The 121,896-nt window shown below is 33.1% G+C and overlaps 2 protein-coding genes across 2 annotated transcripts; both read right to left on the minus strand.

The window, feature by feature from the left end:
- Nucleotides 1-12,665: 12,665 nt before the first annotated feature.
- Nucleotides 12,666-39,302, minus strand: MS3_00009078 (uncharacterized protein). Its single transcript, XM_051217418.1, has 5 exons — nucleotides 39,259-39,302; nucleotides 23,781-23,865; nucleotides 18,658-19,780; nucleotides 14,752-15,038; nucleotides 12,666-13,031 (listed from the first exon to the last, which is right to left on the minus strand). The coding sequence occupies exons 3-4, from the start codon at nucleotides 19,634-19,636 to the stop codon at nucleotides 14,983-14,985; spliced, it is 1,035 nt and encodes a 344-aa protein (XP_051064813.1). The 5' UTR covers nucleotides 19,637-19,780; nucleotides 23,781-23,865; nucleotides 39,259-39,302; the 3' UTR covers nucleotides 12,666-13,031; nucleotides 14,752-14,982.
- Nucleotides 39,303-66,993: 27,691 nt separating this feature from the next.
- Nucleotides 66,994-113,958, minus strand: MS3_00009079 (uncharacterized protein; the record flags this gene model as incomplete). The annotated part of the gene is given in 20 exon segments (XM_035732995.1): nucleotides 66,994-68,143; nucleotides 70,875-73,131; nucleotides 73,654-74,268; nucleotides 77,013-77,124; nucleotides 77,794-77,911; nucleotides 80,061-80,151; nucleotides 80,170-80,279; nucleotides 81,582-81,877; nucleotides 85,902-86,206; nucleotides 88,146-88,435; nucleotides 91,914-92,122; nucleotides 93,678-93,920; nucleotides 97,382-97,620; nucleotides 99,618-99,780; nucleotides 102,272-102,406; nucleotides 106,886-106,966; nucleotides 109,640-109,735; nucleotides 112,149-112,291; nucleotides 113,711-113,744; nucleotides 113,953-113,958. 20 exon segments carry the CDS (start codon nucleotides 113,956-113,958, stop codon nucleotides 66,994-66,996), a joined length of 6,693 nt encoding a protein of 2,230 aa, XP_035589875.1.
- Between the last annotated feature and the right edge of the window lie 7,938 nt (nucleotides 113,959-121,896).

Raw genomic sequence — 121,896 nt, forward strand, 5'->3', positions numbered from 1 at the left:
CCAAAATAAAGTGATAGAAATGAGACGTTTACCAAGTGATTTCTGGGGATCTAGAATTTTCAACACAATTATAATTTATATACTTTTAAAATGACTTTTTCTATTGTTAGTTGGTTCGTGGTAGTCAGAATTAGATTTCATGCTTGTTAGCATTTTTAACAACATATACCTTTACTTAACAGAGAACTTATGTTCCTTCGTGAGTCTGAAACCCCGTTACTCAGTTTCATATTCCCAGGCATTATTATCGATCTACTAAGGACTTAGTTAATAGAATTTAGTTAGCGTTCAAGAACTGGACAATAATATGATACTAATCGCTACGCAGCTATATTTTAAAGTAACTGACTAAGTTATTTCTTCATTTAAAACAAGCCTAAGTAATAAACAGAATTCTTGAAGAAATTATAAGTAATCAAAATGGGGTATATGTGGATTTTGGTGAATTTTCATGCTTTTGATTGCAAGCTGGCTAAATAGACAATCAGTAAAAACCAGGAAACTCTAGATAGTCGTTTTATTCTAGTATGGGAGTACTAGGTAGTAAGCATCCACAACCTCACCATGAATCAAACTCAGAAATTTTAACAAGAAGCTATATCTAATGGAGTTCAATCATATTGGTTGTCCAATAATTATCGATTACAGGGAATAGAAGATGATTGATTAGGATCGTGAGTTAATTGAAATTAGACACCTACAATATTGGATTCCAGTTCAATCGTCAAATAGTTAGGCGTTCGTAGAGAGACCAGATCTCTTTGATTCACTTCTGTTTTGGATCGTAACCTCTCCCTACTGAGTTGTTTCATACTAGGACGAAATAACCATTCAATACTCCCTGAATAATGGTATAGCTTATATCAATGTATATGATATAATCTATAAAACAAATCAAAACTAAAGATCTAATCAGTCATATATCATTACCAATGCCCAGAATTGATTTTGTCAATAAATATAATACCATTATTCATAGTTTAATTGGTCTGTTTAAATAGTAACTTTTAACTTAGAGGTGGAGTGGAAAAGAAAAGAAAAACATCTATTAATCATCCTTATCCGAATAGTTTTTTCTCCTTTTTTTTTAGGTACAATTAAGTACTGCAGATCGATGCCAGCATGCCATTAATCATATATTATTATTAGTAGTAGTATTACTATTAATAGTAGTAGTATTATCGCTTTCTTCAAATCAAAATTATGTCTCATTTCACCAATAAAAATAATTAAAAAAAAACTGATCGTTAAGCTGATATTGAAAGTCTTTTTCTGGAAAAAGTCTGTTTTTTTTTCGACTTTCTCCCTACAAAAGATTGTACATTAATTTGTAGTTTTACTATGTTTAATTACACATTTGGGTATCAGTAAATCGAGAATGAATTCACATTTTAATGATTATTATTATTAATTACCATTATGAGATCAACCATACAACCGGGATAATTTAATTAGGTTCAGTCTAACTATTTTATTGAATATATATATATATATTCGTTAGGTTAGACGCAGGGTATTAGGGAATGATGGTAAGTCAGTTGATGAAGTTGTGAATCTTCATCGAGTGAGTTGCTTGGGCCACGTGTTACGTATGCCCGAACACCGATTACCACGACGTGCAATGTTAACCGGTGTTGGAGATAGTTTGAAGAAAGTTGGGGGCGGCCAAACCAAAATGTGGCATCAGTCCATAGAGTCACTAACTTCTAGTCTGAGCCATGTTGGGAGATGCAGACTACTTGGTTGGGGTCCGCGTGACTATCATAACCAATGGTTGGAGACTCTTGGTGACATAGCTCAGAATCGATCACAGTGGTGTAGGTGTATACACTCTCTGTCTTCCCTTAAACTAAGAGAATAAAATCGCTTCATATTTTTCTTTCTATGAATTAACTCTTTCTTCCTGTGCTATATCATTATATGCAATCTTTCTTCTATATATTACCGCCACTGAATTAATTACTTTTATGAATCCGGTGTTCATCTTGTTGTGTTAATGAGGTATGGCAACTTGGACCGATGTATATATGTGCCTGTTCCTACGTTGTAGCTGACCGACTGATTCGTGTAATAAAATAAATTTATGTAGCGAAATTTCAATATGAAACAATCCTATTGATTATATGCAAAGATGGTTAGTGGCTAGCAGTGGAATCAAAAATGCACGTTTAGTCTTATTTGAGACTTATCAGTTGGATGTACCTATGTCCCAGAGTTGATGTTTACCCATAGCTGACAAGTCTCAAATAGGGTGAAACTCACCTCCTGAATTCCATTGTCAGTCACGATCCATCTTTGTTTATAATGTTTGTGACTTAAGGCAATATTCAGGCAATCAGTACAGGATACATATATGTTAATAAAAGACTGATCAATTGCGGTCCTAAACATCAATAGGAAGATACAAACAATACAATACAAAATGAAGTGTATTGATTGTTCGGTATTGACACCAGTTCTAACTAAACATCGTGAATTACCGATGCTTTATAATGTCCCGTTGTAATTAATCAGTGTCCATTGAGATTATATGTATCTTAATATAGCTATTCATTGAAAAGTTGAATTGTGATCAGTAGTGGACTGTAAGATATTCATTTTTGTCCAATTTGTAATTCATCAGCTGAATGCACTTTGATATCAAAGTGTTAATACAGATGCGGAGACTTCAACCGAGCATCTTTTGCGTCGAATTTCAGTGTGTAACGCATTGAAGATGTAGGTATGTCAATGGAAATTAATCATTTACAGTTCCCTGAATATCAGTAAAACGTTCATTTACATCTTTACTGATCATGACGTAAAGTATTCATTTAATAAATGAGAAATTTCTCATAATTTGACTGATTATGAAGAGATATTCATAATATTCCCATGAATAAAACAATCTATTTGAATTAAAAATCCATGGGTCGACATAAGCTAGGTAGTTGAAGATAGTCGCGCGATTGATGTTGGTGTTAGATATTAAGTTCGTTGAATGCCAGGTCAGTGGTATAGGGGGTAAGCGTTCACGCCAGAGACCGAAGGTGCTTAGTTCGAATCCCGCACTCAGGATCATGGATGCACATTTCTGAAGAGTCCCATACTAAAATGAAACGGTTGTTCAATTCTTCCAGGTTTTCAAGGGTGGTCTAGCTTAACTAGACTCATGAATTCAACTATTAAATTACTACAATCTTCACAAACCCCCATTCTGGGATGAAAATCTCTTTAATATGAAAATAAACATTTTGCTTAACAAACCTGGACTAAAAAACCAATGACAATTGATAACCATGCTATATGTACACAATTGAACAAAAATTTAGTTATACTGAATATAGTTAAATTAACTGACTGTTAGACTTGTAGTTTTAATGAGAATCGAATAATCATGTGTTACAATATGGTTTGGAGATTCCATCATGTTATTAATGAGAGAATAGGATGTTTACTAAGCCTACTACAAATGATAAATTCTCATTATTAATTGGTACAAATAATATATAACTGTTCATTTTATTATTCAATGTAGATACTGGTGATTCCGTTTATGATGATCAAAAGTCCCAAAGATAAATATTCCCCTTATAATTATCCGGTTACTTAGAGAATGGTGTACATTTCACAGATTACTTCATGAATTGATCTTATTTAGACAACTATTGTAAACAATAAAGTGCTAAATAGTTTTTTTTTTTCATTCTAGTATCCAGTAGTAAGGATCCACAAACCTAACTGTGATCAAACCCATGAGATTCAGGTTTCTTGACGAGAGTTTAAAGTTTAGATCCAATGGTATACATATGCAATTTCAATAGATTCGTTAAATTTCACAATAACTGAGTACCAGCTTAGTTGTCTGAGAGTTAAGCGTTCGCCTAGAGAACTGAATACCTTAGATTTAATTTCCAGTTGAGTCTAGATTGTACGCAACTGAAGAATCATACACTATGGCCAAACAATTGTCCAACTAGTTGTGTAAGTTCGGTCAATTTGTGATCACAATACTGAATAAAAAATAATTAGTTTATTAAGAAAACATACAATAATCATTAATCATTTTCTCCTATAAATAAGCATTAATACTATCAAACAAATGTTTATCTTATGTTTTCTTTCCATTTTCATAAAGACTATAAATGATCCTTTATCCACCCTCAATCATATAGATCATAATATCTAATCTTGACTTGAAAATAAATTTTATTTTCGACAAATCACTGTAACTCGATATGAAGATCATTGAAATTTATTAACTCTTTAATAATGATATTCCTGTGTTAGTCTAATAAATGTCTGTCCCTATTCATAGGTTAGTTGATCCATTGAATCCATCCGTTATAACTTTATATTAATCAATAATATCAGATAAACCACATGATAGATTTAAAAAATAAAAAAAAAACAACGGTACTTTCTGTATACTGTCAACAACAATAAAAATTCATGCATATAAGAACAAAACAAATCACTATAAATGTACATGTACAGTAAATACAGAATAGGAATCATTGGGAAACAAAACAAAACCCAACAAATTCGATCGAACTTTAAAAAACAAACAGTTTTATCATTAAAATAATAAAATTTATGATCAATGATCAATAGTTGATTTGAATAAAACAATAAATCACAATTATTCATTTAAGGGTATCTAATATATTGACTAATTAAATAAAATCAATTCAGTAAATCAGTAATTAGTTACATTCATTGAAATATTATTTTTATTTATTTTTTCTAGAATTATCTAGAAAAGCATCAAAGGATTTAAGCCTTTTATTTCGGGGAATAAATATGACAAATCAAATACTCATAAATCACAATTATAGTAGTAGTAGTAGTAGTAGTAGTAGTAGTAGTAGTAGTAGTAGTAGTAGTAGTAGTCGTATAATGAATGAGAACATAGATGGGGACAACCAAATTATTTTAGTACAAAACTATAGAGTTCTTTAATAAAATGTAAAAACCATACGTTCCATATATCATTTGCAAATGTATCATGTTTTAAACTTTATCATTCCTTCATCGCCATAACAACTAGTATTTGTTCTTGTTGTTTTAGATTCGATCTTCTCAATCAGCTATTGCCAGATATTTCATTTCTGACTAGCGTTATATGCTACTTATATCTGTGATGCATACATCACAGTAGCAGTAATAATAATAATAATGATAATAATAATAATAATAATCATAATAATAATAATTTATTAATTTTAATTGATTTCTATTGATTTTGAGTGTTTATCTCATGTGTTCTTGTAGTTTCCAAGATATTTTCTAAAGAAATTTTTAATCATTTCCAAATTGTGAATGATGTATAGGTGAATCAGAATAAGGAATTTAATCAAGATCGAAATTAGTCTAAAATGGGTATTGATTTTATAGAATATAAGAGCGCCAAAGGCGCTCTTTTCACCTTCATGTCGTACTTCCTACTGCGAATTATTTTAAATGATATTGGTCTGTTGCGTCTTTTGGTATGCGATTTGGTAACTCTTCCCAAGGACGGTTTTGCACTATATATATATACGTTTTGAATTGTGTTTGTTGTTATCGCTCGTTTCTGGATGTTTACAGAATATGCTTCCCATTCCAAGCTTGAACTTCTCGCTCTAGTTAGCGGGGCTGGGACGCATCAATAGCTAGCCTACTGGTCTTTGGTCACCAAGTCTTGTTCCTGTTCGCAGATTAAGTGAACTCGTAATAGTTTCAAACCTAGCACTATAAGACCTTATAAACAGAATTCCGTTTTAATTATTACAGAATCTGCGAAAAATCTAATCTTATCTTCAACGAAATTCAGTTAGTATGAAGTACTCAACAGTCTTATGTGTAGATTGACTCAGTAATTTCTCTTCAAAATGTCAAAAATTAGTTTCCTGAATTTTAAGTTTTAATTAAAAACTTCAATACTCTTTTCATTTTCATTTCATACAGTCTAATAAATACAAGATTTAATTACCTAAATGATGGAATATATCTATGAAACAACTTCATTGAATAGGCTGTCACTAGAAAACAATTATCTTTTCTTCAGAAGTACAACTCTAATTATTATTAGCAGTATTATTATTATTATACCAAATTTTAGTGTACAGTATTTAATACAAACTAATAACTGATCATCTGATGCAATGGATATACACTTAATTTGGTCTATACACATAAAATTGGCATCAAACCTTTACTAAATAATGATAAACTTCTGATTGCATAGTTGATATTTAGTATCAGAAGGGTTTTTGTAGATATTGTAGTAATTTTAATGGTTGAGATCATGAGTCAATTAAGGCTAGACCACCATAGAAAACCTGGAAGCACTGGACGGTCGTTTCGTCCTAGTATAGGGCTCCCCAGCAGTTCGCATCCATGGTCCCGCCTCGCGAGATTCAAACCCAGAGCCTATCAGTCTCGCACTCGATTGCACTGCTGAGGAGTCCTGAGATTGGACGAAACGGCCGTCCAGTGCTTCCAGGGTTTTCATGGTGGTCTAGCTTCAATTGGCTCATTATTTCAACTATTGAAATAATAGTAATGGTAATAATAGTGGTAGTAGTAGTAATAATATTAATAATGGGAATATCCCTTTTGATTTTATTTAAACAAAAAAGATCAACCGTCTGTGATAAAATCCCTTGATATTATAGCTTCTTTTTCATTATAATTAGATTTGGTCAATATAATTAAACAGTCATCTGTTATTCAAGGTTGAATTTGTCCCGTTTTTTTTTCTTTTGCGTACTTCTATCATCCCCAAAGGGATTCACAGACAATTGGACAAATTATATATACATATATTCATCATTTGGGAATTCGTTCATTGTGTTTATATTTCTCATTGTTTTTCGATTCCTTATGTATTCACATAATAGATAAATACAAATTCTATTCATTATAGTAATCAATATGAAATGATATAAACATGGAGAATAGGGAATATCAGACAAGTTCAAGCGTTATCTTCTCTTTTTTTTAAGAAAAGAAAGATATTGAATTTAAGCGTTTTCATTGAACTAGATGAAACATAGAAAAATTCTGTTTAAATTAATTAATTATTATGTATTAAAAGATCCCATACTTGAACGAAACAGCCGTTCAGTGCTTCTAGGTTTTCCATGTTGGTCTAGCTTCAATTGTCTCATGAATTCAACTATAATAAAATACTATGAAATCCACAAAACCCCTTTCTGATATTAGAAAGGTTTCAATGGTTGAGATCATGAGTCAATTAAAACTAGATCACCATGGAAAACCTGGAAGCATTGGATGGCTGTTTCGTCCGATTGGGGGACTCCTCAGTAGTGCGCATCCACGATACCACCTCGTGAGATTATTTGAAAGGATAAGAGCACACTGTAACGAAATGATATGTTATCATCAATAAAATGAAATTATATAAATTAAGTACAACACAGTTGAATTATTCTTTCAGGGTTATTATGAAAATCATTATGGTTGAGATTATCCAATTATGTGTTGTTGTTTATTGAATCAATGCTGCATACATTCTACATGTCCGAATTGATCCATGACGATTAGTATTGAATATACTGTAGTTCAGGTTGGAGTGAAATATCAGATAAAAACTATATCTTACTATTTAGTACTTATTTATTAAATTAACGAAACAATATTTGGGAGTATTGTATACAACACATTTATTGAACATTGAAAGGGATCCGAATAACCTAGGGTTAAATAATATCAGTACAAGGTTACGAAGATTATTGGATTTTTTAAAATCATAAACTGATCTAAGTTAGATCAGCATCGAAAGTATAAAGACGCTGAACTACCGTTTCGTCCTAGTAGGAGATTCATCAACAGTGCATATCTACGATCCCTTCGGTCTCACGCGCGGAAACTTAGCCAGTTGACCAATGAGCCGGCACCTAACAGTGTTAATAACTAACTCTAATCAATCCATGATATTGTGTGACCATGTTCTATTGTTTTCTGTGAATAAATGCTTCATATCCGACACGGTTTAGCTTCATTTGTCTAAAACTCCAGTAAACTATTTTTAATATTACATTGGATATAGTACAAGCAGAGATAAACGTTTTTTGATAGATTGTTATCCATAAGACTTTATCAAGCTTATAAATGACAAAAGCAATTAGACTAGGAATGAAAGTTTGATTTACCTGATTTTGACGTCATTATAAAGAACCCTTACATTCAATATGAATTCACTACATAACTTGCATTATTATGGTGTTTTTCTAACTTAGCAGCATCTACTTATAAAACTTTTCATACTGAATGCTTATACATGGTGTTAATTATTTCAGACAAGACCAACTTACAAGACAATTAGTACTATGATTTAACTCCAACTTTTCAAGTTAAAATATCAGCTCAATAGTGAAAAGAAACGTTAATGTAATAAATCAATGCAATGCAAATAGATTTCAGTTAGACTTTTACTACGTCACCAATAAATCTTAACCCAAGCTTTAAACTACTAAGAGGATAACAGGAAATCAAAGGTTTTAGTCCCACATTTAACAGATGGGGATATATGGGAAAACTGAGTATTTATACATTTGTTGAGGATAATATCCTCAATATCTGACTCCAATAAATAATATCCCATAAACTGAGTATTTAACGTAGGCTTAATCTCTTAGTGGAATTACGGATTTACTCGAGATTATTCAGAAGCCTGAACACCAGTTGTAGAGATAATTTATTCTTAATGATTAATAAAAAAAGCACACGATGAAACAAAGTGAGTGTGTGAGTGTGTGTGTGTGTGTTTAAAATCCATACATATTTTTGAGAGTTAATCGGGTGTAGATAAATTATCGATTATCAGGACATAGCAACCAATAGGAGGATATTTTAAGGGTTAATGTACAATATGCATTCGATCATACACACCGAAATTAACATAGTGAATTAAGAGTCTGAAATGCACACAGAAATTAACATGATGAATTAAGTGTCTGAGTTACAATGAATAGACAAATAATACAGTGGTCAAATGGGCTTGCCACATAAGCCCCCATCCAGAACATTGGTGTTTTTATGTACAAAAAAACTTGATTTTAACATCTATGTTCGACAAAGAGATAAAGAACGGAACTGTTTTTAAAATGAAAGTACAACTCAATATGATGAGTAAGCGTTAAGTTTCAATAACAGCTTGTGTGTTGAAACGTTTCATATCATGTATATACAAGTGTATATTTAACATCAACGAATTGTATAAGGTTAAAATGTAAGCATAATGATGATCCGTGAGGCCAATAATAAAAAAATAGTAATCAAAATAAAGTAGGATTTTTTTGTGTTATAAGAGTAGTCTCAGGATTTGGTCTAGATAAATATGGTGGTTGCTACATTCCTATCTGGCCAGTGTACTCTTCTTCCTGATCTTGTTGTAGTTTCTGCTGCCGAACTTTGATGTGAAGTATTGTTTGTTGCAGGTGGTTTCAATGGTGCTTGCTCTACTGCAGGATTAGACGGTTTTCCAGTTGTCTGTTTTTCAGTGTTCTCTAATAATGCCGGTTTTACTCTGTCGATGCTAACAGTATCATGTTTACCTGCTCTTTCCACTGTAACCGTTTTAGTGTCCTTTTGGATGATTTTAAAAGGACCGTCGTAAGGAGTCTGAAATGCACACAGAAATTAACATGATGAATTAAGTGTCTGAGTTACAATGAGTAGACAAATGATACAGTGGTCAAATGGACTTGCCACACATTCTGTTTTAGTAAATACCCATTAGTATTTTTCATTCGTGATGAGAGGTTTATGGTTTCTGATTTCACGATACACAAGTGGTTTGAAATTTCGAAATAGTTAATGTTAAAATGAAAATTTTATCTATTTGGAGTCTAAATTTTTGAGAAGTAATATATTTCCTAACAGTTAATATCACAGAGATCATAGATAACCATTACGAAGACCGAACATGCTTAACCGCCGTTTTTTTATTTAGTATAGAACTATACAGCAGTGCATATCTATGATACAGTCATTTCCGGGAACTAGGAATTTCTGGCCTCATAATGAACACTACAGTTAAACCAATAAATTGTTATCCGTTAACTAACATGTTATGTGGTTGGAGATATTAAACAGAAGGTTCTCAATTTAGGTTTTTTTTAAATTAGCATCATTCAACAAGGCATGTCTGTAACCTTATTGGAACTGGTGCCATCAATAAGACTAGGACTTACATTACCCAGTTTCGTAATCTGTATTGTTACCATTGAATATTTAAGTTCATCTGCTTTAAGATTGCTTTTACATCCTCGTAATGAATGTTAGCTGGCACAAAACCTACACTCAGTGTTTCTAGCTAACTACTTTCAGTCAATTAATAATAACACAGCTAATTCAATATCAAATCCTTAAAAACTATTCGCTATATTACAACCTATTCAATGAGAGAAAAGTGTAGAAATTCATCATATTATTGTATTAAACTAAGTTTTAATCTGTATTTCATTCAATATAAGTAACCATTATTGACAATAAACATACTTGTATCACATAGAAAATTAATTACAAATTGTTTATTGACTTATTTATAAATTTCTTACAAACGAGCATGAATGATTGTTTGCATTATGTATATATACATATCATAACCCATTTGCTTCGTGTGAAATTTATTTGTCCCCCCCTACATATTTATAAAAAAAAATACCAGAATTATAATCATTCCTTTGAACATCAACTGTTACATTTAATCCCCCACCCCGCAACCCATAGATGTACACATATGATATGTACTAGCAGGTTTATACACGTGTACATATATATATATATATATATATATATATATATATAACCCCCAGTGTGATTAGATAGATGATGTATGGAGGTAAAAAAAATAGACTAAGGGGTTCTTTCCATTTCATGGGAGATTCTATATACAATTTATTATAATTAATAATGTAATACAGAAAAGTTTAATAAATTATTCTTGCTTTTTTCCTATATTTTATTAGAAAACTGCATCATAATAAATGTCCTAAAAATTATTTATGTATACACATAATATATCATTCTTTTTCATTTCTATACGTGATGTGATTTACACATTTTATTGATGTGGATATATATATATATACCATGTTAAATTTATTTTTCAATAGTTGAGATCATGAGTTGATTGAATCTAGAACATGGTGGAAAACCTGGAAATACTGGACAGCTGTTTCGTCCTATTGTGGGACTCCTCAACAGTGCGCATCCATGACCTCGCCTCGCGGAACTATAATATCCACAAAACTTTTTGTGATACAAATGCATTTTTGTAGATTCGTAAAGAAAATTATAATTAAGTGTACAATATACATTCAATATATCTGAAATTATTGAAAGAAATTAATACCTTCTATAATCATTTGTTGAAATTTTCCATGTAATTCCCTGTTGTTGACTGTGGTTGATCAATTTCTGTCGTTATATATGCATCATGAATGGGTTGACTTGAAATAGCGCTATGTTACAAGTTTTAGTAATATTTGGCATACGGTTAGCAGTGACTGACTTTGTTGATTTTCACACTGGGACACGAACACAATACCTATCACTACAAACGTCAACACCTTATCAGTTGAACTGTTTAGTGTAGATAACCACCAACAAGTTCAATTGATTTGAAGCTATTATTAAGTGTTTATAACTTCCCGTTATCGGTATTCAATCAATGCCTTGTTGAGCTTGGTTTAAGTCACAGTATGAACGTTAAAAGTCTATGATTCAGATAAATTCAGCTGGCAAATTCCATGTAGCAAGAAACCGGCGTTCTGGATCCCACTGTTATCCATATACCATCCACACTAAGCATTATGTGAGTCTAAGTAAACTTAAACAGGTGGTTTATTATTATTACTATTATCATTATGAGATTAAAACTATCTTTATATGTTGAGGTATAATTTTCCATAAGGGTTCAATCGTGTGATGTAGTAATATACTAACGAAGTTGTAAATATTTCAACCAGGTAGTTCAAATGTATCATTCTCACAGTCAGATTTAAAACTTTACTATTTAATTCCAAAGAGATTTTGTAGAGCTTGAGGTTTCATCGCAATGTGTTAATACGGTTTTACATGTTGAGTCGGTGCATTTAAGTTCCGGATTCTGACTGTCAAAAGTTATCGGGAACGCCAATAAGACCTGGAAATTCCAATTCCAATCCAAAAAGATGTTGTAAATGAACTCGTTCTTCACATGGAATAAATTTTTAGAAATCACCAGTGTATACGTTAGTTATTTATGCGAATGAGCAAACACATTACCATCATCATATTATCGAACACAAGTAAAACTTGCTTATAGATACTTAGTTGAAGGTATTGGAAAGGTGACCCTGAGCATATAGTTTGTCATATCTGTATCATTCTTCAACAAAGTGTACACGTAATTTTAAGAGAACTAATACTTCTTGGTCGATTCAAGACTATGTCGTCCATCTATGTAGTTTAATACTTCACTACAGAGCTATTCATACCGTAGCTAATCTGCTTCAGAATCACTGAGTAGTGAGTGACCAACATAATACTCATCTAGCCTTTCTTTATGATGATCAATTTCCATCGATCAATTCATTTATTAATAACCAAACATTTTCTAATCAAATAAATAGCTACCTAAGTTATATACTACTTTTAGGCGTTTTTTTCGAAAAAGAAGTAGTATAGTATAATACAAATTTTATTATTGAAATTTTTAGTTATATAATCACAATTTAAAAGTAGAAAATTATCAATATTAAAAAGATTAGCAACTATTTTGTCAATATTAAAATTTTGTACTTTATGTGTGTGTGTGTCGGTGGGTGGACAGGTGAGTGGGGGGTCGAAACAGAACGCAAATGGTTTTTGATTAGTAGAATAGTATACTCTTCATAATCATATGTTTGAACACATAGAGTGAATAATATTGTGTTCTGAACAGGGAATACATAAAATGTAATGAGTACTGTCACCTATTATCAACCAAAATAAAGAAATAAATAAACGATCAATCGGCTAAAAAGACAGAAGGTTTCTTTTATTCGTACAATTTCGTTCTATAGAATGAGGAGAGAAAAAAAGGCAGAAAAGAGTAAATTACTTTTTAAATAAATTAAATTAGAGATTACAAGTAATGTATAAATAGATATGTATTTATGTCAGATAATTGAGTATAGATGATAGGTGACCCCAGTTAATGTAATGCTAATTATTATTTATTAGTGACTGACTTCAAGAGACACTCCTGGAGTTCTATTGGGAAGCCGTGACCAGTGGAGTTCAACCGGGTCTGTTGTGAGATATCAGCTCACTGAAGACAATGGTATACGGTGGCGCAATTCCGTGGATTGGTTGAAGTTAGACATTAACACCGTTGGATGCCGGCCAGCTCAGTGGTCTAATGATTGAGTGCTCGCGCGCGAGACCGATAGGCCCTGGGTTCGAATCTCGCGAGCCGGGATCGTGGGTGTGCACTGTTGAGGATTCCCATGCTAGGACGAAACGACCCTTCAATGCTTTCAGGTTTTCAGTGATGATCTAGCTTCAATTGAATCATGATTTCAGCTACTGAAATTACAAAAAATCTCCACAAAACCCCTCCTGATATTATTTATTAGTAAAGTATGCCTATAACCTCGAGGGGGATCAATAGTATATGGTAGATTTCAAAACATACTATTGTCTACTGCACAGTGAATAATGAATATAAGTATGGATATCATAAAGTTAGAAATATACCTAATTGTTTATGTCATATGATTTATACCTTATTAATATTCATGATAATTACTTGTTAGAAGAGAATATACGATCCATGACTGTAGAGGGAATTATGTAGATTGTTGAGTTTTATGGTTTAAATCACGGTCTGATTTTTAGCCACACAATGGTACTGTCTTAGTACAGAACCTACATCAATGCACATTCATGACCCTAAAAGTTATGAATCCAGGTCAGTTTACAATATAAATTATGAAACCGACTATTTATGTTCGATTTGTTATTTCTTTGTATCCAGATAAAAACATAACCAAGCTAGATGTATTTAGAATGTATTTATAAACTTTACTAACACGATGAAATATATTCCCATTGGTGTTTAGGATCATAATTGATCAGTCTCTTTTGGCGGATTGCTTTGATGTTGCTATTAATTCACAAGCATTTTTAAGCAGAGATGAATCGTAGCTAATAATGGAATCCGGGACGCACGTTTCGTTTTATTTGTGACTCATTAGCTGAATCCACCTGCATCTCAGAGTTGATATTCACTTCAAGATTTGAAACCAGTATCACTCACATCAAACATCATTCGCCCTTGTTTAAAATGTCTATGAATTAATGGCAATATCGAGGTGAGAAACACGAAATTCGATTAACTGTATTATTATTGAATAGGTTTACATATTTCTGACATGTACTAAACAGTTGTTATTTAACATTTCCATGTAGTTTTGATGGTAAGCTAGCTTTTAACGCATTAACTGTGGATATTCTTCTTCTCAGTTCAATTAACTATCAATTTTGTAGTTTACACCACGGAGCTGACTTTGATTAAACAAATAGTAATGGTCAGCAGTTACTCATTGGTGGCATTGGATAATAATAACTGCTCAATATCACGAACTTGTATACATTTATTAAATAAAACGCAAAGGATTGCCGAGGACTGGGTTGGATGAAGAGTGCTGATGGGCGGCCTATGCTCCCCTACGAGGAATAACAGGCGTAAGTAAGTATCAAATAAAACTATTAGTTATTTGATTAGTTACTTACCGAAATTTGTTACCATACTGTAATGAATAATATTTATGTACAAGCATATATATACATATGTTGAGAAAGAAGAGAATAATATGGTGAAAAAGATTTGTAGCTCAGATGGACGATTTTGATGGAATTTTGTTCTCTGAGCTCAGGAAATAATATTTGTATCACAAAATTTAGGAAAAAAAAAATTCAATTTCAGGCAGATTTTGTTGTTGTTGCTGATGAATAAATGAATAATCATGAATTTGTACATAATATACAGGATTTGACAGGCTTGTTGACAGGGAACATATCTATAAATGGGAAAAGAAATTGTTAAAATTATGGATCAGAGAAATTTTAAGAATGTTAAAGTGTGTCTAGAATGATTACATTCAGATCAATAGACTTATAGACATAAAACTAATCTGTAAACTGATTCTAGTTCAGATGAATGAGATATTTCGTGGGTTTTTCTTCACAAGATTGTTTTCTACGGGATGGGGTTGTTAATCCCATCTCCAACCCTTCTAATTTATGCAGGCTTGGGAATGGCAGTAACCCTAGGAGAGCTCAGTTGGATAAATAGCAACTGAAAACAATGGGAAAGGACTGTGTTTGACCGAGTTCGATGAAGAAGTCTGATGGGCTACCTATGCTCTTCCACAAGGAGTAACAGGCGTAAGTAAGTAAGAATGAGATAGTCGATAGGAGTATGAGGACAAATAAAGTCATAGAACTAACTCGTCACAAATATGGCTATCCGAATGAACTGATTTAACGATTATGGATTGACCGAAATGTGAATATTATTGTTTGTTTGTTTTGTGAAGAAAGGCGTTTTTGACATCAGAAAAAACAATGAATACTATTCAACTATACCCTTCACCTAAGAGAACTTAGTGGCATTAAATATAGACGATGTTAATAAAAAATTAACCATAATGTTAATTGGTTTTAACTCAGTAACATATATCAAAATATTTAGTATATCTATCCAAATCATTGTATTTCTTTCAACAATATTCAACATACATGAATAGTTTTATAAACGAGCTACTTGCTATGAATTTAGATTTATAATTGTCATGAAACATAATAGATAAAAAAACATATAAATTGGTGGAAACTCAGGTAGATGATCGCTCAATATATTGGGTTGCTTAAAGTTATCACTGTTGGATACCGGCTCAATGATTTGGAGGTTTAGCGTTCACACGAGGGACTGAAAGTGTTGGGTTCGAGTCCCGCGTGTGATATCGTGGATACACACTGTTGAGGAGTTCCAAACTAGGATGAAATGGCCGTTCAGTTCTTTTAACTTTTCAGTCGGAGTCTACCATTTATCGTTTTAAGATTTCAATGAAAATCAACAGTCTCCACAATCCCATATTGAAAAAGATTATTTGTAATTTGAATTAAACTCAGTCATATATTTCTTATCATACAACTTATAAGTTCTTCTTTGAATCTCGTATATGGTTATATACTTAAATTATTTATGCTTCTTTAAAGTAAAAAGGCATTACTATCCAGTTTATTTCGGTTATTAGATTATTTGAAGGTCCTGTTAACTGGTATTTATCAGTGAGATGATATATCTGTAATCTTGACAAAATCAAAACTACCTGTTGTGTTATCTTTGGTTTAATTAAATATCAAAATCAGAAACGTTACCATTGAGTTGTTTTACATGACGCTCAGATGTTTACAATGTCTTTTTCCATGGCCTAAGAATCGTTCAAATTTATGATCAGATTTTTTTTAATATTTTCAACTATATTAATCAATGTAATTCATTCATTAAATTAGAGATGGTTTTATTTATTCTGCATTATTTATTTATTTATATAAAGTTGAATGAATAATTTCACATAGTTACCAAAATCTTTTATGCGAAGTCATTGAACACATACCTGACACATCGATTTAAAGATCATATATAGTGAACAGTATGTATGAAATTTAGTAACCCATTTAAAATTAATTACCGGTTCACGTTATGTTGACTAACAGTTTTAAGGTTATATGATGTGTGAAACATAGGAGTGAATATATATATATATACTTGGTAACACATGTCACCAGATAAAAACACTGAATTACGCACTAACTTAATAGTTCTGTGGAAATATCTTTTACTGAAAAAATTTCATATGATCAACTTTAGAAGATGTTCAGAGATTTAGATCAACAGAAGTGGTGGTAAAACGTATTGAACGTTAGTAGTAACACATATATACTATGATGATTGAGAAGTCGAAATAACATTGTGATTTATTCTTCACTTCACATACAATCAATCGACTCATCTTCATCTTATCACATTTTTCCATTATGTGTTTTAATATGTGTTCAATCATCACGGATCTCATTTACTTTGATCTTCTCTCCAATTATACAATTTAACATGATCATGGTGATTACAAATATATTATAGTGTTTGTGCATTAAACTTAACAACTAGCATTGGTTACAGTACCCGCATTTAATAATTATCAATTTGATCGTAAATCATTTGTCTTCCATCACTACAGACTGTAATACAAACATGAACTAATTTCATTATGATGACTTTTAATTCACAATAATTGATTACAGAATTCTGTGGTGAGCTTAATCAGTGATGAGAAGAGATTGGTTGTGCATCACAAAAGATATGGTGTGTGTGTGTGTGTGTTGCAAATGTGATTGGATAAGTCAGTTTATTCACACAGATCTGGTGCTCAAGAAAATTTACTATTTTGTATATGACTTGAGATGTGGGTTAGAAGTTAGATACTGAGTAGGACAAGATTCCATGCAACAATCATCATATGAATGAGTTAATCCATACACTTCTGTTGTTCAGCCGATAGATGTTTAAATGAACTGTATGTAAGTTGTGATCAAAGTAATTAGACGAGAGGATCGGACCAATGTTTTATCGTGTCACCATGTAAATCAATATTCACTTTCTGTGGAAATGTCACAGTAATTATCCTAATACTTCAATATCAAAAGAGGACTTGGTATCAAAACATTACAAAATGACATGGATGAATTTCTGTTCGATGAACCATTATCGAAGTGGAAGTTGATTAGAGCTTAGTCTCTTTAAATTAGAATACATTCAAGGTTAACGTTTTCTAGTCGAATGACACTTATACATGAAAATCTATTTGTAATGCTTACTAGTCAATTTCTGTTAAAATATTTCACGACCCTCAATGTCCACCTTCGATTGATTGATTGATTGATTAAGCAGTTATGACACGTGATAGTTGTAACTCCTCATATTCTATTCATCATTGATTTCAGAGAAATATGTCTTGAATTGAATAAAAGAATGCCAACTGTGAAATATCACTATCAGTTAGATAACTATTGGTGGAGTATCTCTAGTATTAAGTGATTGTCATACTAACAACTGGATAACAATTGTTATAGGATTTGACTGGGTCACCATTAGACATAATCACTCGAGTACTTTTGATTATCTGAGCTAGAAAGTGTCTTGTTCGAACATCATTTGTTCATAGTTCAAGTAGCACAAATCATTATTCATTATTATCAGAAGTGAATATGGAAAATTGCATGGATAAATGTTCTGTTTGGAGTGAGAAACCAATTGTATAGTTATCTCCATATTACTTACATTTACGCATCATGTACACCTATTCATTGAATAACTACGAGTGAAATGGGTTTGTCACAGGAAATAAGACCACAAAATTTCTACAATGTTATGAAAACTTGAAAACAAAATTAACTTAGGTCTACACAATATTCCTCATAAGAATAAACATCAGTCGTTCTTCTATCTCAGTATGGATGGAACTAATTATTTATTGTGGAACTTACAAATCTGTAAGGAGACCGATCTGAAACCAAGTTGCATCCGGTCAATAAACAACATTGGAAACGGACATTGGAAACTGTGTGTCAACTTACCAGTCAGTTTCATTTGCTTCAAACTAGATCTGTTCGATGTGGATGGTGGACTGGGAGACACTTGTTTATCAGAATATGGAATGTTTTCCCATTCCACAACACCATTCACACTCTTTGAACATGGAATATTGGAAGACGAATAACTTGATAATTTGTATGGAAGTTGAGAAGAACGACAAGTCGAATCAATACAAACACTGCATTTTGCGTGTCCATCAAGATGTGAGTTGTGTATGTGGTCAATGTGTTTCCCTTCACTTTTACTCCGTATATGTTCAGCAAGCAAATACTTGGAAGCTCTACCAGATGACATTGTGCAGTTTGGTGAATTCCTACTGCGAGTACGGCACACACAAAATGAAGTTGTAACTGGTTGGATGATTGGTACTGGAGATGATATGTGATGATATACTTGTGACCTGTGCAGTGTGAACGAAGTAGATGAATTGTACTTATTCTCGGTGAATTGGTAGTTTGATGATTTTGTAGTGCATTTGTGTGGTGTATTCGGTGGTACTGGATATTCCTGTTGATGCGATCGAAGTAGGTAACTATCTGAATGATATTTGTTGTTTAAATAAAATGTGGGGACATAATTGAGTGTGGTGTCCAACTGTTCCCAATGCCATACTTGTTTATGTCGTGTGTGTTGATGTTGGTGATGACGATGACAATGTCGACTTTTCTGATCACTTTCATTGATAATACAACTGATCGGACTAACAACAGGTTTCATTTGATTCAAATCAAAATCATAATTTTGACAAAACATTTCAAGATCTTTTTGACATACTAAGTTAAATGTTTGTTGACATTGTTCATTGATACCTGATTTTGTTTGATTTATGTTATTGTTTTTGTTATTATTGTTATTATTTAAATTAGATGAATGATTCCATAATTTATTTTCCAATGATTGAAACAAACATCTAGCTGGTTTAACTTTATTACACTCTTGTATCATTCCATTAGATTTCATTGTTATGTTTACTTGAAGACAACTATAATAAAACCCTTTTTCTTTAATTTTACCGTGATGACTTTAAATGATGTTTATTTTTCAATGTTTTTATATTTTTTCTGTCCACGTGTGTTTACATTCAATTGTGATTGGTTCATTTTACTGAAACAATAAATAAAATAATTAACCAATCAAAATTGAACAAAAATTATTTATTTTTTAATAAACAGTTTTAAGATAATTTTTTTCTCTAGGGGTAGAGAATTTCCATTCCCATATTGACCATAATATCCTATAGAATCTAAGATAAATTACCATGTGTACACATGAAAAAGATAATATTCTGATTATTCAATGAATTTATTTTTCCTACCAGCATTTATTACAGTTAAAAATGATGAATGAAAAATAAGTAATGGAAACATATTTTTTTTCCGTAATTTCGAACATTTAATTTCAATAGTTAAGGTGATGAATCGATTGAAGCTAGAACAACATGGAAAACTTGGAAGGACTGGACGGCTGTTCCGTCTTATTGTGGGACTCCTCAGCATAGCATATCCACAATCCCGTCTCGTGAGATTGGATTTCAGGACCTATCAGTCTAACAATCAAGTTAAAATGAGATGTAATGTAGATAACATTTCATAAGTTTAAAAGTTAATTTTTCACAACAAGTTCTGATTATCCTAAAGTCGATTCCTGTTTAGGTCATCGATATGAACCATACAACTGTCTAATTGTTCTTTATTTGTAATAGTTGTTTTACTAAAATTATTATATTGAGGTTGTGGAGATTTAAATCAGTTAGTCCCTTTTATAGAACGATGGGATCAGATAAACTACGGTCTACTCATTGTTCTACTGAAGTTGTTGAGTTTGTTCGATTTCATCGAAATCATGAACATATCAATGTCAAACTATCATTGAAAAGGTGTAAGCTTTGGACAGCCGTTTCTTCCTAGTGTGGGACTCATCAGCAGTGCGTATCCACGATACCGCACACAGGATTCGAGCCCAGGACATTCCGTCCCACCCACGAATGCTTAATCTCTAAATCACTGAGCTGGTATCTAGCAGTGTTAATGATCTTGCACAACTCATCATCCATTGTCTTCGGTGGATAACTGTCTCACACCCTACACGGAAACTGAAGGTTATAGGTTCAAATCCCACATGTGCTGTTGTAGATGTGAACTGCTAAGGAGTCTCATACTAGGACAAAACGGCCATTCACTGCTTTCAGGTTTTCAATAGTAGTCCAGCATACATTGATTCATGAATTCAACTATTAAAATATGGAATATCATCATACTAAATTAAATTAAACCATCAAGAAGAGATCATTTGTATGGTTTTCACTCCAATAACAATACGCTCACCTTACTCTTAATTATTATCAACGTAAATTCTATTAGAAGTGAAATCAATAACAGATCACTTATGTAATCTATTCTCAGAATATAATTACTTTTTATCTATAAGTACTCATTTTGTTTATGTTAATAAACTGTTGCAATGTCCCAGTGCTTCCGGGTTTCCCCCATCATGGTCTAACTTCAAATGACTTATGATTTCAACTATTGAAATTGTTGCATAAATGTTAAACTTTAATGTTAACAGCTGTGGTTGTTGCCTTTGGCTATAAGAAAAAATAAATGGGGACAATGTTATCATCGTCTGAAAATGATCAGATTGGTTGACAAATTCAAATAACTTATATATTACAAACAGAGATCGAACGAGAGAGAGCGAGAGAGTGAGAAAGTGAAAGCAAGAGAACATCATCTAACATACAAATACTGTCCATTTTAATATTGAAAAAGAAAAAGAAACTGTCTCATTAATATGCATCAGTCAGATTAACTGAGTCAAAACACTTCTATCTACATTTGTTTATTCAATATTTTGAAATGGAATAAGATATTTGTGACAATGTTTTGATGAGATTAAATATGTTGATGAAATCTACATAAATTTCCTTTATAACTGAATCATATAATAACCGGTTAATGAGTTCATGTATGTATATTCGGGACTTTATTATATTTGGTGTTATTTTTGTATAGGATTTCCTAATTTATCGATGATATTGATCACTGATTTAAATGAAACAACCATCCAGTGCTTCCAGATATTCCATAGTGATCTAGTTTCAGTTGATTCGTGAATTCAATTTTTAAATTACTACAATCTTTCTCTCTCTCTCTGTGTGTGCGTATGTGTGATTAAAATCATTATATGTTCACTAGTGACTGTCTCCAAGACTTATTTCATGGAGTTCTAGTGAGAAGCCGTGATCAATGCAGTTCAACCGGGTCTGTTGTGAGATAGTAACTCACTTAAGACAATAGTGGACGGTAGCTCAATTTCATGGATTAGTTGAAGTTAGACATTAACACCGTTGGATGCCGGCTCAGTGGTCTAGTAGTCAAGCATTCGTACGTGAGGCTTATAGGTTCAGGGTTCGAGTCACGCGAGGGGGAGTTGTGGATGCGCAATGCTCAGGAGTTCCACAATAGGATGAAACGGTCATCCAGTGCTTCCAAGTTTTTCATGGTGGTCTAGCTTTAATGGACTCACGAATTCAATTATTAAATAATTCGAAGTATTTGTCATCTGTTTTAATCTAGTATAAGAGTTCTCAGGAAAGAACTTTCATCTAGACCCTGATATATTGTAGATAATTCTTTATCATTTAGACTACTCAGTCAGAATCTTTGTGGTCAACAATTCCAACCATAAACAGTTAGTAATATACAGAATAATAATCTAGTATCATCAGTCATAAATTTCTTACTCTTAAGTTTTTATTGAGTTTGGCGAGTCTCGATATAGCATGTGCCTGTGTTTAATTGTGATCCCAAGGGAGATCAGTAATTGATAAATTACAAATTAAACATACTACTGAAGGTATTCGATTATATTAACTAATCAGTGTCTCAACCTACATATTTCTCCCTGGGTAAGAATGATATATGTATCAATGATTTGTTTATCTATTATTTGGCTTTCCTAATTATAGCTTCTCAATCTCCTCATTAACATTTAAAGAAAGTGTATTCATCTGAATCAAACTTCATCGATGGTAGTAGGATGAAACAACTATTCATTATTTTATGGTTTTCATTGATAATCAAGATGATGTCAGTTAGTAACGAAGAACAAAAATGAATTAAAGTAATATCAACACACTCCCTTAAAACTGAACTATTTAACTGTTAAATTTAAATAATGAATTGATGTTTAATTCAAAATAATGACAATGAGTGGTATACCTACCGGTTGCTTAATCATAGTGCAAGATTGATTGGACAGTGAACTTGTCAGGAATCATGAAAGCAATTACATTTCAACATAAAAGAGTTAGTTTCATTAGACAAGATCCTATCACTTGTATATATATATGCTTTTACAATATCTAACACATTTATCTAAATACATAGACGGTATTACAACAGGAATTTGTAAAAATCGCTAAATTTCCTAGTTTCCATTTACAAATCAAATTTAGTTAGGTAAACGTTGATTAACTTCAAGAGGTAATGCTCTAGTCGTAGTGAGATTTCGTGATCAATTGAGTTCAACCATTTTAAATGTGACATTCGAAGATAGCCATACAACTTCATCAAGTGATTACAGCTGGACAGTGTGAATCATTGGTTTGAAACCTAGTGATATATGGGTTAAACGTTCACTAGAAGAACTTTAGATTAAACCTCAGTGGGTCTGTGAATACACGTTACTGAGGAGTCTCATTCTAGAGTGTAAAATTACTTCTAGTGTTCCCTTGTTTTTTGTTCTCTATCTGACTGAAATCAGTCTGTTATGTAAATTATGAAATTATCATGCTAACCGATTTTCAGTTGAAAATTATAAATGCGATTTGGAAATAATGTCGGAACCTTAATGTTCAATGATATTTCAAGAGAATTCTCGATAGAACATCTTTAGCCAACATTACATAAAACATGTGGATAAACTGTCACACAATAATTATTAAGTTACGATTCAAGGATAAGGCTTTATCTGATAAATTACCGTACTCTACCTCTATGTACAAATTCCTCACCTTTAGAGACGACTCATTTGATTTTGTAAATAAACATTCTGGTTGAGATAGATTACCGAAAGTGATCAGGTATTTAACAATAAAACTTACTTGATTTTCATTCACTATTGAACAAGCATGCCGCTTAGTACTCGGATATGTTTGAAAAAAGTCTCTTTTAGGCAGTCAATACAGCCTGTTTGACAGGAGTAAAAAAAATGGAATAGATACGTAGTGAGGTAGCTGAAAGAAACAGTTTTTACTTGTTATCTATAGGATAAGGCAACTGTTAGAGAATACAATTCATGGTTCAGATAAATAAAATCAAATAACTATCACTAAATTACTTACTTACTTACACCTATTACGCCTCGTGGAGGAGCATAGACCACTCGCCAGCATTCCTCATTCAACTCTGTCGTGGACAATCCTTTCTAATTGTTTCCACTTACTATTCATCATTTTCATGTCTGCTTCCGATTCCCGACAAAGTGTGTTTTTAGCTTTCCTCATGTCCGTTTCCCTCCAGAATTCCAAGTTAGTGCTTGTCTCGTGATGCAGTTTGATGGTTTCTGTAATTTATATCCTATCCACTTCCATCGTCTTTTCCTAATTTTCTCTTCAAATTAGAACTGATTGCTAATTTATTTCGTACAAATTTACTAAAGGTCACGTTTTTTTATTACATCAATATTATTTACGACTATAAACATATAATACTTGATATTGACTAGTAGGATGAGGATTTAAAGCGTATTCTCTTTATGTTTTAATTACAATTAATTAATTGAAAGGATCTACATTCATATATTGATGTTATTAACAAGATTCAAGTTCAGTGTCTGTTGTATGAAACATCAACTGAAGTGGACAGTTTTTATACTAAAGTATTGTGGATATTATTCAGTTTGAAATTTCATATCAGCAACTAACAATGATTAAATAATCATTAGAAAGTAGGAAGCACTAGGTAATCATTCAATACTAGAATGGGTTTGCTCATATTTGCGCATCCATGATCCAATTAGGGATCAAACTCAAGACACTGAGGCTAAAATTAAGTGCTTAGTGGAAGCTCTAAAGGTTATAGATCCGATCTTTTACTGATTTGTAGAGCCCTAATGCTGACAAGTTTCATACTAGGATAGAACACTCATCGAACGCTTTCTGGTTTATAATGGTTGTTTAACCAAAGACAATCTGTGATGTAAAACCCTAACGGAAATGGAATAAACTCAGTTTAATAATGATGAATTAGAAATAAACAGATTAATCAATAATTTTCTTGATAATCTTATTGTCATAATCTTAAATCAACTCAATTTGTGGCTACATTTAGAGTGGTAAAGCATCTGTCTAAATTAAACTGTCTTATAAAGATTCGACACTAATACTAACATTGTAAATTTTTATGAATACTAATTAGCTTGAATAGATTCGACAAAGTGGTATAATATGACGATTACATGTGTAAGCTTTCAACTCTTCTCAAAATATCTAATTTAAAAGACTTACATTATCTTAGCCTTTGTATACAATTCAATGTAATTTCCCTTACAGATACTTAGAAACCAATGTTGTCTAATTTCTTGCAACTGGTTTTATCTTCACTCATCATAATTGAGAATTACTTCAATAAAAATGATCTTGATAAATAAATCTATCAGAAGAGTTTTCTGTAGAGATTGTAGTAATTTCAATAGTTGAGATCATGAGTCAATTAAAGCTAGATCACCATGGAAAACTTAGAGACACTGGATGGCTGTTTCGTCCAATTGGGGGACTCCTCAGTAGTGCGCATCCACGATACCACCTCGTGAGATTATTTGAAAGGATAAGAGCACACTGTAACGAAATGATATGTTATCATCAATAAAATGAAATTATATAAATTAAGTACAACACAGTTGAATTATTCTTTCAGGGTTATTATGAAAATCATTATGGTTGAGATTATCCAATTATGTGTTGTTGTTTATTGAATCAATGCTGCATACATTCTACATGTCCGAATTGATCCATGACGATTAGTATTGAATATACTGTAGTTCAGGTTGGAGTGAAATATCAGATAAAAACTATATCTTACTATTTAGTACTTATTTATTAAATTAACGAAACAATATTTGGGAGTATTGTATACAACACATTTATTGAACATTGAAAGGGTTCCGCCCAGTGCTTCCAAGTTTTCCATGGTGGTCTAGCTTCAGTTAACTCATGATCTCAACTAATGAAATAAAACCATAACAAACAATAAAAAAATCAATTCATGACTCCCCTAGGCGAAATAAAATTAATTTTAATGAATCAGTTATTCAATATATCGACTAATGGAAAAGGCATCTGGTCCTTTGAGTTTTTTTTTTCTGCTATAATCCCAGATGTTTGATATGATGTAAATATAGATTGATGAATGGATAATTGATGCTTGCAAATGGCGCTATGAATCAATAGCCTTTTGGGAATATTCTGATTTATTTTAAACTTCATTTTCGTATTACAATATGATGATTAGTAGTAGTATTGTGAAGGAAGAGTAGATAAGCAAAACCAATATATAGTTTAATGAGAAGTCGGTTGCATCTAAAAGATAATCTGGGTAGTTAAAGTATACACTGTGTATATCCGCATACTACTACTACTACTACTACTACTACTACTACTACTACTACTACTGCTACTACTACTACTACTACTACTACTACTACTACTACTACTACTACTACTACTACTACTACTACTACTACCACTACTACTACTACTACTACTACTACTACTACTACTACTACTACTACTACTACTACTACTACTACTACTACTACTACTACTACTACTACTACTACTGTGGTGTATAGTACTCATATTGATAGATCTTAATTGTACATAACACTATTCAGAAGTGGAATGCCTGTCAAAAATGGATTGAGAAATTGAACTGAAGGAGAAGCAGAAGGGAATTGAAACAAACGCAGAATTGAAAGAATCATGAAGGATGTAAACGATAACTGATGGAAGATGTACAAGTGAAATATTTTATGTATGATTGTCATAATTTCCTACGACACTGTAATTTTGCGCCAATATGAATTGGTCTTCCTTAACCGAGTTCTCGTTCACTAAACTGCTACTATCATTACTACTACTACTAATATTATTGCCACTGCTGTATTGATTGGGAACTCAGGTGGAGGAAACCAATTTATTGACTAATGCAAAACCACACAGTGGTTTAGTAAAATATGAAAATCATACAGTTAATACATCATTTGTACATCTTCGTTGCACTGTCCTTTACACGCTTCATTATTCCTTTAATTGTGTTGTTATTTCGATTGCTCTCAGATTTTCTACCTGTTCTCTACATTACAATGTTCTGCTGCCAGACATTCCACTCCCGATTGACGATAAATACAACTTATGTCTGTTGATATAAGTAACATACACCCCAGTAGCAGTAGTAGTATTTTGAACGAGAACTGATGTGGAGACAACCAATTAATTATTTCATGCAAAAGTACATAGTTCTCTGGTAATATGTGAAAACCATACATTAAATACTTCATTCGTAAATCCTTCATCAATTGTCTCAAACTTCATTGTTTTTATAATTACACTCTGTTTACAGTCCCGTTTTCTTCGATTCTATGTTTACAACCTTTTGCTACCAAGCACTCCAATTCTCATTGGTATCACATACTACTTATGTCTGTTGATATAAGTAGCGTACACCACAGTAATATTAATAGTAGTTAGTAATTTCAACTTGTTATTTTGATAAAAACGTCATTAAAAAGAAATTTATGGATGGGAATAAATTTCACATTTCCAATTCATCTAAGTGCATTGTAATCAGCAATTAAGGTCATGTTTTCATCAATTTAATCACTCAATTGTAAATATTTCGGAATAATTTCCAGTATAGAATTAATTAGAATTATGATATTTGGTATCTTGTAATTTTTGTTCCATCACGGTTGATCGTGCTTTACTTGACACATCCGTGGTAAAATGAAGTGGTGTTTTCATGGATATAACTATATATATCTGTTCACTTGTCCTTGATTTGCAATGGCTGTCTTACTAAAATTATCAGTTTAGGGTTGTAAGGATTGTTAAATTTCATTGAAATCATGAACTGATCAATGTTAAACTACCACTCGATGGCCGTTTCGTACTAATACGGAGCTTTTCAGCAATGAGCATCCATAATCCCTGACGCCAGGCTTGAAACCTAGTTTTCAGTAGTGGTCTAAGTTATATTGGTTCATGATTTTAATGAAACGTAATGACAATAATTAGGTTTATGAGAATTTCGGAATAATCGAAGTTGATTTTGTTCAATAACGAACTCATACCAGTCTACTGAAGGCTTACGATTATTAGACACCACTTTGACCTAGTTTAAGGGATCTTCAATAGTACTTAATAAAGATCGCAAGTGCAGTGGAATTTATAAAATTCAAGTCTCTTGACGTCCATAATAGTTTTAAACAAATGATTGGAAGATAAATAATTATCCAAACTATTTACTTCAGTCAAGTTTTGATGTATAGTATAGTAGTACAGTCTTAAAACCTGATATACGAATCTCATACCATATATTATTATCTTATTTCCATTAACTCAAGCTTAGAATTGGTTGATCTCTAAGTAGGGTTCATCATCTTTCTTTTTCTAATCCCTTAATGTTGATTGAATCACATCGAATCCAAAAGGAAAGCTTCAGTTATCTCAATATTTCAACTACACCATAATGATGATTACCAACTTATATATAACCTATGTCAATGTTATCTTACCTGTTATCTTCAACAACGTAATATCACAAACTTAGAACAAGCAAGATTTATATATTAAAAAAAAAACATTGGGATGAGTAACAGATTAAGCTTAACAGTGGAAGATAGCTTTTCAATATACAATATATGTAAGCAGTTATTAATTTTAAACACTAATATAAAAACAAATGAACAAATTGGGGAAAAAAACTAGGTCACTATGGGTGTATGACACATGTAGAATCATTTTCATGAATTCAGATTATTTAGAAGAACGTGCAGAATTCCTTGTTTTTTTGGGGGGTGGGATGGGATGGGGGTGGAAATAATGACCCAACTAATCAAACGGTGAACAGTAATTTACATAATTCTCATAAAAATAGAATAATCTAAGGCACATGTACAATGATAATAACAATAATGATATTTTCTTTTTCATAAACACACTTTAATTACTGACAGGATAAATGAAAAGTAATAGACAGGATATTCATTAAATAAGAATATTTTTTTGTTGGGATTGATTTCGACTGAAATTCAGTTTTCATCTCAGATCGATATCAACTAAGAGATTAGTGCAAGCGAGAAGTAATCAGGCAAATATTTCATCCTTAAAATGGAACAGTAGTGTGTATCCATATCCAATCAATCGATCAATCAATCAATCAATCAGTCAATCAATCAATCAATCAATCAATCAATCGATCGATCTATCTATCTATCTTTCTAACGTTTACAATAAACTGATCACTGAGTGGTGATCAATGTTGTGTATGTGAGGTCCTTCATAGTGCAGATCGAATCCTATCAACTAGTCTAGTTGACTCGACATTACGTACACTATGTTGTCAATAGTTTTCATTTAAGGTTAACTACCTAGCTAAAACTGGTCTTCATATGCAATACTCTTCAATAATCTTGTTTTCTGCAATACTGATTTAAATTACCAGAAGATATATTCACTGTTCTATAAAGTTTAATTATTTCGTTACATAAAATTCAACGAAATAACATGCCTACAACAATAATTCTCACATTTTCTGATTCACATGACAAACTGATTCCAGCTAAACAAACTAGTGGATACCAGTAAACACCGTATAGCTATTTTATCATATTCAAGTACTCTTTCCAATAGTTCAAATACACTACTTTATCAGGGATCGAACTCAAAGTTAACAAGTTCCAAGTAGAAGTACTTTAAATGTATATCACTAAACCAGTCTCCTATTCCTTATATTTCTCACTTCAATCAACTTAATTGATAATATTGTGTTGTTATATAAATTATGAAATGAAACAACTTTTCTAACCACACACACATGTTGATAAACCATAAAACTTTCATATTTTGTCTAAATCAGATATAATTCAGTCATGATGTTATTTTATGACAGAATTTAAAGATCTGTATTGTCATAGCAATAAACATAAGTTAATTGATTAAATCACTTATCCATTCTGAATATAATAATGATAATGATAATAATAATAATAATAATAATAAAAAGAATAGTAATAATAATAGTAATTAGACGTTATATACTACTCATATAATCACATAATCATTTAAGCGTTAATAAAAAATTGTTTAAGTCATTATATAATTTATGATATATGACATAATAGGCATAACTTTTAAAATAGATACACATATCTTACTAAGTGATTATTTTATGTGGAGAAATAAAACGGTCATAAAAACATTGATAATTAAAGATGATGTAATTCAAAGCAAAGGTGAATAGTGGTTAGCAGTGGAATCTAGGATGCGCGTTTCGTCCTATTTGGGACTCGTCAGCTGGATATGCCTTCATCTCAGAGTTGATGTTCACTCTGGGACTCGAACCCAGTAACGTTCGCTTCAAATGCCATCGCATTATCCACTTAGCTACTGAATCCTGTAAATTAAGGCAATATAGAGGCAATACTCACAGTATGCACATATGCTAATAAGAAACTTAACAATCTCAGTCCTAAATATCATTGGAAAGATCCAAGTAAACAATACCAAGTGAATTTAAACTTCACCCCATTGCAAAAGCTTGTGGCTATCAGGACACAGTAATTAAATGGATGACGCGATGGCGTTTGAAGTGAACGTGACTGAGTTCGAGTCTCAAAATGAACATCAACTCTGAGTTACAGATACATTCATCCGACGAGTCTCAAATAGGACGAAACGCATATCAAACTGGATTTCACTGCTAGCCACTATTCATCTTTGTTTATAATCTCCATAATTCACAGACAAAAAAACAAACAATAATACTCGATAAGTGAAATAAACTATCAACTTAAACTAATGTTAATCCCTTACTAAACATTTTCAAATACTAATTCATGTAAACATTGATTTGTATTTTGTTGTTGTTGGTTTTTGTTTATTTATTTATATGTAACAACAATTTATGTACCAAGTCAATAATTATGATAAACATGGGTATTTGTTTTCTTTAAACTAAACTAAACTAAACTAAACATGTTAACATATTGTAACTTCAAATTTATATGAAAATAATAATGTTCACTATGAATAAATCAAATATAATGAAAGATTACTTTAGGTATACAATTACTACTGTTAAATGTATGAGAAGGGTTTCGATCATGAGTGTTCTATAAATGAAACAAACAAAAAAGAAAGGATAGAAGAGAGAAATGTATCAATGAACCATATTTATGATTGTAATTTTCGTAGACCTAGTCAAATAAGTATGAATAGAATAAAAGAAAGAAAGAAAGAAAGAAAGAAAGAAAGAAAGAAAGAAAATGTTATCAGTTTTCTTTTAAATAGAAATAGAATGGAACTAGAAGTATAGAAAGGAACATACACATTAACCTCCTCATCACATGTACGCACACACACACATGCATGCATAGACTGCGTTGACCTTTAATAAACATATTTCGTTAATCTATATGAACTGATATTGTTGTATCATTTGTATCATTTGATATATTTTGTATTTGTATGTTTCGATGTACAATGGATAAAATGTGAGAATAATCTTTTTCTTTTTGGTGTTCAATAAAAGTGAGATATCTAACAATTTCGAGAATCTTTTAATTCTTTTTTGGGTAAATGCTTTATATCAGGGTGCATTTTTCATTGGGCATTTCATTTCAGTGCCCCTAGATGCCTTAGTACGGTTGAGAGTAGGAAGAGTTAGCTCTCCCCATCGAAATGCTTTCACATAGCTACTGCCACGGAAGTCCTACTCACTACCTTCTCGCACCATGGGTGTTGTTTGCGAAATTGAGAGGACGAAAGGCGAATGTCCGGCGCTTTAGCCCGGTTGGTGGAGATGGAGAGTCTACCTAGGGAAGTTGAAAAACCCTCACCACAAACCAGTGCTACACATGGGCTCCAGTATCCTGAGGGAACAAATGACGTATGAACCAATTATTGGTCATCGGCTATCATGGAACTGCATCTCCATACGTTGCTCCACTGCCTTATCGATCAGACCTTTAGGTCGAAGGCTTGATGTGTGACCCTCTTAAGGAAACCACCTTCCTCGGTTTGGACACCCGGACAGTATCACAGCCCTCACACGAATTGAATGATTTATATGGCGCATATGTATTGCGTTTCCTTTTGCACCAGTATTTATGTGTTCAAATAAATAAATAAATAAATTTCAGTGGCCTAAAACTATTTATATATGTCTCCTATGAAGATATTACTGTAGTGCATCTCAAATTGATAAATGTAAAAGGATAATATAGTGAAATTCGGAAATTGAAACGAAATTCTCGGAAGAAATTATATGCAACAATTGCTCAGTAATTGGACAGAAAGATGCTAGATATGGCACACATACTGAACACTGAAGAGTAGATGAGCTACAATTTCACAGATATGTATTCTATACTTGGATAAATTAATAAAATAACTTTATACGTTTATAGTATGTAAGCAACACAGATGTTTACAAGACGGAAAAAAATTATAAATCGAATAAACTTATTATTGCATGAAAAGCAACGGACTCTTGAATTTTTAGATAAAAAAATGATCAGTATGGGGATTTGCAGATGGATGAAGGGTTGTGGAAGATCATGGATTGATTGAAGCTAGACAATTAAACGTCGTTGGATACCGATTCATTGTTTGAGAGGTTGAGCGTCTGTGCGCGAGCCCGAATGACCTAGGTTCGCGCCCTGAATGCGGGATCGTGGATACGCACTACTGAGGAGTCCCAAAGTAGGACGAAACGAACGTCCAGTGATTCCAGGTTTTCTATGGTGGTCTAGCTTCAATTGACTCATGGTCTCAACTATTAAAATAACTATTTGCTTCTGTCAACTTATCTAACTTGGAATTAATTTAAAACAGAGAAAAAAAGAGAACAGCGCTTGAAAGAAACACAGATAATTATGCCTAATCATTACTTATGATTATTAATAATTATTTAATATTAAAATTATTAACTTTAATCCGATTACATGTATAGAGGATTACATAATCTACATGAAATAATAGTAAGAGACAAAAATAGCATTTCTCAAGTGGATTTAATATAAATTGAAATCATGAATTAGAAATAGGGTTCATTACTGTAAAGTGTGAACACGTATAATCACTTTGCTTAAATATCCATTCAAATAGAATGTATATCATATATATATGTTATTCTAGAATTGTTTTAATTGTCTAAACTATGATTAATTTGTTAGTAAAAAAGATTTTTAATCTTATAAGTTACATCAGTGACTGACTATAATTAAGTCATGATTGAATTTTTTAAAGAAATTATTGGTCAGTTTAGATTGTTATCATGAATGCAATAACCTGGAAGTACTGAACAGCTGTTCCGTCCTAGTATAAAACTCCTCGGTAATGTACACTCATGATCCCGCGTATACGGGTCTTGAACTCAGGACTCTCGGTCTCGTCCGTTTGATCGCGGACATGTACTGCTAAGGAGTCCTATACTAGGATGAAATGGCTGTCGAATGCTTCCGAGTTTTTGAATGGTGGTCTAATATTTTCTATTTATGATATCAATCTAAACCCAACAATGTCAACAACCCTATACTGATAAATATTGATTAGTTGTTTCATCTTAGTGTTCTGTTTACTACAGTAGTACTAAACTCTTTAGTAATGTAAATATACGACTTTACTCGGGATTAGGTATAGAATAACCAGATCTCATAGCAAGGATGTAATTTTTAGGGCACTGACCATTTATCTAGAGATTTATATATCTAACTTCAGTTATTTTGTAATATAATACAAACAACTACTGATGTTATTTAGTGGATAAATTTATCATACTTATTATGGTCGAGCCCTATCGGTTACGGGCTTATACTAGAACTCCTAAAATAGGTGTTGCTATGTCTTCTCAAATAGAAGGCTCGTTCTAATATCCTTGTTTATGATTTGTTGTCTACATTTATACTTGTAATCAAGTTAATTATCTTTTTCGGTTAACCTCTTCCGCGTGGTTTGAAAGACTGAATACACTCCAGTGTATTTATCGACTGTCTATAATTATTTGAAGGATTCCTAGAGCTTTCTTGATCCAGAATTCCTGGGTTTTTTTTCTGTTCATCGCTGTCTACTTGTATTAACATAATGATAACATATAATGTAACCTAACGTATAATTCATGTAGATGAAGGGGTCAACTTCTTCCAACATAATACTTCTGACATTTAATGTAATTTACTTTATAGATAATGTTCATTTGTCTTCTTTTGTTGTTATGTCTTCCAACCTGCATAGAATAGAACAAAATGATTGTGTCAACTTGTGAGTTAATTTAATTCCAAAGGGTTTCAAAATTTCTGTAATAGTTTTTGAGATATTTTTCATGTACAGCAGGACAATATGTTTCTTAATTTTCTGGGTTGATTGTTTGATAATATGGTGATTTGCCAGACATATTTTTAGTGAAGTTGCCAAGATAGTCACTCTTATAGAAGATAGACAAGGGATGAGTTTTTTCTCATGATGCTACATTGAGTTTCAATTCATCTGAATAATGTTAGTAGACAACTCTTCTTATGTTTTGATATTTTAAAGTTGGTTTTTTGTCATAGATTGATGTCGGGACTGGAGAAGCATTGTATTAAATGGTTGGCCTTAGTATGATACTTTATAACACTAAGATATTCATATTCTTACTACAAACGGAATACAAGATTTATAAGTTTTGAAGCAAATGCGTTTTCATTTAGACCTTACTTACTTAATTACGCCAGTTACTCCACGTGAACGAGCATAGGCCGCTGATAATCCAACCTCAGTAGTGCTATCGTAACGTCTCTGACCGTCAAACATGATGATATAGGTTTCTAACTATCACTGAAAGAATTAGTTTAATAAAAAATGGCATGTACACTTTATTAACAAGAATCAAGTATTAAACAATCTAGTTCAGGAATTTGTACTGATTCAAGGTAGTTAGTCTAATCAACATGAAACATTGCTCGACCTAGGCTTTATGGTAATTGGGAGTTGTCGATAAAGCATACCTATAACCTAAACGAATCAATGCTTCCTGTGAAATTCTAATCCAGTTTCACATTGACAACACTACCATTGAGCTAGTCAGATGACAACCAATCTCTTAAATATCTTGGCGTACTAAGTCCAGTTAAACATTTTTATTGAAGTTTTCTATAATCTTACTGACTGGAGATAGGATGATTATTACATTTCACGTAGTAATTTATAAAAATGGAATTAGTTTTCTATGAAGTATAGTACTATACAAAATAGTTATTAGTTATAATCAAGGATAATGAAATGGGAATAAAAGGGGGATTAGTAAATCAAAGAATAAAAACTAGGTCAACATTGAAATAACACGTAATACATGAAAGAATAAGAACAAGACTATGAGATGCTTTAATAGAAATAAATAGTTAAATAAGAAATACGTGCTTCTAAAAGACAACCTTGGTAGTTAATTTATAGACTATGTATATCCGTATATCATTGAAGGAGAAGCAGAAAGGAATTGAAACAAACGCAGAATTGAAAGAATCATGAAGGATGTAAACGATAACTGATGGAAGATGTACAAGTGAAATATTTTATGTATGATTGTCATAATTTCCTACGACACTGTAATTTTGCGCCAATATGAATTGGTCTTCCTTAACCGAGTTCTCGTTCACTAAACTGCTACTATCATTACTACTACTAATAATATTATTGCCACTGCTGTATTGATTGGGAACTCAGGTGGAGGAAACCAATTTATTGACTAATGCAAAACCACACAGTGGTTTAGTAAAATATGAAAATCATACAGTTAATACATCATTTGTACATCTTCGTTGCACTGTCCTTTACACGCTTCATTATTCCTTTAATTGTGTTGTTATTTCGATTGCTCTCAGATTTTCTACCTGTTCTCTTCATTGTAATCTCATGCTACCAGATATTATACTTCCGATTGATGATACATACTATTTATATCTGTCGATATATGTAGCATACATTACACTATTATTATTATTATTATTATTACTGCTATAACTATTAGTATTATTAATATTATCATATTTAAGTTGTTTCTAACCTGTACTCATAAATATCCTACAAAATAGTATAAGTATGTGGAAGAAAAATGATCATCCACATTTTCGATAAACATAGTATTTTGTTAAAGTGGTTTTGTGGAAATTGGCTTCAATTGTAAGTTGTATTTGCCATCGATCGATTTCAATTAAGATATCACAGATAGTCAGGAAGCACCAAGCAGGAGTTTCATCATTGTATGTAATGATCAGTCATTCACAGCGATACACGAAAACCGTGAGTTTAATCAATGTTAGGATTGTGGGTATGCAATTCTGAAGAGACCTGCACTACAATGAACAAGTTGGTACCTTAACTGAAATTCATCTATGATGAATACAATTTACAAATCGTTTCATTCATTTAGATCTATCGTATGAAATGACAGAATATACTTTTAACAAAAGAATAGTTGTCAAGGCAAAAATGTCATCAAATAAATGAAATATGCCAAAAAAAAACAACCAAACTGAAATTCAATCAAATATGAAGGCTAATTAATAAATCTAATTATTATTCTACCGAAAATGTTAGAACTCGTTATAAGGTAACAACGACTAAGCAACTGCGGGAAATGAGGGGATATTGACTGACCGTTTAATTAAATTTTTGAAACTCTCATTTGTATTTTGATGAATAGAAAAAGGAAGCTTTAAAAGACAATTTGTGTCCTCCATACTCATTCATGATAACTTTTTTTTCAATTTTACATCAAGGACTGATTATAGGACAGATAATTATTGAAAATCAGGAAGTATTCACAAATCATACTACTGATTACACTCAGAATTCTCATTTCTTTTGGCAAGTCCTTAACCTATAAGCCATTGAGTTAGTACACAATAATTTGTATTTCGGTTGGTAACATTATGCAATCATCTTCCAATAACATTGGGATGTATTTGCCTTACACTCGATATTGTTGAACTCCTCATTAGAATTCTTGAGTAACACACCTTGAAATTAGTCGCTAGTTGACACTGTTGAAAAGTATCGTACAAGGAAATGACAGTTATCTAGTGTTTACTGATTTTCATTGACTGTCTAACTAAAATTAATATTTGATTTCAGCAAATGCTGTACACAAATGCAATTTTACAAAAAGAAGTATTTTTCTAAGTTTAAATCAAGGGCAGTTCTTAGCTAGACTACCACTGAAAACCATGAATTACCGGGCAAATGCTTCGTCTTATTAGGACACTCTTCAGAAGTTCTGATGCATAACTCAACCACAGGGAAACGAACCTAAGGCCAGTGTCTCACATAGATGCCAAAATTCTAGATCACTAAGCTGAAATCCAATGGCGTGCATAAATAGATCGAAACAATTCACGATACTATGTAACCATTTTCATATGGTAAAACGCTATATTGATAAAACAGTTCTTGCTTTCCAGCAATAACATTTGACATGTATTAGGTCAGATATATGATTTTATTATTATTTCAATATATAAATCATAACTATTTTACGCATAATTTATATCATCTCTTTAAAAAATCACGTACTGAAATGGTAAATTACAGCTTGGTTAGTTTTCTGAAAAAATTATATAATACAATTGAACGAGTGATTGGAAGAGGAGAAACGTAAAGCAAAGAGTCAAGTAATCTTTAACAATACAAAGATAAATTAATAATCATTCAACATGATAATTTAGCGTGATGAATTGCTTTTTGTGATGTATAAGTGATTTGCAATGAACCTGGATGGATTAGAATGCTAGTTATTTTGAGGTGGTAAGGAGAATTAATTGGATGAAAGTTCTGTACTAGTCGATACTCATCAGTAAGATATGCCTGTAGTTTTGAAGGGGCTGATTAGAACCCATTCCAGTCAGCTTCACAGTCTGAGATATTAGCACTGAACTATTTGAGTCTTGACTGACTGTCTATAGGTTTAAATGTCACAGAAAGCATCTATACCATCGAATTTCATGCACACGTTCCTGAAGAGTGCTAACTAGCATGAAACGTAGGTTCAGAGTTTTTTCCTGACTACCTTCAATTACCTTACATATCAACAATATGGGATAATTCATCTTCAATATCCTACCTTATTTATAACTTTATAAAAAGTGGACGAATAATGAAGTTAGAAGAGAATAATAAATGTCTAAGAAATGGACTGAAGTCGGTAGTGAATGAATGACCATCATGGTTCGCTGTTTACCTAGTAACTATCAATTGGATTCAATAAGTGTTTCATCGCATTTTGGGAATCATTGGTTGTACATACCGGGATTCCATTGCTGATATTCGTACCAAAGTTTAAACTAATTTACAAACGTGACATCAGTTAATCTATTATTTCTAGTTAGCCTATATTTCATTTAAAATGTATGACAACAATAATAAGAGTTTGTAATATTCCATTGTTGATATGCATAGAATATGCCAATATTTGGGCGTCCACTGAAGATTTACGTGTGGAAAAAGAGACTGATTAATTGGAGTCATAAATATTAACAGCTGACGTGTATTCATATCCCTTTTAAGTAAATAATCAATGTTTTAGAAAAATAATGCAGAGTATTGTAATCCTAACCATATCAAAATACAATTTTACATTTTCTTAACGCTTAATCTCTAGACCACTGAACTAGCATCCAACGGTGTTAATATCTAACTTCAATCAATTCCACGAAAATGTGGATTCTTTCACGCACCTGATCAGCATCATCGATGAACAAGCTGAACCTGATGCAGACGTAAATGCAAGCATTGGGAAAGTAAATAAAGTATTCCTATAGTTGAAGAACATATGCAACTCAAAACAACTATCAACCAATATCAAAATCAGAATCTTCAATACGAACGTCAAAACAGTCCTACGGTACGAAATTGAATCTTGGAGAACTACTATAATCATCATCTAAGAGATCCATGTACTTATGAACAATTGTCTACACAAAATACTCAATATCCTTTGACCAGACACATTACCGGAATCACTAAACTACATCACAAGGCGAGCCCTAACTTGAAATCCTGAAAGAAAACGGAAAAGAGGGAAACCGAAGAACACATTACATAGAGAATTGAAAGCAGATATGAAAAGGATGAATAGTAACTGGAAATGATCGGATGGAGAGTGCTGGTGGGCGGCAGCCTATGTTATCCCACGAGGGATAACAAGTGTATGTAAGTAATTAAGTAAGTTAGTAAACAATATTCAATGTTTATCAGTGGTTTATTTTACTTTTAATAATAAGACATGTGAATGATTGTTACAAATGAATCAAAATATAAATTAACTTACAAAACTAATAGGCAGTAACGACTATCATTTTGGTTACAAACAGGTGTCATTTTTTCTTTTTCGAAACCCCATTTGTTTGTTTGTGTCTGTATCTGTCTGTGTATTATATATATATATATATGTGTATGTATGTATGTATGTATGTATGTATGTATGTATGTATGTATGTATGTATGTATGTATGTATGTATGTATGTATGTATGTATGTATGTATGTATGTATGTATGTATGTATGTATGTATGTATGTGTATCTATATATCAATTAACATAACTTGGTGTCATAATCATTAAACCACATGTGATAATTATTGATTGAAGTGTTAACTGTAACACCTGTTCATGTTATCATGTGATTATAACTAATTATTCCACAAATAATAATAATAATAATAATAATAATAATAATAATAATAATAATAATAATAATTTAACTCCCTTCTTTTAATTAATTATTGATTTTTATAATCGATCAAATCATAAGTCGGTACACATAAGTTTTTGATTTCTGAATTGGATGATTTGATCGTGAAGCGTTCATTGTTATTCTGAACGATATCATCAAGCAGAAACTTCAGGTGAAACTAAAGTTCCCTGGTTGAAATCATGAGTCAATTGAAGTTAGACAACCATGGAAAACGTGGAAGCACTAAACGGCTCTTTCGTCCTAGTATGGGACTCCTTCACAGTTAACAATAAAACCGTTGGATGCCGGTCGGCTCAAAGGTCTTGTTGGTTAAGCGCCCGACGCGAGACTGATAGGTTCTGGGTTCGAATCTCGCGAGGGGCGGGATCGTGGATGCGCATTACTGAGGGGTCTCACAATGGGACGAAACGACCGTCCAGTGATTCCAGGTTTTCCATGGTGGTCTAGCTTCAATTGACTCACGATTTCAACCAGTGAAGTTTCTGAAATCTCCACAAAACCTATTTTGATAAAACTAAAGTGTTGGAATTTTTCCATATATAGGTTAGAGTTTGTCTTGTAGACTTCCTGTAGACTTAAAGTTTGTATTGATAATGTGTTCAGAATAATAATGGAAACTTCACGACTAAATCATCTAGTTTTTGATTGAGATCATCAACCGATTGATGTTAGACCACCGTTGGAAACCTGGAAATACTGGACGGCCGTTTCGTTCCATTGTGAGACCCCTCAGCAATGCGCATCCGCGATCCCGCCTCGCGTGCGGACGCTTAACCACTAAACCACTGAGCCGGCATCCAGGGCTACTCACTAGCCCTCATGCTCACAGTAACACAATTATCTGTGTAGAATAGAAAAGTTTTTGATGAACTTGATACTCCTTTATTCAACTTGAATAGATCATCATATACACAGATCACTTTAGTCAATACTCGTTGACTATTATAATATTAGCCTTGTTTATGTTTAATTCACTTGTTATTGTTTCCTTGTATCTTCTAATTGTTATTTGGGACTCAAATTAATCAGTCTCTTATTGGCAATATGTGCATTCTTTGCGGATTGCCTCAAGTCACAAGCAATCTCAAGTCTTGGAGTGAACTTCAACTCAGAAATGTGACAGATACATCCAGTTGACGAATCCTAAATAGGACGAAACACGTGTCTTCGATTCCACTGTTAGCCACCATTCATTTCTGTTCATAATGTGTTTATTTTTTTAAAACTAAGTGAATTAAAGGAAAATGAACCCATTTATTAGTGTAAAACATAGAAAAACACAATGACATTGATTAGTGTTTGTTTGTTTATTTATTTATTTATTAGTTTGTGTAGATGTGAATGTGTAAGTATTTCTAGGCTGAAAAAAGAAGAATGAACATGAACATTCCATTTACAACAACAACTAATAATAATAATATTACTCTTAGTATTCTAATGAAAACTGACAAATTGTTTAAACTTGATTGGTCAGTATGTTTGACTAATTCCACTGTATGCAAGATCAATTCATGTTTTTATCTGTATTGAAGAATGACAAACAAGAATTTCAAACAAATATAAGTTTAACAGTAGAATTCATGAGTCAGTCTAAGCTAGACCACCATTAAAAACCTGGAAGCACTAGATGGACGTTTCTTTCTATTATGGGATTCCTCAACAGTAAGAACCTATGATTCTGCATGTGGCATTTGAAACCCAGCACCTTCTACCTCACACATGAACGTTTAACCTTTAGACCACTGAGCCGGCATTCGACAATGTTAATGTATAACTTCAATCGACCCATGACTTTTGTTAGAATACAATTGAAAATCAGAAAGCGTTGAACAACTGTTTCATTCTAGTATAGGATTCTTCCACAATGCACTTTAGTGGCCTGTAGTCCTGCAGTCGTTTAGATCGAACGATGTTGTCGAACGGGCTCACCATTTTAGTGGCCCGTGGATCTGACTCCATTTAGAGCGTACGAATGTTTGCTATCGCTTATTCTCGTATATCATCATCGACTTTAATCACGTTAGTCAATAACGGAATTAAATAAGTCAAATAACGAGAGTAGGATTTTGAATACATATATTTTGTATATGAGGTGAATGGAATAGAAGGAAGAGAAGCGACGCAGAGTGTAGATGGCTGGTAAGCCAACTCATTTTTAGTCAGGCGCTAATCAATATTTATAGTCACACAAAAATAAGCTACAGACATGCAATAAGTCATGGGAAATGATGTGTACACACATATACGCTCATATAAAAACAATCAAGACTGACAAGGTCAAAATATGACTGAAGTAGGATGAATAGATTGGTTTGTCCGAAATCCAGAATAAGGTATATGGGCTTAAAATAATGACTGACACTACAGCACATCCACAACCCCACAATAAGGAATCGAACCCAGGAACTTAAAACTCGTGTGTGAACGCTTATTCTTTAGACCAATGACCCAGTATCTAATGCTGTACACATCTAGCTCTAATCAGTTTATGATATTGTGAGTGTTTATCCCAAAGGTCCTGGTTTTGATCCTTTGTGATAGGATAGTGGATGTACACTTTCCAGACGTTCCGTATTAGAACGGAATAACTGTTCAGTAATTCCTGTTTTCCGATAATAGTTTAGCTAAGATCAGTTTATGATTTAAAATATCTTTTTTTCCTGAAAATAAGTACCTCAAAAAATCTATTGAAAAAGTGGATTCATTGTCATTCCTAATTAACATAACTTTGCATATTTAAATATAAAGAAATATCTAAATAGTATCAGGAAGGGTTTTGTGGAGATTGTAGTAATTTCAATAGTCGAGATCATGAGTCAATTGAAGCTAGACCACCATGGAAAACCTGGAAGCACTGGACAGCCGTTTTGTCCTATTATGAGACTCAGCAGTGCGCATCCACGAACCCGCCTAGCGGGATTCGAGCCAAGGACCTATCAGTCTCGCGCGCGAGCGCTTAAGCACTATCTAATTATTTCGTCTTATATATTGAGATACAAATGTCTTTAAAAAATACGACTAGTAGTAGGAAGAAATTTACGTAATACTTGCCTAGAATTTTCAGCAAAATTAACATAATACTTTATAAGCAAAATGAATGGTAGACAGCGGTGGAATCCAGGACGCGCGCTTCGGCCCACTTGGGAACCCGTCGGCTGGATGCACCTGTCACCTTTCAGAGTTCATATTTGTGACTTAAGGCAATATCGAGGCAATACTCACAGTATGAACATATACCTATAAAACACTTATCATAGTCAGGAGTTGAGTTAAACAAACTTTATTGCTGTATGTGCATCTTGAGAAGCCTACCGTGATTTAGACATTTTTCGGGGAAATCTTGGAAAATAATACTTTACATTAAACTCAGTTTAATGATCTAATGACCTAGAGATTAAGCGTTCGCGCGAGAGATGAAAGATCCTAGGTTCGAATCCCGAGTGTGGAATCGTGGATGTGCGCTGCTGAAGAGTCCAATCGTAGGACAAAACGGTCGTCCAGTGATTTCAGGTTTTCAATGGTTATCTAACGCTGACTGGTTCATGTTCTCAATTAAAACTCAATTAAATGTTTAACTGAGGAATAGGACTTCATTCATTTGATAATATCAAGTATACATACAATTTCACTGGAATCTAATCATGAATATATATTTATGATAGTTTTGAATCCTTAATCATAAAGAATTTCAATGAGTTTGAATTATAGTTTCATATGATAATAAACATTCATGGGATATCTGTCATAATTTATCATCCTATCTTGTTCATTTTATCCACTTCAATTATGATCTATTCAAACTATGTACAATATCGCATTCTATTCTCCTATTCTATATCTGTAATGAAAAGAATTATATACAAACAACAACAAAAAATTCATTTCATTTGATACTTGATAAAAGACATGAACCTGACCAGGTCATTATGAGCAGTGATTTTACATTAGGGAAAACTTTGATTAATAACATCATCATCATTATTATTACCATAATCATCATCATGAACATTATCATCAATGTCACAATACAAGTTCATCATTGACAAAGTATACTCATCAATCATTAAAAATTAGGTCATAAGAATAAATGAATATTTGTTAATCACTTCATAATATAATTGACATATTGTCTTTTGTTTAAAGTTATGGATAAAGAGAACAAAGGTAACTGTGATGTAACATAATATCTATCAACAACAACAACAACGACAAAAAATTGAAATTCGATTTTGTAAAATAATATAATAAATATAGTTTATTGTGTTTAATTGATTCTTAAATAGTAACTAAGGTTATTTGTGTCTAATTTCAGATTCTGATAAAATGGATGCATACTGCTGAGGAGTTTCATAATAGGACGAAACTGCCGTCTAGTGCTTCGAGGTTTTCTATGGTGATCTAACTTCGATGGATTCATGATCTCAATTAGTAAAATTACTATAATATACACAAAAACTCCTTGTGATATAGAATCTTGTTTAACAAGTTTTAAATGTGATTCCCAAAAGAGATCAATTATAGAATGAAGAGATTGGTGGAAGTGATTCATACTTCTACAGTTTATGATGTAAATTCAATGGCATCTCGATTTTGACGATAAACACCAACTAGTGTAAAACATAAGTTCAAGGATTCCTGTTGATTTCATTCAGCTAGCCAACTTTGAATATAATTTAAACAAGAGAATTGATATTGCATAGATTTATACTTATTAAAATTGGTGTGGGACCAATAGTAGAATCGAGTATACATATTCGATTGATTCAGACTGATTGGTTGAAAATACAGGAAATTGCAAACTCCTACAAATACTTGAGTACTTCGTGAATAACTTAGTGTCTCTCTGAACTCAGTAGCAAAATAAATAACCTATTTAGGGTTTTTTTGAGCGAAAAGCAATGATTTCCAGTTTCGGTAATTCTTGAACGCAGGCACATTCATTTAATGACTCCCAATTAAGACTGAGTGTCTTGAATTTCATAATTAATCGTAATCCAAATATAAAGCTATATCGAGACAATCCGATCAGAGTGTATACATGTAAAACAGGAATTAATAAATTACCGTTAGGGAATGTAAATAACGGTAAGTTTTAAAACCTTACTAACTAGATTTACTTAGTATTGTTTACTTCAATCTTCCTATTGATATTTAGGACTGCAATTGATCAGTTTCTTATTAGCATATATGCATCCTGTGTGTATTGCTTCGATATTGCCTTAATTCCCAAGCATTATAAGCAAAAATGGGTAGTAGCTAGCAGTGGACTCCACGATGTGTGTTTCGTCTTATTTGGGACTCGTCGATCGGAGTAAACATCAACTTCGGGATACAGATATGTCCATCTGACGAGTCCCAAATGGGACGAGACACGCGTCCTGGATTCCACCACTAGCCACTATCGATCTTACTAACTAGATTTATCATTGTTAATATTAGTGTATATATGAATTGTTAGTTAATAAATAACACTTCTTTATTGCCATTCTGACCTCATTAATATTGGGATATCTGTGATGATGTATGATGTACAAGTATGTTCGACAGAAACATCTCCGATTATACACACACACAAAAGTTATCACTCATTGAGATATCAATTAATATCTTATTCAACAGTTTATTTTGATCGAATTTTACACATTAAATTGACAATATAATATATGTACCCATGATCCCATCTGGGAGTAAATCCTAGAAATTCAGATTGTGAATTGATCATTTAACCATTAGATCGTTGAGTTGGAATCCAATGGTTAACATTTCCAACTTTTGTTAGTTTATAATGCTTAATTTACAACTTTATGAATACATAAAACCGAAAGTAATAAGGTAGTTGAAAGGTCTATATATATGTAGGAGGAACGATTTGTTCCCTCTTGCATGTCACATTATAGTAATAATATTAATAAAATTGATGAAGATAACGATTAAAAGATGAACATATACTTAAAGACAAACAGTAATCTTAAGTAAAGCATAGTGTGCATTGAAAGAAAATTGCCTCAGGGTTCATTTGAATTGATTAAAGCAATTAGATGAGTAACGAATAAGACATAATATGCTCACGTTCTCACTATTGAATTTGTTTGTTTATTTACATCCATGCATCCATATATATCTGTGTGCGTTTGTGTTGATCTATCCTGTCATTTCCATTTTCATCCTTGTCACCAACATTGAACATACTGATGATTAAGTTTCAAAATGATTTAAAAATAAAATCTGTATCGGGTTGAATTATCTGCCTTTTGTTTTCATGCCATAATTGTTTTAATTTGATGCTTGTATTATTTCTGATTATTATCAGTTGCTTTCGTTATTAAAAGTAAGTGTATAATGTGTACTTATTAGATTGTCCATTCATTATTTCTTTTGTTCGCTTGTACGCTACTCTGTATACTTCTTACTCATTTCTGGTTAAACGAGAACCGCTACAAAAACAATGAGTTCATTGAATTTAAACTCTGTTTTCCTTCCTTACATTCTCCTTTTAAAAATGAAGTACCTTAGATACTTTCTTCTCTCTTTTCTAATAACTACTGAATAAAAAAATCTAAATATTATGATAGAGTTACGAATATCTTACTACATTAACGGAAACCTATCTCAAAGTTAAACGTACGTGGACAAGACCAGAAGCCTAGTGTTCAATTCCCTGTAGATAGATCCTAAAATCATACTCCTGAATAGTTCTATACTGGGATGAAACGGCTATTCAGTGCTTTCAAGTTTCTAGAGGTAGTCTGATTAAGATCAGTCCGTAGTTTCAAATCTATGAAAAAATTCTATAATCTTCATCATTCCCTATAATGATAACAATTTTTTTTAATGCAAGAAACTAGATAAGCTCTATAGGTACACACCTTGGTTAATTATCTAGTAGAATGAGATTATAAACACGCCATATAACCAGTGGCAAACATTTACTGATTCAAAACGCTTACATAAAGTTTTTAGACACAAAATACCCTTCACTTAGTCGAAAGAAAAGCAAGAAGTGAGATTTAATTTAATTAAAAGGAATTATTTATATGAAATATCTCAACAACCATCTCCCTGTTTAGTTGTTCATTTCAGTGAATCGTTTAATGATAGTATTTAGCAGTATCAAATGTCTTAGTTGCAGACGGTGCGAATAGTGAATTACACTCTATGAGATTGTTCATTTCCTAACAAATTATTAAACAGGTAAATTTCAAACTACTGACTAACATCAAAAAGACTGCATTATACTACTGATATCATCATCATCATTATTATTATACATTTGTTGGCATTCTTAAATGCTTCTTTAACATTTTTATGTTCAAGTTTCTATCGAAAGTTGCCAGTCGAAAAGACAGAAAGGATGGATAATATTTTTGTTATGGTTAACAGTGATATGAAACTCAAACTACTGTAAATATCACACAAATCAATTGTGATATCGGTCCTGTCCTATGTTTTAAATGTCTCGTCAAGTAGAACCAAAAAGAATCAATCTGATAAATTTTTATCCTGGGTGTCTGTTTGAAACTCAACCTTGGGAATTATACTATAGAATGGGGTTTTGTGGAGATTGCAGTAATTTTAATAGTTGAATTCATGAATCGATCTAAACTAGACCACCATGAAAAACCTGGAACCATTGGACGGCCGCTTCGTCCCGGTGCGCATTCACGACTCCGCATTCGGTATTCAAACCCAGAACATTCGGTCTCTCGCACGAACGCTTAACCTCTAGATCACTGAGCTGTCATACGACAGTGTTACTGTCTAATTTGGATCGATCCATAATCTTGAGCAATCATCCATATAATAATCTTCATGTTAGCTGACTCGTTTTATATGTTAACTATTCGATGTGTCCAAATACTCTTATTAAGGAGTTTATAACCTAGCATGAAGATAATTACCATTGAATTCAAACAGAATCATCATTATATTTCTCCTAATATGTTCTTAGGGGTGATGAATTGCATCAGAATTCGCTTAACAATTTTCGTACATCATAAAACATATCATCTGAGAAAGCTTGGTCGAAAATCTATACGAATATTCATTAATATTAGGACGAATAGTTTGACAAAAATTGGGTGCCGAGTATAGAGAAGACATTATATGTGAAAATTATGTCTGAAATAACCCCAGCGATTGACATTTAAAATAATTTCAACGTTTCGTCCACCAAACTTGTTTGGACTTCTTCATGATTATAATTAAAATCATCAAAGCGTTTAACAATCAAATCAAATCACATCTATACTGTGCTAATCTAATCATATTTGGATGTTGATTTTTAGTAAATAGGATAACATGAGTCAGTAAAATGCGAAACATGTGAAAAGTCCACAATGTAGAAAGAAATGAATGACTGAATGAACTGTGTGTGAGTGTGTGCATGTGTAAGTTTAGGTGATTACTAGTTCATTTTAGGTGTTAATATGTGCAAGGTTGGAAATTTGTTTCCGAATCATTGATGTGCATGTACAATGAGATTCATCAAACACATAAATGTATTCACAATTGATTGATCACTGAGTGGTGATCAATGTTTTGTGTGTAAAGTCCTTATTAGTGCAGATCGAATGCTATCGACCATGTTGCAAAGTGACCACCAGTCTAGGTGACTCGACACTGCGTGCACTATGTTGAGATTAGATGGTGGTTAGAGGTAGTCGACAGGAAACCCTGGACCCGGGTTTCGTGCTACACGGCACTCGTCAGCGAGGTGTACCTGTAATCTTGAGGGAACTGGTGCCCCCTGGCGGATTCGATCTCGTGTCACCCAGCTTCACAGTCAGAGACGTTACCACTGAGCCGCGACCGACCTCCTGTAGGACTGAAATGTAGTCACAATTGATTGATCACTGGGTGATTACTGTCTGAACAGAAAGGATGGTATTCAACTAGTTACCATTTGGAAGTAATCAAACCCTATCTCTATCCAACCTGTTTATCTCAAATGCATCGTTATTCTGACAGAAATTAATCTGGAATATTTTAGCATGGCATTTGTTTATTTGATGGTTGTCATTTTACATACACTTAGATGTTTCGAAAAACATTTTCAATTCGCACTTTTATTTACACTTCATGTAATAACAAATTAACACCTAATATCAACCATTAATCACTTAAACTTACACATACACACACTCACACACAGTTCATTCAGTCATTCATTTCTTTCTACATTGTGGACTTTTCACATGTTTCGCATTTTACTGACTCATGTTATCCTATTTACTAAAAATCAACATCCAAATATGATTAGATTAGCACAGTATAGATGTGATTTGATTTGATTGTTAAACGCTTTGATGATTTTGATTATAATCCTGAAGGAGTCCAAGTAAGTTTGGTGAACGAAACGTTGAAATTATTTTAAATGTCAATTGCTGTGATTAGTTCAAATATAATTTTCACATACGATGACTTGTTCGAAATTCGTTTATGAACAAAGAGAAGTTTAGCAGTAAATCATTGAGAAAATATTCTATATATATAGTTATCATTATGTTCTTTAGAGATTGTTGGGTTTCATTGAGATCATTAACCGAGCTAAATTAGGTAACCATTCCAAACTTGAAAGCACTGCACAGCCTCCTCATCCCAGTATGGGACTTCCCAGCACTGGGCATCCACGGCCTCCCATGATGTAATCAAACCCCGTACGTCCGGCCTTGCGTGCAAATGTTTTAAAGGCTTTAAACCACTGGAGCGGTACCCGATTGCGTTAATGTTCCGTAGTAGGATGATACGGTCATCCAGTTCTTCCAGTTTCTCAATGGTGGTCTAACTTAGATCGGTTCAATATTTTACTTATTATATTTTGATTGTTAACAAGTGAATATTAAACAGAAATTCGTTTCAAATGTTGCACAATTGTACTGAGAATTCCTTTTTTGCAACCAAGCATACCAATGTGGTTTTAAATAAAGCAATCATTATTATTATCACTATTTTCCGAATGAATTTGTCTTAAACATTCCATCACAGTTAACCAATAAAATGTAGACAGTTATTTTTTATAGGGTTAGAGATTATGGGAGAAAAAGCGACCAAGTGACCAATGAATAGAAGGGAATGATATATATGAAGTAGAAATTTGGTTTTTTTTTAAATTAAGGGGGGTTATAGAGATTCTTTTACATCTATTGCTTGAATCCTCACATTGTTGGCTCGAACTGAAATTGATCAACCTCTTTTGCCATATATGTATCCTGTACGGATTGTCTCGATATTGCTAAGAGAGTTTTTAAGCAGAGGTGGATAGCATTTGAAGCGAATGGTCCTGGATTCAAGCCACAGAGTGAACATTAATTCTGGGATGTAGGTATGTTCAACTGACGATTCGAAAATAGTAGAAAAAGCGCGTCCTGGATTCTACTGTAAGCCCCCATCTAAGAATGCTTATGATGGTTATAAAAACTTAAAATTTTATGGCTTACCTGATGATTGAAACTTAGTTAGATAACCATTGACAATGAAGAAGAATTGTGCAGATATTTCATGGTAGTACAGGTTTATTCAGTGGTATGGATCCATAAACATCTCAGGGATTAGGCTTCAGAATTTTCAAGCTTTGGTATTACCCCCTTATCTTACCAAATTTTATTCACTTGGTAGTTTTTCTGTTTCATGCTACCCACTCACTGGGAGGGGGCATTTACATTACGAATAATCGTCACCTAGTTACACAGTTCTCTACAATTCAAACGATAAATTAAATATAACCAAACACTCAATGCTTTCTCCTATTAAGACAGACACTGATTGTACTATCCAAAGTCTTACCTTCGAGTAGACCGAGGGTACAAATTCTTTTTAGAATGAAATCTATCAACTTTATTTCTTAGTAATATTATCTTCTCTCTATGAAATTGAAATTTTTAATTGTCAAAATTATTAACTCACTACTTTATCATAAGATCAACTACACAGTGAGTGTATGGTTCAATGACAGTATCTTTCCTATAGCACAAGATGTATAGTTCTAATTTGTCTCAAACTTACATGAAAATGACCGATCTCGACTTATGGTTTTTAATATATGTGTGGTGTGTGCTATTTATGTCGAAAGATATAAGTAGAATATAGCATCGAACGAAAGTGGCATGCCTGGCAGCAGAAGGTTGAGAAGATCGAATAAGAGAGAATTGAAACCGAAAGTGATTGGTATAAAAATGAAGGAACAACAAAGTCTGAGACGATTGATGGACGTTTTGCAAATAAAGTATTGAACGCATGTTATTCATATTTTATGAATGCACTTGGCTGTCCCCACTTGTTCTCTCATTTGCTACAGATACCTGTCTAAAATCCATCCATGTAGTTGACTACTTATCAGATTATATGTATTCATTGAACAATGGACATATTTTACAATTTGAGGTTAGTTAGAGAATCGTTGTAAATTAGATGATGAACATTTTAATAATAAATAACAGTACAATTCAGGATGATCTTTTCGACCTATAAAATAAAATTTATTCCCCATTACACAAACTATCGACTATCTGGATACAGTAGCTCAGTGGATAATACTTCAAATGTATGAAACAAGAGATACTGGGTTTGAATGCCAGTACTAATATCAACGCCAGAATGTAGGTATATTCAACTGATGAGTTCCAAATAGTAGGAATTAAGCGTCCTACTTTCTTAGATTAAGCACTATCGAACTATACCTAAAAACTTCTGACCTAATGACATAATCATAGCATCTTTGTATATATATATATATATATACCAAAAGAGAATGATCAATTATAGTAATGAATATCAACAATGGGATAAACCAAATACAGTCCGTTAACTATAAAGTCATACACACACTGAACAACCTACATAAATTGTCTCTTCTAAATTCACTTTAGCTAATAAATTTAAAACAAATATACAATACCGTTGGATGTCGGCTCAGTGGTCTAGTGGTTAAGTATTCGCGCACGAGACCAATAAGTCCCGGGTTTGAGTCCCGCGAGGCGGGATCGTGGGTGTGTACTGCTGAGGAGTCCCACAATAAGGTGAAACGGTTGTCCAGTGCTTTCAGGTTTTCCATGATGGTCTAGCTTCAATTAACTCATGACCACAACAATTGAAATTACTAAAACCTCCACAAAAACCTCTTCTGATACTAATATACAGTAAAAAGAAATCAAAAGATAGTTGATAATTAACAATTACACACTAACAAAGTTTATATACGTACATATCCATTTCGATGTACACTGTTTACATGTGTTAATTATCCTCTATAATATATAGCATATATTCTAATGTGTTTAAAAAGAGGTATCCTCTCACAAGAGAAAACTTGTGACAGATGTTTCAATTAGCCAAGTTTAAATTATAATTAGATATGTTTCAATTATGTCCCATTTCCAATTCCTTATCCATTCTCATTATTATTGACAGAGACAGAGAGATAGAGAGCGAGCGAGCGAGAGAGAGAGAGAACGAGGGAAAGAACGAGAGAAAGAGAGGGGAACAATTCATTAACATGAATTAAAATGCTGCCCATTACAAAAACCAACAAAAAGAAAGATAATAAAAAGCTCAGATTCATGAAATATCATATTTCGATAATGGAATTAAATGTGACATTTATTTGTACAAATATAGATTTAGGTGTTAGTTAGATTCAAATGAACAATTTCACTGTGAATGAATTATAATATCAACAGGCTATCTGTCTTATATAACATGCTGTCATAATTAATAATAATAACATGATACACTATTGACTCAAATATGAAGTAATGAGTTAATATATAAGATAATGATGAGATAAATTAAAACAAAATAAAATGAAACATCATTCAAAATAAGAAATGATCTTTAATGTAGTTTCATCAGTATTGATTGAAATGACTGTAATGTATATAGTTAATAGAGTTCATGATTATGTAATTATGTATAATAATCAGTATGAAGTTGTAGAGATGATCAGTTGAGTTTTAAATGATATCATGAACCAATCAATGTTAGACTACTATTGAAGACCTGGAAGTACTGGATAACCGTTTCGTTCTAGTTTAGGACTCTTCAGAAGTGCGCAGTAAGAAACCGGGGGTTTCGGGTCTGAACCCCGCATGAAGAAAGGTGTATAGGCACTCTTGATGAATCTCATACTAGGAAGAAACGGTCGTCCAATGCTTTCAGGTTCTCAATGGTGGTTTAAGATTGGTCGGTTCATGTTCTCAACTAAAAGTTGTAGAAATTGTTTAATTTTATCAAAAAAGTCACGAACTGATCAAAAGTAGATAATCATTAAAAAACATGAAAGCATTTTTTGGCTGCTTCATTTGGACAGTGAACTCTCCAACATTACGTATCTATGACCCTACCGCGTGAACTGGAACCTAAAATCTTCAGTTTCCTGAGTACATGAATTATCTCCAGACTGATGTGTAAGTATCCAGTCGTGTAAACATCTAACTTTGATCAATCCAAAATATTGTAATAAGTTTTAAGTAAAGATGGATGGTGGCTAGCAGTAGATTCTAGGAGGCACGTTTCGTCTTATTTGGGACTCGTCAACTGAATGTACTTGCATCCCAGAGTTGATGTTTCCCCTGGGACTCAAATCCAGTACCGTCCGCTTCAAACGCTATCGCGTTATCCACAGTCCTTATAACCACTAAGTCGTGTAATACATCTTTGCTTATAATGCTTGAGAATTAAGCTAAAATCGAGGCAATCCGTACAGTATGCACATATGCTAATAAGAGACTGATCAGTTTCAGTCCTAAACATCAACAGGAAGATTCGAAAAAACGATACAACATGAACAAACTTAAAAAAGCAGTATTGATGGTGAATAATTAACTACTTACAGTTGAATGTTTCAACAGATAATCACCTGATTTCTTATTACACTATCTAAATTTATTAAAGGGACTAATTGCTTCAAATAACATATCTTATATCTATTGATAACTCCGCCTGGAGCCGCTCTGGGGCTATTGCCGGCTTCAAGCCCGGATAAAAGAGGAAGATTAGGCATGGGGTTAGCGACACTATCCCCTATAAAACTAACTAGCTAAAACAAAGCTAACCGGAAAAAAATAATTCAAACCATTTAAACTCTGCCCTGGGAACCAGAAAATCTTCATTTAGAAGAGCTGTGACGCCTCATGATGAAAGCCGAGTTCCTTCGGAAGTCACGAGGCTGATACCCTTTCTGACAACCAGGGTAACCATGAATTTAGGTACATAGAATGCTTGTACATTGTGGGAGACCGGGAAAATCATCCAAATTATTGCAGAACTATCTTTTGATAGAAAAAAGAACTCTACGTATCCAATATACATATTGTTTAAATGAATTATGAATAAGTATATACTTGTTTATTCGCGCTTTATTTCACTAAAAGGAAAATATATCACCGGCAATAATAATAATAATAACAATAACAATGACATATTGACAATGTAATGTTCAAACATCAATGTTTGTTAAAAGTTACATGTTTTTGTTTTGTTTGTATTATTAACATGAAAGTACATTTAAATTTACATGATAATCTGATTATACAGGTGAATGTCAATGTAACTGGATGGCAATTGTTTCCGCTTCGTTTTTTTTAAATTTTTGTTGTTTTTTTGTTTGATGAAGAAAATTGTTTCTTCCAAACACACACAAAAAAAGAATAAAAGTACTATAGATTATTAGGTTTAACCTTGAAATGAACTTGTCAAACCAGTTCCTCATTTCATCGGAATATTCAAAATTCTGGGTAATGTTCTTCTTTTCTTCTTCTTGATTTTTCAACTTTGAACAAAGCTACCTCTAGAAAGAAAGTGATTAATAACAAACAAACAAACAAAAAAAATCACCATCTATCTTCATCATAAGTAAGTTAGGAAATAAGAAAGTAAGGGAGGAAGAGAAAGAGAGGGAAAGAGGGAGGGTGGATGATGATCTTTTGCCATTGTTACTAAAATTCACTTTATGTACGTTATAACAGATACTATCAATGTACATAAGTATTTACATAACTAGTTGATTTTGTCGACCTTATGAATTACGATACTCTTATGACTGTATCATTATTAGTAAGAGTTTGAATACTATTAAAGCTTACTGGATAACGTATTGGTATTTAAAGCACAAGCTAATCATATGACCAAATAGGATCAATGTTGCGATAAAATCAAAGACGTATATTTAGTTTTGTTTACAACTTATCAGTTGGATGTATCAGTATTCTCTATATGCACGGTATGCACATATGCTAATAAGAGACTTAACAATCTCAGTCCTAAATATCATTGGGAAGATCCAAGTAAACAACACCAAATGTATTTAAACTTCACTCCATTGCAAAAGCAAGTGGCTATCAGGACTCAGTAGCTAAGTGAATAACGTGATGGTACTCGAAGCACACGGTACTAGGTTCGAGCCTCAGATCAACTCTGAGATGCAGATACATCCAGCTGACGAGTCCCAAATAGAACGAAACACACACTCTGCATTGTATTGCTAGCCATTATCTATCTTTGCTTAGAATAACCAAATTATTATTATTTTAATAATAGTTTTTCCTGGAGTTCTAGTGAGAAGCAGTGACCAGTGGAGTTCAATCGGGTCTTTTGTGAGATAGTAACTCATTGAAGACAATGGTGGATGTGTTGCTCAATTTTGTGAATTAGTTGAAGTTAGACATTAACACCATTGGATGCCGGTCAACTCAGTGGTCTAGAGGTTAAACGTTTGCGTGCGAGACTGCTAGGTCCTGGGTTCAAATCTCGCAAGGCGGGATCGTGGGTGCACACTGTTTAGGAGTCCCACAATAGGATGAAACGGCCATCCAGTGCCTCCATGTTTTCTATGGTGGTCTAGCTTCATGATCTCAACCACTGAAATAGTTTTTCTATTGCATCTTTTTATTACCTAGATTTGAAAGATTATACTAATGAGATAGATACTTGTTTTCCTTTTCAAGGATTACAATAAATCCCATTGGTAAACATTGAAATGATATCTTTATTTTTCCAAATTCATAATTCAATCTCTCAATTAATAAAAAGGAAACAAAATGGAAACAAAACACATATAAAGTAAATATACAATATTTACTAAATAATTTATTATACTACTTTTGAACAGATGCTTAATCCATTTTATTCGGTATTACATTTGGATGGAATGAATTGTTTTAATGATGAATCCAATTGTACACTTACACGAATTGCATGCATTTGAGCATTCATTCTATAGTGAATTATTTATTCGTCTCTATCACATGTATATATATATATATATATATATATATATATATATATATATATATCGTATTTAACTAATTAGATGCATTCGAGATGGATAATAGTGTGATGATCTTAGTTTCATATAAAGAATTGTTATACCCTCAGGGGTTATTTTAGTTTTGTTTTAAATGTATAAGTTTTAATCTTTTTTTGTATAGGTGTATATGTATGTGGACAAATAGATTAATTGTTGGCATTAAAACACATTACATTTTATACAGATATAATCTTCAATATTGAATATAGTGAGAATGAAGTGAAAAATGGTGACAGTTGAATTTATGAGTTAAGCTCAGATAGACTATCATTAAAAACCTAGAAGCATTAGACAGCCGTTTTATCCCAGTATGAGACTCCTCGGTAGTGCACGTCCACAACGCCATATGCTAGACTCGAACCTAGAACCTTCGATGTTTGTGTCGAGCGTGAGACAGTTATCCCCTGAAGATAATGGATGAAGAGTTGTGCAACATCATGGATCGATTGAAGTCAGACAATAACACTGCTGGATGACAGTTTAGTGGTCTAGATTTTAAGTGTTCGAGAGTGAGACCAAAGGTTCTGGTTTTTTGAGTTCCACGTGCGGTATCGCGGATGTGTACTTCTTAGGAGTCCTATACAAAGAAGAAATAACCGTTCAAGGCTTTCAGGTCTTCAATGGTAATCTAGTTGAGATCGACTTATGAATTCAACCATTAAAATTGGTACAATCTCCACAAATCCTCATTCTGCAAAAAAAGAAGATTGAATTGATGAGTTTACTGAAATAAATATAATATATTTAATTCGATAGGTTTTCATCACTTTATACGCTTATTTTTAACAGTCAGTTAGAATAACATGGTTCTATGCATGATAATATTGAGGTAGCTAGCTTAAGGTGAGTAATTACTAATAAACTGTGATCAATTTCAGTTGGTAACAGAAGTAACGGGATAATTTAAAACATTTTTTAGTAAAATCTATACATATTACACAAAATAGTAAATATTTGAACTCAGTAGCTGAATGGATAACAGGTTGGATATTTTGAGGAAAAGTTACTGGATTTGAGTGTTAGTGTGATTATTTACTCTTGAATATAGTTACATTCAGGTAATAAGTCACAGACAAGATGTCATGTGTGTTTTGAACACTATAGCTGAAAAATATCCCATTATAATAATGAAATTATTTATTTCAATAGTTGAGATCGAGTCAATTGAAGCTAGATCATCATTGAAAACCTGGAAGCAGTAGATGGTCGTTTCATCGTATTGTGAGTTTCCTCAGCAGTGCTCATCCACGACCCCGCCACACGGGACTCGAGTCCAGGACCTATCAATCTCATGCGCGAACGCTTAACCTCTAGACCACTCAGCTGGCTGTCATCCAATGGTGTTAATATCTAACGTCAATTAATCCATGAAATTGAGTGACACATCCACCATTGTCTTCAGTGAGTTACTATCTCACAACAGACCCGGTTTAACTTTACTGGTCACTGCTTCTCATTAGAACTCATTAGAAACTAATGATTGTTATTAATACACCGACTTTATTTTCATGTTCATGAAAATCCATGAAATATTTGATATCTGTTTTATTTTAGTATGATACTTCCCAATTGTACTCACTGAAAGCAACACTTAGGTTAAAACTAAGAGATCCAAGTTTCTCATCAACCTTTTTTTAACATTCAAACCACTGAGCTAGTATTCAATGTCCAACATTTCTAACTTTAACTAATTCATGATATTCATTAATCAGTATTCATTGTGACTGGTGATACTTGCTTTACTCGTGACGCAGTTGAATTCCAGTGATCAAAGACTCTCATTAGAACTCCTCAAGATTATTTCTGGAATGTGTTTTGTAAACATATGACAATTTTTTTAATCTAAGAGATTGTATAGATTATTGAACAGTGATATGGTAACATAATCATTCTTTATCAACAATGATACTTGTCTCAACTTAGACATTATAATAATCACTAGTCTCTAAATACAACATAGATTCGAAAATCTTCAGTAAGAAGTCTTAATTGATGGAGTTCAACCATGTGGCGAATGAGATTACATGGATTAAAATATAAACAAACTTTATTTAAAGATTTAAGCATTTATCACAGTTTGATCAAGATATCACACGATAGCTCGTATGGATCCGTCTTAACACATAATAATTGGTTAACTTTAAGTTAAAGATACTTCTTTCCAACTTTGTTCCCCTTTAAAAGGGGTTTTAGAGATTACTGAGTTTCATTGAGATTATCAATCAATCTAAATTAGACCACTGTTGAAAATCTAGAAGAACTGGATAGCTGTTTCGTTATTGTATGAGACTACTAAGCAGTGAGCAGTGTGAAGCAGTTACCTACTGAGGAAAGTGATAGATAGTCACTGAATGCTGTGGATTAATTGAAGTTATACATTGACATCGTCGGTTTCTGACTCAGTGGTCTAGAAGTTAAGCATTTGCGCACAAAACCGAAGGTCATGGATTTGACCCTCTGTTATGACGGGATGAAACATTAAAATTAGATTGGTTTACTCATTATTATTTTTATTTAACAATAATTCCGTTTAATTCAATTTGATAATCAAGTAGTATAGTAATTGTTTCGTTTTCCCCTAGGACATTTTATTCTGTATAACATACGATATTCTTGGATGAAGTATTTTCCGTATATGTGATTTATTCTTATTCTTAATCAAGAAATGGGTGTGCAAACCAATATATAAATGAGTGTATTTCCGACTAGACTTGTCGTCATGATTGCTTGTGCTTCTGACTGCTTGCTGAATATATTTCCCCATTTCGAACTTTGACTTCTCTCTCTAGTTAGCGGGGCTGGGACTCATCAGCTTACTGGTCGTTGGTCACAGAGTCTTTATTCCGTCCTCAGACTAGGTGAACTCGTAATCGCTTCAAACATAGCAGCCTCATACATGGATGCACATTACTGAGGAATCCCACACAAAGAAGAAATGACCATTCAATACTTCCAGGCCTCTAATGATAGTCTAACTTAGATTGGCTTATATTATTTCTTTGGTTCACATTTTTATGTATATTCACATTTTAAATAATAATGTTCACATATCTACCACCCCACCCCGCTTCGAAAAGCATGTAAATTCATTTACTGTGTGACAATTAATATCTTAAAAGCGCACAGTTTTTTTTCCGTTTTTTTCCACAACAAGGTCATGACAACGACCTTGTATATGGATTAAACAACAAAACAAGAAGAAAAAACTTGCTTTGAAATGATGAACGATACTGTATGTGTCTTTTTTTTTTACTTGTTTTCATGTATTATTATTAGTATTATTGTACAATATTCTTCTTTTCATTCAACTTTAGTATGATCCATTTATCAATTCAATACAGTTTTCTCTTTTCCTTCTAATATTTATTGAAAGTAGTCTATTATTGAACTAGTCATGTTCAATGTATAACCATAACTGGTTTATAGTTATATACTCATGATTCATTTATCAATATTCTATTTCTTTGTTTAACTAAGTCAATTAATAAAATAAACATAATTAGTTTACATGTATTCCTTTTCTATTTATGAAAGAACAAATATATATGTTGTTAATAGTTGAATTCAAAGGAAGTGATTCGTCCTAATGTTGTACAATTCAACAGTTATGTTCCATTGTATTTCTATTGTTGTTCTTGTTTAAATATGATAGAAATTATTTAATGAACTCCTTTTTAAATTGAAATATTGATTAACTTTTTAATAGTTGAAATCATGAGTCAGTTGAAAATAGACGAGCATGGAAAACCTGGAAGCATTGGACGTTCATTTCGTCCTGTTGTGGGATTCCTCAGCAGTGGTCATCCACAATCCCGCCTCGTGGGATTCGGGCCCAGGACTTATTATCAGTCTCGCCAGCGAACGCTTAACCATTAGACCACTGAGCCGGAATCCAACGGTGCTAATGTCTAACTTCAACTAATCCAATTCAACTATTGAAATTATTAAAATCTCCACAAAACCCTTTCCGATAACTTTTTAATATATGCTTAATATGTTCAGTTTTGTATTGGTTGTTTAAATCTTCCCATTGATGATTAGAACTGAAATTGATCAATCTCTCACTGACGTATGTGTATCCTGGGCGAAATACCTTGATATTGCCTTAAGTCACAAGTATTATAAGTAGAGATGGTGGCTAGCGGTGAAATCCAGGATGAGCGCTTCATCCTATTTGGTAGCTGATAGCGGGATGTACATGAACATATGCTAATAAGAGACTGATCCAATGCAGTCCTAAACGTCTATGGGAAAATTCAAACAACCAATGCAAAAGTGAATTAAAACTTCACCTCGTTGCATAAAGTAGTGGCTATCTGGACCCAGTAGTTAAATGGTTTACGCGAGGTTATTCACTAACAGAATAGTTCGTTAGTAGGAATTCAGAATTTAAAACTGAACTGCTAGTTGATTCAAGATTCCAGATGTAATGGTTGGCATGAAATTTAAACTCAAGATTTCCTGTTAACCACTTTTAACTGCTTAACATTTACATTTACTTTATTTTCATCAATTCTCCAGTTGATATCACTTCATGATAAAAACTCTATTCCTATTAACTAAGTTACTTACACCTGTTACCCTTCGTGGAAGAGCAAAGACCGCCTATCAGCATTCTCTATCGAAATCTATCCTGGACAATTATTTCCAGTTGTTTCCAGTTGCTATTCATCCTTTCGATGTCTGCTTCCAATTCCGTACACCATGTGTTCCCTGTTCATCCTATTTTCCTTTTACCTTCAGGATTCCAAGTTAGCGCTTGCTTGGTGATACAGTTTGACGATCTCCGCAAAATGTATGAATGTCCTATCCATCTCTTAATTTCCTCTTCAGATAGGAACTGATTTGTTCCCTCACATAGTAGACTGTTACTGATGCTATCCGGTCAATAGACATTCAATACCTTGTGTAGACATCTGTTGATAAATACTTGTACTATTTTGATGATAGTTGTAGTGAAGGTGGATAGTGGCTAGCAGTGGAATCCAGTTTGACACTCGTTTCGTCCTATTTGGGACTCGTCAGCTGGATGCACTTCCATCTCAGAGTTGATGTTCACTCTGAGACTCGAACTCAGTACCGTTCGCTTCAAATATCATCGCGTTATTCACTTAGCTACTAAGGCCTGATAGCCACTTGCTTTTACAATGCAGTGAAGTTTAAATTCACTTGGTATTGTTTTACTTGAATCTTCCCATTGATATTTAGGACTGCATCACTTGTAGTCAGTGGGATGATTCAAACAAACAACAATACCAAGTGAATGGTTTTAGTAGTTGTCGAAGTTTCAACTCCAGATTAGTAGAACTGTATTGACATTCGTATTAAAGGTTCTGACTTTGATATTGGTTAACAGTTGCTTTGAGTTCTTATATTTTCTTCAACTATAAGAATACTACCCTTGCCTTATCAATCCTTAATTCCAACTAAACTATTCTTAACAATTCATTCAATTGAATTATTCTATTATTTTAAGTTATAATTTTATTAGATTCTTTGAATATTTCAAGCGTTACATAAACGAAAAAGATGACAGTGCACATATCTATTTCATTATTTATTATATAAAACATATGCCTCTTGGTATAAATAAATAATCAAGAAAGAATTCTGATTTGTTTCACAGCTGTTACTATGATTATTCCAATTCAGCAGGATGTTTATCATAGTTACAATGAAAATTTATTGAATCATCATAAAATACAAATGATCTTGATAAGTCACTTGTGTGTGTTTTATGGATATTACCATACACATATATATATATATATATATATATATATATATATATACATAATCTTTATCGTTTGTCAAATCATTTTCAATATAGAATTTGTACTTTTCATTTCAATTTGAAGTGTACACGAAGTATCCATGACCTTGTAACCTTGAAATGTCATTCGCTGTCACGTGTTTACTATTCTTATTATAATAGTACAATCTAGTTATTCACTTGATGTTGTTTTACTTATATTTTCCTATTGTTATTTAAGATTACAATTAGATTAATCTCTTGTTAGCCTATGTGTATTCTATGTGAATTGTTATGATATAGATTGAAGTTACAATTATGTTATGTTAACTAATGGGATATACTGAATTATTTGCTTTAAATTTATAACTTAACATTTCTACTATAGTGCATTCATTGTGCTGTAAATAGAATACAGGTTAAAAACTACAATTGATCAGTCTGTTATTGGCATATGTGCATAGTGTGCATATGCCTCTATATTGCTTTAATTCACAAACTTTTATAAACAAAGATGGATAGTGGTTAGCAGTGAAATTTAGGAAGAAAGTATTGTCCTATTTGGAGCTGGTTAGCTGGATGTACGTGAATTATAGAGTTGATATTCACTTCAGGATTTAACATAATATCGAAACAATCCTCACAGCATACCTATACGCCAATAACAAATTGACCAATTGCAGTCATAAACATTAATGGTAAGATTTTTTGTAAGCAATGATGAATAGTGGCTAGCAGTGGAATCCAGGATGCGCGTTTCGTCATATTTGGGACTCGTCACCTGGATCTACCTCCATCTCAGAGTTGATGTTCACTCTGGGACTCGAACCCAGTACCATTCTCTTCAAATGCCATCGCGTTATCCACTCAGCTACTGAGTCATGATAGCCACTTGCTTGGGAAGATTCATGCTAACCAAGTGAATTTAAACATAGTTTTTCTTAATAATTTATATGTTTGTTGCTGTTGTCAATATTTATGATTGTGATACGTGCATCCTACACAGATTTCAACTAAGAGTGACCAACTACAATTGTAAATATGAACAAATTCATAACTATCTGATACTTTGTTCAATGCTTAATGTTTGAATCAACACATAGATTCAGTACACATTCATTACTTAATCAAAAATGCAGCTCATGACGTTTAAGTTTTATGGTGAATTCTATGTAGATTACAAAAATGTAATCTACTAATGTACAATTTTTTAATTTTGTCACATTTTATAGATTATCAAAGGGAAAAATACAAACCATCATATAAGTATTACAAATACAGGATAATTAAAAACTTTCCAGTCCAGTAGTCTACAGGTTAAGCGTTCGCGCATGAGAATGATAGGCCCTGTGTTCGAATCTCGCGAGGCAGGATTGCGGATACACACTGCTAAGAGTCCCATACTAGGACGAAACAGGCCATCCAGTGTTTCCAGGTTTTCCATGGTGGTCTAGCTTCTAATGACTCAAGAATTCAACTATTAAATTACTTTCTTAACTGTTTATTATATTTTATTACTGTAAATGAGAAAAAAAGGAATATTTTGTTTTCTAAAGTGTAGAACAGCCCACATATTCATTATTCAACAGAATACAAGATTATATAGAAAAAGTAATTGAACATAAATAGTGAACAACCATTATTATTGACAAAAGTCACGTTTCATTATTATAAGCAGAGAACATAAATGAGAAAAAAACTAGCTATAAATAAAATCTAATCGTTTCGTTATACATGTTTATCTTTGCCTAAAATCTTGATTAAGGAAGACAGAAAACATTCTAAAGTACATATAACCATCATTTTATGTTAAATGATATTTAATAATTGAATTCATGAATTAATTGAAGCGAGACCACCATGGAAAACCTGGAAGCACTGAATGGCCGTCTCATCATAGTATGGGACTCCTCAGCAGCGTACATACACGATCACGTCCTGTGGAATTCGAATCCAGGACGCACTCGAACACTTAACCTCTAGACCACTGAGCTGGCCACCATCCAACGGTGTTAATGTCTAACTTCAATCAATTCATGAAATTGCACCACTGTCCACCATTGTCATCAGTGAGTTACTATCTCACAACAGACCAAGTTGAACTCCACTGGTCACGGCTTCTCACTAGAACCCATAAAACACCTCTCTGATAAATGATATCATTAGGACTTAAAATGAGCTCTTTATTGTAAAGAAAACATGATGAATTGTTGTACGTAGTGAAATATTAAAGTATTTGTACTGTAATGAATTTGTAATTGATTATAGGTGAGCAATTATAAAAACACTGAAGCACTGAACAGTTGTTCTGTCATATTATGGGACTCCTCAGAATTGTATTTTAATGATCTCATTAAAGATGTAAAGTAGGACATTAAGTCTTTACGGTGAACGTTTGTTTTCTATACCATTAGACTAAGATCTAATATTTTACAGTTGTAACTTCAGTTAGTATGTAATGTTCCACAGTTATTTTCCAATGACATTCTCTCAATCCAGACAAAATGGCCACTTAGTGCTTCCACGTTTTTAATGTTGGTCTAACATTGATGGGTTCATGATCTCAAATAAAACTTAACAATTTCCAAAACCCTATACAGAAGATAATTGAATTTTTAATTTCACTTGTTGATATCTTCAAGAACACTGAATAAATATATTTGTCTTGAAGCATCAAGGTATGAATTTCTTTTACTTGTAGTTAATTAATTCACCATACGATATCAGATGCATTATGAATTTGAAGAGTTGATGTAGTGAACGAAGACTCGGTGGGGAAAACTAATTTATTGTGTTATGCAAACCATACAGTGGTTTTGTAAAATATGGAAATCATATATTGAATACATTATTTGCATATCTTCTTTTAATTGTCTTGTACATAGTTCTTCATTCTTCCAAATTGGTTGATATTACAATTACTCTTTCTTTCTTCTGGTAGACATTCTACTTCCTATTCCTGTTACATACCAAAGTAGGAGTAAAACTGGAATTTATATAATTCTGAAGATATTTTCATGACTGATTGACATTAGCTAGAAGATCTCTGAGTTTATTGGGCAAGCGACATATCTTATTATATGATCCCCTAGAAATGGAAATTCACAATATCCCACTCGTTGGGACCTAATGACTTTATGTCGCTCGAAGTATGAAACATTTAGATTACTGAGTTGCCATAAACCAATCCTCATTCTCAACAGTTTCATTAGGCATAACCACTTGTGGTTGAAATTTTTATGAATACCCAATAAATGTAATGGGGTAATAACATTTTACTCTTTCCTAAATGTTCATTTATGACGCGTACTGGTACATGCACAACTCTTAGTTCTAAAATATCATAACAATGAAAGATTTTCAAAGTTTGACAGGGGGATTTTACCTGAAAACAAGGTATATTTAGATAGTTTTAGTGAAGAAGATTTTGGAGATTATTGACTGATTGTTTGTATTTTTGTATCATAGATCGAAGTCAGTTAAGCAGTCACTAAAGGCTGGACAAATCCTTTATCTTAGTTAGATGACTACTTACAAACATTTATCCACGACATCAGTAGAGCTTGAAAATAGGTAGTTCAAGTTTTTGATAACCTGGCTCCATGTATAATGATCATTTTCACATATGATTGTTTTTTTAAGTTATATAAAAGTTAGTGTCTTCCGTGCGTCTCAATCTACTTGACATTTGCTTTATTTGATTTTTGTTTCTTTTTTTAGACTACTAACAAAGTAGTATCTATCATTCCCATTCATTTTTGAACTATGATAATGATTTTATAAGCGAAGATGGATAGTTAGATGGTGGTTGGAGGTAGTCAACAGGAAACCCTGGACCCGGGTTTCGTGCTACTTGGCACTCGTCAGCAAGGTGTACCTGTAATCTTGAGGGAACTGGTGCTCCCTGGCGGATTCGATCTCGTGTCACCCAGCTTCACAGTCAGAGACGTTACCACTGAGCTATCCGAGCCGTGACTAACCTCCTGTAGGACTGAAATGTAATCACAATTGATTGATCACTGGGTAGTGATCAATCTCATGCTTGTCTAGTCCTTAATAGTGCAGATCGAATGCTATCGATCATGTTGCAATGTGGCCACCAGTTCCCTCAAGATTACAGGTACACCTTGCTGACGAGTGCCAAGTAGCACGAAACCCGGGTCCAGGGTTTCCTGTTGACTACCTCCAACCACCATCTAATCTCAATACATAGTGCCCGCAGTGTCGAGTCACCTAGACTGGTGGCCACATTGCAACATGATCGATAGCATTCGATCTGCACTAATAGGGACTAGACAAGCATGAGATTGATCACCACCCAGTGATCAATCAATTGTGAAGATGGATAGTGACTAGCAGTGGAATCCAGGATGAGCATTTCGTCATATTTGGGACTCGTCAGCTGGATGTACCTCCATCTCCGTGTTGACGTTCACTCTGGGACTCGGACCCAGTACCATCCGCTTCAAGCGCCATCGCGTTATCCACTCAGCTACTGAGTCCTGATAGCCACTTGCTTGTGTAATGTGGTAGATCACCCTTGAACGGTGACTTAGTTCTAGTATGGGTCTACTCAGCAATGCGTATTCATGATCCCACATACAGGAGTCGAGCATAGGACCTCTGGTCCCGCGCGCGAACTCTTAAACTTTAGACCACTGAGCCAACGTCCAACGGTGGGTAGACCATCATTGAACACCTGGAAGCAATGAACGGCCTTTACTTTAGTATGGTACTCCTCAACAGGATGCATCTACGACCCCATGCGGAAGCCAAACCTAAAACTTCCAGCCTCGCACGATTACGCTTGACCTATAGACCACTGAGCTGCCATGCAGAGGACATTAAACAATTATTCACCACAGCTAGTGGATGAATACTTCGAAATATTCAAAAATTGAACTTTTAGATTCCAGTCTTGTAGTCTAAACATAAAACACTCACTCTACAACTTGAAAATTCTGGATACACTCATTGGAGAGGTGGGTTTCTCTGATTTCTATGTTTACAACATAAAGACAGTCACTTTTTTTCTCCTCTCTATTATTCAACAGAACTTGAAATGTGATAATTCATGTTAAGCAGAAAGGATCAACAATCATTGAAAATCAAATGATCAAGTCAATATTTTTATGGAATAAAACAAAATATTAAGAGTAAAACCAAAAAAATAGTTCCATTTCAAAAAAAGAAGTTCCTTGAATTATTGATTAACTTTATATACCATATTAATAATATTGTACCCATTCTGATAATATTAAGTCTCCTGATTCCAATATGGATCAATTAATAATGGTTTATTTGAATTCATTACTGATATACATAGTAAATGTTGTTGTTTAGTTAATTGTAATTCTAATATATTATCTAAGCAACATATATGACCAATAAGGCATACAGTTAAATGATTTAAATCCATTTGCCATATTGTTATTTGTGTATGTTTTATATAACCACTAGCTGATATAATTTTATTCCCATTCATTGATATATATAATATAGGTGGATTATCTAATGAATAATTTAATTGTTTACTACCTTGTAAATAAATTGGATCAATTTGTTTACATGGACACCAACATAGAATACCATAATGAAGTCTTGCACCAACAATAATACAATTATAACCACTTATATTTAATTGTATTAAATCAGATTGATTTATTAAACGTTTACGATTCCATGGTATAGTATATTCATAAGGAATTGATTGATATTGATGAAAATGTATTAATGACCATACAGTTAAACATGTACATTGTTCTTCATAACTATATTCTGAATGAACTAACCAATAACCATCATAGGATATCGTTGATAATGATAGATTTGGTCCATCTAATCTTCTTGATTGTTGTTGTTGTATACCTTCTGAAGGATGATCATTCTTCATAGCATACATTTCATTTAAATAACCAACATGTTGTAATTTATTCATAAGAAATACACATACACATTCAATACCATAACTAACTATAATGATACTTTGATTACCACTGATTAAGAATTTCTCAATTGTATTATGATTAGTTAAATGAGTATTGGAACTTCTTTGTAGAATAGTTGATTCATGTTTTGTATTCAATATAAGATTATTATTATTATTATTATTATTATTATTATTATTATTAGTATTAGTATTATATTCTGGATAAATTGAAAAATCCGGTTTTAATCTCCATATAACTTGTCCATTTAATAAACTATAAGCAACAAAATGTGATCTAGTTTCATTTAAACCAAGTAAATATGAAGTACTATCTGGATCATTTGAATGAATAATTTGATATTCAGATAAATCATTTGGTATAATGAAAACATCTGTTAAATGTCTTATATGATTAAGATGAAATTTATTCATGGAATGATATTCTATTTCATAGATTCCCATTCTTTGATAAACTTCCCTTTAACAAAAGAAAAAGAAAAAGAAAAATTGAGTAGTATGTTTCAATAACTCCGACTGTAGCTCTTCTAAATTTACTGTCGGTCCCAAGCCCCAGGTAAAGGAGGAGGGTTGCGCATGGGGTTAGCAACTCCATCCCGTAGAAAACTAACTCGCTGAAAAACGCTAACCAGTTTATTTCAATATAGAATGATGTATGAAGAAACATTGAATTGTAATGAGAGATATTTAAGGAAGAAAAAAACTTGTGCATTCTATTCTATCATTCTACTATCATATCCTCTAAACCCCTCTCTGAAAACTAAACAACATGTGCTCAATACTGACTGAGTTCAAGAGGTATGGCCTAGAGTTTTAATGAGAAGTAGTGACTAGTGAAGTTCAACCGGGTCTGTTGTGAGATAGTAAGTCATTGATGACAATGGCAGACGGTGGTGCAATTTCATGAATTTATTGAAGTTAGATATTAACACCGTTGCATGTTCGCCAGCTCAGTAGTCTAAAGGTTAAGCATCCACGCACAAGATTGATAAGTTCTCGGCTTGAATCTCACGACGCGGGATCTTGGATATACACTGTTGAGAAGTCTCATACTACGATGAAATGGCCATCCAGTGCTTCCAGGTTCTTCATGATGGTCTAGCTTCAAGTGATCATTAAAATGTTCTATTATCCTTATGAATTCTATCAACTAAAATGAAAATTTATTATGTATAGATTATTTGAATCTTCTCGTTCATGTTTATGACTGTAATTGAGTCTCGGAGTGAATATCATCTCTGGGACGTAGGTACATTCAGCTGACGAGTACCAAGTGAGGTGAAACGCGCATACTAGATTCCACTGCTAATCACCATCTATCTTAGCTTATAAAATTAAGATGTTCGACATGAAACATGAAAAGCATAATTTAAAAAACACAATTATGATTCAGGTTAAAAAACGTAACTTTAGAAATTTGGTGGCATTAGTTCTTCCAAGGTTGTAGATATTAGCTTACCAGTAAGTAAGTGATAACTGATATAAGACTCAGGGACTCAATCGCCCTTATGTTGAAATATGGTATATGATACAGAAGTTTTGATCTAAGCTTAGAACTTTCAAACGTCTTGAGTAGCATTTGTCAACTATATAAAATCTTCAATTGGTCAAATGTCATTGTTTTTTGTTTAAACTAGAAATAACTTATTATACTTGTAACACATTCATTCCATTTTTGAATTTAGAAATGAATTCATATACTACTAATAAATGAACCATTTCTTGTCATTCCTCAAATCGAAAGAAATTTAGACGCGATACTAGAAAATTAGCTTAATAGTCAGGCAACACAATGAACCAGTTTTATACAAGGTTGAGTCATCCATATAATGACAACATACAATATTGGTAAACGGATATCATATCCCTCAAATCACTGTGGATGAGAAATTATGAACGAGACACTTCATTATAGGAACCGGGTTGTGATCTTAATCAATATCTCAACCAACTTATCATTGTCTCAGTCAGAATGATAAAGGCATATACATTAAGGATATATATATCTATTAATCCGGTTTGTCAATCCGTGCTTATAAATCACCTCTCAATCTTCTTATTTACGTAGCTAGTCAACCAAACGTATACACAATACTAAGTATCTGAATTGAATGTTATTGGAGTGTAATAATTCTCACATATAACTTAATATCAAGTATCAGGTCTCGATATGATGATGATAAATTTAAATCACCGCATTTTGAACTTGAGTTCAATATTATATGGTATTTTAGTGACCCTAGATCTGACTCCAGTTATATCGTATGAATGATTGTTATTGAAATATAAATCCTGGCTATCCTCATATATAATTATCGATTAAACTCGCGTCAGTGAATAACAGATGTTTGAGTACGTATATTCTGTACATTCATTGATCTGTAAAGACAATTAGAGAGACAAAGCGAAGGATTCGAAGATAAGAAAGCGAAACGAAATGACGCTCAATGGAGAAAGTATGTAAATCAACTCCTTTTTAATCAAACATTAATCAATATTTATAATCACACAAAAATAAGCTACAAACATGCAGTGAATAGGATAAGTAGTGTACACGTACATAGAAACAGTCAAGGTTGATAAGTGAATAATTAACAAGATCAAAATGTGAATCAAGTAGAATGAATAAATCGACCTGTCCAGAAGTTAGAATATGTTATATATGGGCTTAACATAGTAATCGACACTACAAATTAAGTTGCAACCATCTAAATCCCAATAATTTTAAAAAAGGTATCCCCAAATCATTATAAGCAAAGATGAATAGCAGTGGAATCCAGTTTGACACACGCTTCGTGTTATTCAGAACTCGTCAACCGGATGTAACTGCATCCTAGAGTTGATGTTCACTCTGGGACTCAAACCCAGTACCGTCCACTTTAAACGCCATCGCGTTATCTGCTTAGCTACTCATGGGATCAAATCCGTCAGGGATCATCAGTTCCCTGAAGATAACAGGTACACCTTACTGACGAGTGCCAAATAGCACGAGATCTAGGCCCAGAGTTTCCTGTTGACCACCTCCAACCACCATCTTATCTTAACATAATGCACCCAATGTCGAGTCACCTAGACTAGTGACCACATTGCAACTTGGTTAAATAGCATTCGATCTACACTAAGAAGGACTTAACACATATGTCATTGATCACCACCTACTTGTTCAATAAGGTAAAATTCTATTCACTTACTTGCATTCTTCAACAATTACAGAATATTCTAATTTTTCCAATGTAATCAATATATGTCCATTAAATATAAATTGATCTTTATTATTCCATGAATCTTTATTGAAAGGTTTCACATGTAAATATTCAATTAACCAATCACTGGTAGAATCATTTGTTGCTAAGTACATTATCCCTATAAATAGATCATTTTTGAATGAATCATAACTCAAAAAACTCATATAATCATAATCATGATCTTGGATCATATAAATTGAACTTATCATTTTTAATGGATCATTCTTTTTCTTTGTTATCATTGATAATTGTTTATTATAATTGAATGTTGTAAATTCATTCAATAGATTACAATTATATAAACAATAACCAATTTCTTCAATGGTTGGTTTTACTAAACTTATTTCATTAGAATTTCTTATTGATATACTATATGGTGCAATAAATGTATAATGATTATGTGTAAAATATGGTAATAATTGTTTATAATTTATAATATGTGTAATAGATTTATTAATATCCCATATGACTACTTCGATACTACTTATATTCTCATCATTATTAGTAGTATTATAAGTAGTATTATAAGATTGAAGAAAATTTTGATAGTTTTGACGTTTTGAATAATTTTGTACCATTGTAATCAATTGATCATTGATTAATTCATAATACATATATAATTTTGGTAATGATGTATATGTTAATAAATTAAAATGTCTTATATATGGTTCCATAGTGATAAATGTATTCAATGATGTCGATTCAATACGTTTAATCCAATTCCCTGTTTCTTGTTCAAATAAATCAATACAACCAATGATATGATCATTGGATAATAATAATGATAATGATCTATTAGCTATAATAATTGGTTTCGATGATCTACTATAAATACCTAATATACGTGTACCATAGTGATTTGGACATTTTAAAGAGATCTGTTGAATAGATTGATTCAAATCGAATTGTTCATTATTATGTTCATTTAAATGAAGTTGAAATAATGTTGCTTGTGAATCTCCTCTAACACCACATACAATATGTAATTGTTTATTATCATTATGATTTAATAAATAACCAGTGATTAATAATTCTGTATTCGATTTGATTGAATTTGGTAAACTCATTGAACGTAATACTTTTTGTTCTAATTTATTATTAGTATCCATTGAATCATAAATCATGCTTTGTGGTTGATTCATTAAATTAATTGGTCCTATTAAATGTTTCAATGATTGATTCTTCCATAACCATATTGATAATTTATATATACCTTGTTGTAATTTAATAATATAACTTATATTCTTTTGATCATTATCAATAATATGTATAGTACAATTCTCTTTGATTGTATCCAATGCATTAGATTCTTTATCGATTAATAAATAATAATATTGATCTAAATTATGATTAGTTATTGATTTTATATTAAGATCATTTAAATATAATGGCCATATATATATTTTTTGACTTGGTATTTCAATACCTAATATACCATTATCATTGTTACCAATCCATATTAATTCATTCATTGTTTGTATTGTATTATAACTAATAATATAATCAATGAATTTATAATTGTCATTTATATTCCATATTTCTAATAGTGTTATAGAATCAATTAAATCATATGTAATTAATGCTAAATATTGTTTAGTATTAGAATATGCTATTGTATTGATTTGAATCGTTTTACGTGAACATGTTAATCCAATACCCGGTGATGACGACGATGGTGACGACGACGATGATGATGATAATGATGATAATGATGAGGATGACGTAATACTCGTCGTATTACATGTTAATTGATTAATGATTTGTTCATTTGTACATAAATATAATGGTATATTAAAATTAATTAAATAAGGTATTTTAATATTATACTTTATATTATATTGTTCTAGATTATCAAGAAGAAATTTTATCGATTTTTCTATGATACTACTTTTATCTAATTCATTATCCTCTTTCAATAAAGTAGTATATTCATTCTCATTAAAAATTTTTAACTGATGAATTAGTATATTATTTAATAAATATGGATTATGTTTTAATTCATATTTCCATTGTATAAATATACTTATTAAAAGATGAATATCTGGATAATGATTAAAAGATTTCAAAAATTGTTGAATAAATGAATCATTCATCGTTAAAGAAGTCTCATTCAATTTCTTGGAAGAATCTATTGAATATTCAACAAAGGATAAACAATATAAAAATTCATCTAAACAATTTTGTATTAATAATGAATGATTATCTGTAAATAAATTTAATTGTATTTTGAAATTTAACCAAATTGGATTAAAAATACAAAATTTTTTGAATTTTTGTATTTTATTTAATTTACTTAAATGATATGGTACTTCATATAACCATCTCCAATGTATATTTAAATTCATATTCAATGTTTCATTAGAATTTCTTTGAATTAATGAAGAAGACGACGATGATGACGACGACGACGAAGAAGAAGAAGAAGAAGACAACAACGACGACGACGAAGATTTTTGTTGATTATAAAATATATTCCATTGAAGTGTACGATATTCTAATTGAATTTTATTATCTAAATGATAATATTCTATCCAATATTGAAATAATTGTTGATTTATATTATATAATTGATAACAACCATATGGTGGTGATCTAGTCATATAAATGATACCTAATGGATATAAAAATTCATGAAAAAATCGATGCAACCAATTATAGGTAATATAAACTCGATCTATTTTATCATTTATACATAATTCATAATTCATATTTTGTAATGAATAACGTTTCTGTTTGTTTAAATGATGATAATTATCATTCAATGGTAATTTAATCCAATATAAATTTAATAAATCTTCATTAGTTAAACCCCATCTTGATAAAATAATATTACCAATGATAAATTGTACACGTTTTATACCATAAAATTCTTTTGTATATTTTAATAAACTACTGAATAAGTCATAATTAGTAAACTGTTTTAAATCATTTAATATAGTTTTTAATTTATCTTTTTTATATTTATATAATTGAATGATTATTTTTAATTGTAATGGTTGATATAATCTATTTGTCATTTGAATAATTGATATAACTAGTTCATAATATTTCATGAATTCAATTTCTGATAACCATGCTTTAATACATTTATCCATATTATTAAAATCCAATTCATTTAAACAAATTTGATGATAATTATTTTGATTACTTAAATCATTATGAGTAGTAAAAATAAATGGGTTAATTTTATTTTGAAAAATTTTATGAAAATATGCTATTTCTATTGGATTATTTATCATTGATATAATAAATATTACTGGACAATTTAATGTTGGTTTATATTTTATCCAATGGGATGGAATCCATGATATTGGAAAATTCTCTTTACGTTGTTTACATTCTGGTAAATAAAAAATAGAAATAAATGGAAAAAAAACAAGCAACTAATTAGTAGTATCCAATGTTTTATCGATTACATAAGGATTAACATAGAAGAAATTTGTAAACTTTTGTATATTTATTTCTCTTTATAAGATAGATTACTGAAGCAGATTTATATTCTAACCACTTTATTCCATTTTGAACTAACATATCTTGAATTTAGTCAATATGTTCAATAATGAATGTCAGTGATATTATTATTTTTATTTATTTTAGCACATAGATATTGGTACAAGGATGCCAAATAAACCTCATTTGACTTGTGTGAGGGCTGTGATACTGCCTGGGTGCCCAGGCAGAAGCAGGTAATTTTCTTAGGAGGCAACACCTGGCGCTTTCGACCTAAAGGTCTGATCCACAAGGTAGTTGAACATCGTAAGAAGATGCAGTCCCATGGTAGCCGGTGACCAACGATTGGTTTATACGCCGTTTGTTCCTTCAGGGTACTGAAGCCCATGTGCATTAATGTTTTGGAATCAGGGTTTTCCAACTCCCCTAGGTGGACTCTCCGTGTCCACCAACCCGGTTAAAGCACCGTACATTCGCTCTTCATCCTATCAATTTCGTAAGCAATACCTTTTGCGCAATAAGGCAGTGAGTAGGACTTCCCTGGCAGAGGCTATATACACGCGGCCATGTGAGAGGATTTCGAGAGGGAGAGCGGACAACAGTAAAATGATGCATTCGAAATACTCTATGATCAATGTTTCACCATGTTAAGTAAATGATTATTTCAATTTGACATCGTTTTCGAGTTGCTGTTTTCTAGTTTTCATATTTTTATCACCAACTGATCTCAGACAAACAAATTTTAGAAACTAGCAAATAGTAAATAACTGTTTTGCCTTAGTATGAGGTTCTTCAAGTGTGCACATATACAACACGACCAGTGATTGAAGCCAGAATCATCAGGTTGTGAGGTGAATGTTTAGATTTTGAACCCATAAGTCAATATCTTGTGGTTTATTTTAGTCAGTTCATGTATAACTTCAAGATATGCTGCGAAACCATAATCAGTGTACTTTAACTATGTACTTCAACTATATGAGGAAGCTACCCACTAATAGCATTGAAAAATGGTTGTACAATGTCATGAATTGATTAGGATTAAAAATACAAACCACTGAATTTTGACTTTGTGGTCTACAATTTCAGTGCTCACTGAAAGCTCTAATCATCTCGAGTTCAACCCCTTTGAGGATCGTGTATTTACTTTGTTAAATAAACCCGTACCACGGAGAAACGGCTGTCCAGTTCTTCGTGGTTTTCAATGATTATCTATTTCTAATTGATGGAGTTCGACAATCCATAACAGCGTAAAGGAACAGACTGAAACGACTAAAAGAGTACAAAACCCGGATTGTCAAGGCAAATCTAAGTACAGAATAAACAAAATTTATGTGAAAAATACTTCCTCCAACAGGGACAGACAATAACGAGTACAATCTACAAAGCAAAAAAACAATGTTAACCCAAACAGACCAGCTTAATTTGCTCCAAAGGTGAACAATCAAACTACAAAATAGTATTTATGTAAGAAACTATCTAGTTATCAGTCATAATTAACATTCCTAACAATTAGGAAATGAAGTTACTATCCCTTCTTGATAGATTAAATCAATGAAATCAAATAGGAATAATTAGGAATTCGGTCACCTAATATGACAACTGTTGGAATATAGGATCAAGTAGAACAAGACTAACAAGGTCAATCAAAAAAGTAGATCTAATCAAAGAAGATATCAGAACCAAAATCTCTAAGATAAACTAGTAATAATTTCAACTAAATCAAACGATATACATAAAACGTATTTATATAAAGAGTTAGGAGGATACTGTTACACGTAGGGAAAAATACTGAGATACTATGACATGGAAAACATATATGAAGGGAATTCTCCATACGTACACGCATATATATGGTATTTTACAGTTAGTCTCCATATATAGAATGTTTGTTATGATGTGCGTGATTACTGAGTCGCATACAATTCAAATAGGGTACTTTGGTTCATTTCTTCTCATTATATTAGACCAAAAACAGTCTTGTTGGATTAAATTAAAAGGCTATTTTTCTTTAAGGAACATAAACTTTAGGAGAAAATGTTGTCATGTAAACAATGATTGATCAGTTTATCTAAAAGCTCACTTCTACAAGGAGTAAGTGTGCAGAATATCAATGAAATTTGCAGAGGTATAAAAGTTGAGTTTGTGGAGATTATAGTATTGTAACAGTTGCATTCACTAGTCGATCTAATTTACATCACCATTGAAAACGTAGAAGAACTGGAAAGCCATTTCGTCCTAGTGTGGGTTGAGCAAGATCATGAATCGATGAAATTTAAACATTAACACCATTGGATGCCGACTTAGTGGTCCAGAAGTTAAAAGTTCACGCGTAAGATCGAAGGTCCTGGGCTCAAGTACTGCTTGCGAGACCGTGGATGCGCACTACTAAGGAGTGTCATAACTAGTATGAAACGGTCACCTAGGTCTTCACTGGTGGTCAAACTTAGATAGACTCATGAATTCAACTGTTGTAGCTACAAATTAGACGTAAGAATGTTAGAGGATCTAGAATTTTTAATACCGATGTAACAAATAAACCAAAACTCAATAATCAAGTCTATTTATCATACTAAATTCATGAATATAACAAACAATATTACATATTACATAAACTATAATGCTAACTCTCTATACCTTCCAAGTTTTCAATTCCATCCAGAATAATTATTAATGGTTGCTGGGATGATTGTTCATACGTAGCTTCAATAATAGCTGTATGTAAAGCCGTACGTAGTCCATCGTAAGTCTGAAAGTAAAGTGTTTGATATATATAAATGAAACATAGCAGTTATAAATCAGGTTTCTTTTACATTTCTTCATGATGAAATTGCTTTTTTGACTGAGTTAATGATTTATTCAACCAAACTATCCAGATCAGAGAAGCTGTGACTAGTGGAGTTAATCCATGTCAGGTAGAGACAGGTATCTCCCTCAGTACAATGGAAGATGGTTGCGTAATTTCGTGGATTGGTTGGAGTTAGAAATTAACACTGTTAGATGCCAGCTCAGTGGTCTAGAAGTTAACTGTTCGCGTGTGAGACCAAAGGCTCTGTGTTCGAATCTCGTGAGCGGGATCGTGGATGTGCACTGCTGGAGAGTCCCACAATGGGTTTAAACGACTATCCAATCCTTCCAGGTTTTCAGTCGTGGTCTAACATTAATCGGTTCATGATCTTAATAATCTTTACAATTCAATACTGATAATAAAACTCCGACCAAATCATCCACCTAGGCTACAAATCTTCCTTATCATCTTAGAACTGCTATTAAAAAATTAGATTATTTACAAGTATCATCCAAATGTTGGAATGTTAAGGTTATCCAATAATGATAATGACAATAATAGATTCTATACATAAAAAGAGATACTATCAATCTATGCATCTAGAATCATTTCCTATTTAATAAAACATACATCAGATATACTTGAATGATTCATTCGTGTTGAAAGTTCTAAGCATAGATAACTTAATAGATTAAGTAAATTTAATGACATTGTAGAAGATCCAATCATTCTATAGATGACACGCGGACTAAAATACCAGAAAAAAAAGAAAAGAACAGAAAACAACAACAACATATAATTGAACATGTAACTCAATGAAATGTAAATCCTTTCAAATAGTTTCAATGTTTTATTAAAACTTGATTAAAGTGAAGAATACTGCTTGATATTTGATACTTTAATACTGTGTTGTGTATCGATGTTTGTATAAATTTAGAATCATTTCCGGAATCAGTTTGTCAGTCGGCCACAGCGTAGGACCAGGCACATATGTGCATCGGTCCAAGTTGCCACACTACATTAGCACAGCAAGATGAAACACCGGATTCATAAAAGTAGTTAATTCAATGGTAGTGATATATAAAAGAAAGATTGCATATAAGGATATAGTACAGGGAGAAAGAATTAGTTCGTAGAAAGAAAGATATGAAACGATTTTAATCTCATAGTTTAAAGAGTGTATACACCTGCGCCATTGTGATCGATTCAGAGCCATGTCACCAAGAGTCTTCAACCATTGATTACGATAGTCATGCGTACCACAACCAAGTAGTCTGTATCTACCAATAAGGCTCAGACTAGAAGTTAGTGACTTTATGGACTGATGCCACGTTTTGGTTTGTCCGCCCTGTCTGTCAATTACTATCCCCCACGTTCACAGCCACATTTGGCTAAATCTTGTTCAAATGTTATTTTATATTTTATGGTACGATGTAGTCTGTTTGATTTGTATATAAACCCAGTATGTTTGAAATACAGGACTCATATCGCAGAGGCTCAGACTGGTGTTCTGGACTTAACAGGCGGGGGCTTGGCAATAAACTTAAATTTCTTGTTTTCGCGTCAAAAGCGCTCACCTTCACCTTCATGTCGTATTTCCCACTTGGGAAGATCTTAAACGCTATCGGTTTGTTATATCTTTTAGTATGCTATTTTGTAACGCTCTTCAAGGACATTTTTATACTGTATATATACTTTTGATTTGTGGTTGTTGTTGTTTCCGTTTCTGGTTGCTTGTGAGATATATTTCCCTTTTCCGAATTTAGACTTCTCTCTCTAGTGAACAGGACTGGTACATAACGGAATAGCTAGCTTATTGATCTTTGTGTCAAAGAGTCTGTACTGTCGGTTGACATGTTAAGCTCATATATCTTATTATCGCTATCGGACAAGCTAATCTATTCATTCTACTTAAGTCATATTTTGACTTTTTTAATTATTCACTTACTAATCTTGACTGTTTTTATATGAGCTCATATATGTGTGTACATTTCTTATCCTATTCATTACATATCTGCAAGCTATTTTTGTGTGACTATAAATATTGATTAACGCTTGACTAAAGGGGAGTTGGCTTATCCGCCATCTCTATTGGGCGTCATTTCGCTTCGTTCTATTCCATTCAGTTTTCCGGTATTTTGTCTGAATCAAAGATTGTATGAAATATACATATTCAGAAATCATTCTCGTATTTGACTTATTTAGTTCCGTTATTGACTAATGAGATTTAAGCCGATGATTAATATACGTGTTGGGGACGTTAGATCCCCAGAATTCACTTGGGAAAGGACCTAATTTTGTAACTTTATTTAGAAAATTCGAATTTCTTTGTTTTCACGCCAAAGGCGCTCTTGTCACCTTCATGTTGTATTTCCCACTTGGAAGAATCTTAAATGCTATTGGTTCGTTGTGTCTTTTAGTATGCTATTTTGTAACTCTCCCCAAGGACAGTTTTGCACTGTATATATACGTTTTGATTTGTGTTTGTTGCTATCGCTCATTTCTGGTTGTTTGCGGAATATACTTATCCCAAGCTTGGACTTCTTCCTCTAGTTATCGGGCTGGCACGCATCAATAGCTAGCTTACTGGTCTCGGTCAGTGAGTCTTTGTTCTCGTTCGCAGATCAAGTGAACTCGTGTTAGCTTCAAACCTAACAATACGAGCATAGGTGATATATATATATTTCAATAACAATCATTCATACGATCGAATCGGAGTTAAATCTCGGGGCCATTAAATTGGAGAGCTCGTCAATAAACATGATTCGATCTAAATGACAACAAAATAAAGGGGTCCTACTAAAAAGTCTTTTATTTTGGTTCACAGACTCATTGAACTTGTCAATCAATTCAAATATAATACTTAGTTACAAATCATTCTAAAATCAATAACTCACTTTACAAGAGAACTATTGACACTTATTGATTTTGTTAATAACATTTTAATTAAACTAGCTAATAGTACAGATTTTCCACTACCCGATTCACCTGTTATTTGAATAAAACTAAAATAATTTTTATCCGTTTCATTATTCATTTGACAATTTGTAGTATGTTTTATAATTAACTCATATAATTCCATTAAGGTTTCCTCTCTAGCAATACACATTGAAGATCTTTTTAATAAACAAAAAAAGGTAAATGAAATCTCTTTAATGATATATTGTATTAGAAGAGTTAAAACAAAACAAAGCAAACTTTATAGGAGAATCATTAGCGAGACTATCATTTATGGATGAACTAATCAGATGTAAGATAATAGGCCATCCCTTAATTTGGCTCAGTGGTCTAGTGGTTAAACGTTTGCGCGCGAGACCGAAGATCTTGGGTTCGAATCTTTGGTACAACCGAGAGAGGGGAGAGTCAGTCCTCCTTCTCAAAAATGCTCTCATACGGCCACATGTATACAGAAACTGCCAGGAAAGTCCTACTCACTGCCTTATTGCGTGAAAGGTGTTGTTTACGAAATTGATAGGATGAAGAGCGAATGTTCGATTTTTCAACCGGGTTGGTGGACACGGAGAGTCCACCTAGGGGAGTTGGAAAACCCTGATTCCAGAACATTAATGCACATGGGCTTCAGTACCCTGAAGGAACAAACGGCGTATAAACCAATCGTTGGTCACCGGCTACCATGGGACTGCATCTTCTTACGATGTTCAACTACCTTGTGGATCAGACCTTTAGGTCGAAAGCGCCAGGTGTTGCCTCCTAAGAAAATTACCTGCTTCTGCCTGGGCACCCAGGCAGTATTACAGCCCACACACAAATTAACTAACTTATGTGTCGCTTATGTATCTGATGCCCCTTTGTACCAATATTAATGTATTCAAATAAATAAATAACACTAAGGCGTTGCTCAAAGGTCGTCCATAAATAATAGTCTCACCGAATTATTAATTTCGTTAAATCCATATTTAAAAAAAGTTCATATTTACGATTCGTCACTAATTTTCAAAATGTCACTTTATTATGTCATATATTTCATTCAGTTAATCATGAACCAAAACCGTCATACCATGCTATACCGTGTACTACTACAGAATCTTCATTACGAACTTCAATAAGCTTCTACGATACGGAGCTGAAACTTGGAGAACTAATACAATCATTATCAAGAAGATACAAGTATTTGTAAACAATTGTCTACACATGATACTCATTATCAATTAACCGGATACCATCAACAATAGCCTACTGTAGGAGAGAACAAACCAACAATAGCTAACTGGATAATGTGAAGACTTTTAAAGCGAACAGAACTGAGTATGAGTCCTGGAGTAGACATTAACTCTAGGTTGCAAGCGCATCCATCTGACAAGTCCCAAATCGAACGAAATCCACGTCCTGGATTTCACCGCTAGCCATCATTCATCTTTGCTTATATTTTGAAGAATTTTATTTACTAAATCACTTACAATTTCTCTATGGTTTCTAAATGAGCTGACATTTCATATTCTAAACACCAATGATATAAATTATTCCATTTATCCATTTTTCTATTATCTATTTCCATTGAATAACGTCTATTCATTTCTTCAATTAAACTTTGACTAAATTTATTACGTATATTACGACACATATCATTTAAATAGATTGTATGCTCTTGATAATGTATTGGATCTAAATAAGATTGTGAACAATGGATTTGATCATTCAATGTAATCAATGGAGATTTTTCTAATTCATAATAAGATTGATTATCAGCTGGTACCTAATAAAGTTAATATAAAATAAAATAGAATAAATGGTAATAAGTAAAGGAATTGGTGAGACTGCAATTTATGGACGAGCCAATCAAAGGCGTTTTAGAGGTTCCAAGGTTATGGCGCCAACTTCAGTGCTTAATGCTAATGTACGATTGGTTCACAGGGAATTTTGTACAAAACGTGATAATTGAGCGGCTATAACAAATAAAATGACGAGACTATAATTTGTGGACGAATCAATCAGGTATAAGATTACAGATCTCGGATTTGGGCACGAAAGCCTTTCATCCATTTGGGTAAACAGATTTCTGGCATTATGGCTGATGTCAGTTCGTGATGAAAACCCCATATATTATTCCTAACTGAGGCAAATTATGACAACTATCGCGGACTGGATAATAAAAGCACCAGTAACATTGGCTGCAGCCGGGTACTACAATATATACGGATGGTTGGGCCACGTGTTACGTATGCCCGAACACCGATTACCACGACGTGCAATGCTAACCGGTGTTGGACATGGTTGGAAGAAAGTTAGGGGCGGCCAAACCAAAACGTGGCATCAGTGCTTGAAGTCATTAACTTCTAGTCTGAGCCATGTTGGGAGATGCAGACTACTTGGTTGGGGTCCGCATGACTATCGTAACCAGTGGTTGGACACTTTTGGTGACATGGCTCAGAATCGATCACAGTGGCGTCGGTGTATACACTCTCTGTCTTCCCTTAAACTAAGAGAATAAAATCGCTTGATATCTTTCTTTCTGAGAACTAATTCTTTCTCCCTGTACTATATCCTTATATGCAATCTTTCTTTTAAATATTACCACCTCTGAATTAACTACTTTTATGAATCCGGTGTTTCATCTTGTTGTGTTAATGAGGTATGGCAACCTGGACCGATGCATATATGTGCGTGGTCCAACGTTGTAGCTGACTGACTGGCTGACTGTACAGACTCTTACATAGGCTTGGTTATGTACATCGTGTAGTTATCCACAAGTAGCATTTTGTGCACTCAAAAACCGGAGTGTACATAAACAATATTGAAACTATGTGGTCGAGGCTGAAAGAGTTTTTGAGACTTTACCATGGCTCCAGAAGCCGACTATTCTGTAGCCGTATGGATGATTTCCCCTACTGCATCCATTACAATTTTAGAACCTGTGAACCTCTTTCTAACCTTGACAAGTTTTTGAACCACGTATAAAAAGTGTATCCACTTTATTTCCTTGGTTTTGTATAACATATTTTTACTCTATACTGACTGTTTGCTGATTGACTATTATTTCTCAAGGTCACTTAAGATTCGTTCAAAAGTCGTCCATAAATTATAATCTCTCCGAGGAATTTGTTGAAATTCTATTCTATGAACTAGACGATTAAATCGTAAAGTTCGTCATCGTATAACGGAGTACTATTCGTCGTGGTTAAGCAAAGGACAATTAAGAATGATTAAAAGTTTTCGCTCACTTGGTTGACACAAGTCATCAAGTTGAACTGAATAAAGCTTTAAGGTTATCTAACATATTCCATCAAATTTGCTACATGGTTTACGAGTACGTCTTTTATACATTGCTAAAACCATCACAATCCATGTGTCACAAACCTAACCTTTGCATTCAAAAGAAATTTGTACAACCACTTTCGCTACCTTGGCCATCGGTTTAAGAGTGCTTACACTAGAACTATTTTCGTACTTCTTCCATTTGGTTTTTCCTTTTTTGGAACCTTGTATTTTTCTCAACATCCATCTCTTGATTCTTACATAACTATTATCCTACTGACTATCCATTAAAATATTCTGTTCGTTCTCTTTTTCATATATTATGTAACGTAGCAACTTCTTGATCTTCGAATAATTACTTTGATCATTATCAGTCCTCTTTCTTCCAATTATTCAATGTTAATTTAAATGTCATTATTTCATTATTATTACGTAACGTATCCACTCGATGAGTATTATTTCATTATTGTAAATCGTACTTATATATATTAGTGTAGCCATGATGAAAAACTAATCCAAAAGAAATTTCTTCGCTTGATTTGTTCTTTCTTTATTGTCTTTTATTGTCTTACTAGACAACATTATCATGTAGACAGAAGTGAACTATGAAGATAAGAGTTAATAACAACTTATCAATTTCAAAGTTGATAGAATGATCTATGAGTATGATGTGTGCTACTGATGTCGATAGATCTAAGTAGTATGTATCATCAATCACAAGTGAAATATCTGGCGGCAGAAGGTTAAGAAAATCAAAGAAAAGATAATGAGAACAGAGAATGATCGATATGGAAATGAATGAACAATGAAGTGTGAGACAATTGATGGATACTTTGGAAATGAGCTATTCACTGTACAGTTCACAGATTTTACTAAGATTTTCTGGTACTTTTGTGTCTAGATACATTCGATTGTTTCCATTTGTATTCTCGTTCATTACACTAGTTATTTATGGAATGATTTTTTATAGCCTACTTTCTATATGAGGTATTTGTTAATGATTTTGTTTTGAACAGACAATTGAAAGCTTTACAACTAATTCATTCAGATTAGAGAATCCAGTTTCAATAAATTGAAAATAATTAAGTGAAGTTAACATTTACAAATTCTAAAAGAGATTTCCAGTAAGATGACAAAAGTAAATAGCTGACGTAGGTAACTTAGTTCAATTAAATATGTAACCTGAGCATATCTACATTTAAAGATTCAAAACACATTGTCTATATTAAAGATTAAGTTTTATATATTTGATTGATGTATCGAAACGAAACCAGTAAATAAAAATTGACATTACTTGGAAACTATTTGGATAATGCGATGGCGTTTGAAGCGAACGGCATTGGGTTCGAGCCCCACAGTGAACATCAACTCTGAGGTACAGGTACATCTAGCTGACCAGTCCCAAATTGGAGAAAACGCGCGTCCTGGATTACACTGTTTAGCCTATCTGTCAACTTACTAAACGAAGTTTGTGGAAATTGCGAAAATTGTTTAATTTTCATCATAGAATTGACTCATTTAGAAGATTTCTGAAAACAACAAAGCACTGGACAGCCGTTTCGTCTTAAAAGGAAACTCACTAACAGTGTGTAATCACACCCCTACAAGGAATAGAGAGAGGATCTTCAGACATTAAAGTGAGCGATTATACTCCCAACCATAAAGCTGACATCAAATGGTTTACATTTTTAGTTTCAATCAATTATAAATCATGCCCGACCTTTACTCATTGAATAAAATTAAGAGTGTAAACCGTTGAATGCTAAGTTGACGATTTTAGGTCGAGCGCATACTGTGATATCTAAAGACTCTGGGTTCGATTTTCTATAGATTTGTGACTGAATACTCCTGAGAAGTCTCACACTATGAAAAATTGATGACATACAGTAGCAACATCATGTTAGTAATGCTGAGGTTATCTATTATGCTCAATTAAAAAGGATTGTCTAGGACAGAGTTCGATGGAGAATCTTGGTGGGCGACCTAAACTCTTCCGAGAGAAGTAACAGGCTTAAGTAAGTAAGTAAGTAAGTAAGTAAGTAAGTATCTGTTGAGGACGTTAGATCCCCAGAACTCACTTGGGAAAGATCCTAATTTTGTAATTTTATTCTGAAAGTTTGAATTTTATGTTTTCGCGCCAAGAGATGCTTAGTTGACCTACAGTTGACATTTTCCACTCGGGTATCCTTGACTGTCATTGGTTAACAGATTTTTTAGTACGCTATTTTGTGGCTCTTCCAAGGGCGTTTCTATCATTTTAGAAATAAACTTGATTTGTGTGCTTGATGACCTCTTATTTTCTGAGCGCTTATAGAATACATTCTCTACGCCTCATCAAAACTTTTCGATCTAGTTAGCAGGGCCGGGGACAACGGATTAGAATAACCTATCGTGTGACTGTATCTTTGACCTTTGTTCCGTTTACCAAGTAAGGTGAACTCGTAATAGCATTCAAGAATATCAGTAACCCCCTTATCTAGTTCATCATTATACCATGAAAAACTAAACTACAAAGTATAATTTACTTTTAATCTTGCCCAATTCACAAGTAGTTTTGCTCTGGCTAATGATTCATCAAAAGCATTTGAAAGAAATTCATTTCTTATTGAATTGGAAGAACCAGAATTGATTGTATTTAAATTAGTTCTTGCTGTTGACCATGAAGCTAATGATAATGATCGGGATCTCCAATTAGTTATAGAATTATCATTATTATTATTAATAGATTTCTTGAATGGAATTTTATTATCTTGATGATAACGTATATGAACAAAACAGTCGGAATTTAATTCATTATTTTGTAGAACCATTTCTATTTGTCTTTCAACTTCTAAATCGTTTTATAATAAGAAATAGAATAAGCATAATGAATAAATCATTGAGATTAGAAATAAAAAAACGAATTAAAGGTGTTTAAATAGTTGAATTCATCAGTCAATCTAAGCTAGACACAACATTGAAGAACAGATAAGGGTGATCGTTTGCTGTAACTGTGCTTAGACAATCGTTTACTGTTAGTAAACATTAATTTTAAGCATAAGGAGAGACATCGTCTAACATGGTGACCCCCTGCACCAAACCAACGATGGACTCAGATAGACTGAGACATTGTTGAAAACCTGAAGGCAGTGGACGACCGTTTTACCTTAATATGGAACTCCTTAGCAGTGTACATCCATGATCCTGAATGCAAGACTCGAACCAAAAACCTTCGGTTTCGTGTGCAAACACTACTGAGCCGGTATTCAATGATGTTAATGTTTTGCTTAAATCAACCCATGTTCTTGTGTAACCTTTCATCCATTGTCACAAGTAGATAACTATCTCCATGCGATATGGATTAAACTCCAATGGTCACTGCTTCTCACTAGAACTGCAATAAGTCGTCTTGAAGCTAGTCACTAGTAAGCATTTGATTACTATCAGAATGGAGATTTGTGGAGATTGTAGTAATTTTGATAGTTGAATTCATAAGTCGATCTAATATGAGGAGACTCTCACTAGGACGAAATGGTCTTCAAGTGCTTCTGGGTTTTCAATGGTGGAATTCAACGTTAAAATTTTTAATCCATAATCGCTCATTGATCACTGCCAACAGTTGATTGGTTGTTCCTGCTATTGATTCGATATTGTTGTCGTGTACCAAAACCATGTTTGTTACTATACACTCAATCATTAAATTACAAATTAGGAATTTTTTAATGTTAAGCCTTTTCATTTGTTTCTAACTTCTCACTATCTTCATTATAGTAGATGATTATTGTTGAACTTTGTACGGTAATCGTTGGGTCTATCTAATTCTTATAGATCCTGTCTTATAATTGGATAATCTCTCTTTCATTCGTAACTTAGAATTACTGTAAGTTAGCTCAAAACAGAAAAGTGACATAGATTGACACATAGAAACTATCGTGCTCTATTACGCATTAAATCTTATTAATTTGAACTGTTTGATTCCTACACTCAAGAAGAGATTGATGGTCGAATAGCCTTTTTAGACGTTCTCTTAATTAAGAGAGCGGATGGACCGTTAAAAAGGAACTTAAAAAAATTACTTAGCTTCGAACCTCTACAATACAAGCGAAACCTGATCAAAACCTTTAGTTACCGAATACGCACTATATGTTCTGCGGATATAGTTGAAGATGAGCTAAACACCTTGCATAATACTCTTAGGTAGAACGTTTACCCTAGGAAGTTTATAATTAAATATATGATCACGAAGATGAAAGTAGGAGAAATACAAACGGTGAAGAAGAAATCTCTATTCATGCGTCTACAATTCAAAGGGGATGTGGCTAGTGAAATATTAACTCAGAGATTACGGAGGACAATAGAAAAATCTTTTAACTCAGGAGAACTATGATTAGTGTTTTCTACAAATCCACTGGTGACACCGAGGCTAAAATTTGAATTACCTAGAATGACCACTTCGTTTTGTATTAATCAGTTTGACTGATCCTGTGGAGCAAGTTATGTTGGTCGAAGTTTTAGGAATTTACATTTTCGTGCTCACGAACACCTTCCAACTTGGCTAAAAAAGGTTTAGTGTAGAAAGTGAACAGTTTGATATTGGCCCATTTAGTACAAACTGGTCATAGTGTCAGTATAAACCAATCTTTTAGTAAAGTTGATTAAACTTTAAAAAGACCATAAAAATACATTTTAACCGAGTATTGACAATTCAACGAACTTAATCATTTAATTATCCTGTCACTCACTATTCATCAAAAACATTAGAATAATAAAACAAAATGTATGGAATTTACCTGACTGGAAATTATACTTTTCTTTTACATGAGATGATCTATCAGTTATATCAGTTTGTCTATTTGAATTGGGAATAGAATCAGTATTCGATTGAATTGTTTCAGTATTTGGTGTCGATATTTCCATATTAGATAAACGATACGATGTAGCTGATGAATTAGTGATTTGACTTTGATCAGAGAAGTGCATAAGTAAACATCGTATTCGATGAGAATCATTTAACCAAGATTTTAACTCTGCTTGACGTATATTCTGATCATCGAAACATGTGATCCCTGGGAGAATTTGACTTAATTAAGAAAATTCATAACAATAAAAGTTTCAATTGAATCTAGATAAGGAATACTTAATTTAACAAAGATGAAACTAATTATACTAGAAATGAACAAACTGTATACAAATCTAGTAGGATAATAATGTTTTTCTGGAAGAAAGTAAACCCAAGACAGAGTGGGTTAAAGAATGCTGGTCGGCAGCCCATGCTTCACTGGGGGGAACAGGCGTAAGTAAGTAAGTAAGTAAGTAAGTAAGTAAGTAAGTAAGTAAGTAAGTAAGTAAGTAAGTAAGTAAGTAAGTAAGTAAGTGAGTTAGTAAGAAGAAAGTAAGTTTAATGATTTAATTAAAGTTACAAATCGTTTATAAACTAAGTTAAAAACCTTTGGGTATGATGAAAATAGTCAAAAAGTTAATTTCATAGTCTTTATATACATAATTAAGACTAAGGGTTCATGCGTAGGATCTAAGAACTTGAGTTTGATGAAGTTGAGGCTAATCACTGTTGAGGAATGCCATACTAGAATGAAATAACTATTCGATCCTTCCATATTGTCAGTAATTGTCTGGCTAAGATTAACTTGTTATTTAATCTACAAGAATTACACTAATACACCTAATATGCTTTTTTCAATAATCTTTGCGTGTTAGTTTGACAAAATAATTATCACTTGAATTCACTTGATGTTGTTTCACTTGTATCTTCCTATTGTTACTTATGACTGTAATTGATCAGTCTCATATTGGCATATGTGCATCTTATGCGGACTGCCCAGATATTGCCTTAGATCACAAGCTTTATAAGCAAAGATGGATCATTTGTTTTCATATTTTGTCGATGAAAATAACTTAACACCTGTTTGCTTCAATCATTTCAAGGTAATGCATTGTATCTAATGCATGATTATTAGTATATTTCTTTACAATGTAGGGTTGTGAAGATTGTTGAGTTTAGATTGATATAATGAGTGGATCAGTGTCTGTTGTCCAACAATTGCTTACCAAAGCCATTGGTGGACGGTCGAACAATATCGTGGTTTGGTTGAAGTAAGACAATAATACCGTTGGATGTCAGTTCAGTGGTCCAGAGGTTAAGCGTTAGCGTGCAAGACCGAATGTCCCGGGTTCGAGTTCTGTGTGCGGGTTCAAGGATACACACCTCTGAGTAGTCCCATACTAGGACGAAACGGCCGTCTAGCTCCCCCAGGTTTTCAATGACGGTCTACTACAATCAATTTCGAATATGGTTAATTTTTGTCAAACTTTTATTAACTTATTTACCAGACAATGTTATTCGAACAGTGACAATCCGTTTATTTCTTTGTATTGTTTTATGATCACTATCATATCTTTATAAATATGTACGCTTGATCACATGTGACAGCCGGCGCCTAGATCTCTTTGTAGCTTAAATGTTAATCGCTTCAATATTGTTCGATGAATCATTCTCTTTCTCGTGTATGTGCCTGAATCCTATTATTAGCCTTTGCTGTGCCTTACTGCGCCTTATTCGATTTGACCATAAATTCACCTTTGTATTCGATCACTCATCTTCAAACTATGCAAAATCTTCTTGAACTGTTGTCGATATTATCCATGATGTTAATCACTAAAATGTTAGTTATTTGTTCCCATTTCTAACTTCAATAACTTCGCAATATTGAGTAACTGCCTACCAATCCGAATGATGAGTGATTACCACATTCCTGATTTGGTTGAATGCCATCGATCACAGGTTCTTATTTCAAACTCCAGTAATAAGTTGCTGCTGAGTAAATTATTAGTCTTCGGAAAGGAGTTTGTGAAAACTGTTTAGTTTTGTAGTTTACATAACTTACTGATCTTAATTAGACAGTTCACGATATACAATTTTCGAAAATCCTAAACTTTTGGTCATGAAATCTACTTTTAATTTCAATATGTGTTTTTTATAGATAAATTTCATTCATACTATAAAGTGAAAGGTTTTCTCATGTTAGTCATTCCATCTTCTGATATACTAAGTCTTAGAAACTTTACATCAGTAATACTATTTCTGTGGATCATAAATATTGAGAATAAGTGAGAATAGAGGAATGGGAAACTTTGAATAGCTATTCGTTTAATGACGTCGCAACTTCGATTCTCTTAGAAGTTATCTTTTGACATCTATTTTTTGCTCTTCATAAATTACAATCAACTAATAACTGATTTGTTATTCAGTTTTGTTCTGAGAAATTCTTTAGTTATATACTTATTGATATATTAATGGTTAAATTCATAAGTCGATTTCACGGTAGACCACCATTGAAAACCTAGAAACACTAGATAGCCGTTGCTTTCTAGTATGGGACTCTTTAGCAATGCGTACTCACTATCCCGTAAGTGGGGTTCGAACCCAGCACCTTCAGTTTCGTACACGAACGCTTAACCTTTAGAATTAAAAAGAAAGCAGTGATGTTATGAAGTTTGACATTTTATTCATAAAATAATGTGAGTTATTTGTTTAAATAAATAAGGGTTACTTGTGATCACTCGTCTGAACTTCTGATGTTCCAATTTCATCATTGTAAGTATCCTTATTAATCGTATGACAAATATCATAATGAAGTTAATCGACTTGTTGTTAGTGGTGTAAGAAAGAAACATATTACCATGTAAACGAAGATACATGCCAATTAAGTCCAGAAAACTACTGATCCCAAATATTCTTTCGTTATAACAGTAGTGATGACTTTTTCTTGAACGAAATGACTTTCTAAGGATTTATTTTAAATCCTACATGTTATTCTGATAAATAATCATAGTAAACAAAATACATCAAAGGCATGGAAATCATATTCCATCATGACAATGGTATAGACCTTTGATGTGATCTAGAAGCTTCGTAACCCAAGTGGATGCTTTCAACAATACTGTATCCTCTAAGTTAGATAATATAATTGGCAAGCTTTCATTGTCATTCTAAATAAAATCATCGGCGCATATGATAATGAATAATAAATATACAAATTCTAATATGAGACTTTGTTATAACGGTTGAATTTTCTTCATCTTTACGAATGGGGTGTTAATTTATCATAGACGAATATCCACACTAGATTCCCTTCTAGTGTCTATCGTACAGGACTTTAACACAACTCAGATCAAGAACACACGATTAACCTGACTAGAACGTAATTATATTTTCAGACCAAAAATCGACAACAAGCTGATACGGTAGTAATAAGGGTAAGGGAATACATAACTCATCTACTACTGTCAGACTATCTATTAGTCTGACTAAGCAAATAACCAATCATTATCGTCCTCACCCCCACAACACACTTATAAAAATAGTATAAAAAGCCTAAATCTACATGAAATAGGAGCTAGCGATGACATCAAAATACACAACCTAACTGAGAACCGGATTATATATGGTAACTTTGCCACATCTTGACTAGATCTAAGAACCAATTTAAGATTTTTAAAAATTGATTGATAACAATTACGTAAAATTAAAATGAACATACCTAACTGGTTGTAAATATGAAATATCCGGATGTGAATCTGAAGTTGGACAGTACCATTTGTCTAAAATATCTGGATTAAGTGTACGTATAATTTCACTTTTCTGACGTATTGAATCTTCAATTTGTGTCATTTGTATCGGTGTAACATTAGAAAATTTTGAAGTATTCCGTTTGTTAGGTATTGCATCACTTACTGGTGACATATGAGACTAAAATGATTAAAATACAAGAGATCAGTAGATATGTCAGTGTTCAGTAAAGAAAATCGATCACATAGTATATAAACCTAGGACTATTTAAATTGAGATGGTGGTTGGAGGTAGTCAACAGAAAACCTTAGACTTAGGTTTCGTGCTACTTAGCACTCGTCAGCAAGGTGTATCTGTAATCTTGAGGGAACTGATTTTTTCTAATGGATTCGATCCCGTGTAATCCAGCTTCACAGTCAGGGACGTTACCACTGATTTATCTGGGCCGCGACTGACTTCCCGTAGGACTGAGATGTATTTACAATTGATTGATCACTGGGTGGTGATCACTGACATGTATGTCAGGTCATTCTTAGTGCAGATCGGATCCTATCGACACGAGATCGAATCCGTCAGGGAGCATCAGTTCCCTCAAGATTACAGGTATACCATGCTGACGAGTGCCAAGTAGCACGAAACCTAAGTCCAAGGTTTCCTGTTGACTACCTCCAACCACCATCTTATCTCAACATAGTGCACTCAATGCCGAGTCACTTAGACTAGTGGCCACATTGCAACTTGGTCGATAGTATTAGATCTTCACTAAGAAGGATTTGACAAACATGACATTGATCGCCACCCAGTGATCAATCAATTGTAAACTAGTTGAATTGATTCGAGATGGTGATATTATAAAAATTATGTAAATGAATGAAAAAGTTATCTCCAAGATGCATCAAATCTCAATGAACTTGTAAGATAATATGTATTACGATGTTTTATAGAATAGATGGATCGTAGCCAGATGTGAAATTATCACTATCGATTATGTTTTTGCATTCCATCATACTACTTATTAATATTCGAAAGATTATGTTGTCAGTATGAAGGATCTGTAGAGATTATAATATTTTCACGATTGAAATCACGAGTCAGTCTCATCTAGGCCACCGTTAGAACCCTAGAAACATATGAAGGCCGTCGTGTTATAGCATAGGACTCATCAGTAGTGCGCATCCACGATTCTGAACAAATGCTCGAATGCTCACTTCTGAAGAGTTATATACTAGAACGAAAAGGCCTTTCTAATAGTAGCCTAGATTAGATTGACTCGTAATTTCAACTGGGAATAAGATGATGTTATTATCAATCATTTTTGAATGTGTAAACTTTGTTATCTTTCTCTACTACATAGAATTGTTACACCTAAACAGATACGAATACTTGACATTTAATCCATTTCATTATTACTGCTCTATCCGTCTGTCATTTTTAACAGTTTGCCTCTATTACATCTGTTGTTTATTGAAATATTATCTACTTAAAAGAGCCTTCGTATTTGAGTATATCATAGCACTTGGTTCAATGTTTAATATCTCTCTTCACTGATTTAAAAGTAGATCCATACCATAACCAAATTTATCAGATCTTACATCTTCTATTTAGAATCTTCGGAAGGGTTCTACAACTACAGTTATAACCATATATTTCTTGAGAGTTAGAATGTCAACTTGAAAAAGTCTAGAAAGAAAATGTTGAATAATATTTCACTTGAATTATCAATATTGATACTCACTTGTTTCATTGTTACCTCTTCAGATAATGATCCTAAAGATGTTTGTGAACCTAAATATCTAGAAAGACGACGTTGAAGACGTGGGCTATCAAATCCAGGTAATTTTTCTGATAACATAGTTATTTCAGATTTTAAATCTTCCATCTCTTCTAATGCACTATTTTTAATTTGTTTTATTAAGCTGTTAGGAAGATATTGAGGTAATTGAATAACTGGACCAACTGAACGATTGGATAGTAGAATCTATTTCATATAAATAAACATCAGGATAAATGTTCATTGAAAGTTTTAAATAGGAATTAAAGCAATTTGTCAATTATTAGAATGATAAGATTAATAATCAGAATGTCTAAATGAATCATGATTGTCAGAAGATCCGATGATCCATAACTTGATCCAGAATGTAAAAATAACTATGCACTATTGAGATATTCCAAAGTATAATGAAACAATTACCCAGTACTCATGGTTTTCAATGATTCTCCAAGTAATATCTAACAATCGGAATTCCATAATAGGACGAAACAATCATCCAGTACTTTCAAGTTTTCCATGGTGATCTAGCTTCGATTGACTCATGATCTTAACCATTAAAGTTACTATAATATCCACAAAACCCTGTCTGATACTAATCAAGATATGCTCACTAGTGACTGGCTTCAAGATAGATATCCTGGGGTTCTAGTGAGAAACAGTGGCCACTGAAGTTCAACCAGATCTGTTGTGAGATGGTAACTCACTGATGACAATCGTGGATGTGTCACTCAATTTCGTGGATTAGTTGAAGTGAGACATTAACACTGTCAGATACAGGCCAGCCCATTGGTCTAATGGCTAAACGCTCGTACACGAGACTGACAGGTCCTGGGTTCGAATCTCATGGATGCGCACTGCTGAGGAGTCTCACACTGGGACGAAACAGCCATCCAGTGCTTTCAGGTTTTCTATGATGGTCTAGCTTTAATTGACTTGTGATCTCAACCATCAAAATAATATCTAATCATTTTGAAAATCCATTTATGGGTAATGAACTATAATATTTTAATGAATATCTTAATAGTCTCTCGATATGTGCACAAGGTCATGTATTTCATTTCGACTGCTTATATGATTGGATACATTCCAGAGATTGTTTAGTCTATTCTGATACAGAATCTTTAGACACTGTAATATAGTTGTTATATCGCGATGAGAATAATGAATGGTAATTGCTGGAATCTATTTCTGGACTAATACTATATATATATTTCTATTGAATAAACTATGCATATTCATGTTCCTTTTATTATAAGCTTGATTTTGATTCACAGACTATTATTATACGATTTACCGTTCCTCAGTTATACCTAGTCTATTAATTATCGTCTCCAATATTCACAGTCACATTTGGCTTGATCTTGCAAAAATATTGTTTTCTATTTTGTTTGGATTGTATATAAACATAGTATGTTTGAAATACAGGATTCATATCGCAGAGGCTTAGATTTGTGTTCTGGACTCAATAGGCAAGGCTAGTCAGGAAGAAAGACCGATGAGGACTGTAGACTGCTCGTACAGGTTTTATGCGTCATTGGTTCGATCGATAATTCACTGTTCTTTAATTGGCGGTATCATTAAGTTATATATTAATTGGGCACCAAGGCCACAAGTTTCAATCAGTGAAATTTCTAAAATCTCCACAAAACCCCTTCTGACAATTTTAAGTAATAAGTAACGATATCATTATTTACACATCTTTCTTCGGCTATCCTTTAAATGCTTCATGATTATTTTAATTCTGTTGTTATAACGATTTCTCCCTGTTTCCCTTTCTGTTCTTTTCAATTCAGTCCTCTCAATCTCCTGCTGATAGACATCCTAGACCCGATTGTGACTACATACTACTTATATCTGTCAGCATAAGTAGTATGCACCATACATATACATCTGCATATATATATATTAGGTTCACAATCAGTAGATGGTATTAAAAGCTTTTAGTTATTGTGTTACTAAAACAAATAAATTGGAACCACATAAATATTCAAATTCTTAGTAATGAATAGATCTATTCTATGAAGGCGACTGTTATTATCTAATTATGAGTGCGTCCCAAATTGGATGAGTGTTTTAATCCATATTCTATTGTTCAATGTTAAGTGTTTGGACAAATATCATTTATCCATTGAAATGAAATAATTTTATTTACTCCCAGTATAGAATCTATGAAGTTCTAAGTAACTATATGTGTGAACTTATGTAATCTTTTCTGTTCATGTGTATAGGGGATCAATAAATGCTTATATATATAAAGCCTGACATCTAACATTAAAGCCACTATGGCTTTTCTCCTTATTTCGAACAAGGGATTTTGATGATATGACCATAAATATTAAAGAAAATAGTGGTTGATTTAACACTATCGAAATATGTTTTATGGTGTGTGTTACTGATGACGACAGATATAAGTAATATATATCATCAATGTACAATGGAATGCCTGGAGACAGAAAGTTAAGAAGATCAAAGAAAAGAGAACGAGAACAGAGAATGATTGGTGCGAAAACAAAGGGACAATAAAGTCTGATACGATTGATTGACATTTAACAAATGAAATGTTTACTGTATGGTTCTCAGATATTACTAAGATATTCTGTAATGTCGTATTCAAATACATCTGATTGTCTCCACTTGTGTTCTCGTTAACCACAGTATCTAGCTTTACACTTTTTTTCATTCAAATATATTTCTAAAGATGTAATGGACCGAGTAAAAAATTATCTCTTACTGTAACCACTCTCGAACTTGAATCTAAACTAACCATAATGTGATTACAAGAGTTCATTATTACTAATGATATAATTAATGTACAAATTACTGGCATTTATATTCAACTATGAAACAAATAAAAAGGTACAAGTACTTATAAACAATTGTCTACACAAGATTTTCAATGTCCGTTGACCGGATACCATCAGCAACAATCTACTGTTAGAGAGGACAAACCAGCTCCCATCTGAAGAGGAAATTAGGAAAAGGCGTCGGAAGTGGATAGGACATACACTACAGAAATCAACAAACCGCATCACGATTCAAGCCCCAACTTGGAATCCCGAAGAAAAACAGAAAAAAAGAAGGCCGACGAACACACCACGTCAGGAATTGGAAGTAGACATCAAAAAATGAATAACAAGTGGAAACAAATGTAAAGGATTGTCCAGTAGAGAGTTGGATTGAGAATGCTGTTTGGTGATATCTGCTCCTTCATGAGAGGTAAAAGGCCTCAGTACGTAAGTATATAATAAAACAAATATAAACGATTATATCATTTCCAAAATTATCAACGTCTATTAAATGAGTGCTTTAAAGAGTGGAAAGTGAAAACGTGTGAGAAATCGATCATTCATACAGCACTGTGTATAAAAAGGGAAATTTAAACAACAATTATAATTCATTTCTTTATGTACGTTTAGGCCGACTGATACAGAGGCGAGTTGTTACGTTTCAACCGAAAACTCCTCACTAGTTTCTATTAACAGATTAATATCTTAGACCTTCATATATTACGGAGAACACGACAGGATAAAGTTCATGATTTCCTATTCAACCACGGGACTTAAATTAGAAAGAATATGAACTACTGGTGATCAACTTAGTAGTTCAATAGTATCATACTCTCTATTGGAAGTAAATTGTAGCTAAAAACTACTGAAACATTTACTTACCAGACAATTTAGATAATTCTTTTGTTTCATTCGTCTAGACAAATGTTCTTTTAATTCATAATCATCTATTGAATCACCTGATGTTGTATTCATCATTGGCATCATCAACTGATTACGTGGTTCAATATCTGTATCCATACTGTCATCAATTATATTAAGTGTAAATCCACGTTCATTACAAATTCTTTGTAAATATGGCCAAACATACATTCTTAAATTGGTGAGTTCAATCCGCATATCTATAAATGAACAATGATTACAATATACTTTTAGTTAACTAGTTCCAACTAGCATGAAACTTAAGATTTATCATCGACTATCTTCTAACCATCTAACGCTAAAATCTGTCATATTGAAGGTTTATACCTTCTTATAAACTAGTAGTATTGTATAGACTTTTAAAACTTTCCACTTATCCTAATTCTTCTCATATATTTAATTTTAATTATTTCCAACTTTTATTCTAAAGGATTTCATGGAATTGAGCATCCAGGAACCAACATCAAAACTGGACGCATAAAGTACAATACTCTCTGTCTAACATCAATTAATGGTGGGAAGAACTTTAACTATCCACCCTTATAGTACTTCATGGTATAAGTTAACAGTCAATTTGTAAAATATTATGCGATAATTCAACGTACAAGATACATTGAATTAACCTGGAATTTCCATGATTTACAGAGATCATCATATAGTTGATTCAAACGATAAGTTTCATTTTATCCATTATGTGATCTAACCTTCTAATTAATTTATTTTCTTGCCATTGTTCAATTGCTAAACAAGTAGAAATAAGATCTAATCCAAATTTTAATTGATCATAATTGGAGAGCAGTTTTGTGGATATTATAGTAAGTTTAATAGTGAAATTCATGAGTCAATTGAAGCTAGACCACTACTGATAACCTGGGAGCACAGGATGTCCTAGTGTGGGACTCTTCAGCGGTACGCATCCACGATCCCGCTTAGCAAGGTTCGAACCCAGAACCTATCAGTCTCGCGCAAGAACGTTTAAAATCTGGACCACTAATTTGGCCGGTATCTAACAGTGGTAATGTCTAACTTCAACAAATCCACGAAGTTACGCCAACGTCCACCATTGCCATCAGTGAGATTAACTGATTAACCATTATGTTATATGTTTCGATGTTAAATATTCTTATTTATTTAATCAGAAGACATTTATAACTAGTCTTTTTGATTCATAAAGTATATTTCAAAGAACCTCGGCTTCCACCAAGGCAGTATTCTTACAACTCAAAAACATATGGAACTCAAAACAACTGTCAATCAATATTAAAACCAGAATCTTCAATACGAACGTCAAGACAGTCCTACTGTACGAAACTGAATCCTAGAGAACTACTACAACCATCATCAAAATAGTACAGGTATTTATAAATAATTGTCTACGCAAGATATCCAATGTCCATTGACCGGATACCATCAGCAACAGCCTTCTCTGGGAGAGAACAAACAAACTGCCAGCTGATGAGGAAGTTAGAAAAGACTTTGGAAGTGGTAACGACATTCAATACGAAAATCAACAAACCGCATCACGATTCAAGCCCTAACTTGGAATCCTGAAAGGAAACTGAGGAGAAAGAGATCGAAGAACACACTACGTCGGTAATTGGAAGCAGATATGCATACATTTAGAAAATTACTTTATATTTGCATATGTTTACATACACTTGTTTACTTGATAATTGTGCTTGTTGAAGTGATAATATGTAGATTTATAAAAGTTTGATCAAGTTAGTTCTACTTTTATTTTATGAGAATCCAGCTGTTTCTATCTTCATTTCTGGACGAGCCTTGGCGTTTTCAACATGGAAACGATTGAGCAGGACAATATTGGATGGAGGGTACTGGTGAGCGGCCTATGCTCCTCTACGAGGGGTAATAGGCGTAAGTAAGTAAGCAAGTAAGTAATCTTCATTTCTATTGTTTAAGAGATTTCTAGGAATCTTCAAAATCCAGTAGTTTACAGCTGCTTTATTGTTTTAGATTTCACTACCTCTTTGTTATTCCAATGTCATCTCTATGTGATTGTTTTGCTTTTTTTTTCAAGGATGGAAAAAGTGATACAGCGTTAAGTTTAATGATTAAACGGGGTAAAGGGCTCTATATGATGATTGGTTATGAAGCGCATAGCAATCAATTATAACTAGTAGTTATAACATGTATGTCATACATATAACAAAATTGAATTCATTTATGTTATATTTACCTGTTGGATCTGCTATAACATAAATATAAAGTTGTCTATCTGGAAACGGTTGAGGTTTGGGATGATCTTTGATACATGATAATTGTTTTCTTATTGAATGATTATTATGTAAAACCAATTTGGTTTGATCCGGTTTTTTATGGGTTTGTGTTTTGAATAATGACTGAAAAAAATTGTATTACATAAGAGTTTAAATCTATTTCTAAGGAATACTGTTATCAGAGATGTTTCTTTTAGTGAAATATATACCGTATAGTGTTTTAATGGCCAAGGATCTGACTCCAGTTGGATTGTACGAGTGATCGTTATTGAAATATACATTCTGATTTTTCTCATATATAATTATCGGCTTAATCCGCTATAATAGTGGATAAAACACACATTGAGGAAAGTACCCAACTGCATCACAAGATAAGCCTTCACATGGAATCCTCAAGGCCAAGGGAAAAGAGGAAGATCAAAGAACACATTACGCCGGGAAATGGAGATAGACATGAGAAAAATAAACGAGAATTGGATGGAACTAGAAAAGAAGGCCCAGGACAGAGTGGGTTGGAGAATGCTGGTCGGTGGCCTATTCTCCATTGGGAGTAACAGGCGTAAGTAAGTAAGTAATCCGCCATAATGTATGAATTAAATAAGTCAAATACGAGGATGGATTTTTGAGTACATATATTTTGTACACTTACTGATCTGGACAGACGATCAGTGGAACGAAGTGAAGGGAGCGAAGAAAGTAGAGCGAAGCGAGATGGTGTGCAGTGGAGAAAGCGTGTGAGCCAACTCAATTTAATCGAGAGTTAGTCAACATTTATAGTCACACAAAAATAAGTTACAAATATGTGATGAATGAGATAAGCAGTGCACACACATACGCTCATATAAAAACAGTCAAGGTTGATAAGCGAGTAATTAACATGGTCAAAATGTAGCTTGATTAGAATTGATAAACTGGCTTGTCCGGAAGCTAGAATAAGCTTTGTGCGCTTGACATAGGACCAGCCACTACAGTGTAGTTGGATAAAGTCAACGGTAAGCCAATGTACACTTTTCAACAAGATGTATCTGGAATTTAAGAAATCTGATTCTTCCTGGATAATCTTAATCTACATCATCCAGCTTCACGCTTCGAGACGTTACCATGAAGTGATTCCAGGAACTGTTAATTTTCTATAGCTCTGATGGATTGATAATTATAGGACTAGTAAGTATTTGACTCCTCGAGATTTCAGGTGTAACTTGTTGAAAAATGCCAGCTAACATGAAACCTAGATTCAGTATTACTCATAGACCAACTTTATTCTTCTGACACCTTAATATAGTAGACACATTTGATGAGTTATTTCGATTATTGATCTCAATTTAATTTGATCAACAGGATTTGATCAGCACAAAAAAGATTAGATCATTATTCACTATTAGATTGATTGTAAACATTCTGTTCTTTTATCCGAACGATGTATCATTCAATTTTATGATCGTATCAAATATGTAACTTTACACTATTTGTAATATTTAATTCAGAGAAATGATTTGATAGTAATTTATTATTACTTGGTTGATATTTATGTGATTTCATCAGTTGAAATTGTGAGTCAATGTAAACTAGACCACCATTAAAAACCTGGAAGACGGATGTCTCATCCTAGTATGGGAGTCTTCATTGATGCGCATCCACGATACCACATGTGAAACCCGAACACAGGACCTTCGGTTTTACACGCGAACGATTAACATCTAGAATGTTGAGCCGGTATCCAACGGTGTTACTGTTTAACTTCAATTGATTCATGATCTTGTACAACTCTATTTCCCGACGTAGTGTGTTCTTTGGTTTTCCTCTTTACCTTTTCCATTCAGGGTTCCAAGTTAGAGCCTGCACGTTATTCAGTTTGGTGATTTGCGTAATGTATGTTCTATCTACTTCCAACATCCATCCTAATTTCATCTTCAGCTGGCTTGTTCTCTCCCACAGTAGGCTGTTGCTGGTGGTATCCTGCCAATAGATGTTGAGTATCTTGAGTAGACAGCTATTTATAAACACTTGTACCTTCTTGATTATGGTTGTAATAGTTCTCTAAGTTTCAGCTCCGTACAGTAGAACTGTCTTGACGTTCGTATTGAAGATTGTGACTTTGATATTGGTTGATAGTTGTCTTGAGTCTCATATGTTCTTCAACAGTAGGAATGTGGCCCTTGCTTTGCCAATCCTCACCTTTACATCTGCATCTGATCTTCCTTGTTCATCGATGACGCTTCCTAGTTATGTGAAGGGTTCTACATCTTCCAGAGTTTTACCATCAAGTGCGATTGGATTGCTGTTCTCCGTGTTGTATTTGAGGACCTTGATTTTTCCCTTGGGTGTGTTGAGACCTACTGATGCAGAGACTGCTGCTACATTGGCTATCTGTATCTGCATTTGTTCGTGTGTTTTGGATAGGAGGGCTAGGTCATCTGCGAAGTCCAAATCGTCTACTTGGTTCTGAGCTGTCCATTGTATGCCGTGTTTTCACTCAGATGTCGAGGTCTTCATAATCCAGCCGACCACCAGAAGGAAGAGGAAGGGGGATCCTTGTACCTATAAAAATTGTTGACCTGGTTGTTATATATGTATATCTGCATTTCACAAACGATAGAATGTTAATAAAACTCACATTTTTATCATCTTCAACATTCTCTAATTTCTCTGTTTCCTGAGATTTGATTCCACCAAATTCAGTATATCTGTCAAAAATCTTACTTTCTTCTTCTGCTTCAATAGTGAGTTCTTCGAATTCTTTCACAGTTTTCTAATTAACAAAATAATAATAACACAATCTGTAATGATTTCCTTTCTATATAAAGCTTTGATTGAGTGTGAAATATTTATCACTGCTAACAATAGTATACTTCAGTTATCCATTTCCTATGTCATCAGAAATATGTATCATGATTAGTGTTAGAGATTTGTGGAGAATTTTCAAAAATGTAGTTTAACAAACACTAACCTTAGTTAAACAACCTACATAGTACTTGACAACTATTCTATCCTTTCATGGAATTATTCAACATTCTATTACAAAACAGAACCTTAGTATTTCCTCGTTTTCAATTATTACCTAAATAAAATCTATTCTTGATTTAAACTATGTAATTTTCAGTACTATCTACTGAAGCCAGTCAACTAACCATCGAGGACTATTACCAAACATATTTTCCTTCATAATATAAAACTCCTAATCTGTTTTGGCTGTTTCCTCGTTTTTAATAGTTTATAAGCTGATAGAATCTAATCCTGGAAGTGGATTCCAGATTCTTTTGTGTTGGTTGTTTGAATCATCTAATTGATGTTGAGGACTACAGTGATCAGTCTCATTTGGTATATGTACATCCTATTCTTTTAAATTCCCACAGGGTGAATATATTTCAAAAGAGGCTGATCAATTCCATCCCTAAACATGAGTAGGAAGATTGAAGTAACCGATACAAGTGAATTAAAATTTCACAATCCAGTAACCACCTGGACTCATTAGCTTAGTCGACAGTGCGCTGGTGTTTGGATTAAACTGTATTGGGTTCCAGTCCCCGAATAAGCATCAAGTCTGGGATGCAAATGCATCCAAGTGATGAGTCCTGAACAGGACGAAACTAACGTCCTGGATTTCACGCTAGCCACCATTCATCTCTACTTATAATGAAATTTAGATTGTTCAGGATAATTCATAAAACTGATTAGTTAATTATGATTTTTCTTTATCAGGTAGAAAAAATTGGCGGAAACATTCTTATCATGGCATGCAAAGTTCCTTTTTTCAGATCCTAGTTAAAGAATTACTATGATCAATGAATAATATCTAGTGAAAAAAGCTTTAATTGTTTACTAATGTCATTTGAAGTTTTACTATGAAGTTATGCTGTCCGAAGGGGTTTTGTGGATATTATAGTAATTTTGATAGTTGAGATCATGAGTTGATTGAAGCTAGACCATCATGGAAAACCTGGAACACTGGACGACCGTTTCATCCTATTGTAGGACTCCTCAGCAGTGCGCATCCACGATTCCGCCTCGCGAGATTCAAATCCAGGACATATCAGTCTCGCGCGCGAACGCTTAACCTTTAGACCACTGAGTCGGCATCCAGCGGTGTTAATGTCTAAATCCAACTAATCCTCGAAATTGAGTGACACATCCACCATTATCTGATAGGTCCTGGGTTCAAATCTCTCGGGGCGGGACCGTGTATTCGCACTTCTGAGGAGTCCCACAGTAGAACGAAACGGCCGTCCAGTGCTTTCAGGTTTCCTATGGTGGTCTAGCTTCAATTGACTCATGATCTCAACTATTAAAGTTATACTACTTGTCAGTAGTAAACGTTGGTTTCAAAATTTATCCATTGTGAAAGCTGTGATCGTAAAAATGTTAGGTTCTTTAGAACTAATTTATAAATAAAACGTTTTTTATACGGCAATATGGAAATGATTCACTTGGGATACACACATAGAAAAAAAATAATGATCATTTGCAGTTATTAAATATTTACGAATAGAAATGTAGTTTAAACAATGTAAACAAAGGTAATAAGACAAGAAATTTAAAATCCATTACTGTAAAGTGGTTTAATATAATGTGGATTGATTGAAGTTAGATAATAACACCGTTGGATGGCGGTTCAGTGATCTCGTGATTAAGCATTTGTGCGTGAGAACGACAGGTTCTTTGGTTTGAATCCCGCAAGCATGATCGTGCGTGTGCACTACTAATGCGTCTCATGCTAGGATGAAAAATCCATCCAATGCTTCCAGGTATTCCATGATGTTTTAGCTCTAATCGACTTGTGATGTCAACTATTAATGTTTTTCGCTATACTTTCACGTTTCGTAATATTTTACTACAATTTGAACTAATTATATACGACTCTTAGGAATTAAAATATTTAAATAACTAGTAATGACGAATGCTTTAGTGGTCCGATATCTGACTCCAGTTATATCGCATAATGATCGCTATTGAAATATATATGCCGCCAATCTTTGTATATGATTATCGACTTAAATTGCATTAGCAAATGACGGAATTGAATAAGCCAAATACGAGAATGGGGTTTGAATACGTGTATTTTGTACACTCGTTGATCTAAACCGGATCATTGTGGAACAATCAATTGAATGGAATTCATCACTCTACGTCAACTTCATTGATTATGAAAAAGCATTTTATAGCGTGGACAGGACAACACTATGGAAGCTTCTTAGACGCTATGGCATGTCTCAGAAGATAGTCAATATCATACGGAATTCCTATGATGGATTAAACTGAAAAATCGTGCACGGAGGACAGTTGATAGACTTGTTCGAGGTAAAGACCGGTGTCAGGCAAGGTTGCTTACTCTCACCCTTTCTATTTCTCCTGGTGATCAACTGGATCATAAGGACGTCAACATCTGGGGGAAGCATGGGATACAGAGAACAGCTAGGATGCAGCTGGATGATCTAGACTTCGCAGATGATCCGGCTCTTCTATTGCACACGCAACAACAAATGCAGGAGAAGACGACCAGTGTAGCAGCAGCCTCAGCAGCAGTAGGGCTCAGCATACACAAAGGGAAAAGCAAGATTCTTTGATACAACACAGCATATAATTACCGAATCACAATTGACGGAAAAACTTTGGTGGATGTATAACCTTTACATATCTGGACAGCATCATTGATGAACATGGTGGATTTGATGCAGATGTGAAGGCGCAGGTCGGAAAAGCAAGAGCAGTATATTTACAACTGAAGAACATTTGGAATTAAAAACAATTGTCAACCAACACCAAGGTCCGTTGGCCAGACACTTTCGGCAAAAACCTACTATGGGAGAGAACAAACCAGATTCCAACGGAGGAAGAAATCAGGAAGAAGTGCTAGGAGTGGATAGGCCATACATTGTGGAGCGAACCCAAATGTGTCACAAGGCAAGCCTTCACATGGACTCCTCAAGTCGAAAAGAGAAGAGGGAGACTAAAGAACACATTACGCCGGGAAATGCAGATAGACATGAGGAAAATGAACAAGAATTGGATGGAACTAGAAAGGAAGCTGCAGAACAGTGGGTTGGAGAATGCTGGTCGACGGCCTATGCTCCATTAGGAGTAACAGGCGTAAGTAAATAAGTAGGTAGGTAAGTCATTTATGCTCAATTACTTACCTAGACTAAACAATTTAACTTTATCCTAGTTTTATCCACTAGTTGACTATCATTAATTGTGATGTCATCTCCCCTACTTTATATGACTAGTTTTTCAAACTGGATGTTAAATTATTCATAGGCCCAATGACATCAATTCAATGATTTGACGATAAAGCACTCTTCGAGAAACTTGAAAGTTCTGTATTCTATCACTGATTGTATTGTGGATACATACAGAGGTTTTTTTCATGCTAGGTAAAAACAGTTGTTTAGTACATCCTAATTCTTAGGTGGTTTTCTTGATAATGTCAATTCGTAATGTTTAGCTACAAATTGTGGTGTGAGCCACTTATATTGACATAAGTAGTATATTACGATAGTCAGGAACAGAATGTATTTCGGTAGAAGATCGAGAAGGAAAGGACAGAAACGGAAGGCAATTGGCATGAAATTTGAGACGATGGACTGATATTTTCAAAAGGAACAGCCAAGTTTGAGACAATGGATTGATTTACTCTATAGTTCTCAAATTTTAGTGAGATGTTCCGTAATTTCGTGTACAAATACATTCGATTGCCCCATTCGTGTTCTTGTTCACCATAAAAATGACTAATTATTTCCATATTTAATAGTTATATATAAAGATGCCACAAGTATTTGGAGTTTAAGAACACATGCCAACCCATTGAAATCAGGAGTCAGAAAAGAAGAGGTTTGAAGATATATTTGATAGACTATCAATATACCGAGAAGTGACTGATCTAAACTGGTTAGCGGTTGTAGGAGTTGTTGGGCACAGTGTACCGACTTGTGATCTGGTATGGATACGTGATCGAGCGCCTTCAGCTAGCTGAGTCCATTAAAATGAATGTGGTCAGCATCATATGTCAAAGATTTACAGAGCTATTGATTTACCGCTACATTTACGTAGTCTAAGTGAAATATCCTCATGAATATTCATTTAAATCAGTTCTTTATATGAATCCTCAGGGGTTTTTAATTAAGACATAGGCTACATATTTGAGCCGGGAGGCGGAATGTGATAGTCAGAACATTTTATTTTAATAAACAGAAAAAATTAACTACATTCAATAGAAATGTTTACTTTTCCTTACTTCACTTGAATGACTGGTTCTAGTTTTACCAGATTGTAGTGATAGAGATTGTGAATCGTATTTTCCACTAGTTTCAGATGTCTGTTTGTTATTTAATGAAAATGTATATGGAGAACAATTTAAAAAACAATATTATGAATGAATATAGAAATCTATGTATAAGTTAAGATAAATTAGAATTAAATTTATCATTATCAGTAAGGGAAGTTGTGGAGACTATAATATTTTTGATCTAAGCTAGATCATAATTGAAAATCTGAAAGTACTGTTTAGTCATTTCATCCTAGTACGTAACTCCTCAACATTGTACATCCACCATCCTGAATGAATGACTGAATGCACAATGCGGACGACTTCCATACCAGGACTCAACGGCTATCCAGTACTTCAAGGTTTCTAATAGTGGCCTAGATGGGACTGACTCCTGATTTCAATAGTGACTGTTTGTAAGTAGTATGGTGGTCTAACTTAGATCGATCCATGAATTCAACTCTGAAAATGTATAATTATCAGTATATGGTTGTGGGGATTGTCAATGTTTGGTTGAGATCAACTAACTGATCAATGTTAGATCACCAATGTAAACCCGGAAGCACTGGTCAGCCAGTGAAGTTCAACCGAATTGGGTATGAGGTAGTTACCCACTGAAGACAATAGAAGATGATCGCGCAATATCGTGGATTAATTGAAGTTAGACACTAAAACCGTTGAATGCCGGTTCACTGGTCTAAATGTTGAGCATTCACGCGTGGGACTAATGGTCCTGGGTTCTAGTGATTTATGTGGGAACGTGGATGCATATTACTGAAGAGTCCAGTGCTTACATGTTTTCAATGGCGGACTGACATTAACAGGTCTATGAACTCAATTAAATATGTAAAACAAGTATTTGCCTTTAATTGGTTTATCCTAAATGCATATACAATAAGAAGCTAAATATTATGGCATAGTTTCCATACAAGATACCTAAAAGAGTAGAGGTTGATAGTTTTGGACTAAATTAGAGCAATTAACTAGTAATTCTTATGTTTCAATGTTTCCTCTCAGTTATTAACAGTTTTAAACATAAACTATCCACAGATATTTTATAGAATAGATGGGTTATGGTTAGTGCTAGAATGCAGAACTTGTACTTCCACCCAGTTAGCGTTCGTCGAATGAATGTACATAAGTTCTATTGTTTGTTTTCTCATGGAGACTCGAATCCAGTACCTTTCACTCCAAATATCAACGTGTTATCAGTTGAGTTATTGAGTCAGTAACTTATTCAGCACGCATGGTGTTTATATCATTAGTATTAAGAGACGGAATTATTCCTTTACCGAAATTTAGGACTGGATTTTCATATTAGTATCCATACTGGAGTGCTGTTATAACCACTTGAAGAGACCAAAATAGGATAAAAGGTGTGTTCTATATTCCACTGTTATCCATCTATTTTACATCTTCAGATTGTCATTAACTGACAACTCATACTGATTTACATTGAAATGAAATACACACAAAAGTTTGTTAGTACTTTGGTGCATGCTACTTATGTCTGTCGATATAAGTAGTTTGTAACATCAATCGGATGTAGAAAACTTGGCAGCAGAAGACTATGTAGGTCAACTTGAAGAAAACAGAAACGGAAATATGAAGAAAGTTATCACTTGGAAGAATCATATAGAATGTGAAGGACAAATGATGGAATTTTACAAATGAAGAATTCAGTGTATGGTTCTAATAGTTTAACAAGAGATTCTGTAATTTGTCCCCGCCTGAATGTTTATTCACAACAATACAAATTAATATCAATTGAAGATTCAATGAAAAACCAAAGAGTATCTAACAATAGTATTTCAACTTGGTTTCAAATTTACCATTTGTGTGTAGTCGTAAGGTCAGATGATATTGAAAACTGTTGACTAGCATCATTCTATTGTGAAATATCTATCTCATTCTATCTAGTTTTTTTAATGCTATACTTAAGTGGTGTCAATCTATGAATAAAATCATCTAATTAACTATATTTGATACAATGATCCTTAACAATTGACCCTAAACTAAATCGTGACTATAAGTTTATACATATATTATTAGCTATTAGCTAATTATGCGTTTAGAATGAAGGAATTCTGTCTGTCATTAGGATCAAGGCCAGGCATTTCATCCTTCTTATCAACACTTGGATGTAGATGCATTCGACTAACGATTTCCGAATAGGAGTAAACAGATGTTATGCATTTCACTAGTTGCCACAATCTACCTATCATATATAATCTGTCACATCATAGCTATATGTCGTTGAAGTTCACATTAGGACTTTTGGTGAGACTATAATTTATGGATGACTTTTGAGCAACATTAGAATGACCATGAAAATCTCCATCTACTTACTAGCGCTAAATGAGGGTTATAAAGCAGTTTGAAGAATAAGTATTGTGATTTACAAATGATGGTTAGTGTTTTCATCACGAACTGATATCAGAGCTATAATGCCGAAATAGTATTTAGCCAAATCAAAGAATAAATTTCGTGCTAAAATCTAAGACCTGATCTCTTAAATCTGATTGGTTCATCCATAAATTATAGTTTCACCGGTCTTTTACATAGTAACAAAGTTAGATCAAAATTCTGTTCTGAATGTTAGCAACACGATAATTCAGATCCTTTCATAATAATAATGACGTACTTATTTATTGTATAAAACAATGTTTCAATTCATAGAATTTTAAGCCAATGTTTTGTAAACAAATTGTACAGTTTTATTACCTCTGATGAACGTCTTAACGTTGGTTGATGCATTGTTATGGATGGATTTGTTTGCTCTGCTAAATCAGTTATTCGTTTCCAATGATCACCATGATCCTAAAATAGAAAATTTACAAGAAAAAAACACGATCAATTGAGCAATTAATAGATTGGTATAAAGAATCTGTGGAGATTGTAGAATTTTCACAGTTTAATTCATGAAATGATTTAAACTAGATCATTGAAAACCTAGAAGCATGGGATCACTACTTCATCTTGGCATGCCATGTTTATTTAGTAGTCAACGTCACAGATACACCTTGTAAATAAGTATGGTGTAGCACAAAAACTAGTCTCATGTATTCCTATCAATTAACTCCAACTACTGAACATCTCAATATATTGGACACGATGTTGAGTCACTTAGACCAGTGGCCATAACCTGGTCTATTAATAATAAAGACAAATATGATGTTGATCACTAATCAATGGACCATGAATTATAAATATCATACTCCCAAAGGAGCCTAGGCATGGTCTGAATAGCTCACCAATAATGTTTCATACTGTGAACCTTGGTAATTCAGATTCAAATCCCACGGTGATCATCGATTCCTGCGAGATACAAGGTACGCATTGAGGACGAATGCCAAACAGCATAAATCGTAGATGGAGTATTTCTTTTCAACTACTTCCGATCAATGAACAGTGTTGAATGCATTCAATTCAATAAAAATCCAAGATCAATCCAAATGTTATCAGTTACAAATAAACTGTCTATAATACCTCTCATTCAAATTTGTATTCTCATATTTGGTTGACTGAAAAGATAGAAAACCTAGAAGCACTAGATGGCCATTTCGTCCTATTGTGTGGCTTTTCAGCATAACTATGTTAGTTAACAATTAAATGACAAATGAATATCCGTTTTGATTGTGAAAAACTGAACTTGAAGCAATGAAAAACTTAGATTTTCATAATACAAAAAGGAAGATAAAAATTGGCAAGGAATGAAGACCCGACTCACACGTCCGCGTCGTGCCTCTTGGATAATGAGACGAATGACTCATGAACTAACATGAGCGGTAACCCGGGTGGTGGAGATCGGGCTAATCACTCACTCTTACCTATACCCATCAATCGATCACGAATCCCACAGAGAAACATAACATAAAACATTACAATAATCTGTTAAACAAATATGCTTATTTTTACACTAATTTCATCGGGATTTAGTAATTAGTCAACAAATACTATATGTATATGTCTGACAAAGAAGAAGTACGAAATGGATTTTATACTGGACTAATAAAAACAAAGATTATTCTTGAGCATAGATCATATTGAATTAGTACAAAGGAATACTGGATTCAAGGGTAGAACTGTTATGTTTAGTGGTATATCACAACTACATGGGCTGTTCTGACTTCCTAACAGACTAATCAATGTATTCTTCTTGGGTCACATTTTGACCTTGTCAATTACTTGTCTATAATCTCGACTGTCTTTTATTTGAGCGTATATGTGTATACCGCTTATTCTATTCATCATGTGTCATTAGTTTATTTAGTCTGGTTATGAACAGTGTGTCAAGCTTTATCAAGAGGAGTTGGGAAGCTTATCTTCTCGTTTTCCCGCTTCTCACTTTAATATCTGTCTGAATAAACAAATGCATGAATAAATTCTTCCTGTTCAGTTCGTATTTAGCTTCCTACTACCCCCTGCCCCATCGCTTAAATGATGATAACCTAGTTTTAGTATACAAAGCTTAACTAAAGGTTTATATTCATGGAATCAAATATCCAGTCACAAAAGTGATGAATACTAAGTCAGAATCAAATCAACGATCTATTAAAGAATAAATGATTTACTGAATAAATATTACACTAAAACTCTAACATGATCTTGCTTTTTTACCGTATTCTAATAATAACAGTACTGATTATTTGCAAAGATCGATAGTGGATAGCAGTGGAATCTAGCTTGACGAGGGTTTCGTCCTATTTGGGACTCGTCAGCTGGATGTACCTGCACCTCGGTGTTGATGTTCACTCTGAGGCTCGAACTCAGCATCATTCGCTCCAAATGCCATCGCTTTATCAACTTAGCTATTGAGTCATGATGTCTACTTGCTTGTGCAATTGGTATTGTTTTTGATTGAGATCATGAACCGATTGATGTTAGAACACCTTTGAAAACCTGGAATCACTAGACGGCTGTTTCGTCCTGTTGTGGGACTCATCAGCAGTGTGCAACCACGATCCCGCTCGCGGGATTCGAACTCAGGGCCTTCAGTCTAGCGCGCGAACGCTTAACCTACTGGACCACTGAGCCGGCATCCAATGGTGTTGATGTTTAACCTCAACCAATCCACGAAATTGCGTGACGATCTTCCATTGTTTGTTTGAATCTTCCTATTGATGTTTAGGACTGCAATTGATCAGTCTGTTATTGGCATATGTGCATGCACATATATTGATTATTGTTTTTAAAGTAAATAAAATGTATTAATCATGATAATCATACTTACTTGAATGTTAATTGGCAATGCATTGATACGATTGATTGTTTTACCTAATTCACTTGTTTCAAATAAGGATTGACGTGTTTTAATCCGATAAGATTTATCCTGTGAATTGGATAATTTCATGAGTTGTTCATAATTTTCTTTTTCTGATTAAATTTATGATCTGCTAGGTCTTCTTTTCTCTTAGTTTTTCACTAATCACTGTTACCCTCTGTTACCTTTTGAAATTGATTGATTGAAAACTTTACCACCACCACAACAACAACAACAAAAAATCGATTCGTGTCTTCAAAAAAAATGGTAATCTAGTGATAAATTGAATTGATCATCAAAGAGATTGATTCCTTACATAATCTGATCGTTATACTAACAATAATAAAAAGAACTCGATAATTTACTTTTGGATATGTGCTAAGAGAAGAAAAAATAATACGAACAACCAATCATATAATGGTGATCAGTTTTTTTAAAATTTATTTTAACATATGCTGAAGTGATAATTTGTAAACAGATCATGTGGTTCGTAAGAATAGTTACCATGGTGATTAGTTTGTTTATACATATATATAATGTTGGGTAATATTGAGGACAGGTTAATATTGAATGACAATAGTATTCATAATAATAATATTAGTTTTCAATCGTAGTTAGTGTATTGCGAAGTGTTATAAATATAGAGGTATTCACAAATACTAAAAAAAAATCTAAGCTAGCCCTCTTAGTTAAACCATTGTAGATGTATTGATGATGATAACTTTTAGTTTAAATATACTTAAAGAAAGAGATTCGTTTACAATTGGTGTTCCGGAGTAAATGTAAACTTTAAGGTTCAGGTACATCTGGCTGATGAATCTAAAGTGAAACGAAACGCACGTTCTGGATTTCACTACTAGCCATATGCTATCTGTTCTATATAAACTAGTGAAGAAAGTTTGAATTGATACCAATTGAATAATTCTGAATAGATAGTATAAGCTGTGGAGATTGGTAAATTCTAAATATTCCCAACCATCGAAAACCTGGAATTGTTGGACAGTTATTTCGTTATAGTATGAGATGCCTTAGTGGTGAACATCTAAGATATCATTTAGACCAACAAGTTATTCGGTGAATGCTCTATATGTAGAATATTTAATGGACAACCGTCGTTTTTTACTTTACACTAGGATAAGAGAGCTGTCCGATGCCTTCTGGTTTTCAGTGATTATCTAACTTAAATTAGCCCTTAATAGATAAGTTTAAATAGATTTATCGTTACAAATACTATTATAACGATAAACATGTATTTAATAAATGGTAAATATAAGAGATAACTCCCCGAATTGTCATAAGAAGCCATGATCGATGAAGAGCAAAACTCTTGAGTTTAAGAAATATCACCAATAATAAAGATGTTGTTGGCACAATACCTTAAATTTACTGCGACCAAAAATCCATACTATTAGATTCCAGGTTATTTGTTTGTAGGTTAACTGTTCACCGTGAAGCTTGAAGGTTCTTTGAAAGAATCTTGATGGGTCATGGATCTCTACTGCTAAGAAATTCAATCCTAAGATAAAACATACGTTCAGCTTTATCTGTTTTATGATCATTGTTAGTCTAAAATCAATAAATGATGTCAGGCTATCAGATAAGGCTTCTGATTTTTTGGAGAAATTATCACTTATATGCTGAAATTTTCTTCGTAAGAATTAATTATATTAACTGTTCTTTAAACTACTAGGAATAACTCTTAGTACTATGGTGGTTGGCAGTGGAATCCAGGACGCACCTTTCGTCCTATTTGAGACTCGTCATCTGGATGTACCTGCATCCTAGAGATGATGTCCACTCCGGTGCTCGAACCCAGTACTGTTCGCTCCAAACGTATCACATTATCCACTTATCTACTGAGTCCTGATATCCACCAGCTTGTGATTGTAATACTCGTAATTTAAGGCGATATCGAGGCAATCAGAACATGATGCGCATATGTCAATGAGCAACTGATCATTTGCGGTCCTAAATATCAATGAGAAGATTTAAAAAAACAATGCAAACTGTACTTATGTGAGGTTTTGTTTATACATAATCAGTTATAATTATATATTTTCAATTTACCAGAATCTATGTTTAAAAAATATAGTTTATCATTATTTCAATAGTTGAGATCATGAATCGATTGAAGTTAAACCACTATGGAAAGCCTGGAAGCACTGGACGGACGTTTCGTCCGATTATGGGACTCCTCAGCAGTGTGCATCCACGATCTGGCCTCATGAGTGTGGAACCCAGGACTAGACAACTGAGTCGGCATCCAACAGTGTTAATGTCTAACTTCAACTAATCCACGAAATTGAGTGACACATCCATCATTACCATCAGTGAGCTACTATCTCACAACAGATCTGGTTGAACTCCACTGATCACTGTTTCTCACTAGAACTCCAGGATATCAATCTTGAAGCCAGTCACTAGTGAGAATATGTTGATTAGTATCAGAATCTCAAAAGATGAACCGATCAGCTCAATATGATCACAAGCAATATAACACTACTTATTTCATTCTTTCTCAAGTAAATTACAATATCTCCAATAATGATTATTTTTACCATTATCTAAATCAAACTCTGATTATTATTATTCAGTAGGATAACGAAAGCTTTACAATTTAACCGCCAGTCATAAAAATACAACTAAGTATAGATCTCTAATGAGTCAAAGTTTATCAGTAACATTTTGTTTTTACAACTAAGTTGAATTAATCCATCTCTAATAGGACTAAGATATTTAGTGCTTTTACTAATTAAATTAAACAACATTAGTTACTAATCAATGATGAATTTCGTATAAAAGAATGAATATATTCAATGAAATTTCCGTCTTTTGAGGACACGGAAACAGATAACACATTCTCGAATACATTGTATTTGGTAGCGTTCCAATTACTTGAAGCGTTAAAGAGCGCCATCAGAACTTATGAAAAAGTGATGTACTGCCATCATGCGGTGCGAGATTCTCGTTTCCATAAAGATCAGAGGACATATATTAAAATTGTAGGTTGGAGAAATGTCCATATAACACCTAGCGGATCCTCACAGCCAATGAAATGAAGGAGGTAATTTCATTAGTGTTATTACATTGTTCTTGAAGGACTCCAATGAACACTTTATGTCCAGGCTTCATTTTTCGTAAGTTTATTGAAGGTTACTGGACTGTTTTTCGTGGAAATGTGGACCACAATCATGAGTGTTGTTCCCTGAGGTACGACAATAATTATTGGATGAGTAGGTTAACGGACGCTGAATTTGAAACAATGCGACCTCTTCTGATTTCGGGGACAGCAGCATCCAATAATTTGCATTTCGCTTATGGAAAGCGCCTGAATGCTCAAGGTGTTTAAATGACCATACTTATATTTTTTTAAAAAGAGTAGTCAACAGGATAATGACATTTTTGATCATATTAAACAAAGACTAAGTCCAATAGTATTGAATATAACACTTTAAAAGATTGATTTTTGAAATAGAAATTCTATTCAATTTACATTGAGAGGTCAACTACTCGCTAGAGCTATGCTATAAAAGTGTTCAGTCTGGTAATAAACTACAATCATCTAAACTCTGCCTATTTTAGTGGATATGTTAGTATATACAACACCATGAAATATGACGTTTGTAATAGGATTAGGCGAAAGAGAGAAAATAAAAATACGGCATGTTTTGTATTAGATTGTTAATGGCGTTAAGATTTCTTTTTCATCTTTATAAACATTAATCTTGGCAAACTTGTTTATCCGAACTAACAGTAGAACAAGAAGAAAAAGAAAAACAACAACAAAAGAATGTAAACAATAACATGTCAGAATACTAGAGGACTCCAAAGGGAAAAAAGTTATGTATAAACGTATGTAATGAGATCAAGTTCAAATAAATGATGAAAGAGTTGACAATATGACTAGATATTTTAGAATAGGAAAGAGTGGATACGTAGTTATAGTATGTATGATTACTGAGATCCAATTTTTGGCATATTAATTCTTTACATACCTATCTAAAACATCTTCATGACATTCAAGATTATACAGTTTGATACAGCTTTCCTTATCCATTGAAAAAAAATCTATAAATTACAACACTATCGTTGGTAGGAATTGTGCCAGGTTTTCTTTCTGAGCGAAGGGCCAATATATAAATTTTTTATGGTTAGCGTTTTTTTAGTTTTTTACGGGATGGGGTCGCTAACCCCATGCCCAACCCTCTTCCATTATCCGGGCTTGGGACCGGCAGTAGCCCCCGGAGGGGCTCCAGGCGGGCCAATATATATATATATATGTATATATATGCATGATTTTTATCAGTATGGGTATTCGTGAAGATTGTAGTATTTTCACAGTTGAATTCTAAGCTAGGCAACTATTAAAGAGCTGGAAGCATTGGACGGCCGTTGCATTCTAGTATGGAAGTTGTCAGCAGTACACATTCAATCATTCATGCAGAATCGTGGAATCGTTTTTTGCTCGAGTCTGAATCATATCAACCAATATCTCCAACTGTTGGTCATGGTTATTGTGTCCACCACAAACATGTAATGAAAACTCAACGCGACTCAATCCAACAGTAAATGAATCTATTAACTAATGTAATATTGTGGTGTGCGCTACTCATATCGATTCGTCAATTCAGCTGTGAGAATACTACAATCTCCATACCTATATCAATCATGTGTTCACTAATGATTAGCTTGAAGGTGTAACTCGTGGAGTTCTAGTGAAAAGGCATTATCAATGGAGTCCCATTCGTGTTGAGTATAAGACAATAATATACCTCAGACAATGAATAAAGGGTTGCACGTGGTCATATATGGTTTTAGAAAGAGAAATATTCTGGCATGAACCTCTACAATGTATAGCATAATTTCATTTATTGACAAAATTTATTATGTACAAAATTTCCAAAGTCTCCACAAAACCCCTTCTGATAATAATCATCTACTCACTAGTGACTGACTTCAAGAGATACTCCTGGAGTTCTTGTGAGAAGCCGTGACCAGTTGAGTTCAACCAGGTCTCATGTGAGATATCGGCTCATCGAAGACAATGATGTACGGTGACGCAACTTCGTAGATTGGTTGAAGTTAGACATTAACACCGTTGGATGCCGGCCAGCTCAGTGATCTAGTTGGTTAAGCGCCTGGCGCGAGACTGATAGGTGCTGGTTTCGAATCTCGCGGGGTGCGGGATCGTGGATGCGCACTGCAGAGGAGTTCCATACTAGGACGAAAAGGTCATCCAGTGTTTCCAGGTTTTCCATAGTGGTCTAGCTTCAATTGACTCATGATTTCAATCTGTGAAATTTCTACAATCTCCACAAACCCCTTCTGATTATGACAAACATAGTCGAAAAACTTAATGGTTTCGAAAATTTCAATAACATTTCATGAAAGAAGGCAATTCATTGAAGAAGAATTTTTGTTTCAACGATCTCATCTACTTCAACTGTACAGTCATATTCATAATTGATTTTATTTACTAAAATAATATTCCATGGTAAATTAGATTGGTGTTAACTATTTAAATAACTAGAAGTGGTATATTGTCAAGATGTAAAAATCATTATATAATAATCGTCTGGTGTAAAATTGGTAAGGTGAAGATAAATTAGCCATTTGACAACTAATAAAGATAGATGTTAAGCGTCCATGCGCGAGACTGATAGGTCCTGGGTTCGAATCCCTCGAGGCGGGATCGTGGATGTTTACTGCTGAGGAGTCCCGCACTAGAACGAAACGGCCTCTACCTAGGTTCAATCGACTAATGAACTCAATTATTAAATTACTATAATATCCACAAAACCCCTTTCTGACCTAGGTTGTATATAAGTTTTTCATGTGTATTCACATATTGCCGACTCTTCTGATTATATATATGATCTTGAATGAAGCTACTAGTAAAGTAGATTAACCGAACTTGACTAGACGCTCTAAGATTGAATTGACTTATTAGTATATGAAAATCATAGATCAATTACATCATTTGTACATCTTTTTTTCTAAATTGTCTCTTACAAACTTTATCATTTCTTTATTCCTGTTATTATTTTATTATCATTACTCGTAGTTATACTACTTCCAATTAACACCACAATACTACTTATAGTATCAATATAAGTAGTATACACTACTATACTACTAATATTTCTACTTAAATATATCTCAATGTCATAAATTTGAAGATCATGAAATATAATAAATCTATGTAGACTTATATTGTAAACCTTCTTCTCTATAAACATGTTGTTTTTTGAATCATTGTTAAAGTTTTTTTTCCTACGACGAAGAAGAAGAAACCACAAACTGACCATCTGTTTTTATTGAAAGATGTTTAATGAAATGATTTTCACATTTAGATTACGATCAACATCATCATTATCATCATCATCATCTTCTTCTTCTTCTTCATCATCATCATCATCATCGGATAACAGAAAATGAAGTCTAAAGTTGAATTATGACTAATTAGTATGAATATATCATAAAGGATTCAGTCTATAACTTATCCATTCTCTATATTATCACTTAATCTAAGTTGATGCATATATATACGTATTTAAGTAGTAAATAAATGTCACATATAAATAAATTTATGATTTAAATACAGTAATAATGTATATTTAACAAGCATTTTAAAACTAAATCTTTCATCATTAACATAAGTACATAAATTAAGTATAATTCAGTTAATGTTTATATTGATGAGTATTACAAATAGTAGTAGTAGTAGTAGTAGTAGTAGTAGTAGTAGTAGTAGTAGTAGTAGTAGTGGTTTCTTGATCATTATCATTAACAACATAATTCTATTGTAAAATGAAGATGATTTCTCTTCTGTTGGAGAAAATATCTTTTGATATTTATCAATAATTGAGATAGATTCTCTTGTTGGAAGTTTACTTGAAACTTCCCATTGTTGTTTTAGGAGTGTAATTGATCAGTCTCTTATTGGCAAATGTGCATCCTGTACGGATTGCCTCGATATTGAGTTAATTCACAAGTATTATAAGATGAATAGTGGCTAGCGGTAGAATTCAGGATGCCCGTCGTGTTCTATTTGGGACTCGACAGCTTGATGTACCTGCTATTATCCATCTTTGCTTATAATGTTTATGAACTAAGGCAATATCGAGGCAGTACTCACAGCATGCACTATGTTATACATCAATGGGAGGATTCAAGTAAGCAATACCAAGTAAATTTAAAGTTCACTACATTGCACAAGCTAGTGGTTATCAGCACTCAGTAGCTAAGTGGATAACACAATGGTGTTTGAAGTGAAGGGCACTGAGTTTTAGTCTCATAGTGAACATCAACTCTAAGATGCATGTATATCTAGCTGACGAGTCTCAAATAGGACGAAACGCACGTCCTGGATTCCACTGCTAGCCACTAATCATTTTTGCTTATAGCTGAAATAGAGATAGAAAAACTACATAAATTATTGTGGCATTACTTAGAGGTTTAATTTGGTTTACTTATTTTCCAAGTGATAAATGTGAATCCACTTTGAAATTTATGAAAATGGATAAATTTATTAGAAGGAATTTAAAGATAATGTTAATGTTTAACTTTTGAAGTGTAAGTACAGAATAGATTAATGTTGAATTGGGATGTATGATGACAGGTGAGAATTAGATTTCACTAACAGGATTTTTAAACGTCAACAGTTTACATTAACATATGATGATGGGTAATGGACAAATAGGCTAATACAGAAGGATAAAGGCCGTAGATCCGAGACCTGAAGTTACATAATACATATGAAGTGGCATATTTATTTACTAATAATAGTAGACTGGTGTATTGTCACGTTATTTTGTATCAGTTGTCTATCAAAAGTTCGATAGTCATAAGATCTTAGGAAAACTAATGCATGATTGTAAGCTAGTTGGCAATTTTTAGCGAGTTAGTTTTCTACGGGATGGAGTCGCTAACCCCATGCCCAAAACTATTCCTTTATTCGGGCTTGGGGGCGGAACTAACCTCAGAGGGACTCCAGGCTGCAGGTCTCAACATACACAAATGGAAAAGCAAGATTCTCCGATACAAAACAACATGCACCAATCAAATCACACTTGACAGAAAAGATTCGGAGGATATGAAAACCTTTACATACTTGGGTGGCATCACTGGTGAGTAAGATGGATCTAATGTAAATGTGAATGCACGGATCGATAAAGCAAAAGCAGTATATCTACAATTAAAGAATATCTCGAACTCAAAACAACTATCAACTGACAACACAAAAGTCAGAATTTTCAATACAAATATCAAGACAGTTCTACTGTATGGGACGGAAACTTGGAGAACTATGAAAATCAACATCCAGAAGATACAAGTGTTTATTAACAGTTGATAATAATACAACAGTGTTTTATCATTGAGAAATTAAGTGATTAGTGACATTTGAAAGGAAACTCTGCACATGGGTTCATTTCCTAGTTCATAATCATCAATAAAACACACATGTAATTTGGAATTCTTTTGTCATTCAGATTCAGAATTCAAGGTGTAACCATTGAAGTGTTTGTGGTTCAATTAATCTTCTGTAACAATGTGATATTTATAATGAATATATAATGAAAATATTATATTATTATATTTGAACAAGCTATTTTGTCGAGAAAACAATAACAATATTCTGAGTATTTTGAAATAGTTCATTTCATGTTATTTGCCAATATATATATATATATATATATATATATATATATATATATATATATATATATTACAGATACTGTGATGTGTACTACTGATGTCGACAGATATAAGTAGTATGTATCACCAATCGAAAGTGCAGATGTCTGGAGACAGAAGGTGAAGAAGATCAAACAAAAGAGAACAAAAACAGAGAATGATTGGTGAAGAAATGAAGGGAAAATAAAGTCTGACATAATTGATGGATATTTTGTAAATGAACTTTTTACTATATAATTCTCAGATTTTACTATGATGTTCTATAATTTTATGTTCAAAATAGATTTGGTTGTTTTCGTTGATGTTCCGATTCACTACAGTATAACTAATAAACAATTCAAATGAATAATATAGAGAAATAATAGTTGTCAACATTTAAAAAAGTTAAAATAACTTACTTCAATAGTTGAGATTATGTGTCAATTGAAGCTAGATCACCATGGAAAACTTGGAAGATTTGGATGGCCGTTTCGTCCCATTGTGGGACTCTTCAGCAATGCGCATCCACAAGATTCAAACCCAGGACCTATCAATCTCGTGCGCGAGCTTCAATTGACTCATGATCTCAACTACTGCAATAACTACAATCGCCTTCTGAAAATAAATAACTTAATATATAGATATGTATCACTATTGAAAATATACTTTTATTATCATTCCCTATAATCTTTATACGAATAATAATTGTAATTAGATAATGATTATGATTATTGTTTTAGTTGTATTATCCACAATTATAACAAATTTGTTATTATTACAATGGTATTTTTATGGGTATCGTTTATCATTTGAAAATCTTTTCTTTGTTGTCCGTTTATTCGACAAATTTGTTCATGTCATGTTTTCTTTCACGTTTTTTCTTTTTCCTTTTCTTCTTCTTTTTCTTTCTTTCTTTCTTCCTTCCTTCCATTCTGTTCCAAAGTTACTTGGTATGTTTTATTTTCCTCTGTTTCATCAGGGTTATTATTATTACTATTACTTCTTTTTTCATTGTTCATACAATGAATGAATGAATGAATAG

This window comes from Schistosoma haematobium, chromosome 5 (assembly GCF_000699445.3).
Source record: "Schistosoma haematobium chromosome 5, whole genome shotgun sequence".
NCBI lineage: Eukaryota > Metazoa > Platyhelminthes > Trematoda > Strigeidida > Schistosomatidae > Schistosoma > Schistosoma haematobium.

Coding starts and splice junctions, on each gene's coding strand:
- MS3_00009078 (XM_051217418.1), bottom strand. CDS start 19,636: ATGAAATCTAATGGAATGATACAAGAGTGTAATAAAGTTAAACCAGCT. Junction 15,039..18,657: donor GAAGCAAATGAAACTGACTG/GTAAGTTGACAC, acceptor TCCCATTTATAG/ATATGTTCCCTGTCAACAAG.